This window comes from Chlorocebus sabaeus, chromosome 1 (assembly GCF_047675955.1).
Source record: "Chlorocebus sabaeus isolate Y175 chromosome 1, mChlSab1.0.hap1, whole genome shotgun sequence".
Lineage (NCBI taxonomy): Eukaryota > Metazoa > Chordata > Mammalia > Primates > Cercopithecidae > Chlorocebus > Chlorocebus sabaeus.
Genome location: NC_132904.1, coordinates 125,143,832 through 125,288,010, shown reverse-complemented (window position 1 = coordinate 125,288,010; position 144,179 = coordinate 125,143,832). Strand labels below are relative to the sequence as shown.

At 42.0% G+C, this 144,179-nt stretch overlaps 1 protein-coding gene across 1 annotated transcript; it reads right to left on the bottom strand.

The window, feature by feature from the left end:
* Positions 1-60,780: 60,780 nt before the first annotated feature.
* Positions 60,781-136,016, bottom strand: BARX2 (BARX homeobox 2). The gene is made up of 4 exons (XM_008021498.3): positions 135,527-136,016; positions 75,953-76,253; positions 70,104-70,188; positions 60,781-61,909 (listed from the first exon to the last, which is right to left on the bottom strand). The coding sequence occupies exons 1-4, from the start codon at positions 135,711-135,713 to the stop codon at positions 61,643-61,645; spliced, it is 840 nt and encodes a 279-aa protein (XP_008019689.1). The 5' UTR covers positions 135,714-136,016; the 3' UTR covers positions 60,781-61,642.
* Positions 136,017-144,179: the final 8,163 nt, after the last annotated feature.

Genomic DNA, 144,179 nt, shown 5'->3' with positions numbered 1-144,179 from the left:
ACATTTCTTGTCTTTAGTTTCTAATAGGGAAAATTAGAAATGTGGGCTCTACTGTGTTTAAAATATTCCCTAATACAAATAGTGTCTGACTTACTCTAAATTGTTTGTCCTGGCAGATTATCTCTACCCTTCCATCACTAGCAAAACAGCATTTTTTTTTCTCCAGTTTAGTTTTCTTCCTTCTGCCCCTCCCTGTACCAGTTACCTCTCTCCTTCCCAACCACACCTTCACCTCTGGCTGATTTCCTATCATAACAGGTAAGCTACTCGAGGGTGGAGTAATATCTGCATCAGATTAATAAATGATTATCATTATTATAAAAGTAATTATACCTTTATTTTCACCCTAATCCCTTTAGCTCAAATTAATCCTGCCCTACCCTCCTAAATTGACAAGTAAATAATTGCTTGGATTTCCCTAATAGAGGGATTTGTATTTTCTGACTGTATCACACTCCCTGTGACACCTTGTCTATATTCTCCCTAATTTACCAAGAAGTTGATAGGGGCACAGGTAAGAGAGGAGACTGTTCCAGAACCTTACAGAGATTCAGTGACTTCCCTCTTTTCTTCTGATTATGGTAGGAAGAAACGAGTGTCCTGGATGGAATATTGGAATGGGTTTTGGTGGTTCTAGACTTGGTTTACTGGAAGTATCTTAATGTCCTTGGGCAACTCACTTTATCTCTCAAAGCCTCATTGTCCTCATCTGTTGTAAGAAGGGATTAAACCAAGCATAGACTTTAGAATAACATAGATCTCAATTCAAATCTGGGCTCTGCTATGTTTGCAGGTGCTTTGCTGAGGGGTCATTAGTTACTCTGAGGCTCAATTTCCTTCTTTTCCTACTTTCCAGTTGAGGCCAGCTCTTAGGCTAAATATTTCAATCTTCACTCACTCTTCTATTCTAGCTACCTCAATTCTCTCCCATCCTCACTCACTGTTACTCCTCTCTGCTTTCCTCTCCCTCCCAAGGCAGCTCTCATTCTTCACATTTACTTGCCCCCATCTACCTACACACTCCTTTGAATCACACAAACTCAGGGTTGGACAGGCTTAAAGTTCACCAGTGCAGCCATCCCTCTTCACATGCCTGAGGTCACTGCAACAGAAGCCTACATCTAGCTAGTGGTTCCCCTGGTCCTCTCCACCCAGCCCTTCCTTATGGACCCTAGTGGCCAGAAGCACACACCTCTTGATCAGCTTTTCCCATTCAAGTCCCCTCTTGTCTATTCCTTTCAGCCAAATGGGTCTTGCCATGTCCTGGAAGATATGGCCCTTTAGTTTTGCTGCTTACAGCTTCTACCCACAAGAGTGGAAATGGCTTCAATCATCTGAATATCAAATTTAATAATCTTAGAGAATAAGATATTTGTTGGCCCATTTGGGTCAGGTGAGAACATGACAGCTCTTGTAATAGCCATGCAGTTGGGCTGAGGATGCTGTCACCAGGAGAAAGGGGGAAAACTTGGCTGATAAAGTGGAGTTGTATTTTACAGGGTTACTTATTCTAAAGTCATAGAAAAAAAATAAATATAGCATATATTACCCTTAGCAATCCCCCAAAGGATGCACTAAATTGAAGAATAAAACCCAGTGTGTCAATAAGTCTGAAGCTGCTCGTGTCTCATCCAGTGTTGAAACATATTGTTACTTCCTCATCTACTGCTTCCACAGCAGGTGATGCCCATGGATCTGTCTAGTGGTCATATGATACAAACCAAAACAAAGGCAAACAAAACCATAAAGCACAGTCTCATGTTCATCTCACCAAAATACCATGTGGGGTCACGTGTGGACTAATGAATGGCAAGTAGAATGTTACACAGAATTGCTTGTATCACAGAGATTGCAATTTCTCTCTCTTCTTCTCTAATTCTCTCTCTTTTTAATATGTTCATACAATTAAATTTATGCAAATTAAAAACAAGAAGAAGGTCTTTCCACTCTACTGCCACAAGCCCCTTCAAAGAGCTTATAGACTCATCCAGAAGACAGATTGCTAGTGGGCAATAGGGATGGTTGTCACAATCCAGGCAAGAACAAAGGTCATAGGAGCCCATTGAAGAGGTAGCTGACTGAATGTAGGAGGGCTCTTCATCTGTTAGAACAAGAGACAAACTACCAGAGACCTGAAGAATGGATAAGAGTTGTCCAGAGTGGGAAAAGAATGATCCAAGAAGAATGTGCCATGTCTAGGAGGCAAGTTAGAACATTTCCTACCAGTTCAGTATAGGCTTTGAGAGCTGGGGGAGAGGCAGGGGCCTTCCCATGGAGAGCTGTAAATGCTGTACTTAGGACTTTGGAATTTATTCTGAAAGCAATAACAAGCCAATGAAGCAGGGGAGAAACATAATTAGGTTGTGCATTAGAAAGGAAATTCTGGTGGTGATTTGAATTGAAGAGCAACAATATATTACAGCAGATCAGTTAAGAACATTCCAATATCCTAGAAAGAGATCATGATGGCCTAGATCATGGGCTGTAAATATAGATGAGTTGAGGGAGAGAGATTGGTGATGTCCTCCCAAGTGCTTGGCTTGAGCAACTGCTGGTAGTGCTGTAACTTGGGTAGAGAATAAAGAAAGTAACTTCCAATAACTCCCCAATTTCTAATTGGTTTCAAATTGCTCTTATATTTTTTTCCTGTCATCCCCTTTCTTCTCCCTTTCCCCAACTTCCAGAGGATGGAGACCAGGAGAGCAAAGCCTGTCCTGTCTTTATTGTGCAAGGGTATAGACAAAAAGACTTCAAAAAGGATCTTCTAGTTTCAAGGTTCTTGATTTCTCTGTTCCTAAAATAGTGACTAGATGGAGGTAGAGAGAAGGGTAGGGGGTGAGGGAGTGTGTAGAGAAAAATCAGCTGATGGAATAAGAAGTTATTTGGACAGCAGTTGGGAAACAATTGCAGCCCCAGCCTCCTTTCCCCTTGGTAACTCAAACCCTGACCTGCAGCGTCCCTGCAGTTCCCAGTCTCTCCATGTCAAAACCCTCCTGGTGATGGCTGACCTTGGCCATGGTTGCTGCAGCTTGGTTGGAAGGCCTATCTCACTTCCCAGGAGATTGCCACACAAAGAACCATTGAGAAGAGGAAATCTAAAGGTGAGACCATGAACCTGGATTCTTCCTGATTGTTTCCTTTGTGGTTATAGACCAAAGGGCACACATGAATCCCAGTGCTTAGGATTAAGAGATTACCTTTTTAAAAAGAAAGAAAAATAGATAGTGTTAATTAATTTTTATCTGAAGCCTCCACCCTCATCCTGCTCTCTATTCCTCTTTTGTCTAGTCCCTGGGAAATCCTGTGGGAGGGGCCCAGCCCATCATCGGAGCTGGCTTCTCCGCAGCTAGAGGGGAATGGTGGCCACTGCAAGCCGCCCTGCCCCGCCTCTCCTCTTTCCGGCTCCAGCTCTTGCACAACAGCCAAGCAGGCAGATCAAGCTTTCAACCTGTGCTTTTCCTTCTGAGCTCCTGGGCTTCTCAAAGGATCCCTTTGTTAGTGAATGTCAACCTCTCTCCAAAGCCTTGTAGTGGGAGCCAAGGAGGCTGAGTCCAGATGGGATGGTGGCCTCTGTGAGGGGTGCCAGATGGATGGGGACTTGCTGGTGGCCTCTGGGGTAACCCTGGCCTCTGTGTGTTTCCCAGGGGAGAGTGGACTAGCACTTTCAGTCATTTATAAGACTACACCATACAGGAAGCTTTCCTGATTATTTCCACTCCTGCTCCGATTATATCTTCACTGGGCATTCTCTAGAGCTGACATGCATGTAATTCTTCTCTTCCTGGGGCATTTCATAGATCATTGACTGTACAAAAGAAGGTGCATGCTTGGGTGAGAGACAAATTCCAAGCCAGGACTCATTCAAACTCCTGTCCTCCTTCTACTACATCAAGCTCTGTCTGGTCCACACAGTACTCTAGAATTACTTACTGTAGTTTCAAGTCCCCAGTGGAGAGTTCAAGTTCATTCTCAGGCCTTTTACTGCTTCCTTGCAATGCTCAGTGTTCATGCATGGCCTGAGTGCCAGTGCTCAAGCCCAGTGGACTCTGTCTTTCTGGAAGCCTGGGGTATTTTAGAACATTTAAACGGAGGCACTCACTGTCCAGGTCACATCGCTCCCCTTTTCCAGGAAGGCATGGTTGAGACCTTCTGACATGGTGACATTCAGACTGGTGTATGGATGGAACCAGCCGTGAGAAAGGCTCTGGATAGGGAGCTTACCCAGCTTGTATTATATTCTCCATCATGTGTGAGTTCTCACTGTCAGGTGGAACAGAAAGAGGCAGCCAGTGTATGAAAGGCAGCATAGAGGAGTGTTTCACAAGTAATACACAAGTAAATTTACAACTTGATTGTGTGGATTTCTGCTAAAGATAAGCCAAAGCAAATGTTTCCGTTTATGGTTGATGTTGCTTTTGAAATATACAGAACTACCTGGCTCAAGAAGAAGACTAAGGTTGAGATTGGGATGTATTGGGGAAGAGATATAGAAAGAGTTCAGGGTGTCAGGGAAGGTAGAAGGGTGGAAACACATTCAACATTCTTAAAGAAAATAATTTTCAACGCAGAATTTCATATTCAGCCAAACTAAGCTCCTTAAGTGAAGGAGAAATAAAATCCTTTACAGACAAGCAAATGCTGAGGGACTTTGTTACCACCATGCCTGCCTTATAAGAGCTCCTGAAGGAAGCACTAAATAAGGAAAGGAAAACCTGGTACCAGCTACTGCAAAAACACACCAAAATATAAAGACCAATAACACTATAAAGAAACTGCATCAACTAATGTGCAAAATAACCAGCTAGCATCATGATGACAGGATCAAATTCACACATAACAATATTAACTTTAAATGTAAACAGGTCAAATGCTGCAATTAAACAGGAAGAGAGGAAGTCAAATTGTTTGTTTGCAGATGACATTATTGTATATTTAGAAAACCCCATCATTTCAGCCCAAAAAAATCCTTACGCTGATAAGCAACTTCAGTAAAGTCTCAGGATACAAAATCAATGTGCAGAAATCACAAGCGTTCCTATACACCAACAACAGACAAGCAAAGAGCCAAATCATGAATGAATTCCCATTCATGATTGCCACACAGAGAATAAAATACCCAGGAATACAGCTAACAAGGGACACAAAGGACCTCTTCAAGGAGAACTACAAACCACTGCTCAAGGAAATAAGAGAGGACACAAACAAATGGAAAAACATTCCATGCTCATGGATAGGAAGAATCTATATTGTGAAAATGGCCATACTGCCCAAAGTAATTTATAGATTCAATGCTATTCCCATCAAGCTGCCACTGTCTTTCTTCACAGAATTAGAAAAAACTACTTTAAATTTCATATGGAACCAGAAAAGAGCCTGTATAGCCAAGGCAATCCTAAGCAAAAAAGAACAAAGCTGGAGGCATCATACTACCTGACTTCAAACAATACTACAAGGCTACAGTAACCAAAATACCATGGTACTGATATCAAAACATATATAGAACAATGCAACAGAAGAAAGGCCTCAGAAATAACACCGCACATCTACAACCATCTGATCTTCGACAAACCTGACGAAAATAAGCAATAGGGAAAGGATTCCCTATTTAATAAGTGGTGTTGGGAAAACTGGCTAGCCATATGTGGAAAAAAAAAAAAAAAAACTGGACCCCTTCCTTACATCTTATACAGAAATTAAGTCAAGATGGATTAAAGACTTAAATGTAAAACCTAAAACCATAAAAACCCTAGAAGAAAACCTAGGCAATACCATTCAGGACATAGGCATGGGTGAAGACTTCATGACTAAAACACCAAAAGCAATTGCAACAAAAGCCAAAATTGGCAAATGGGATTTAATTAAACTAAAAAGCTTCTGCTCAGCAGAAGAAACTATCATCAGCGTGAATAGCAACCTATAGAATGGGAGAAAATGTTTGCAATCTATCCATCTGACAAAGGTCTAATATCCAGAATCTACAAGAAACTTAAATTTACAAGAAAAAACCAACACCTTCATTAAAAAGTAGGCCAAGGATATGAACAGACACTTCTCAAAAGAAGACATTTATGTGGCCAAGAAACACATGAAAAAAAAACTCATCATCACTGGTCATTAGAGAAATGCAAATCAAAACCACAATGAGATACCATCTCATGCCAGTTAGAATGGCGATCATTAAAAAGTCTGGAAACTACAGATGCTGGCGAGGATGTGGAGAAATAGGAACACTTTTACATGGTTGGTGGGAGTATAAATTAGTTCAACCATAGTGGAAGACAGTGTGGCAATTCCTCAAGGATCTAGAACCAGAAATCCCATTTGACCCAGTAATCGCATGTATTACTGGGTGTATCCCCAGAGGATTATGAATCATTCTACTATAAAGATACATGCGGATGTTTATTGCAGCACTATTTACAATAGCAAAGACTTGGAACCAATCCAAATGCCCATCAGTGATAGACTGGATAAAGAAAACTTGGCACATATACACCATGGAATATTGACACATATACACCATGGAATACTATGCAGCCATAAAAAAGAGTGAGTTTGTGTCCTTTACAGGGACATGGATAAAGCTGAAAACCATCATCCTCAGCAGACTAACACAGGAAGAGAAAACCAAACACCACATGTTCTCACCCATAAGTGGTAGCTGAACTGTGAGAATACATGGACACAGGGAGGGAAACATCACGTGCTGGGGCCTGTCAGGGGGTGATGGGAAAGGGGAAGGGAGAGCATTAGGACAAACACCTAATGCATGCAGGGCTTAAAACCTAAATAACGGTTTGATAGGTGCAGCAAACCACCATGGCACATGTATAGCCATGTAACAAACCTGCATGTTCAGCACATGTATCCCAGAACATAAAGTTAAAAAAAAAAAAAAAAAAAAGAATGAGATCTCTATGCCAGAAAAAAGAAAAGGAAAATGTAAAGTTATACCCCTGCATATCAATAAATACATTAAATGTAAAAGTTTTAAATACACCAATTTAAAGACAAAGACTGGCAGACTAGATTAAAACTATGATCCAATTATATACTGTCTACAAGAAACTTCAAATATAATGATACAGGTAAGTTGAAAGAAAAAGGATGGAAGATATATCATGCAAACATTAACTGCAAGTAGGCAGGAGTGAGTATATTAATATCAGATAAAGTAGGTTTCAGGGCCAAAAAAATTACTTCAGACAGAGAGGGAAATTATATAATGATAAAAAGATCAATCCAGGAAGACATAGCAATTTTAGCACCAAACTAAAGAGCTGCAAAATGTGTTAAAGAAGTGATAGAACTGAAAGTAGAAATGGACACACCCACAATTTCAGGTGGAGACATTGACATCCATCTTTTAACTATTGGTAGAACAACTAGACAGAAAATCAACAAGGATGTTGAAGAATTCAAGACCACCATGAATCGACAGAATCTAATCAACAATTGTATAACATCCCACCAAAATGACAGCAGTATATGTGCCAAAATAGACCATATCCTGAGCCATAAGACAAACATCACAAAAGTAAAAGAAAATCCTACAAAGTGTATTCTCTGACTACATTGGAATCAAAGTGGAAGTCAATAATAGAAAGATAACAGAGAAGTCTCCAAATACTTGGAAACTAAACAACCCATTTTGAAATAATCTACAGGTCAAAAAAGAAAGTTTCAAGGGAAATAAAAAACATATGTAATAAATTGCATGAAAATGAAAATATATTTTCTACATAGACATATCAGAATTTATGGGACATAGCTAAAGCAGTACTGAGAGGAAATTTTATAGCACTAAATGCATATATGACAAAAGAGGAAACCTCTCAAATTGACATTGTAAGATCTCACCTCAAGGATTTAGAAGATGAAGAGCAAAATAAATTCAGAACAGGAAGAAGGAAGGAAATAATAAAGAACAGAAATTAATTAAATTGAAAACAGGAAAACAACACAGATAAATAAAACATGGTTCTTTTAAAAGATTAAGAAAATTGACAAACCACCAGTAAGACTAACAAAAATAGAGGAAGAAAAGATACAAACGACCAATGTCAAGAATGCTATCCAGCCCTGCAGATATCAAAAAGTGAATAAAGGAATACTACAAATAACTCTACACTCATAAATTTTACAACTTAGATGAAATGGACCAGTTCCATAAAACACATAAACTACCAAAATTCACCCAACATGGAAAAGACCATATGAATATCACTATAAATAATAAGGATTCTGAATTTTTAATTAAAATACTCCCTCCAATAAAAAGCCTTCAGGCCCAAATGGTTTCACTGGAGAAGTATACCACATGTTCAAAGAAGAAGTAATACTAATTCTACCATTTTTTTTTCAAGAAACTTGAAGAAGAGGGAACACTTTCCAATCCAGTTTATGAAGCTAGTATTACCTGGATACAGAAACCAGAAAAAACAGCACAAAAGAAGAAAACCGAAGACTAATTCCTTATGAACACAGACACACAAAATCCTTAATGAGATATTAGCAGACTGGGCATGGTGGCTCATGCCTGTAATCCTATCACTTTGTAAGGCCAAGGCAGGAGGATCTCTTGAGCTCAGGAGTTCAAGACCAGCCTCGGCAACATAGCAGGATCCTATCTCTAGAAAAAATATAAATTAGCTGGCTCTGGTTGTGTACACCTGTAGTCCCAGCTACTTGGGAGGCTGAGGCAGGAGGATCACTTGGGCCCGGGGAGTTGAGGCTCCAGTGAGCCTTGATTATCCCACTATACACCAGCCTGGGTGACAGAGTGAGATACTCTCAAATAAAGAAAATATTAGCAAATAGAACTCAACAATACATTAAAAAATTATACATCATAACAAAGTGGGATTTACCCCAGAGGTACAAGGCTAGTTCAATACTAGAAAATTAATATTATCTACCATATTAATAAAGAAGAAAAAACACATGATTATATGCAGAAAAATATTTGACCATTTGTGACAAAACATCTCAGAAAAACACAAATAGGAACTTCCTCAACCGGATAAAGAGCGTCTACGAAAACCCTACAACTAACATTTTAGTTAGTGAAAGAAAACTAAAGACTTTCTAAGATTGAAAACAAGGCAAGGATATTTGCCGTTATCACTGCTATTCAATATAGTGCTGGATATTCTAGCCAGGCAATAAGGCAAAAAAAAAAAAAAAAAAAAAAAAAAAAAAAAATTTAAAAAGGAATAAACATCAGAAAGGAAGAAATAAAACTGTCCCTATTTGCAGATTACACAATTTTCTACACAGACAATCACAAGGCATCCACAAAAACATTCCTAGAAGTTTTATGTGTTCAGTAAGGCCAGATAATACAAGATAAGCATATAAAAATCAATTGTATTTCTTTCTTTTCTTTTTCTTTTATTTCTTCTTCTTCTTTTTTTTGTTTTTTCTTTGAGACAGGGCAGGCTGGAGTGCAGTAGCGAGATCTCGGGTCACTGCAGCCTTTACCTCCTGGCTCAAGCAATCCTCCCACCTCTGCCCTCTGAGTAGCTGAGACTACAGGCCTGCACCACTGCGCCCGGCTAATTTTATTGTATGTTTAGTAGAGATGGGGTTCTGCTGTGCTGCCCAGGCTGGTCTAGAACTCCTGGACTCAGGCTATCTACCCACCTGGACCTCCCAAAGTGCTGGGATTACAGGCATGAGTCACCACACCCGGCCTGATAAATCAGTTGTATTTCTATATACTAGTGATGACACTAAAAATGGACACCAAAATTAAAACTACAATAACATTTTAATCACCCCAAGAAATGAAATATTTAGATGTCAGTCTAATAAAACATATGCTCAACTTTAAACACTGATGAAAGAAAGAAAAGAAAATCTGAAGAAATAGAGAGACATATCATGTTCATGTATTGGAAGATTCAACGTAGTAAAGATGTAAATTCTTCCTAAACTGATACGCACGTTTAACACAATTGCTGTCAAAATCCCAGCAAGCTTTTGGTTTTCTTGGTAGATATTTATTAATACAAGATTATCCAAAATTTCTACGGAAAGGAAAGGAAGTAGGATAACTAAAACAACTTGGAAAAAGAACGAAGTGGAAGGAACCAGCCTACAGATGGACCCCAACTTACAATGATTCATGATTTTTCAACTTTATGATGGTGCTTTCTGCTGGGTAGGTTAATGGTGACTACCATACACCATTCTGTTTTTCACTTTCAGTATGGTATTCAATAAATTACATGAGTTATTATTATGAAATAGGCTTTATAAAATCAGCTTTATGTTAGATGATTTTGTTATAAAATAGGCTTTATTATAATAATTTTGTTATTATAAAATAGGCTTTATTATTATTTGTTATTATAAAATAGGCTTTATGTTAGATGATTTTGCCCAACTGCAGGCTAGTGTAAGCATCCTGAGCACATTTAAAGTAGGCTACGTTAAGTAATGATGTTTCATTATTATTATTATAAAATTATATTATTATTATAAAAACACATTGAGCACATTTAATGTACTGATGTACATTAAATACATCAGTACATTAACTGTGCTCAACATGCTTTTGACTTACAATATTTTCTACTTACGATGGGTCTGTTGTGATATAGTCCCATCATAAGTTGAGGAGCATCTGTACTCAATTTTAAGACTTACTATGTAGCTACACAACTCAAGACTGTGGTACTGGCAGAAGGAAAGGCACTTAGTTCAATGGGAAAGAGTAGAGAACCCAGAAATAAACCTATGCAAATATGCTCAGTTAATTTTTGCAAAAGCAATTCAAAACAAGCAACAAATGGTTCTGGAGCAATTGGAAATCCATAGGCCAAAGTATGAACCTCAACCTAGGTCTTACACCTTATCCAGGGAACTAAAAATGGATCACAAATTTAAATGTAAAACATAAAGTATAAAACCTTTAGAAAAAAATATAAGAAAAAATCTTGGGATAAAGAACTAGGCAGAGTTTGACTTGAGACCAAAAACATGTTCCATAAAAGGAATAAAATAGACTGGGCTTCATCAAATTTAAAAACTTTTTCTCTACAAAAGATCCTGTTAAAAATAATGGAAAGGCACAGTGTGAAAAAATATTGCAAACCACATATCTGACAAAGGGCTAGTATCTAGATACTCAGTAGTAAAAAAGCCAACAATCCAGTTAGAACATAGCTAAGAGATAATTCACTGAAGAAGTTATTTAGATGACAAACAAGCACACGAAAGGATGTTTAACATAATTAACCTTAGGGAAATAAGATCACAATGTGATATTACTACATACCTACCAGGACTGCTAAAATAAAAAATAATGACAACACCAAATACAAGTAAGAATGTGGAGAAACCGGATCATTCATACATTGCTATTGAGAATGTAAAATGGAACAGTCACTCTGAAAAACAGTTTGCCAGTTTCTTAAAAGACTAAACATGCACCGATCACATGACCCAGTAATTGCACTCCTGAGCATTTATTCCAAAGAAATGTTTACTTATATTTACACAAAAACCACAAACAAATGTTTATAGCAGCTTTATTTGTAATAGCCCCAAATTACAAAATCTAGATGTCCTTCAACAGGTAAATGGATAAGCAAACCTTAGTGCACTCATATCATGTAATAATCATGCAATAAAAGGAACAAATTATTGATCCATGCAACATGCTGGATGAATCTCCAGAGAAACATGCTTGAGGAAAACACCAACAGCAAAAGTTTATATACTGTATGATTCCATTTATACAGCATCCTTAAAATGGCAAAATCATAGAAATGAAAAGAATAAGTAAATGATTGCCAGGGGTTAAGGTTGGTGGTGGTGGCTGAAGGGAAGTGGGTGGGACTATAAAAGAAGAATACCTGAAGGATATATGAAGGATACTTGTAGTGATGGGAATTTTTTGTATCCTGACTATCAGTGTCAATATCCTGGTTGTGATATTGTGATTTTGCAAAATGTTACCATTAGGGAAAACTGGGTAACGACTACACGGGATTTCTTTGTATTGTTTCTTACAACTGCATGTAAATCTACAACTCTCTCAAACTTAAAAATGTTTGTTTATTAAAAAGGTTTTTAAAATAAGTGCATGTTAAATATTAAGGGGCAGGCAAAAGGAACTTAACCTGTGCTTAGACAACAAGGAACTATGAAATAGCTTCAGTAATGATAGCACCTCTTTATTGAACACTTACTCTATGCCTGGCATTGTTCAAGTTCTTTGTATGTACTCTCTAATTTAATCCTTTTTAAAACGTTAAGCAATTAAGAGAGCTTATGTAACCTTGTGCAAGTTCACTCAGCAAGTGGAAGAACCAGGAATTTGAACTTGGATCTATTTGATGAGAAAGCCTGTGTTCTTAACCACTGTACTTTACAGCCTCCCTGTTGCTGGAGCAACAGAATCTGCTGAAAAGTCATGGGTTCAGTGGTATAACCTATTGATCCTAAAAGAAGCCACATGTCCTTTCTGCATTTGCAGCTTCAGAAATTCGCCTGTAGTTAAATTACCATTTGTTCATTCAGTCTTCCAATTCAATGCCAGGTATTGTATAAGGTCTAGGCATCCAAAGATGCAGAAAAATGTATCACCTGCCTGCCTGCGTGAGGAGCTTGGACACTCCAGGCGGGTGGTGGACAGTGATTCCTACATATGTGCCCATTCCTGTGGCCACACAAAGAGAGCTAAATCCAGTGTCAGGGTCAAGAGAGCTCTGAAAGTCATTTTTGTCTCCTGGTCTCAGGTGCCCCCGACAAACTTTGCAACAGGCCCTTCTTGGAGGTGGAGGTTGTTGGGGAGGCGTGGCACCTCCGAACTTTCTCTTTCAACACTTCACACAAAAATATGTACTAGTCAAGCTAAAAAACAAAAACAGAAAATTTAACTCAGGTTTACATTTAGTTCCAGGCTTGAAGTGTTCTTTAGAAATTTTCCTGACTCCAGAATCTTTTTGCATCTCTTCGTCTTCATCTTGGTGGGGAATGGGAAGAGAGAAAGTGTAATGCAGTGGAAAAACCACAGACTTTTTGGCTAGCTGTATCTGAATTCAGATCTTGACTGCCCAATATGGCTAATGTGGCGGACAGTGGTGGATTGCTGATCTTAGCAAGCTATTTAACTTAGCCGAGAATGTTTCCTCATCTGTAAAATGGGAATGTTAATATTCCTCCTAGCGTTGCTGTAGCCATTCAGTGTCATGTAGATAAAACATCTGGCATATGATTAGTGCTTATTAAATGGTACCTATTATTATTTTCTTTCAACATGAAATTTCTTTAAGAGAAAACAGAAAGAATATCTTTGTAACCAAAAGGTGGTAGGTGGGTAAAGATTTCATCAACAAGACTCAGAAAGCAATAACTGTAAAAGAAATATTTGATAAATTAGACTTCATCAAAATTAAAACTTCTACCCAATAAAGATACCATTTAGAAAAGCTACAGACTAGATTACTACAGACTGTAGCAGACTACAGATGAGAAGAAAATGTTTCCAGGATGCATATCTCTGACAAAAGAATTATACCCCATACCTCTCTGATGGTAGAGGATCTTACAGAGTTTCAGTGGCATTACACTGAATGATTTCACTGTAAGCCCAATTTATGTAGGTGACCTGAAAATTTACATTAAGTATCTACTGAACCCAAAACATACTCTGAAAACTCCTTATTACCTGACTCCTACTGTGCATTTGTTTTCTGAGGCTCTTTCTCTTCTTTTGTTTTTTCTTTTTATTGTGAAAGAAACTAGAGTTCTACTAAGGAACCTGCTTAAAATGCGTACCTGAGGATTTGTTGTATAAGTTAGGGTTTGTGTTTGCAAGCATGATCCACCCTGACTAGTTTATTAAAAAAAAAGGAATGTTATGAATTTGTTAAAGGATGGTAGATAGTGCACAGAATTTCCAGAAAAGCCAGACAGACGTATTCTGAAGCTGAGTAGCAACCACACTCAAGAGCTTCTCCACCAAAAATATTTCTACAAATGCTGGTTGGCACCTGTAATGCCTGGAGCCAGATTCCAGAGATACTACCAGCACCACCTCTGATGAAACAGCCACCTTCCACTAAAATGCCTACCAGTTAGTTGTTCCCCCATATCTGGCCACCTCCTCACATAGCTCACTTCTTAATTCAAGTCCTAACAGCAAGGATGTGATTGATAGAACCTAGATCACATGACTGCAAACTTAGTTGACTTCTACCTTGGAAGAGTAGTCTTAAAATGTAGGAGATCTGAAAAAATACAGGAAGGATGTTTTAAAATGCTGGCTGCCAAGATGAGAAATGGCCATCCATCATACCCTTCTTCTTGTACAACAGAGTCTAGAAAACTAAAAACATGTCTCGGATACCTTTGCAATTATGACTCAGGATATAATTTAGGATTCACCAATCTCATGCTCCTACGTAAGATTTGGAAGGCAGAATTGAGGTGGAGGCCATGCTTTTGTTAGTTATCTCAGTTAATTCTCCTAGCTGGTCTTGGTTGTGTTGAAGTTTGGGGTATGTATGTGTGTAAGTGCTTTGTTTTTCTTGTTTTGGTTTTGTTTTTTTGTTCTTTGGTCAGAGTTGGCAGGATTCCTACTATCCAATCCTTACCTTTATTGTTAAAAGGCAGAATTAGGGGAGCATATATGTTTTGCTATTTGGATTTAGGAAGTATCATTTGATTATGGAATTAGCTGTTGCATAATGGTGGCTTTCTGTGCTGTGGATGGTGGATAAAATGGTGTATTTCTAGAGCCATGGTTTTTAGTGGTGGATTCCTGGTTCCCAATTTTCCTGCTTCTTGAAAAGGTAAGCAGGAAGCTTCCTTCTCTGACTGGCAAGTTTAGTAGTGTTGTCCTAAAATTCATTTCTTCAGCCCTTCCAAAGATTTTCATAAGCACTCACTCCCTGTATTTAATCTCTTTCTGCTTAAAATAGATGATTTCTGTTTTTATCGTTTAATATTTTCTAACATAGGCATTAGTGCTATAAATTTCCCTTTATCTATTGCTTTAGCTGCATCTCACAAAATTCGATATGTTGTATTTTCATTTTTATTTAGTTTAAAATATTTTCTAGTTTCCTCTGTAGTCTCTTTTTTCACTCATGAGTTATTTACTTGTAGGTTATTTAGTTTGCAAATATTTAGAAATTCTCCTAGGTCTTTTGGCTATTGATAACTAATTTAATTCTATTGTGGAAAGACAACATACTTGGATTTGAATTAAATGTATTGTGACTTCTTTTATGGCCTAGAATATGCCTTATCTTGGTAAATGTTCTGTACATCCTTAAAAATCATGTGTAATGTGCTGAGGGCTCTATCTGCTCTATCAGTTATTGAAATAGGAATGTTAAAACCACTAACTGTAATTGTGTGTTTGTCTATTTTTCTATCAGTTTTTGTTTCATATATGTCAATGCTATGTTATATTAAATGCAGGAATGTTGGGGATTGTCATGTCCTCTAATGAATGCCCTGTTTTATAATTATGAGCAAACCCTCTTTATCCCTGGTAATATTCTTGCTTGAAATCTGCTTAGTCTATTAATAATATATTATTTTGGTTTTCCTTTAACTAGTGTTAGCATGGTATGTCTTTTTCTATTCTTTTTACTTTGAACTTAGCTGTGTCTTTGAATTTGAATTCTCATAGGCAGCATGTAGTTGGATCTTGCTATTTTTTTTTCAATCCAATCTTAAAATCTCTGCCTTTGAATTGGGGTGCTGGAGACCATTTACATTTAATAGTTAGACTCGAATATTTCATCCAGCTATTTGTTTTCTATTTGTTCCACTTGTGTTTGTTTATTTTTTCCTCCTGTGACGCTCCTTTTAGATTATTTTTATAGTTCCATATGAAGTTCATCTCATAATGATAAAGTGGCCAGTTCAACAGAGGATATAAAAATTCTACATGTTCATAAGCCTAATAAAATAGCTGATATACACCCACACATATATTATAGTTAGATGTATATAATATAATTTTTATATATACAGATTAAGTATTCCTAATTTAAAAATCCAAAATCCTACTCGGGAGGCTGAGGCAGGAGAATGGCGTGAACCCGGGAGGCGGAGCTTGCAGTGAGCTGAGATCCGGCCACTGCACTCCAGCCTGGGCCACAGAGCGAGACTCCATCTCAAAAAAAAAAAAAAAAAAAATCCAAAATCCAAAATACTCCACAATCTACAACTTTTTAAGTGTCAACATGACACTCAAAAAAATGCTTATAGGAGAATTTTGGACTTCAGATTTTTGGATTATGGATGTTCAGCCTGTATCATGTATATGATATGTTAATATATGTATTATTAACGATTTTAGAGATTACTTTAAGGTTTATAGCATATATCTTTAACTTATCAAGGTTTATCTTCAAATAACATTATAGTACTTCACATAAACCTTACTACATAAAACTTACTACAATATACTTCCATTTCTCTCCTCTTCGCCTTTGAGTTATTATTGTCATACATTTTTCCTCTACATGTGTTGGAAATTCTACAATATATTATTATTATTATTTTTGCTTAAATACTTTTTAAAAGGTTTGTAAAATAAGAATCTTTTATATTTATCCACATAGTTACCATTTCCAGTCTCCTTAATCATTTGTGTAGATTTAAACTTTTATCTGGTATCCATACCTTTTATTTACACATGCTATAAACACCCCTATTATTGTTGTTGTTGTTGTTGTTTTGGAGATGGGGTTTCACTCTGTTACCCAGGCTGGAGTGCAATGGCAATCATAGGTCACTGCAGACTCGAACTCCTGAGCTCAAGCAATCCTCCCACCTCAACAATCTGAGTAGCTGAGACTACAAGCATGCACCACACCCAGGTAATATTTTTATTTTTTGTAGAGATGGGGTCTCACCATGTTGCCTAGGCTGGTCTTGAATTCCTGGGCTCAAGTGATCCTCCTGCCTTAGCCTCCCAAAGTGCTGGGATTACAGGTGTAAGCCACTGTGTCTGGTGTTGTATTTCTTTTGTTACCAATGCAATTCTTAATGCTTTGATGAAAAGAGTGGCTTACAAGCATGATATTATTATTTTTATATGCATTATCAATTATCTTTTAAAGATACACAAATAAAAAATATTTTGTATTGATCCATGTAGTTACCATTTCCAGTGCTTTTCATTCTCTTGTGTAGAACCTGATTTCTGTCATTTTTCTCATTTTTCTTCTGCCTGAAGAATAAATAGGTCTGCTGGTGATAAATTCTTTCTGCTTTTGAATGTCTGAAAATTCAGTCAATTTCACCTCATTTTTGAAAGTTAGGTTTGAGGGGTGTAAAATTTTAAGTTGAAAGGGTTTTCTTTTCCTTTTGGTATTTCAAACATGTTGCTCCACTGTCTTCTGGCTTGCAATGTTTCCAACAAGAAATTGGCAGTAATTATCTTTGTTCTTCTGTACAGTAATTATCTTTTTTCCTGGCTACTTTTAAGATTTTCTCCTTATCATGTGTTTTAATTAATTTCTCTATGATGTAAATTGTACCGTAGTGTAGTTTTCTTCATGTTTCTTAGGTTTGGGATTTGCTGAACTTGTTGAATCTGTAGACTTAACATTTTCATTAAATTTAGAAAATTTTCAGCCACTATTTTTCCTTTTTTGAGACAAAGTCTTACTCTGTCACACAGGCTGGAGTGCAGTGGCCCAATCTAGGCTAACTGCAACCTGAAACCTCCACCTCCATGGTTCAAGCAATTCTCATGCCTCAGCCTCCCAAGTAGCTGGGACTACAGGTGTGCGTCACCACACCCAGCTATTTTTTGTATTTTTAGTAGAGATGGGGTTTTGCCATGTTGGTGGGGCTGGTCTTGAACTCCTGACCTCAAGTGATCTGCCCACCTAGGCCTCCCAAAGTGCTGGGATTACAGGCATGAGCCACCACACCTGGCCATTATTTCTTAAATATTTTTTTTTCTGTTACCCACCCACTCCTTCCTTCCTTCAGGAGCTCTGATTACATATATATTGCACTGTTGAAAGTTTTTCCACAGCTCCCTTATGCTCTGTTTTTCTGTTTTTCAGTCTTCTCATATGTTTCTTCTTAGATAGCTTCTAGTGCCATGTCTAAATCTTTACTTTTGCAATGTTTAATTTGCTGTTAATCTGATTTAGTGAATTTCTCATCTCAGACATTATGACTGTTATAACTGTTTTAATAACCTTGTCTGCTAATTCCATCATTTGTGTCATTTCTGAGTTTATTTCATTTAATTGATTTTTTTATTATACTTTAAGTTCTAGGGTACACATGCACAATTTGCAGGTTTGTTACATAGGTATACATGTGCCATGTTGGTTTGCTGCACCCATCAACTCGTCATTTACATTAGGTATTTCTCCTAATGCTATCCCTCCCCCAGCCCCCAACCCCATGACAGGCCTGGGTGTGTGATGTTCCCTGCCCTGTGTCCATGTGTTCTTGTTGTTCAACTTCCACCTATGAGTGAGAACATGTGGTGTTTGGTTTTCTGTCCTTGTGATAGTTTGCTGAGAACGATGGTTTCCACCTTCATCTATGTCCCTGAAAAGGACATGAATTCATCCTTTTTTATGGCTGCATAGTATTCCATGGTGTATATGTGCCACATTTTCTTAATCCAGTCTATCATTGATGAACATTTGGATTGGTTCCAAATCTTTGCTATTGTGAATAATGCCACAATAAACATACGTGTGCATGTGTCTTTACAGTAGAATGATTTATAATCCTTTGGGTACATACCCAGTAATGGGATTGCTGGATCAAATGGTATTTCTAGTTCTAGATCCTTGAGGAATCACCACACTGTCTTCCACAATGGTTGAACTAATTTACACTCCTACCAACAGTGTAAAAGCGTTCCCATTTCTTCACATCCTCTCCAGCATCTGTTGTTTCCTGACTTTTTAATGATCACCATTCTAACTGGCATGAGATGGTGTCTCTCTTTTTTTTTTTTTTTTTGAGACGGAGTTTCACTCTTGTTGCCGAGGCTGGAGTGCAATGGTGCGATCTCAGCTCACAGCAACCTCCGCTTCCTCAGCTCAAGTGATTCTCCTGCCTCGGCCTCCCAAGTAGCTAGGATTACAGGCATGCACCACCATGCCTGGCTAATTTTGTATTTTTTTAGTAGAGACAGGGTTTCTCCATGTTGGTCAGGCTGGTCTCGAACTCCCAACCTCAGGTGATCCGCCCGCCTCGGCCTCCCAAAGTGCTGGGATTACAGGCATGAGCCACCACGCCCGGCGAGATGGTATCTCATTGTGGTTTTGATTTGCACTTCTCTGATGACCAGTGATGATGAGCATTTTTTAGTGTCTGTTGGCTGCGTAAATGTCTTCTTTTGAGAAGTGTCTATTCATATATTGCACCCACTTTTTGATGGGTTTTTTTGCTTTTTTCTTGTAAATTTGTTTAAGTTCCTTGTAGATTCTGGATATTAGCCCTTTGTCAGATGGGTAGATTGCAAAGATTTTCTCCCATTCTGTAGGTTGCCTATTCACTCTGATGATAGTTTCTTTTGCTGTGCAGAAGCCCTTTAGTTTAATTAGGGCAACGGAGGGCAAGCTGAAGCAGGGGGGTGGTGTCACCTCACCTGGGAAGCATATATACATTGGGTGCATATATATTTAGGATTGTTAGCTCTTCTTGGTGAATTGATCCCTTTACCATTATGTAGTGGTCTTGTCTCTTTTCATCTTTGTTGGCTTAAAGTCTGTTTTATCAGAGACTAGGATTGCAACCGCTGCTTTTTTATTGCTTTCCATTTGCTTGGTAGATCTTCCTCCTTTTGAGCCTATGTGCGTCTTTGCACGTGAGATGGGTCTTCTGAATACAACACACCAATGGATCCTGACTCTTCATCCAATTTGCCAGTCTGTGTCTTTCAATTGGTGCATTTAGCCCATTTACATTTAAGGTTACTATTGTTATGTTTGAATTTGATCCTGTCATTATGATGTTAGCTGGTTATTTTGCCCATTAATTGATGCAGTTTCTTCATAGCATGGATGATCTTTACAATTTTGCATGTTTTTGCGGTGGCTGGTACCAGTTGTTCCTTTCCATGATTAGTACTCCCTTCAGGAGCTCTTGTAAGGCAGGCCTGGTGGTGACAAAACCTCTCAGCATTTGCTTGTCTGTAAAAGATTTTATGTCTCCTTCACTTCTGAAGCTTAGTTTGGCTGGATATGAGATTCTGGCTTGAAAATTCTTTTCCTTAAGAATGTTGAATGTTGGCCTCCACTCTCTTCTGGCTTGTAGGGTTTCTGCTGAGAGATCCACTGTTAGTCTGATGGGCTTCCCTTCGGGGGTAACCTGACCTTTCTCTCTGGGTGCCCTTAACATTTTTTCCTTCATTTCAACCTTGGTGTATCTGATGATTTTCTGTCTTGAAGTTGCTCTTCTCGAGGAGTATCTTTGTGGTGTTCTCTGTATTTCCTGAATTTGAGTGTTGGCTCGCCTTGCTAGGTTAGGAAAGTTCTTCTGGATGATATCCTGAAGAGTGTTTTCTAACTTGGTTCCATTCTCCTTGTCACTTTCCGGTATACCAATCAAACTTTGATTTGGTCTTTTCACATAGTCCCATATTTCTTGGAGTCTTTGTTAGTTTCTTTTCACTCTTTTTTTCTCTAATCTTGTCTTCTTGCTTTATTTCATTAATTTGATCTTCAATCACTGATATCCTTTCTTCCACTTGATTGAATCAGCTATTGAAGCTTGTGCATGCGTCACGAAGTTCTCGTGCCATGGTTTTCAGCTCCATCAGGTCATTTAAGGTCTTCTCTACACTGTTTATTCTAGTTAGCCATTTGTCTAACCTTTTCTCAAGGTTTTTAGCTTCCTTGTGATGGGTTAGAACATGCTTCTTTAGCTCGGAGAAGTTTGTTATTACCAGCCTTCTGAAGCCTACTTCTGTCAACTTATCAAATTCATTCTTCATCCAGTTTTGTTCCCTTGCTGGCAAGAAGCTGAGATCCTTTGGAGGAGAAGAGGTGCTCTGGTTTTTGAAGTTTTCCACTTTTCTGTTCTGGTTTCTCCCCATCTTTGTGGTTTTATCTACCTTTGGTCTTTGATGTTGGTGACCTACAGATGGGGCTTTGGTGTGGATGATCTTTTTGTTGATGTTGATGCTATTCCTTTCTGTTTGTTAGTTTTCCTTCTAACAGTCAGACCCCTCAGCTGCAGGTCTGTTGAAGTTTGCTGGAGGTCCACTCCAGACCGTGTTTGCCTGGGTATCACCAGCAGAGGCTGCAGAACAGCAAATACTGCTGCCTGATCCTTCCTCTGGATGTTTTGTCCCAGAGGAGCGCCCACCTGTTTGTGGTGTCTGTCGGCCCCTACTAGGAGGTGTTTCCAAGTCAGGCTACACGGGGGTCAGGGACCCACTTGAGGAGGCAGTCTGTCCGTTCTCAGAGCTTGAACACCATGCTGAGAGAACCACTGCTCTCTTCAGAGCTGTCAGACAGGGATGTTTAAGTCTACAGAAGCTGTCTACTGCATTTTGTTCTACTATGCCCTGCCCCGAGAGGAGGAATCTATAGAGGCAGTAGGCCTTGCTGAGTTGCAGTGGGCTCCGCCTAGTTTGTGCTTCCCAGCCCCTTTGTTTACACTGTGAGCTACTCAAGCCTGAGCTATTCAAGCCTCAGCAATGGTGGATGCCCCTCTCCCCCGCCAGGCTCAGCCTCACAGGTTGATCTAAGACTTCTGCACTAGCAGTGAGCAAGGCTCTGTGGGTGTGGGACCCACCAAGCTAGGCATGGGAGGGTATCTCCTGGTCTGCCCATTGCTAAGACTATGGGAAAAGTGCAGTATTTGGTCAGGACTGTATTGTTTCTCCAGGTACAGTCTGTCATGGCTTCCTGTGACTCGGAAAGGGAAATACTCTGACCCCTTGTGCTTCCCAGGTGAGGTGACACCACCCCCCTGCTTCAGCTTGCCCTCTGTGGGCTGCACCCACTGTCCAATCAGTGCCAATGAGATGAACCAGGTACCTCAGTTGGAAATGCAGAAATCACCTGTCTTCTGCATCGATCTTGCTGGGAGCTGCGGACTGGAGCTGTTCCTATTCTGCCATCTTGGAAGCCCTCCCATTTAATAGATTTTTTTTTTCATATCACAAGTCATATTTTACTGCTCATGTGTATGTTGGGTAAGTTTTGACCATATGTTAGATGTTATATAGTTTACTTTATTTGGTGCTGAACATTTTTATAGTCCAATAAATATTCTGGACTTTGTTCTGGAATTCAGTTAAATTGCTTGTAAACATTCTTATTCTTTCAAGTCTTACCTTTAAATTTAGTTTGATGACATGAGAGCAGCATTCAATCTAAGACTGAATTTTCTCCACTGTTGAAGCAAAGCCCTTCTGAACATTCTGTCCAATGTTTCATGAATGATGACATTTTATACTCTGGAAGATGAGAATAGGAGCTATTGTCAGCCTTGTGTGAGCGCCAAACATTGTTCACTCTAATCCTTTAATGTGATTCTTTCCCTCTCCTTGGGTAGCTTCCTCACATGCATTTACTAATCTTTTCTCTAGTGAGGACTCAAGAGGGATCCTTTGTAGATTTGCAGAGCTCTTTCACTCCATGCAGCTCTTTCTTCTTGGTCCTTTGCTCTACAAGCTTGAATTTTCATGTTCTCTCTACACCTCTATCCTTGTCTCCTTAACGTAGGGATGTCACCAAACACTGCCTGGGATCCCCCTCCCTGAACCAAGCGGGAGTTCCCCAGAAACTCTCTCTAGACTGTAAGTCGGTACGATCATAGGAGCCCCTCATTTGTCTCTCATCTCTTGGAGAATACATCTCTTTATTACCAGATTCTCATTTTTAAAACCATTGTTTCTTATATTGTTTTATTTTGTTGATATTTTCGGTGAGAGGATAAATCTAGTCCTTCCTATTCCATCTTGACCAGACATCAATGTCCTTGTTATCTGCCAATGATCCTTGACTGATACATATGCCAACCTTGCTTCTGTTGGATAACTTCTGCTACTTGACCTCTGCTACCGTAATGCCTTCGTCATCCTTATTCAATCAGAGAGATGATCTCAATGGTAACATCTTCCACATGCATCCCCAGTCCACAGAAAATAGCTGCTACAATACAACACCAATCCATTGGTGCTCCCTTCACTAACGTTATATCTTAGGGCTGTGGAAAATGAAGTATATTTTGGGCTGTCTCAAGGACATATTTATTGGTTGTGTGAATGGATCACATATTAAATTCACTCCAACATTCTTTATTTTTTCTAAAGTCTTGGGATTTCTTCATCTCTACATTTTCTCTAACACTGTCTAGCATCTCAATTTCCATGTGGTATAGATCTCTGCTGAGACTAAGTTTTAGCCAACCAAATAAGAAATCATTAGAATTACCCCCAACTGTTTGAGCTAGCACACTAGTGGAGATCCAAAATCTTCACTAAGTGAACTCATAATAATGAATTTGACCCAATCTAAAATTGTTTAGATCCACCTTCATATAGCCTATCATTTATTAAAATGCATATTTCCAAGTTTCTGACTATATAAATTAGCAAAATCTTGTTATTTTTGCTTCACTTTGCCAGAATGACATTGTAATTGCCTCTTTGGTCATATCTGGCAATCAGACTTTAGTTACAGGTATGAAGCAATGAGAAGTGGGTAACAGTATATGAGGAAAATATTAATTTCTACTACTAAGATAGCATCCTTTAGCAAGGTAATTTCAGATATTAATCAGGGCAGGAAAAGTCTTAATAAAGAAGGAAGAAAGGGTTTCTCCTGCTGAGACTTTGGAAATTGTCATGCTCTTAAATGTCCCCATACTGGCCAGGCGTCCGTGGCTCACGCCTGTAATCCCAGCACTTTGGGAGACTGAGGCGGGCAGATCATGAGGTCAAGAGATCGAGACCATCCTGGCCAACATTGTGAAACCTCGTCTCTACTAAAAATACAAAAATTAGCCAGGTGTGGTGGCACGTGCCTGTAATCCTAGCTACTCGGGAGGCTGAGGCAAGAGAATCGCTTGAACCCAGGAGGCAGAGGTTTCAGTGAGCCGAGATCGCACCACTGCACTCCAGCCTGGATGGCAGTGCAAGACTCTGTATCAAAAAAAAAAAAAGTCCCCATACTGATTCTCCATGTTTCACTGTTTCTCAGTCAGTACCCTAACTTCCACATAAGAATCCTCTTAAGGCTATGAATTCAGCCGATTTCATAATTCAGCATCCTGCTGTGAGTTTGACTTTCAGCTACATCCGCCCTGTGGCTGCAAAAGATAGCATAGAAACTATCTGTTTGTAGGACAATCTAATACACTTAAAATTTTAACTTCGGATTTATCATTTTCTTTCTTTAAAGCTGCCAACTGAGTTAAAAGCAGCAAGTTCAGTCAGTACTACTTGCATTCCTCAGCCCTTTCTGTGTCATGGAGGCCACCAAAGCCTTGAGTAGGTAGATCAGGTGATAATGTAATAATTATTTCATCACTCTCTGTCATGGGCTGCCAGAATCCCATCGTTTAATACTAACTAACTAAACGTGACCTTGCCTTCAAACCCGACCATGTCAGATAACCAGCCACCAAATCCCCATTTTATGGGGGATCTGTTGCTAGTAACCATTCTAAGTACAAATCAGTACATCTGTCAGGGTCTTTAGATACAATCAGCAGAATCTATTCTGACAATTTAAGAAAAAAAAAAAAAAAAGATTTAAGAATATTAAGTAACTCCTAGAATCTCCTGGAGGCCAGAAGAGCCAAACCCTAAAGGTAAACAGCCAGAAACAATGTCCTACTACGTGGTCTCATAACAGTTTACTGGGTACGAGAAACTCCACCTCTGCCACTCCCAAAGATCTGGAGACCTCTGCCACCACACCTGCTTGAAGACTTGAGATCACTCACATGAAGCTATTTCGTCATATTGTTTGTTTCCAAATCCAGGTCTCACGAGGGTGTGTCTGATTGTCAGAATTTGGATCTTGACTGTACCTAGCTCCATGAGGTCTGGAGTGGTGCATTTTCTGGTTTCTACCTTGAGAAGACAGATTTCATAATATGGGAAATTACCAAAATGTAAGCAGTTTAAACATGTGGAATTTTTAGCCACTGTTACCCATAGTGCACATTTATAATTTAATCCACTCATATGTATACACAGAAATGCACAATTTTAGTTGCCCCAAATCTCTAAACTCTGAAGATCAGTAAAACCTCCATTCAGATTTACTTTTCTCTGCTTAAATGGAAATGTGAGGGATACGAAAAGAAGCCAAAGTAGCCTGCAAAGCAGTCTTGCCTGAGACAGGAAGGCTAGATGTGGTGCCAGGAGTGCCCCTCCCTCCTGGAAATTCCATCACTCCGTCACCATGCAATATACCTGAATGACCCTTGCTGCAATATTGCATACTCGTTCCTCTATTTATAAAGCAGAATTTCTGGGTAGGAAAGCCCTGGCGAATGTCAGGCTGCCTCTGTGCCAAGATAGGATTAGGGTTCTCTGCATCTTGGTCACACCAATTGCTCCCAGAAAAGACAGGCCGGCTGTGGCTAAAATTACAGTAACCAGCCCCACCTGACCCCCAGTAGCCAGCCCGTCATGCCCACTTTTGGAATAGCTGATGTTCTCTGCTCCTTCTGGGGATCGGGTGGCTGAGGACTACAGCCAGGGCTCATCTGTGTGGTGATGTGGACTCCAGGGTTTGCAGCGGAAGCAATATCACCTGGGATTAAAGGATTGCTGCCTCTTTAAATCTGATCTCTCTCAGAGTTATTAGTAGGCTGTCCTTTGCCAATTTTTCTGCCATCATTCATTCAGGACTATAATTTTGTCCAGAGAAAAAGATCTCCGGATTCAGAAGTCTTTTCAAGCCAGTAGAGGTATGTGGAAAGATCATTATTAGCAAGACACATCCATCAAATCCCTTCTTACCACTTGCTCCACCAGGACTCTGGGAAAAAGAAGCAGGAGGCACAGCCCCTGCATCTGGGGCATATAACTCGACCCAGACATGGGGGCTTGAACAGGTCTTTAAAGGGCAGACATGTGACGAAGGAGAGCAGGGAGCAACTGACTCAGAGGCAGACCACAAAATACGATGCTGACACCAAACCCGCTGCTTTTCACCTCCACCCAGGTCCTCATTACCTCATTCTGGAGCTATTTGAACAGCCTCATCTCTGGTGTCTCCACCTTCCACAGCGCCCTTCCGCGGTCCACCCCGAGGACCCATTATTCTCCTGCTCAGGGACTCCCTCTGCTTCCAAGAGTGTTTCTCAACCTTTTGGTTAAAAGCATTCAGAGCCTCCCACGTAAGAGAAATTGAACTTTTATGATCATGATAGAAATTGTACTTTTGGTTGTGAAAATAACCAAAAGCTACTTATAACTCAGGACATCTTTTGTGTTAAGTCATATCTTACTAATCCAAGCAGCATCTACATCATTCTAAGTAATACACATTGAAGTGGGACAGTATTTGTTCTGCCCAAAGACAATAATTGTTCTGCCCAAAGACAATAATTGTTGCATATTAGGATTTAAGTAATTCTCTTTCTTTTGTCCCATCTTCTGCTGGCAGGTCTACTATTCTCAGCACAAGGTTGAAATTTGTCACAATTTAGCCACCATCTACCTTCCTGACTGGAACCCCCTTGACTCCCTTTTATGAGTTGCTTATCCCATTAGGTTCACCCACCATTCCTAAAGCTTGTTTCTCCATTTCCATTTCTCCATTTTGCTCACAATGTTGATGCTCACAGAGCCTCTTTTTGCCACTAGCTCCCCGCAGTTTTTATCTACCCCAAATGCTCCTGATTATTTGAAGCATAATTTAAATGCAGTCCACCATCAGAATAATCAGCAGGCATTTATTAAAAACATAGATTCTCTGGGTTCTTGGGATCTCCCACTTCCTTAGTTGAAAGGATATGGCCCATGAATCTGTATTTTGATTTGTTATAATAATTTATATAAAAATATATCTTTATATATTAATTACATATACATATTATATAAATGATACTTTATGATATTTTAAAATATACACACTATATAAATTATGTAACACATACAAATGATATAATATATAATTTATATAAAATATATAGTGTAAAACACTATACAAATTGTAATAACTATTTCCATTTCTGTTTTCAGTATTTTCTTGCACTCTTTATGGCTGACTAAGTCTTTAATAGCCAACTTTTTCCATGCAAAAGGAAGTTCACTAAAGAGAAGAAAGGGTGAAGACCGTAATGATAAAATCTTCCCTTAAATGAAAGAAGCCCTTTGGATCTTTAGGTGGTGAAAGATGATCTTTCGATTTGTGAGACCCCTGACATTTTGTAATTACAGGTTAATATAAAGACTGCTATATTTAGGCAGGTTCCACTCATAAAGATAATAGTAATATAACGGCTAAAGATTCAGCAAAGGCTGGCAATTAGCAAATATATTCACTGTGCTTTAGTTTATACTTTCATTCCCAAAGGCAATTAATCACTTAAGTAAATATTTTAGCCTAATTATAGATAATAATAAACAAAAGTGTACTCACATTTTCTCAAGTTTGTCTGCATTCGAAGAGCTCACCAAACATTTGTTGTTGCCTCTAATCACAGTGAGAGCCTAACTTAGGTAACTAATTGACCTTATGAATAGAAGATCTTAAGAATAAAACAAATTTAATAAAGTCACAGGATACAAAATTAATGCAAAGAAGCCAGTAGAGTTTCCATATACTAATAATAAATTATCTGACAAAGAAATCAAGAAAACAATTCCATTTATAATAGCATCCAAAAAAAAAACCCCAAATTACTTGGGAATAAGTTTATGGACGTGAAAGATATGTACACTGAAAATATAAAACATTAATTTAAGAAAATGGAAGAAGACAAAAATACACGGAAAGATATCCCATGATCATGGATTAGAAGAATATTATAAAAATATCCATACTACCCAAAGCTATCTACATATTCATGCAATCCCTATCAAAATTCCAATGACATTTTATATAGAAATTTTAAAATCCTAAAATATGGAATGACAAAATACCTCAAATAGCCAAAATAATCTTGAGCAAAAAGAACAAAACTGGAAGCATCATACAGTGTGATTTCACAATATACTACAGAAATATAATAATCAAAACAGTATGGTACTGACATAAAAAGAGGCATCTGCACTAATGGAATAGATCAGAGAGCTTATAAATAAATCCACATGTTTATGGTCAATTGATCTTTGACAAAGTCACCAAAGAACACACAATGGGAAAAAGACAATTTCCTCAATAAGTTGTGTAGGAAAACTGCATATCCACGTGCAGAAAAATGATATTGAACCCTTTCTCACAGCACATAAAAAATAAGACGGATTAAAGCCTTAAATATAAGACCTGAAACTGCAAAACTACTAGAAGAAAACATAGGGGAAAAGCTTCTTGACATTGGTTTGAGCTATGATTTTTTTGGATATAACCCCAAAAGCACAGACAACAAAAGCAAAAATAGATAAATGGGACTGTATGAAACTTAAAACTTGTACACAGCAAAGGAAACAACAGAGTGAGCAGACAACTTATAGAATGGTAAAAAAAAAAAAAAATGGCAAACCATACATCTGATAAGAGGTTAATACCCAAAATATATAAGGAACTCAAACAACTCAATACCAACAAAACAAATAATACAATTAAATAATGGGCAAAGGAACTGAAAAGACATTTTTCTAAAGAAGACATACAAATGGCCAACAGGCATATGAAAAAATCACAATCATCAGGGAAAGGCAAATTAAACAACAATAAAATACCTGTTAAAATGTCTATTATCAAACAGATGAAAGATAAGTATTGGTGAGGATGGGGCAAAAAGGGAACCCTTGCACACTGTTGGTAGGAATGCAAATTAATACAGCAATTATGGAAAATAGCATGGTGGTGCCTCAAAAACTTAAAAATAGAATTACCATATGACCCAGTAATCCCACTTTTGAGTATAGATATCCAGAGGAAATGCAATCAGTATGTCAAAGAGATATCTGAACTCCCATGTTCATTGCAGCATTGTTCATAACAGCCAAGATATGGAATCAACCTAAGTGTCTACTGAAGGATAAATGGCTAAACAATATGTGGTATGTATGTATGCAATGAAACACAATTCAGCTTTTAAAAAGAAAGAAATTCTGTAATTTACAACGTGAATGAACTTGGAGGCTATTTTTGCTACATGAAATAAGCCAGGCACAGAGACACATGTAATGCACTTTCTCATTTATATGTGGGATCTAAAAAGTTGAACACACAGAAGTAGAAGGCAGAATGGTGTTTGCTAAGGGCTGGGAGGTGGGAGCAGGGAGATGAAGAGATGTTGGTTAAAAGTACAAAGTGTCAGTTAGACAGGATGAATACGTTCTGGAGATCTATTGTACAATATGCTGACTATGATTAATAATAATTGAAATACCTGAAAATTGCTAACAGAGTAGATCTTAAATGTTCTCACCACAAAAAATGCTACAGTATGTGAGGTGTGTGAGGTGATGGATATGTTAATTAGCTTGATTTAATTATTTCACGATGTATATATAAATATATATATCTTAAAACATCAAGTTGTACACCTAAATAAATACAATTTTTACTTATCAATTATACCTTAATAAAGCTGAGGGAAAATAAAGTAAAACCATAGTGCAGTAAAAGCTCCATTAAAAAAAGAATATGCTGGGTGTGGTGGCTCATGCCTGTAATCCAAACACTCTGAGAGGCCGAGGTGGGAGGGTTGCTTGAGCCCAGGGGTTCCACATGGCGAGACCCTGAGCAACATGGTAAGACCCTGGTTTCTACAAAACATAAACAAAATTAGTCAGGCATGGAGGTGTACTCCTATAGTCTCAGCTACTCAGGAGGCTGAGGTGGGATTGAGCCAAGGAGGTCAAGGCTGCAGTGAGCCATTTCATGCCACTGCACTCCAACTTGGGCAGCAGACCAACACCCTGCATTTAAAAAAGAAAAAAAAAAGGTAAACAGGATCAATATCTATGAACATGTTAATTATCTTTTCTCCATGTGGCTATTAGTTGACTTTCAGTCTTCTCTGATAATGAAGCTGGAAGGGACCTCAAAGATAATTTAATCTAACTTTCTACCCAATCCAAGATGGATACCAAATGGACAGTTGTTGGGTCCTGAGAAGTTTCAGTGACAGCACGCTCTTATTTTCAGATAGCTATAATTGTTAAGAAAGCATCCTTGATGTGGCAGAGACTGGCTAATTGCTCAGCAAACCTATTTCCCCTTCCTGCGAACACAGCTAGATGACATTTCCCATGTTTCCATCAATTAGATGTGGCATGTAAGTTCTAGAATGTATCGCACTTGTAGGCATGGACACTAAGCTCCCCTCAACATTTCCTCCACTGCGTCCTCTGCTCTTACCTGTCAGCTGTATGCAGAGCATTCAGAGAGGATTCGAATGGCAGAGCTTGGAAGAAAACCACATAGAAGAACTGCCTGACTAGGAATATACACAATGGACTGTTACAGGAGCGAGATATAGATTTCGCTGTGTTAAGGGACAGAAATTTGAAGGTTGTCTCTTGGAGCAGTCAGTGTGCTTTCATGTGCACAAAACTTGGTGCCTTGAAATAAGAGTACCACCATCTCAAAAACAAACCAAAAAAAGGACTAAAATATGTGACATTGGCTTAGCAGTAAGATGATGGGCAGAAAAACTATTGCTGGGAAAGGTATTTGCAATGGCAAAATATTTGGTAAAAATATTGCCTACAATAATGTGGGAGGCAGGCCCCATGGACACTGAATGTGTAACTTTAGGGCAAGGGTTAGAAATAATTCTAGTATTCTAGTGTCAGTGTGTATTGGCTACTATTGGCTGCAGTGGGTACATATACAAGAAGGAGATGAGCTCAGAAAAAAAAAAAAGGCCTTTCAGTAAAGATGAGATTAGGAGTGTGTCCTTCCCACCCAAACCTATTAGCTTGGCTAGCTTCAAAGGAACAATAAGCTTGGTGAGGAAGCAAAGAAACATATCAAGTTTGAGAACTATGCTTGGGAAAGAAATTAAGGTATAGTTACTTGTACATGGAACTAACTGGAAGCAAACAGGTCAGAATCCCAGTAAAATTTTAAGACTGTTGTATCACCAAAAAAAAAAAAAAAAAAAAAAAAAAACCCACAACCCCATACTAAAACATATTTATTTATTTATTTATTTATTTATTTATTTATTTATTTTTGAGACAGAGTCTCTGTGGCCCAGGCTGGAGTGCAGTGGTGCGATCTCAGCTCACTGCAAGTTCTGCCTCCAGGGTTCACACCATTCTCCTGCCTCAGCCTGCCGAGTAGCTGGGACTACAGGCACCCGCCACCATACCTGGCTAATTTTTTCTATTTGTAGTAGAGGCAGGGTTTCACCGTGTTAGCCAGGATGGTCTCAACCTCCTGACTTCATGATCTGCCTGCCTCGGCCTCCCAAAGTGCTGGGATTGCAGGTGTGAGCCACCACACCCGGCCCCAAAACATTTTTAACTGTTCAAGCATCAAAATAATCCTTGGGCCCCAAAACTTACATAAGCATGGATTAACTACTCAGGTTGTTTTGGCCCCCAAAGAGGCATACTCCAAAATGCTCACTTCAGATACAGTCAAATGGAGATGGAAGAACTTTACAGTGAGTGGGATTCAAGGACTATAGAGAACAATGGACAAGAGGGTCTCTCCCAAAGTAGAATCAAGGTCTAATCAAAGAACTTTTATCTCACCCTCTTCCCCTGCCTGAATAGGGGGATTTCGTAATGCCTGCCCAATATGCTTTTACAAATACTACAGACCAATGATTGCTATGTGTCCCCTGTTCTTCTCTTTGTAAATAGGATGACCTACTGAGGTTATCCAGCCACTGCTCCATCACAGTCTGTTAGGTGTGTGTGTGTGCATGTTGGGGTGTTGCGAGTGGGCAGACAGCTTGTCTTTTTAGTTCATAGGTTTTCACACCCCAAGAGGCATCAACCAAATCTGACAGAGAGGTCTATGCAATACTCAGAAACACTGGATTTGAGCTAGACATGATCTAGTAAGTCTGGGTTACACTTGTGGCTATTTTCCTTGAAAAAAGGGAAGTGTATTCTATGTGTGGGAAGAAGAATAAAACAGTATTTGGTGTCTGTAAGGACAGTTCATGGTAGAGATTGGGTAGAAACAGAATGAATAGATTTCCTCTCATTCCTTGGCACACAGCTAAACTACATTTTGCAATCTCCCTTGCAACTGGAGTTGGCTTCACAATTGTGTTCTAGCCCATAGAATGTGGTTAGAACTGATATACATCACTTCCAGGCCTCATCCATTAAACTTGTTATCCTCCACAGTTACACTTCTTCCTGGGATACTCTGGAGCCCTTGGGGATACAGCCTACTAAAGGGAAGGAGCCTGGGTCCCTGCAACTCCACGGGAGGAGAGTTGCAGTAGCAGCCTAGCCAGGAATACCCCACTGAACTATTGCCATAACAAGAAATAAAGCATATATTTATCATCAGGATACTGAAATTAAAAGGTTTATTATGCAAATTGACCTACCCTGACTAATTCACTTCTTCACAATAAATTCACTAATTCACGAGCATCCATTTCCCTTTCACATATCAAGCCTAGATTTGCTCTCTAGAAATACACAGAAAACGTTCAGATTTTTTTTTAACCTGACAGCTGTTCAGACATTGGAAGACAACTGTCATGCTCCCACCCACTGTCTTTCCTTTTTCAAGCTAAATATCCTAAATTTCCTCATCATATATTTCATTCCTCATATTTTAAAACTGCCATCTTTCTATGAATATGGATGGGGAGGGGACAGGTTCCTTGGGACTGGCTAGAATTTTTCAAAATGGAAATTGTGGTTAGGTAAAATGTCTTGACAGATCACTTTCTGATTTGACATCCTCCATTTCCATTTGGAAAAAGACCCATGGGTTGATTGACACCCTCACAGCAAACTCAAAGCAAAAATGGATTCACTGGGCAAAACAGTATACAGTTTTTGGACAAATAGAATTATGTTAATTCTCTAAGATGTTCTGCAGAAGCTTGAGTCAATTCGTTGGCAACTATGTCAGGTCAACCAACCAGCCAATACACATAGTTCTTAGGTTATTCAATGCTCTGTATAATCAAGAAACTGTAGTATGTAAATGCAAAGAGCAAAGTCTTTGATGTCAGGAAGACGAGAGTGATTAGTTTTCTTTCAAAATTCCTTCTACACTTCTTTCATATCAATAGAGTTTTTGGGTATGTAACCTTTCAGTGACCACCCTTCCCAGCCTCCCTTGCAGCTAGTTATGGCAATATGACTAAGCTTACACCAGTCAAATGTAAGTGGAAGTAATGTGCACTACTTCTTTGATACTTAGAAGAAATTTACCTTCCATTGACTTTCCTTTCCCTGGTCTCAGGCCTTTATAAAATTTCAGTACTGTATTTCTGCATTGTGATGGTCCAGAGCAGAGGCCCTAGGAATGAGAGGCAAAACAGACAAGACCAAAAACAGTCCAACTATCCACTAGCAAGAGAATGGATAGAAGATAATAGTATATTCACATGTAGCAGTGAAAATAATTAAATTACAGTTAAGCACTACAAAATGTTTACATCTTAGAAAAAATATGTTGAATGAAAAGGCAAGTCCCTTTTCATTTGGCCTATAAAGAGTATGATATAATTTTAATAAAGCTCAAATAAAGCAAAATTTAATTATATGCTTAGGAATATACATTTATGCATTTTTTGAAGAAAAGGAATGATAAGACTCAGGATAGTAATCTCTGGAAGAGGGAAGGGAGGAAGAAGAGAAATTGGAATGGGGAGGAACACATAGTGGACACAATCTACTTAGGCTACATGGTGAATTCATGGGTGTTTATTATATTTTATAGTTTACATGTTACATTTTATATTATGCACATAACTTGGTTAGTAATAATACTTGGTCAAGAACACACTATCATCATTGGTCCACACAATTCACTATTTAAGAAAGAAAAGGAGGTCTTGTGTCAAGGTACACATCACAGTGAAAGAGAGACTCTAGGGCCCAGACGTGGATAAAATTAGATCAATTTAACAGAGCTCAGATAAAGGGAAGAGGGAAAGAAGCAAATGCGTAAAAAATATGACAAAAATGTGAGAAATACCTTGAAATATATTTGTAATCATAATAAATGTAAAAGAGTTAAATTTGTATTAATGGACAAATTTCCTATTTGCCTATTATTTGCCTAAATTTCCATATATGCCTATTATGCTTGTGTGTATATATATATATATTCTTTTTAACAAACCCACCTGAACCATAAGGCCAGAGGAAGACTAAATCTAAAGCTGGCTGAAAAATATATGCTCATTTAAATGTAGATTTATGTCAGTTTGGATTTTAACAATTATACATATAAATATATAAGAATATATAATTTCAAAAATCCAAATATATATTTTTATGTACTTACATATTATATGCATTTATATTCTTGTATATATATTATATATATATGAACACATCAGAATCATAAAGATACAAACATTAAAATTAACATTTGGCTGAAAATATTAGGTAAATACTAAAATAGACTTGTATAAATATGTCACTATAGTAATATATATTTACAAATATGTATTGCAAAAAATGGACTTTCCATAAAAACAATAAGGGATGAAAGAGGTGTAAGGCCTTAAGAATGAAAAAGCAACTCTTCTGAAATAAAGGCTAACAATTCTGAGCTTCTACAAGTCTAACAACATGTGTATATTAGTTTTCTAGGGCTTCCATAACAAAATGTTACAGACTGGGAGGCTTAAACAACAGGAGCTTATTTTCTTACAGTTCTTGAAGTTAGAAGTCTGAGATGAAGGTACCAGCAGGTTTGGTTTCCTTTGAGACCTCTCCCCTTGGCTTGTAGATGGCTCTTTCCCCTGTGTATTCACATGGTCTTCCCTCTATGTGTGTGTCTGCATCCCAATTTCCTCTTCTTATGAAAACAACAGTCATATTAAGGCTCACCCTAACGATCTTATTTTATTTACCTAGTATCTATTTTTCAGCCAAATGTAATTAACCTTATTTTAAGTTAATTACCTCTTTAAAGGCCCTATTTCCAATACAGTCACATTCTGAGGTACTGGGGATTAGGATTTCAACTTATGAATTTGGGGAGAACACAATTTGGCTCATCACAATGTGTTTCAAATGCATTTTTTAAAATGACAGAATTACAAGGGTTAATAGAGATATTCCCAGACATAGTGGGAGATTTTAACGTAGCTGTACTCAGATCAAGTAGAAAAAAATTTTTACAACTTGAGAAGTTTAGGATAACACAGTTAACAAGTTAGACATGTAAGAAATAGCATCTAATAATTAGACAAATACCTTATTAATTACACATAAAATATTTCTAAAAATTGACCAACCTTATACTATAGAGCAAATATCAACAAGTATCCAAAGAATTGATGTCATGAAAATCTTAATCTGATCAGTATTTCTAAAAATTTAAAATAACATAACTAGAAGTATTTGTTTAATATTTAAAATGTACTTCTGAATCATTCATGTCAAAGGTGAAAGATTGAAACTATGAAATATTTAAAACTATATAATAAAAACTAGCATATTTAAAAACTTATAAGATGCTGATAAAGCAGTACTTAGAAGGAAATTCATAGCCTAACGTGTATATATTTAAGTGAAAGATATTCTAGACAATAAAAAGCTAAATAGACAAAAAGTTAGAAATGGTGCGAAGGATGCTGCACACACATAGGCATATACAGGAGAGAAAAAAAATTATAGTAAAGGTCAGAGCAGAAATTGATGCTATAAAAATTTAAATATATAAGCAATATCAGGATTTAAATGTAAAAAAACTACAAATAAACATTTAAAAAATTTTAGGAATACGTTGTGGAAACTTTAAACCAACAAATTAAAAAGAAAATCTTGGCCAAATTGGAAAATTCCCTAGGGAAATAGGATGATTAAAAATTATCTCAAGAAAAGACAGAGAATATGAATCAACCTATGGTTGTCAAAATTAATTCAGTGATTAGATTTTATGCACAAAAGTTTTCCAAATATGCTAGAAATAATCTCTATCTTACATAAAAATTTCTGGAGAGGAGAAAAAGTGGGAAGGAGATATAACTGTTTTTTGAAGTTAATATAACCTTGATTCCAAAAAACAGCAATAATTCAAAAAGATATGTAAGCTCGGCTGGGTGCTGTGGCTCACGCCTGAAATCCCAACATTTTGGGAGCCTGAGGCAGGCAGACCACTTGAGGCCAGGAGTTAGAGACCAGCATGGCCAACATGATAAAACCCCATCCCTGCTAAAAATACAAAACATTAGCTGGGTGTAGCAGTGCACACCTGTAATCCCAGCTATTTGGGAAGCTGAGGCAGGGGAATCACTTGAACCAGGTCAGGTGGTGACCAGCCTGGGTGAGAGAATAAGACTCTGTCTCAAAAAAAAAAAAAAAAAAATGTAAGCTCATGTTACTCATAACGTGTCACTCATAAATACAAAATTCTAAATGTTATCAAATCAAATCCATCAATGTATGTGAAAAAAAAATCATATTGAGTAGGTTAATTTCTGTAATGCAATAATAGTTTAATATTAGAAAATCTTAACAGATGAAAGGAGAAAAGTCATAAAGTCATATGGTCACACTCAGAAGTATTTGATAAAATACAGCATCCATGCATGGTTACAAAAACTACAAATTCTTAGCAAATAAGAATAGAACACAACCTTTAAATCTGCTAAAGCACATATGCCAAAAACCTACAAACACCAGCTTACTTAATGCTAAATAGTTAGAAATATTCTCTTTAAAGTCAGGAATAAAGCAATAATTCCTGATATCATGACTTTAATACCACATTCCACTGAGATCTTATCCTTTTCACTAACACAAAAGAAGGAAAGAAAGGAGGGAGGGAGGAAATTGGAAAGCATAAAACAAAATTGTCATTGTTCACAGAGGATATAATTGTTCACCCAAACTGCCTGAGAGTATCTGCAATTCTGATAAGACAACTTAACGAAGTTGTATATAAAATCAATACACAAAACTCATCAGTGCTCTAATAGGCCAACAACTTTAAAATGGAAAATATAATTTTAAAAAGAAGTTTTTAAAAACAATATCAACAATAACTATAAGGTACTTAGGAATAATTCTAACAGTGATATGCAAGGCATTTGGGGAGAAAATATTTTTGAGTTATTAAAAGAAACTTAAAGAATTTAAAGAACTTAAAAAGAAGCCTATATTCCCCCAAATTAATATACAAATTTAATGTAATTTCAGTCAAATTACCAACAGCGTTTTTTTCCCCCACATAACTTGTTCAGCTAATCTAAATTTCATATTTAAAAATATCTAAAACAATTATGTAGATGAAGAGGCATGAAGAAGAGTTAATCTCACCAGACAGACTCACTAGAAAAGCAGATAATAAAATAAGCATGGTATTTATTCACCAGAATAGGCGAAAGACAAATGAAGTGAACAGAGACCCCACCCACAGCCCTAAATATATATAGAAGCTTGGTATGTGACAGAGGCGTCATTCCAAATCTGTAGAAAATGGATTGGGTATTTAACGAATGATACCTATCCACATGGCAGAGAAAATGTATCCCTACCTCACACGATACACAAAAGTACACACAATACAAAAAGTACACACGATACAGAAATTCAGAGATACTAATTTTTTCAAAGGAAACAATTAAAATTTATAGAAGATATAGAGAACTTTAAAAACCCAAAGTGAAAAAGGAAGGCCACACACTGGAAAAAAAGATTTTTGCAACATATTGTAACTAAAATAAAGTATTCATTCAACATTTCCAGGCCCCAAGATAGGCTCTTGGAAAACAAAGATGAATGTTAAAAATCACTCCTACTCGTTCAAGACCAGCCTGGCCAGCATGGTGAAACCCTGTCTCTACTAAAAACACAAAAAATTAGCCGGGTATGGTGGTGTGTGCCTGTAGTCCCACCTACTAGGGAGGCTGAGGCAGGAGAATGAACAATGAATAAATAAATAGGACATTCATTCTAAGTCCAGTCACGGTAGGGCAGAAAGAAGCCTGGGGCAGAGTGACAGTCACAACACACACGAGAATGTTGGTCCTGCTTTCACCAATCACCTGCCTACAATTGTGCCTGATACGTTCTGAACTATTTTGGGACCTCAGATTCCTCGTTTGTAAATTGAGGGGGTTGGGCCCACTAATCTCTTAGCTCCCTTCCAGCTATAACAGTTTGTTTTTCTGTAACTAGGAATCAGAATGACATGGATGGAATAAATGAGGCTCAGATATGAACCCTCTGGAAAGGCGAAGAAATTAGAAGCGGGAGGAAGAAGAGGCATAACATGTACATATATTGATAAATGTTTGATTCAGTTCCTACAGAAAGCGAGGGAATGCTGAGGCAAGAGAAAGACGTGGTATGAGCCAAAGGGAGATGGCTTTCAAAGTAGACCTATACAGGAATTTGAGATTTTGCAAAATGGAGGTGATAGCAGTCACGTAGAAGGAGAAGGGTTAAAATGAGGAGACTATATGGAAGAAAAGCCAGGTGTTTTTGGAAGGCTGCTTGGTGAGAGAGAGTGAGGGTGGCAGCAGCAAAGACAGAATTCCCTGATGGTGTTTGTTGTGGAAACAGCAAAGCTTGAAACCTTTTGGTTCCTCCCTTCACTCCGTGACTGACTGTGTAGGTACCATAAATGAATAGCAGGCAGCAAGCGTCGTGTGTCCTGCACCTGCACTGGCTGCCCTCCTTGGGGCTGTCCTTTCCAACTAACGGCCAGAAGAGCACTACAGACGTTACGGAGGTAACCAGGTCCCACGACCCTGGGGTCACTGTAAGTGTCGTTACTGCTTATGGATTATACACTAATAGAAAAGAATAAGATAACCCTAACACTCTAAAGTCAAGAGAAAAATAATACTTAGCTGAGAAGAAGTTGACTGCGCACAGCTCTTGAGGAAACATATCCAGTAAATTAAGGGCACTCTTTATCTCTCTGGCCTCAGTTTCCACGTCTGTCAAAATGAAGAAGTCCAATGAAACGGTCTTCTGCAGTTTCTTTCTGTCCTAATGTTGGGTGAGAACTGGAGGTCACTATAACTAAAATACACATTAGAAAGGGGCAGTTGGTCACTTTCAAAGTTGGCCTCTAGAGACCCAAGTCCCGGGGTAGACTCTGTTTATATGCTGGATTACGTTTATTGATTTGTGTATGTTGAACCAGTCTTGCATCCCAGGGATGAAGCCCACTTGATCATGGTGGATAAACTTTTTGATGCGCTCTGGGATTCGGCTTGCCAGTATTGTATTGAGGATTTTTGCATCGATGTTCATCAGGGATATTGGTCTAAACTTTTCTCTTTTTGTTGTGTCTCTGCCAGGCTTTGGTATCAGGATGATGTTGGCCTCATAAAATGAGTTAAGGAGGATTCCCTCTTTTTCTACTGATTGGAATAGTTTCAGAAGGAATGGTACCAGCTCTTTTTTGTATGTCTGGTAGAATTCAGCTGTGAATCCATCTGGTCCTGGACTTTTTTTGGTTGGTAGGCTGTTAATTATTGCCTCAATTTCAGAGCCTGTTATTGATCTATTCAGGGTTTCAACTTCTTCCTAGTTTAGTCTTGGGAGGGTGTATGTGTCCAGGAATTCATCCATTTCTTCTAGGTTTTCTAGTTTATTTGCATAGAAGTGTTTATAGTATTCTCTGATGGTAGTTTGTATTTCTGTGGGGTTGGTGGTGATATCCCCTTTATCATTTTTTATTGTGTCTATTTGATTCTTCTCTCTTCTTTATTAGTTTTGCTGGTGGTCTATCAATTTTGTTGCTCTTTTCAAAAAATCAACTCCTGGCTTCATTAATTTTTTGAAAGGTTTTTTGTGTCTCTATCTCCTTCAGTTCTACTCTGATCTTAGTTATTTCTTGCCTTCTGCTAGCTTTTGAATGTGTTTGCTCTTGCTTCTCTAGTTCTTTTAATTGTGATGTTAGGGTGTCCATTTTAGCTCTTTCCTGCTTTCTCTGGTGGGCATTTAGTGCTACAAATTTCCCTCTACACACTGCTTTAAATGTGTCCCAGAGATTCTGGTATGTTGTATCTTTATTCTCATTGGTTTCAAAGAACATCTTTATTTCTGCCTTCATTTCATTATGTACCCACTAGTATTCAGGAGCTGGTTGTTCAATTTCCATGTAGTTGAGTGGTTTTGAGTGAGTTTCTTAATCCTGAGTTCTAGTTTGATTGCACTGTGGTCTGAGAGACAGTTTGTTATAATTTCTGTTCTTTTACATTTGCTGAGGAGTGCTTTACTTCCAACTATGTGGTCAATTTTGGAATAAGTGCGATGTAGTGCTGAGAAGAATGTATATTCTGTTGATTTGGGGTGGAGAGTTCTGTAGATGTCTTTTAGGTCCACTTGGTGCAGAGTTGAGTTCAATTCCCGGATATCCTTGTTAAGTTTCTGTCTCGTCGATCTGTCTAATGTTGACAGTGGGGTGTTAAAGTCTCCCATTATTATTGTGTGGGAGTCTAAGTCTCTTTGTAAGTCTCTAAGGACTTGCTTTATGAATCTGGGTGCTCCTGTATTGTTTGCATATATATTTAGGATAGTTAGCTCTTCTTGTTGAATTGATCCCTTTACCATTATGTAATGGCCTTCTTTGTCTCTTTTGATCTTTGTTGGTTTAAAGTCTGTTTTACCAGAGACTAGGATTGCAACTCCTGCCTTTTTTTGTTTTTCATTTGCTTGGTAGACCTTCCTCCATCCCTTTATTTTGAGCCTATGTGTATCTCTGCATGTGAGATGGGTCTCCTGAATACAGCACACTGACGGGTCTTGACTCTTTATCTAATTTGCCAGTCTGTGTCTTTCAATTGGAGCATTTAGCCCATTTCCATTTAAGGTTAATATTGCTATATGTGAATTTGATCCTGTCATCATGATGTTAGCTGGTTATTTTGCTCATCAGCTGATGCAGTTTCTTCCTAGCATTGATAGTCTTTACATTTTGGCATGTTTTTGCAGTGGCTGGTACCGGTTGTTCCTTTCCATGTTTAGTGCTTCCTTCAGGAGCTCTTGTAGGGCAGGCCTGGTGGTGACAAAATCTCTCAGCATTTGCTTGTCTGAAAAGGATTTTATTTCTCCTTCACTTACGAAACTTAGTTTGGCTGGATATGAAATTCTGGGTTGAAAATTCCTTCCTTTAAGAATGTTGAATATTGGCCCCCACTCAACTTCAACTTCTTCCTGGTTTAGTCTTGGGAGGGTGTAGTGTCCAGGGATTTATCCATTTCCTCTAGATTTCCAGTTTATTTGTGTAGAGATGTTTATAGTATTCTCTAATGGTAGTTTGTATTTCTGTAGAATCCATGGTGATTGCCTCTTCATCATTTTTTATTGTGTCTATTTGATTCTTCTCTCTCTTATTCTTTATTAATCTGGCTAATTATCTATCTATTTTATTAATCTTTTCAAAAAACCAGCTCCTGGATTCACTGATTTTTTTGAAGGGTTTTTCGTGTCTCTGTCTCCTTCAGTTTTGCTCTGATCTTAGCTATTTCTTGTCTTCTGCTACCTTTAAAATTGTTTGCTCTTGCTTCTCTAGTTCTTTTAATTGTGATGTTAGGGTGTCGATTTTAGATCTTTCCTGCTTTCTCCTGTGAGCATTTAGTGCTATAAATTTCTCTCTATACAATGCTTTACCCGTGTCCCAGAGATCCTAGTACGTTGTGTCTTTGTTCTCGTTGGTTTCAAAGAACTTATTTATTTTTGCCCTAATTTTGTTATTTACCCAGTAGTCATTCAGGAGCAGGTTGTTCAGTTACCATGTAATTGTGCAATTTTGAGTGAGTTTTTTAATCTTGAGTTATAATGTGGTTGCACTGTGGTCTGAGAGACTGTTTGTTATGATTTCCATTATTTTGCATTTGCAGAGAAGTGTTTTCCTTCCAATTATGTTGGCAATTATGGGATAAGTGCTATGTGGTGCTGAGAAGAATGTATATTCTGTTGAATTGGGGTAGAGAGTTCTGTAGATGTCTATTAGATCTGCTTGGTCCAGATCTGAGTTCAAGTTTTGAATATCCTTGTTAATTTTCTGCCTCATTGATCTGTCTAATATTGACAATGGAGTGTTAAAGTCTGTCACTATTATTGTGTGGGAGTCTAAGTCTCTTTGTATGTCTCTAAGAACTTGCTTTATGAATCTGGGTGCTCCTGTATTTGGTGCATATATATTTAGGATAGTTAGCTTTTCCTGTTGCACTGATCCCTTTACCATTACATAATGCCCTTGTTTGTCTTTTTTGATCTTTGTTGGTTTAAAGTCTGTTTTATCAGAGACTAGGATTGCAACCCCTGCTTTTTTTTCTTTTTTCTTTTTTTTTTTTTTCCTTTCCATTTGCTTGGCAAATCTTCCTCCATCCCTTCTTTTTAAGCCTATGTGTGTCTTTGCATATGAGATGAGTCTCCTGAATATAGCACACTGATGGGTCTTGACTCTTTATCCAGTTTGTAAGTCTTTGGCTTTTAATTGGGCAATTTAGCCCATTTACATTTAAGGTTAATATTGTTATGTGTGAAACTGATCCTGTCATTATGATGCTAACTGGTTATTTTGCCCATTAGTTGATGCAGTTTCTTCATAGTGTCAATGGCCTTTATCTTTTCGTTTGTTTTTGCAGTGGCTGGTATCAGTTTTTCCTTTCCATATGTAGTGCTTCCTTCAGGAGCTCCTGTAAGGCAGGCTTGTTGGTGACAAAATCCCTCAGCATTTGCTTATCTGTAAAGGATTTTATGTCTCCTTTACTTATAAAGCTTAGTTTAGCTAGATATGAAATTGTGGGTTGAAAATTCTTTTCTTTAAGAATGTTGAATATTGGCCCCCACTGTCTTCTGGCTTAGAGGGTTTCTGCTGAGAAATCCACTGTTAGTCTGATGGGCTTCCCTTTGTGGCTAACCTGACCTTTCTCTCTGGCTGTCCTTACATTTTTTTCTTCATTTCAACCTTGGTGTATCTGATGATTTTGTGTCTTGGGGTATCAGGGAAAACCCCACCCCCAATATTCAACATGGGTTCTTTTCTATTTCCCTAAGTGTTGGCTGGTCTGAGAAATAAAGGGAAAGAGTACAAGAAAGAGAAATTTTAAAGCTGGGTGTCCAGGGGAGACATCACATGTCGGCAGGTTCCATGATGCTCCTGAGCTGTAAAACCAGCAAGTTTTTAATAGCAATTTTCAAAAGGAGAGGGAGTGTATGAATGGGGTATGGGTCACAGAGATCACATGCTTCACCAAGGTAATAAAATATCACAAAGCAAATGGAGGCAGGGCGAGATCACAGGACCATGGGATGGGGTGAAATTAAAATTGCTAATAAAGTTTTGGGCATGCATTGTCATTGATAACATCTTATCAGGAGACAGGGTTAGAGAGCAGACAACCTGTCTGACCAAAATTTATTAGGCAGGAATTTCCTCATCCTAATAAGCCTGGGAGTGCTACAGGAGACCGGGGCTTATTTCGTCCATTCGGCTTCAACCATAAAAGACAGCTGCCCCCAAGGGGGTCATTTAGAGGCCTACCCTCAGGTGCGCATTCTCTTTCTCAGGGATGTTCCTTGCTGAGAAAAAGAATTCAGTGATATTTCTCCTATTTGCTTTTTAAAGAAGAGAAATATGGCTCTGTTCCATCTGACTCACTGGCAGTCAGAGTTTAAGGTATCTCCCTTGTTCCCTGAACATTGCTGATATCCTGTTCTTTTTTCAAGGTGTCCATATTTCATATTGTTCAAACACACATGCTCTACAAACAATGTGTGCAGTTAACGCAATCATCACAGGATCCTGAGGTGACATACATCCTCCTCAGCTTACGAAGATGACAGGATTAAGAGATTAAAGTAAAGACAGGCATAGGAAATCACAAGGGTATTGACTGGGGAAGTGATAAGTGTCCATGAAATCTTCACAATTTATGTTCGGAGATTGCAGTAAAGACAGGCGTAAGAAATTATAAAAGTATTAATTTGGGGAACTAATAAATGTCCATGAAATCTTCACAATTTATGTTCTGCCACAGCTTCAGCTGGTCCCTCCGTTCGAGGTCCCTGACTTCCCGCAACATTGGGGTTGCTCTTTTCGAGGAGTATCTTTGTAGTGTTCTCTGTATTTCTTAAATTTGAATGTTGGCCTTTCTCGTTAAGTTGGGGAAGTTCTCCTGGATAATATTCTGAAGGGTGTTTTCCAACTTGGTTCCATTCTCCCTGTCACTTTCAGGTACACCAATCAAATGTAGGTTTGGTCTTTTCACATAGTCCCATATTTCTTGGAGGCTTTGTTTGTTCCTCTTTATTCTTTTTTCTCTAATCTTGTCTTCACACTTTATTTCATTAAGTTGATCTTCAATCTCTGATATTTTTTCTTCTGCTTGATCCATTTGGCTATTGATACTTGTGTATGCTTCACGCAGTTCTTGTGGTGTGTTATTCAGCTCCATCAGGTCATTTATGTTCTTCTCTGAAATGATTATTCTAGTTAGAAATTCCTCTACCCTTTTATTAAGGTTCTTATTTTCCTTGCATCAGGTTACAACATGCTCCTTTAGCTTGAAGGAGTTTGTTATTACCCACCTTCTGAAGCCTACTTACGTCAGTTTGTCAAACTTATTCTCCATTCAGTTTTGTTCTTTTGCTGACAAGGAGTTGTGATCCTTTGGATGAGAAGGGGCATTCTGGTTTTTGGAATTTTCAACCTTTTTGTGCTAGTTTTTCCTCATGTTCATGGATTTATCTACCTTTGGTCTTTGCTATTGGTGACCTTCTGATGGAGTTTTTGCATGGTCGTCCTTTTTGTTGATGTTGATGCTATTGCTTTCTGTTTGTTAGTTTTCCTTCTGACAGTCAGGCCTCTCTTCTGCAGGTCTGCTGGAGTTTTCTGGGGGTCCACTCCAGACCCTGTTTGCATAGGTATCACCAGCAGAGGCTGCAGAACAGCAGAGATTGCTGCCTGCCCCTTTCTCTGGAAGCTTTGTCCCAAAGGGGTACCTGCCAGATGCCAGCTGGAGCTCTCCTGTATAAGGTGTCTGTTGACCCCTGCTGGAAGGTCAGGAGGCACAGGGGTCAAGGACCCACTTGAGGAGGCAGTCTGTCCCTTAGCAAAGCTCTAGCACTGTCCTGAGAGATCTGCTGCTCTCTTCAGAGCTAGCAGGCCGGAATATTTAAGTCTGTTGAAGCTGGGCCCACAGCTGCCCCTTCCCCCAGGTGCTCTGTCTCAGGAAGATGGGAGTTTTTTTTTTTTTTTTTTTTTTTTTTTTTTTTTTTTTTTTTTTTTTTTTGAGGCGGAGTCTTGCTCTGTCGCCCAGGCTGGAGTGCAGTGGCCGGATCTCAGCTCACTGCAAGCTCCGCCTCCCGGGTTCCGCCATTCTCCTGCCTCAGCCTCCCGAGTAGCTGGGACTACAGGCGCCCGCCACCTCGCCCGGCTAGTTTTTTTTGTATTTTTTAGTAGAGACGGGGTTTCACCGTGTTCGCCAGGATGGTCTCGATCTCTTGACCTCGTGATCTGCCCGTCTCGGCCTCCCAAAGTGCTGGGATTACAGGCTTGAGCCACCGCGCCCGGCCGAAGATGGGAGTTTTATGTATAAGCCGATGATTGGGCTGCTGTCTTTCTTTCAGAGATGCCGTGTCCAGAGAGAAGGAATCTAGAGAGGCAGTCCGACTACAGTGGCTTTACCACACTGTGTTGGGCTCCTCTCAGTCTGAACTTGGTGGGGCTTTGTTTACACTGTGAGGGGAAAAGTGCCTACTCAAGCCTCAGTAATGGCAGATGCCCCTTCCCCTACCAAGCTCGAGAGTCCCAGGTCAACTTCAGACTGCCGTGCTGGCAGCGAGAATTTCAAGCCAGTGGGTCTTAGCTTTGTGGACTCCGTGGGGGTGGGATGCACTGAGCAAGACCGCTTGGCTCCCTGACTTCAGCCCCCTTTCCAGGGGAGCGAATGGTTCTGTCTTGCTAGTGTTCCAGGTGCCACTGGGGTACGAAAAAACCCTGCTACAGCTAGCTTAGTGTCTGCCCAAATGGCCGCCCAGTTTTGTGCTTGAAACCCAGGGTCCTGGTGGTATAGGCACCCAAGGGAATCTCCTGGTTTGTGGGTTGTGAATACCATGGGAAAAGCGTAGTATCTGGGCCAGATAGCAACGTCCCTCACAGCAGGGTCCGTCATGGGTTCTCTTGGTTAGGGGAGGGAGTTCCCCGACCCCTTGCACTTCTCAGGTTAGACAACGCCCCACCCTGCTTCTGCTCGCCCTCTGTGGGCTGCACCCACTGTCTAACCAGTCCCAGTGAGATGAACCAGGTACCTCTGTTGGAAATGCAGAAATCACCTGCCTTCTCCGTTGGTCTCGCTGGGAGCTGCAGACCAAAGCTGTTCCTATTAGGCCATCTTGCCTGGGAAACCCCCAGGTTTGATGGTTTTTGTTTGTTTGTTTGTTTGTTTTTGTGCAAGATTCCTTTGTGGTTAGTGACGTGTACTTTTATTGGGATGTACATAATGTCTGAAGATGCTGACATCACTTAGACTCATTAATTCAATAAGGTTCCTAATGGTAACATTCTAAATTAGTCATTTCTTGTTCACTTATTATATTCTATAAAGATAAACTCCTCATCAATTATTTAGTTACCTGCAGGCACAGGTTATATAGAATATATGCTTGATGCTTTCCCTTTGTCAACCTAAATTAATGACAGAGAGGCAGGCTCTCCAAAAACGTACAAGTTTATTTGGGAGTGACGAGGATTACAGTTTGGATGCACAAGTCATAATGGATCATAGGCATATCTGGAGAGGCTGGGTAGGGCAGACTTTTAAAGGCAAAGTGAGGAGGGTTATGTACATTGTTTTGAAACAATTTTCCTTAGCTACAATGATTAATAACAAGCGTGGCATCTGTCCAAGGTTGAACAGGCAGTTGCTGGGCTGGTATCTGGTATCTTTTTCTAAGTGGCCTTCAGCAAGAGGATTGCCATTCAGCAAAGTCTCCTGGGATAGTTTCTATTATCAGGCACTTGTGTGTGAGCCCTCCCCCTTCTTCATGGCCTCTTGGCTTCATTGTGTTATGGTTTGATGTAAGTGACTCTGTTTTGCTTCTGACAACTTTCCCACCTTTATTTACTAGTTTTCAAAACCGTGAGTTGGTTTCCTAGCTTCCCTCTGAAGATAAGAATTTAGTTTTATTTTTAAAATTCTGAACACATGGATTTTTACATATTTGATGTGCTACAACCCATTACAATTATTATTCTTACGGATACTTGCATTGTTCCACTTTAAGTTGATGGAAGCCTCTTCCAGTTAGTTCCTCTGTCCCCTACATCCCTTTGACATGACCTAGTAGCGTTTGATAGCTTCACTGCTTTCTGGCATGATAAGATATTCCAAGTGAAACTTATACAAGGCCTGCCCCAGATCTGGATGATCCATTCCGTAAGAAGTCTTGGTTCTTTTTAGTGGGAAGTAGAATTTAGAGACTATCATCTAGGTGCTAGGAGTTTTCCTTGCCACTGAGTGAACCATGCTAGAAAACACTTTTTAAAAATATAAAATATATCATGAGTTCATTCTGATATCAATGACTTTAAATTTCATGGGAACGATGTATTCAATTTCCAAAAAAAGTTCAAGGTGGGGGAAAGAGATGGAAGAGAAACCTGTGCATAAAAAAGAGACTTAAGGGAAATAGCAGCTCTTAAGTCCTTGGCCCCAGCCAAACGCTATCATGCTTCACTAACCCATCTTCTAAAATTGGGAAGGTTACTTCTCGAAGTCCAGAAAGGCAATAAAAGAAATCAAGACTCAAAATGTTCTTACCAAATCTATTAAATTTTACTCCTTAATTTTTTAAAATTTTACCTTTTTACAATTTTTAAAAAATTATTACATAGTATTTGTATATATTTCTGGAGTACATGATATGTAATGATCAAGTTAGGGTATTTAGGATACCTATCACCTTGTGTATTTATCATTTCTATGTGTTGAGAACACTTTAAGTCCTCTCTTCTAGCTATTTTGAAATATAAAATACATTCTTGTTAACTATAGTCATCCTACGTTGCTACAGGGCATTAGAAAGTATTCCTTCTAAGTATATGCTAGTTCTGATTACCTAACCTCTCTCATCCATCCTGCCCACACACACCTATCCCCACCTCTGGTAACAATCATTCTACTTTCTATGTTTATGAGATCAGTTCTTTTAGTTCCCACAAATGAGTGAGAACATGCAATGTTTGTCCTTTTGTTCCTGGTTTATTTCACTTAACATAAGGACCTCCAGCTCCATCCATATTGCTGCAATTGACAGGATTTTATTCCTTTTTATAGCCAAATAGTATTCCATTGCATATATGTACCACATTTTCTTTATTCATCCATCCATGGGCACTTAGGTTGATTCCACATCTTTGCTATTGTATATACTGCTGCAATAAACATGGGAGTGCTGGCTTCACTTTGAAATACTGATTTCTTTTCTTTTTGGTAGATACCTGGTAGTGGAATTGCTGGATCATATGGTAGTTCTACTTTTTTGTTTTTGGAGAAATCTCTGTACTATTTTCTGTAAGAGCTATACTCATGTTCATTCCCACCAATAGTGTAAAAGAGTTCCCTTTTCTTGCATCTTTGTCAACATCTGTTTGTTTTTGTCTTTTTGATAATAATTATTCTAACTGGATTAAAATGATATCTTATTGTGGTTCTGATTTGCATTTCCCTAATGATTAGTGATGTTGAGCATTTTTTTCATGTACTATTAGCCATTTGTTTCTTTTAAGAAATATCTATTTAGCTACTCTGCCCACTTTTAAATGGGATTATTTGGTTTTGGCTCTTGAGTTTCTTGAGTTCCTTGTATATTCTGGATATTAGTCCCTTGTTGGATGAATAGTTTGCAAACATTTTTTCCCATTCAATAGGTTGCCTCTTCAATCTATTGATTGTTTCCTTTGCGGTGTAGAAGATTTTCGTTTAATATAGTCGAATTTGTCTATTTTTATTTTTGTTGCCTGTGCTTTTAGATCTTAGTCATAAAATCTTTGCCTAGACCAATGTTTCTCCTGTGCTTTTTTCTAGTAGGTGTTATAGTTTCGGATCTTAAATTTAAGTCTTTAATCCATTTTGAATTGCTTTTTGTATATTATGAGAGATAGGGGTCTAGTTTCATTCTTCTGTGAATGGATATCTAGTTTTCCCAGCGCCATTTATTTATTGAAGAGGATGTCCTTTCCCCAGTGCATGTTCTTGGTGCACTTATAAAAAATCAGTTGGCGGTAAATGTGTGGATTTATTTATGAGTTCTGTATTCTGTTCCATTGGTTTATGTGTCTGTTATTATACTAATACCATGCTATGTAGTTACTATAGTCTGGTAACCTATTTTGAAGTTAGGTAGTGTGATGTGTTCAGCTGTATTCTTTTTGCTCAGGATTGCTTTTTGAAAAGATAAACAAAATCAACAAACCACTAGGTAGGTTAACCAAGAGAGAAGACTCAAATAAACAAAACTAGAAATGAAAAAGGAGACATTACAACTGATACTACAGAAATAAAAAAGATCATCAGAAACTATTATGAACAACTACACACTAACAAACTGGAAAACCTAGAAGAAATGAATAAATTCCTGGACATATACAACCTACCAAGATTGAATCAGAAAGAAATAGGAAACCTAAACAAATGTGTAATGATTGAATCAGTAATAAAAAAGTCTCCCTCTAAGGAAAAGCCCAGGACCAGAAGAATTTAATGCCAAATTACCAAACATATAAAGAACACCAGTTCTCTTCAAACTATTCCAAAAAATTAAAGAGCAGGAAATTCTCCCCAATTCATCCTACAAGGCCAGTGTTACCCTGATACCAAAACCAGCTGAGACACAATAACAAAACAAAACAAAACAAAAGAAAAACTACAGGTCAGTATCCCTGTTGAAAACAGATACAAAATTTCTCAACAAAGTACTAGCAAACCAAATCCAACAGCACATCCAAAGATAATACACCATGATGAAGTGTGATTTATACCAGGAATGCTTGGATGGTTCAACATATATAAATCAATAAATGTTATACATCACACCAATAGAATGAAGGGCAAAAACTCTATGATCACCTCAATATATGCAGAAAAACACTAGATAAAATTAAACATCCCTTTATGAGAAAAACTCAATGAACTAAGCATAGAAGGAATATACCTTAACATAATAAAGGCCATATATGACAAACCCATAGCAAACAACATACTGAATGGGAAAAGCTGAAAGCCTTCCCTCTCAGAACTGGTACAAGACAGGGATGCCTACTTTCACCACTACTATTTAACAGAGTACTTGAAATCTTAGCCAGAGCAATCAAATGAAAGAAAGAAAAGGCAACTGTCCGTCTTTGCAGATGACATGATCTTACATTTAGAAAAACCTAAAGACTTCAGCAAAAACCTCTTATAACTGATAAACAGATTCAGTAAAGTTGCAGGATATAAAATTCACTTATAAAAATCTGTAGTATTTCTATACACTGATAGTGAGCTAGCTGAAAAAGAAATCAGGAAGGCAATCCCACTTACAATAGTTATAATAGCTTTCAAAAAATAAAATAAAATATCTTGGAATAAATTTAACTAAGGAGGCAAAACAAAACAAAAACAAAAACAAAAACAAAAACCTCTATAAGGAAAACTACAAGACATTGATGAAAGAAACTGAAGAGGATACAAACAAATGGAAAGACATCCCATGCTCATGGATGAGAAGAATTAATGTCATTAAAATGACCACAGTACCCAAAGCAATATATAGATTCTCCCTCAAAACACTGATGAAGTTTTTCACAGAAATGGAAAAAATAATCCTAATAGTTGTTTGCTACTGAAAAAGAGTCTGAGTAGCCAAAGGAATCCTGAGCAAAAAGAACAAAGATGGAGGTGTCACACTCTTTAATTTTATTGACATAAATATGATTAAGAAAATATTGAGAATCCCAAATGTGATTGGTTTGAAGAATATCAAAGGGATTTAATTGGATGGTGGATGCCAATGATAAATCAGGAAAATGGAATTTTTCACACAAGACTGAAAGGAGATGTAAATGTATTAAATATGGCTCAGGAAATTGGGACATCTAAATGCTCTGCCTTGGGAATAAAAATAAGAAGTCTTGCTTTGATCTAGAGTAAAAGAATAGGATGTGGAATGGAGATTCAGTTTTCACTTTGGCTTATGAAATTTATAAGGCTTTATAAAAGTCTTAGATAATATGAAAAGTTTCCATGTTTCATATTGTTTCAGCGACGCTAATTTAGTACTTATATACTCTAAAGTTTTCCATTGCTAAGCCTTTACTGTTCTCTTGGGAACTAAATTGTCTTTTCTAGGGTTTTGCATTTAACTTGCTATAAGTAATTGACATGTGCCAGGGCAATGATGGATTGGAAGCTACTCAAAGTCTAAGGCTAGTTATTAAATCTTGCTTATATGTTAAAAAGGTCAAAAGTTAGGTATTTCCTTTCACACATCCCCATTCACCAAAAGAGAGCTGGATTCTTTTAACTACAGGGATATGACCCCAAATAACTTTAAATTAGTGCTTTTTATTTCAACATATGTAAAATATATGTAAAATTGTGGCAGATTAATTTAATTTTCAAAAAGTCAAAAATAAAGTAAATTGAACATTGGAAACTCACCTCACAAAAATTCTGGTATGCTACGTCTATAAATACTTTTTTTCACCTTTATGGATAAAGTTAGCTGTCTTTGGAGCACTCCGTATCAGCTGGTGCTTTAAATAGTCAGATCCTGCCACTAAGTCTAGAATTGGCTCAATTCTGGAAAGTTTTTTACAGCTGCTTCTGAGGGCAGAAGCCTTTAGAAATATGCACCCATTGAAGTCTCTGATTCCCATGACCACACACTGGTATTCCAGGGCCCAGCAAGCATAGTAGCTTTGATAACAAAAGCAAATATTTGCCATCCTTAGAAAGCAGTACAAAGCAACCAGCTCCAACACATCCCAAGCTTTTGTATGGGTGAATGAACACCCCTTCTTGCTTCATATTTGCATGTGGAACATCTGTTTTGATTGTTCATTGTGTGTGTGTAATTATATTCCGTTCATAGTAACTTTTTCATATTATGGACTTTATTTGCATTGAAAACACACTGCAAATAAAAAGAAATGCCAAAAGAGAAACCAGAGAAGAAAAGGAGATGGGGGAGCAGCAAAAGGAAGAGTAGCTCCGGGCCTTTAAGGAGCAGAAGCCAAGTGATCCAGGGGCCAGAGCCAGGGCCCCAAGGCTGCTGAGACCTCAGAGGTCACTGCGAGAATGGCTGAGAAGGGGCAGCATCCGCATCTGCAGCTTGGAGAGAGGACTCGGCATTCCAGGAGCATCAACCGAGGTTCACACTTCCACTTGTGCCCCTCCTGCTCTGATGTGGGAGGCCATGTCCCCTAACGAGGCTTACTGCTGCAGTGAGGACGCTGTCCTGTTACTGTGCTTCAAATAGGAGCTCGCCCTCCAAGTTCCTCCAGAGGCTAGCACCCCTCCCAAGGTCAGTGCACATGCCAACACACTTCAATGCCCTCAAACGTTCCTGAGCCCCTGATACACAACCAAAGAGGTGGCGGGGGACCCGGACTTATTGCTAGTAGAGGTGAGCGGGTGGAGGGCTTGATCATTCACACTCGAGAGGAGGACTGCACCCTACCCCGTGAGAGTAGGCTGTGAGAGATGACTCCATTATAGCTGTGTAGGGGCAGGGGCGCCCACCCATGCTGGGCGGTACAGGGTCAGCCTGCCTCGATCCTCTGCTCTGAGATCGGGCTTGGCCAACTCAGACTCCTTAGAAGTAAGCACAGGCCCAATTTGGGGATAAGAGATCTCCCAGCAATGTTGATAGCTCTGCAAGTTACCTAGCCACATTAAGCCTCAGTCTCCCCACCTCTGAAATGGAGACAGTAATAGGACCTACTGCATAGGGCTGCTGAGGTGATGAAATGTGATGATGTGAAGAACATCCTTGTTCTGGTGCCTGATGTATAGTCTGCATGCATTAAAAAGACACTGGACCAGGCTCTTGCTACCTTTTGTGTGTGTGTAGCAAGGCTGCACTGTTGCCCAGGTTGGAGGGCAGTGACATGATCACAGCTCACTGCAGTCTCAACCTCCTGGGCTCAAGCAATCCTCCCGCCTCAGCCTCCTAAAGTGTTGGCATTACAGGCGTGAGCCACCACACTTAGGACTCTTGCTCCTTTCAGCCGAGCAATCGGTGTGTTTAAGGAGCCAGGTGCTTGGGAAGAGATGCCGCCAGAAGGAGGGAAGCCCTGGGAAAACCAAGAGAGTTTGGATTGAGGAAATTGACTGAGGATCCCAAAGGGGCACAGATTCGGCCTGACATGCCCCGAGGTTCTTGGGAACCATTTTGAGCAGGTGCACAGCAGCCACTGAGCCCACCCCACACCGTCTGCTCTCTGGCAGCCCAAAGAAGAACTCTAGACCTCAGAATCCTACAGGAGAGATGACACACGTCTTGACAAACAGGGTAAATTCAGGGCAACTGTGAGAGCCCTTGTTACATTCTTGGGCTACAGGAGAGGCCGCTGCTTGGGTTTCGGTTGTTCTTGGCCTCCTCACTAACCTGGGGCACGATTTCCTCCTCCTCTCCGGTCCCCCGTGCCTCCCCAACCCTCTTTAAAAACATGTTTAAAGGCTTTTGTCAGTGAATGATCTTATTCATGAAGCAGGCATGATGACAGTTTGCAGAGCTAAATGGGCACTTAACTGTGTGTCTAATAAATCCGCAACAAAAATAAACAGAAAGGAAGAGGGGTTAGGAAAGAAAGGGGTCAGGCCGGCAGGCATGAAAGGAGCCTGTCACGGTGATTTACACAGCCCCCCTCGGCAGGCGGTTTCCGCCCCGGCCCCTCCTGGCCATGGCTGACCTGCAGATGCCAGAGGCTGACAGCACAGAGCAGCAGGTGGAGGCCAGCGCCAGAGCACACCTGGGTGGAGTGCAAGCAGTGAGTGGGAAAGGAAGCAGGAAGGGTGTCCCTTCCACTGCCCATTGGTAAGGCAAAGGCAAAGTACAAGGCAGGGAAACCAGGCTGGTGGCAGCCACTTTCCTCAGGATCCATGCCCAGATTACAGACCGTATTATCTGGATCTGTCTGCTTGTCCCAAACCATTCTCCACCCAGGATTTGGTTGACAATCTGGGATTAGAGGCATATTCAGGTGAATTTAGCAAACACCTGCTATTCCAGTGTTAATCACCCTTCCAGGGGCACCAGAGGCCTACCTAAGGCATGAACCCTCTCTTAGTGTCTTAGCCTGGTGAGGACGTGCTTAGGAATGCATCTTCCATGAATCACCTTTCTTGCCCAGAAAGAACGCCATCGTGCAGTATAAGGGGAGGCGTAAATATTACAAAACCTTGGCTGGAATCCCTGGCCCCACCCCCAAACTCACTAGATTATGAATTTCTCCAACAAGATTTTAGCGTATTTGAGGGCAGGGACAGGTTACTTTGCCCCCTTCTCCCCCTCCCACCCACCTTCCTCCCATAGTATTAGCACAGGGCTAGGCACAAAATAAATGTTGAAGAAGTACTTGCTGGCATGGATGGTGGCTAATGTGCCTCTGGTAGGTGGAAGTCCCAGGCACTGCTTTCTAAGGGCAGGGCTGCACTGGCTCCAGCCCTGGTTGACCTTGAGGCCGTCTCTCAAGTCATTGCCATCTCTTCCAGTTTACCCCTCTGCAAAATGGAAAGGATGTCTCTGGCTGCTGCTCATTCTGAGATTTTGGCTCCAATCCTGGAAGCTGAGTTCCTGGAGAAGCCTCCAAGACAGAAGTCAGCCGGAGACCATGAGAATCCAGATCCTTTAAGTCCTGTCTTTGGGCTTTGGAGACTTCAGCACAGCAAAAGGAACTCAGAACAAACAAACTGAAAAAAATGCCTCGAGGAATTTACACTCTAGTAGGGAAACAAAACTCGTCCATGTCCCCTGGAAATATGTCAGGACCACAGTGATAATTACAAAGCGTGCATTAAGAGGAAGAAATGAGGCGGGAGTTAGCAGAACAGACTGGAGAAAAGGTCAGGTCAATTAAGAACACTTGCAGGAAAAGGTGATTTCAAACCATTATGCTGAGAAGACTAAGAAAGAGGAGAGCCAGGTGGCCAGAAGAAAGGACCCTTGGCCACAAGGCACACTAGGGCAGAGCCTCTCTCAGCCGCACTGGAAGAGTCAAAAGAGGAGGATAGATACCGCTGTGCCTGGAAGGCACACAGCACTAACGAGGACTACAACGTGGAGTGCCGTCGGGGCTGGAAGAGGAGACATTTACACAAAGAGCAGCAGTAGCCACTCAGGGCTTTAGGCAAACACAGGAAATTAAGTGAGTAGAAATCCTGAGAAACAAGTTTTTGTGCAAAGCACATTTTAGCTCTTTAACCCCAACACTACCTGCCCCTCAAAGGTTCCTTTCAAATATAATGTGGGGGAAGATTTAGGTAGCACCTAGGAAAACTGCCAGAGGATCCAACTACCAGCTAGCATTGATCCAGGTGGGAGAGAGAATGGGGGGGAAGCCCTTGGGACGGTCTTTAATGCAGAGTATCAGTCAGGTGACTGCTAAGTCCCTGCTCACTTTCTGCTGAGCAGACGACACTAGAACGGGCTAACAAAACAGTATTTCTGAGGACAGAGCTTCATAGCCTCCAGTCCAGTTCTAAGCCAGACCCAGCCCAGGGGCGTGGGGCAAGGCTGAGGTGGAATAAAGTTCAAGGGTCGTGAGAAGGGCAGCTGAACTCTAAGCACTCTGTGGATGGGAGAAGAGGTTCACAGTGCCCTCATACCCCCACTTCAAGACAGTTCTAGAACGGGCCAGACTCAGAGAAACCTTAAACCAGCCTCAGTAAGGCTGGTTTCGGATAGATCTGTTCAGACGAGTTTGAGGGCTCATGGCTCATAGCATGAAACCCATGTGGTTACTGGCTGTCAAGGTAGGGCTGCTGGGGTTGGGCGCAGTGGCTCACGTCTGTAATCTCAGCACTTTGGGAGGCTGAGGCGGGCAGATCACTTGAGGTCATGAGTTAAAGACCGGCCTGGCCAACATGGTGAAACCCCATCTCTACTAAAAATGCAAAAATTAGCCGAGTGTGGTGGCATGCACCTGTTAAGTCCAGCTACTCAGGAGGCAGAGGCAGGAGAATCACTTGAACCCGGGAGGCAGAGGTTGCAGCGAGCCAAGATCATGCCACTGCATTCCAGCCTGGGCAACAGTGAGATTGTCTCAAAAAAAAAAATAGGGCCGCTGTTGTGTCTTAGCAAACTTTTGCCAACCCTGTGTAAGCAAACTGAGGGCACAGTGATCCAGAACAGGAACTCAGACACGCAGACTTGGAGTCTGGGACCTGCTCCAGAAATTCTTCGCTCTTCAGCAGTTAAGATGCACACCGCGGAGGCAGAGGCAGGAAACCCCCACCTCCAAATCCCTGCACTGGGAAGAAATCAGTGCAGGGAGCTTTTCCGCTGCAGCGTTTCCAGGAGGAGGGAAGGCGTGCTAATGGCAAAGACCCACTGCAGGGAGTCTGACCTGGGACCTTGGTTCCCAGCAAGGGAACCATAAGGTTCCTGAGTAACCATAAGACCCCAGGAAAGACATTCAGCTCTCTGTGATTAATGGGTTTGTACAAAACTGGAGGAAACAGCCCATTTCAAAGCCCGGGGGGCAGCAGAAGGGCAGTGTGCTTGCGAAAGTGCACTCCAAGCCTCCTAGAGGAGAGGCACTTCTCGAGGAGAGAGCTGAAGTCCCTCGGAGGTCACAGCTTCTCCAAGTCAGATTCCTGAGAACTTGTCATGGCTCTCTCCTTTTTCCAGAAAACTTCAAAACAGCAACAGATTATCGGACCCTTGCGTAACACCCTGAACTTGCAGAGGCCACCATCCTGGATGCCAGAAAAGGGAGAGGATGCTTTTGTTTGGCAAGGCCTGGAAAAGTAAATGCCGTGGGAAAGCAAAAATTGAGACACCCAGAGAAAGAAGCTGAGAGAGGAAAGTGTGCTTCATGCTGGAGATCACTGCGTAGCCCCGCTCCAGACCCACACAGGACTGCTTCCGACTCAATACGCTTCAGAGCAAGGCTGTGAAGCTGCTTTCTGGATGCCAGTCACAAGCCTTGGGAACTGGGGAAAAAAGGGGAAGGATGAAGTTGGAGGAGCAGGGCTTGGCTCTTAAGCAGGGCACAGACAGCAGGGTCCCTATTCACATTCAAAAGGCCAGCCCTTTCCTCAAAAAATTAAAAGTGGAACTACTGTATGACCCAGCAATCCCACTCCTGGGTGTCCACCAAGGGAAATTAAATCAACGTGTTAGAGATACTTGCAACCCATGTTTGCTGCAGCCACATTCACAATAGCCAAGCTATGGAAACAGCCTAAGTGTCCATCACAAGATGAATGGAGAGAAAAAATGTGGTCTATATACACAATGGAATACTACTCAGCCTTTAAAGAGAAGGGAATCCTGTCATTTGTGGTGACATGATGACCTGGAGGACATTATGTTAAGGAAAATAAGCCAGATACAGGAAGACAAAGATCACATACTGTCACTTTCTTTTTTTATTTTTAACTTTTAAGTTCCGGGTATAAGCGTGGGTTTGTTACATAGGTAAAATTGCGTCATGGGGGTTTGTGGTACAGATGATTTCATCACCCAGGTATTAAGCCTAGTGCCCATTAGTTGTTTTTCCTGATCTTCTCCCTCCTCCCACCCTCTACCCTCTGAAAGGCCCCAGTGTGTGGTGTTCTCTGCCATATGTCCGTGTGTTCTCATCGTTCGGCTCCCACTTACAAGTGAGAACATTGGTAATTGGTTTTCTGTTCCTGTGTCAGTTTGCTGAGGATAATGGCCTCCAGCTCCATCCATGTCCCTGCAAAGGACATGATCTTGTTCTTTTTTATGACTGCATAGTATTCTATGGTGTGTATGTAACACCTTTTCTTCATCCAGTCATCATCGATGGGCATTTAGGGCACTTTCATGTGGAATCTAAAAACGTTGAACTCATAGAAGCAAAGAGTAAAATAGTGATTGCCAGCGGTGGGAGTAGGGAGAGGCTGGAGAGATGTTGGTCAAAGCTACAAAATTTCAGTTAGGAGAAATAAGTTCAAGAGGCGTATTGTACAACATGGTGACTATTGTTCATTATGTATTGTATACATGAAAATCGCTGAGAGAGTAGATTTTAAGTGCTCTCACCATAGATAAATACATGAGGTCATGCATATGCTAATTAGCTTGATTTAGGCATTCCACAATGCATGCATGTTTCAAAACATCATGTTATACACCATAAATATACACAATTTTTATTTGTCAATTTAAAAAAATAACATTTTAAAAGGCCCGGCCCGGCCTCTCTGGGTCACCAGGCAACGCCATGCATAACTGAGGCCGGAAGACAAACCAAGGGCTTGAACTTGGATCCTCCAAAACACAAGGAAAGATCATCAGAGGTCTTACATTCACCAATGAATTCAACCCCTATGGGCAAGACACAAAAGCACAGGCCACATGCCAAGGAGTGAGAGTTGGAGGTCAGAAATAGTACCCAGAGCCCAGCGCTCCGGAATATCACTGCGTATGGACACATGTATTGTGCGGTGACAGTCACTATCAGGCACCTCAGAAGAGGACATCATGAAAACACATGGAGACATACAGGGGGAAAAATACACTGGGGACTACCAGAGGGAAAAGGGTTGGAGGAGGGAGAGGATCAGGAAAAATAACTAATGGGTACTAGGCTGAAATACCTGGGTGATGAAATCATCTGTACAACGAACCCCCATGACACAAACTTACCAATGTAACAAACCTGCAGATGTACCCCTGAACTTAAAAAAAAGAAAAGGACATCATGGGAGCCCAGGACAAGAGATGGAACCCATCCTGGGAAGCCAGCATCCAGACAGGAGGCCTCTCTGGGGTAGTGCGAATGGGACAGAACACTTCCTTAGGCTTGAGACAGAACTAGCACTGACCCACCGGTTTACTGTGGCCATTGTGCACATTCTTTGGCTCATTGTGACACCACCTGGTAGGCAGATCATAAAACTGTACTGTGGAGTGGGCTGGATGTGGAGGAGACAGCGTTCTGCCCGCGTGGTACAAGCAACCTCGCACAGGCAGCTAGGTGTGGTCTGCTCAGACTGGTTCTCAGAAGCCAAATCCTCCCCTCCTTTGTCTATTCACAAGAGTTAAGAAAAAGACTGCTTTCTCTGTTGATCTCAATAACAAAGGGGATGAGGCACTGCCTTGGCAAAGTCAAAATTGCAGTCACTTTCTGACTGTTAATGGAGAAAAGTAGGCGGCCTGCCAGGTGATGGAAAACACGCGGATCTTTCCTGTTTAACTTTGAAATGAATTATGTGATTGTTTTACAGAACGAGTAACAGGTTTGGCTTCCTTGTTGAGGCCACTGTTGAAAGTCAGTTGGTATTCTCCAAGCCTGCAACTGGGCAGAGTTACTGTGTAATTAATAACTGAGAGTCCACTAAACGGGCACTCGGCCCTGGAAGGCATCACAGGTGAGCATGCCGGAGCGGTGATCATAAAGGTGACCTCTGTGAGATCAGGCTCTGGGCCAGAATGCATGAGAATTAGACAAACGGAGGCAGAGTCCTCCTGCTAGGAAGTCTAGAGCCTCCTTCTTTTTCGTCTTAAATTAACGTGGAACACCATTTTTAAATTTAAAATCACCCAGCACATCTAGTCAAGTAGTTCTCAGGTCTTCTTTTGTTAACAGTTGCAGAGCCCATCATCCAAATGAATACTTAGTCAAGAAGCCCTGGAAAGATGAACAAGAAACCAATAAAAATAATTACCTACAGGGGATTCAGGGGAGGAGAGGGCAGGGTGGAAGCAAGATTTTTTTTTTTTTTTTAAGATGGAGTTCCGCTCTTGTTGCCCAGGCTGAAGTGCAGTGGCACGATCTTGGCTCACTGCAACCTCTGCCTGCCAGGTTCAAGCAATTCTCCTGCCTCAGCCTCCCGAGTAGCTGGGATTATAGGCATGTACCACCATACCCGGCTAATTTTGTATTTTTAGTAGACAGGTTTTCTCCATGTTGGTCAGGCTGGTCTCGAGCTGCTGACCTCAGGTGATCTGCCTGCCTGGGCCTCCCAAAGTGCTGGAATTATAGGCATAAGCCACTGCACCCAGCCCAAGTCTTCTTTTTTGGTTTTGACTTTTGAAGCATATGCATTTCTTACCTCTTTAAAAAAGTAAGACCATTGGACGAGTGAAGTGGCTGAGAAGGGAGCTGCTCTGGCAGAAGGCAGTGGGAGAGGTGGAGGGGACAGCCCAGGTTCTCTGCCCTGTCCTCATCCCGGAGGCTCGGTTCCACTCCCACAGCTCTCAGCACTTGGACACCAATGGCCTGGCCCAATCCTTTGCTTTCTAGATGGGGAAAAGGCGGTCCCCCAAGTCTGGTTCACTCTCTGGGGGTCCCTTCCCATAGGACACAGTCAGGAAGGGTTACATACACTCCTCAGAAGACACGAAACACTCAATCCTTTTGAAAGATTTATTTTTAATTAAAAAATAAAAGTTATCTGAACATATCTGCATTGCAGCTTCAGGGATGGCACCTTAACCCATTTATGCTGAAGGTCACAAATGTTTTTTATGAAAAATCAGACCTTGGCGATGACCTTGAGCAGTAGGATAGAAATAACTCCCACTTAGAGTTCCAATAATGGAACACTAGGCATAAATGGGTAAATAAAGCAAAAAAAAAAAAAAAAAAAAAGCTTCTCAGTTCTTGGGTCTCATGACCATCTTATAATGGGTACAAAGGCACACGTGTCTTCAAACAAACTTGATTCAGAAACATTTCTAACAACTCAGAACTCCCCCCACGTTTTTGCCCACCCTCACCCCCACAAAAAAATACAACCAAAAACATTAAATTCTTTTTTAAAACTACGTAAGTGCTGAGTCAGCAAGGAACCTGGGCATGCTGCCCACATACCGCCACGTCTCTCTGCTTTGATGACTGGCTGCCCAGAGGTCGGGAGGGAGAGAGCTAAGCACTCTCCACTGCATGCTGGGAGAGGGCTTGCAACACAGACCCAGCCCCAGCCCCATGGCCGTCACCCCAGCTAGGGCAGGCAACTCCTAGGTGCTCTCTCCCTTAATCAAGGGCATCCACGGCTAAAGCAGCCTTTCAGGAAGAGAAAGGCTCAAGACAAGCAAGTCTTTGTCAAATGCTTGCAATGACAAGGCCACTGGGAACTGTGGGAGGGAGGGAGATGGCTAGATCTCTTCTCCCCCAGTTTACTGGGCTGCTGGAAAGTTTTTTCTGCCTACTCTCCCTGCCTTCCCTCTTTTCCCTTCTCCCCAGTCTCCCTCTTCTCTCAAAAGGGTTTTACTTTAGCTTAATGGTGGGGGTTCCAAAGAGGGTATTGGCAACTCCTGGGGTGGGTCTGGTGGCTCTGCCATCTCTAAGGGGACATCATGTGCTTTCGGTTCCTGTGCTTCACAGAGCTCCTCCTGCCCCTGGCGGGGCTCCAGTCGCTCCTGACCCTGGGCCTGGCTGTTCATCTTCTCTTCTGCTTCAATCTCTTCTGATGTGGGGATGGAGTTCTTCTTGGGGCGACCTTTGGGTTTTGTGGGTGCTTCCTGTCCACCTTTAAGAACCTGCGTGAGTAAAAAATTGTTATTAAATCTAAGAAATAACTCCTGCCCTCCACATTTCCACTCCCAGTATAACCTCACATTGCATCTAAACCATCTGTTCTGGCAGTAAAATTGCAGGATTTGGCAAAATATATTCTCAATCCATCACCTCTGGTCTACAAAGACACCTCCATTCTTTAAATGCTCAATGCATTTTGGTCAATATTATATATTTTGGCATTTAATACAATAATCATAAGCAGCTTCAGAATTCAACTTCAACAATAAGGCAAGAAATGAAAATTAAAATGTTAATGCAATAACTATCAGGTTGACAAGCTAAAAAGACAACAATATTTGTAGCAAGCAGGAAAAAAACACACTGTGTGAAAGTGTGATTGTTACAACCTTTTCAACACAACCTAAGAGTTCAAATCAAAAGCCTTAAATAAAAAGCAGAGCTTTTTGACACAGAAATTCCTTAGGCTAAATTCTAAAAAATTATCTAAGACTGAGACAAAGATTGATCTGCAAAAATACTCATCACAATATTGGTGATAACAGCAAAAGTTGGAGGGGGGTGATATCCTAAAGGTTTGGCCATGTAAATTGGGTAGAATTATAGTAAATCCCAAAGACAGAATACTTGACAACCATTACAATTACTATATAGGAGAATGTTTAATAACATGGAAAATATTATTAATATAGTTTTGTAACAGATTCTTAGCATAATCCAGTTTGGAGACTAGACAGCCTATACACCACCTTGTCTGCAGTGATCTGTACATCACCTTGTTTGCAGGATCACAGATAGTTTTTAATCTTTATGCTTTTTCTATATTTTCTAAACTTTCAACAATGATCAAACAAGTATTTCTGTAATCAGAAAAAAATGTTATAAAGCATGTAGTTTTGTAGTGTTCGAAGAAGTTGTACAGCAGAGTTTAAAAAGCATTTTGACTTTGATAGTAGAAAAACTGGGTTAAATTCCAACTCTTCCACTTATCATCTTTGTCTTTGGGAAGTCCTTTAAAGGCTCTGAGTGTCCGTTTTCTAATCTGTAAAATGCGAGTAATAATACCTTGTATCACAGGGTGACAGTGAGGGTGACCAACAGATAATGTGTATGAAAGGACCAGAACGGCACCTGAATGGTAGGTTTCCTTTGCCCAGAATATATACACCATCACCCTCCTTCTCCTGGCTAACTTCTCCTGGAAGCCTTCCAGATCCCCCAGGTCTAGGTTAAAGGCCCTCAGCCATGTGCCCTCGGAGCAGCTTCTACTATCCCAACCAGAGCACTTTTCAGAAACTATGGTCATTGCATGTTTACCTGCTGCCCCTCTGACTCAGTCCCTGCATGTAGCAGGTGTTTGACAACTGCTACCAAATGAACTAGGCTTTCTCAACAAACCTTTCCCTGGAGTCGAGGAAAGATATAAAGCAAGCCAAATAACTGGACCCTAAATGGCCTTGGCTGACTTCAAAGGCCTGGCACCCTTATTACCCCAATTTGTGACCCATACAAGAGTCCCAGGAGGTAGACAGGGATAAGTTTAAAAATATTTATATTTTACTTTGGAATGTAATAGACACTCCTTCCTCCATTGGCTTGGCATAGTCCTTGATTTTCTGGGCAGCTACTGAGAAGGGCTTCAAGAGGACCTGGATTAGCACAGATGATTAGGGGTGGGAGATATTTTTGCTATTTATAAACCTAGCTTAATCTTATCTTCTATATTTGTATATAAGCTCCTGGAAGACAAACCCTGCTTCTCTCCATTACTCCATACTCCAAGAATCAAACTTCCAGCTAACTTCTATGCAGTCCCTAAATATTTATTGACTGCTCCTCTTTCCTTCAAGAGCAGCAGAGGACCTCCAGGTGCTGAATTTTAAGGATGAAACCATAACTTTTTTTAATACAGCTTTGAGATATAATTCACATACCAAATCCATTTAAAGTGCACTATTCAGTGATTTTTAGGATGGTCACAGAATTGTACAACTATCACCACAATGCAATTTTCAAACACTTCTATCACCCCAAAAAGAAACCCCATAGCATTAGCGGTCAGTCCCTATTTTCCCCCAACCCCTAACTGATCTGCCCACAGCCCTAGGCAACCGCTAGTCTGCTTTCTGTCTCTACAGATGTGCCTATTTTTGGACATTTTATTATAAACAATCATATAATATGTGCACTTTTGTGACTGGCTTCTTTCATTTAGCATAATGTTCTCAATGTTCATCCATGTTGTAGCATTTGTCACTAAATAATATTCCATTTTATGGGTATACTATATTTTGTTCATTCACTCATCAATTGATGGACACGTGGGTTGCTTGCTACTGTGAACGAAGCTGCTATGAACATGGGAAAGAAATGAAATTGAATTGCTGGATCTTTCGGCAACTCTATGCTTCACATTTTAAGGACTGTTTTCCAAAGCAGTTGCACTATTTTACGTTCCAGTCTGCTGCATATGAGGGTTCCAGTTCTCCACATCCTCACCAACACTTGTTGATGTCTGTTTTGACCATGGTCGTCCCAGAGGGTGGGAAGTGGTATCTCACTGTGGTTCTGCTTTGCATTTCCCTGACGACTAATGAAGTTTAGCATTTTTTCATAGTGCTTATTGGCTAGCTGTATATCTTCATTGAAGAAATGTCTATTCAAATCTTTTGCCCATTTCTAAATTTGGTTGTCTTTTTATTATTGAGTTGTAAGAGTTCTTTAAATATTCTGGATACATGTCTCTTATCAGATGTAGGCTTCTCCCATTCTGTGGGCTGTCTTCTCATTTTTCTAATGATGTCCTTCACAGCACAAAATTTTTAAATTTCTATGAAGCCCAATTTATGTTTGCTTCTGTTGCTTGTGCTTTTGCTGTCATAACGAAGAACACTTTGTCTAATTCAAGGTCATGAATACTTACTCATATTCTAAGTTTCATAGTTTTCACTCTTACCATTTAGATGATGATTCATTTTGCATTAATTTTTGTGTATAAGGTGAGAAAACCAAGAAGTTCTCAGTAAACACCTCCTTTTAGCTAAAAATCTGCTCAACCACTGTCCTTTCCACGTGAACAGCTAACACACAGATATTAAGGGGATCTTTAACGAGGTAGAGATGCTGACGGAAACCACCCCTGGGGAGAAGACGTTCCCTGTATTTCTTTTCACGTAAGTTCATTATCTGATTTTGATTTCAGTCTGAGTGCAGGCTTTTGAAAGCACCCAATTGTGCCAAGATGGAATTTACATGTTGAAGGCAGATCCACTCAGTATGAAAGAGGTTATACAAAAGTAAGTTGCCCCATGTAGTAATCAAACTAGAAAAGGGCAGGTCTATGGAAGCCACCTAATTGGCAAAAGAAAGTCCAGCCCAGCAATTAGAGAACACCACCCACACGGTTTGGACGGACCCCACCTGGCTGTTTTCCTACTGCAGAAAAAAAAAATCCCCAAAACAATTAGACCATTTTCTAAATGGAATAAAACATTCCAGCACAAGCAATAATTAGGAGATAACTACCCTCTTGGCTGCTCTCTGCACTCAACCTCTGGCCCCTTGCCTTCCAGCGCACCTGAGACATGCAATTATCTCAGAACCACCCTCCATCAGGAGCTACCCGTTCACATGCACCCTGTGGCCCTCCTGCCAGGAGCCCTCTCCCCATTTATTCTTAGAGCCAGTTTAGTCCCGTTGGTCCAGAGAAGCCAGAGAGTTCCTTGTCCAAGAGGCCGCATGCCTCCTTCTGCCTCTCAGAAGAACACCTAGCACACCATCCACTTTTATTAGCTGTGCCTGGTGACAGCCCTCCAAACTCTGAAACGAGGTATTCAGATGTTCTGTTGCTGAGGGTGTTAAGACCAGGCCTTTTGCTTCCCTCCAAGCAGCCTGAGTAGGGGGCAGGGAATGTCAGTGCAGGAAGGAACTCTCTCCTTCCCTCTACTTTTCAGATAGGAAACTGAGCTGACAGAGTTTGTCAGTATCAAAGAGCAAGCCAAAAGGGCAGAGCTGGGATTTGAACACAAACCTCCTGACCATTTGAATCTAACAGTCTTAGCAGTATTTGCATTCAGCATAATGTGCAAGGGATATGTAAACTGGGCCACTGTTCTATGTCTGGTATTTATTTGCAATTACCCAACCTCCCAGCAGACTCCAGGCAGTAGACTTATTAGTGGGGGGCGAACTTTCCTCCTTATTCTCTGTCTCTCTCTGCAGCTTCATAGGGCAGCGAGGGCCACATAACTGATGACTGTTTCCATGAAGCTGAGAAACAAGTTTGGATTCCCCAGCATGAATCTCCTCCCAGACACTGCTGCTCACATTAGCTGATTTTCTCAGCCTGAAGATGTGATGTTCCACTGGACCTCAAGCAGGGCCCCCAATGCCAAGGCACTGACTTGGAGATGACTGGGAAGTGGGGACTGAGAAAGGACAAACACTCAGGGCTGCGTGGAGACCCTGAGACTCACAGAATTCACTTTTGGCTTATGTATCCTGGCCTCCAAATATTTGGATTCTCTGAAGACATGGATTTCGTGAAGAGGTAATAAAAATACTAATAATGATAATAATAATGGCAAAAACATCTCTTGGCTGTATCCTATATGGCAGGTCCTATTTACGTGCTTCACAGAGATTAGCTCAGTTAATAATACAACCCTACAAGGTATGTGTTAGGCCTTTTACTGCAGAGGAAACAGGCACTCAGAGCCTAAGTAACCTGCCCAAGATGACACAGAGAGCTACTGGTAACAATTCATGGAGTTGTTAACTACCTGCGGACTATTCACGAGAAAGATAGTGGCCATGCATAGTGTGGGGCCCACCCAATTCTGTGACTAGGAGAGAAAGGAGGTATCTGTTTGGATGCTCTCACGGAACAGAATTGCATTTTAGAGCTCAAAGAGACCACCGAATAATGAGGCTCTTTCAGCCTATTGCAAAACACTGTGGGTCCTGCTGGAACTAAAGCCAACAGACATGGAATAGAGGGTGCACATCCCATCTTAATGTGCAAGATTAATTTGACCCAACCCGCTATAGGTTACCAGTGCTGACTGGTCAGAACTCGTCAGAGATGCTATCTTGGTTCTGGCAAGGTTACCCTTGGCAGCCGTGTGAATAAGTCTGAGAATCAACTGCTAATCTTTTTCCAGTTCCAATTAGGTTACTAGCCTTGAGACATCTTTATTACCCAATTATCTTTTTCTTTTCCTCCCCAGTACCTAAAGAGATAGCCTTGAAAGAGTTTTACTGGGAAACTAGATGAAGTAATCAGGATCACACCACAGCCTTGCTATTCCACTCTCTGCGCTGATCCTATAAATCTCCCTGCTGCTGCCCTGACCGCTCCGTGTAATCATAATGCCAGTTTGCAGGTCTGTCTCCCGCACTTGACTGAGTACCTTTTGACAATTTTATCTTCTAGTGGACAGGTTCATGTCTTACCTTTGCATCTCCAGGGCCTGATGCATGTTAAATGCTCAATGAATTAACTCAAAAGTGAACTGACAGTTTGGGCCTCTAGGCTTGCAGAATGTTCTCTGAGGTTAAATCTGCTAAGTTACTTCCATTTTGGTTTACATGACATTGATACCCATCAATAACTGGCCTACGATCATGCCAGCAACACTGTTGCTGGTGAAAAACAAGTGACGTCACAGGCGAAGGCACACGCATTGTCCCACGGGCACTGGGCGGTGCTGGCAGAGGCGGCTGCCTGTCAATTCCTTAATCATCTGACTCATGAAAAGATTGCTGATAACCAATTTAAACAATGCCTCTGCTACTCAGGAGACATTGATTTCAAGGCTGATGATTGACGAGGAAGAAGGTGGGTGGTGGATCTTGCACAGAAAGCAGTGAAGGGACTTGCCCAAAATCAGCCAGGGAAGGGCAAGCATGGGAACATGGCCTGGTGCTTCTCACTCCCAAGTCTAGTTCTTTAGAAACCAATCCCCCAAAAGGTGTCCATGTGTACTTAGCACTGTAGAGTGTTTGCAAGACTATTTAACCGAATCCATTCTTCCTTCAATTTCTTGTTTTTATTTTATTTTAATGACATTTATTTATTTATTTATTTACTTACTTATTTATTTTTGAGATGGAGTCTTGCTCGGTCACCCAGACTGGAGTGCAATGGTGTGATCTCAACTCACTGCAACCTCCACCTCCTGGATTCAAGTGATTCTCTGGCCTCAGCCTTCCACGTAGCTGGGATTACAGGCGCCCGCCACCACGCCCAGCTAATTTTGTATTTTTAGTAGAGGCGGGATTTCACCATGTTTGCCAGGCTGGTTTCAAACTCCTGTCCTCATATGATCCACCCACCTCAGCCTCCCAAAGTGATGGGATTCCAGGCGTGAGCCACCGTGCCCGGCCGCTTCCTTCAATTTCAACTTCTCCCGGCAACCTTCACTACCTCTCTTCTGAACTCCGACAGGCTTATAAATCCGCAACAACCAGCACTTAATTATAACATGCTCGGCAGCTACTTCCTGGGCCTTGTTTCTCTGACTAGATCATAAATTCCATGAAGGCAAGGGTGATATTTTATTTCATTATTTCTTATAGTGCCTAGGACAAGGAATGGCTCACAAGAGACACAAAATACATGTGCTGACTCATGCAATATCCGTGTGTTTGAACACGTAACTGGCATCTCTGCCTTAATTCGTGAGCACTTCATGAGCCAAGTTGCCTCCACTGGAAAACTTTCATTTCAGGGACAGGTCCCCCGGAGGAAATTACAAGATTTGCCCAGGAAATTCTTTTTTGGGAATATAATAATTGCTGCTTGTTGACTTTTTTCCTAATTTTTCCCACTGATATTCATTTGCAATTTACTTGTTTTGGGTTTTTTTTCCCCCTCATTGTTAGCAGAAAATAGCAAGGAATAGCAAGAACTAAAAGTTTAAGAAAGAACAATATGGGACAAAACCACAGCACTGAGAAAACATCTGTCCGCTGACCTTTTTTTTTTTTTTCCCCCCTGAAAACTGGGGTCGGGAGAACACCTTAGTTATTTGATTGTTGTGAAAACATCATATTTCAGCCCTGAAACACCAAGAAATAGGGCTTGTGACCAGATGGGTTAGCAAATTAGAATGTCATCATGAAGGCATGGAATGGACGAGAGGAGAAAGAGCCACTAAGATTTGGTGAGGGGGTAAGAAGCCCATGGCAGGTGACATGGTAGCACCTGGGCTCCAGAGAACAGCAGCACTTCTTCCCTTATCGCCACCCCTCCTCTTTTTCTTTTGCTCTGGGCTTTGACCTTGACTCAATGGTTTACAAAGCCGAGAAAGGCAACACTTGACTACTTTGGAAAATTTTGATTTAATAGTGCTTTTCTTAAATGAAAAGAATAAATGATAATGAAATTGAGTTCCTGAAAATGTAGGGATGTATATATTCTAACTTAAAAATCAAAGATGGAAATGTTCATTAGCTAGGCACTAGAGCAGGATGATGGAAACTGTGGTCATGATACCAGGCACTTCAGAATAACGAGGGGGCTTGTGAACATGCACATTCCCAGCCCTGGCCCAGACCTCTGGGGCCAGAATCTTGGGAGGGGGCCTAGAGTTCTGCATTGAACTTGCTACCCAGGGGACTCTGATGCCCACCAAAGTTTGAGGATCACTGCGTTAGAGGATGCACAGTCAAAAGAACAGATGCATCCTCTACGTCAGTATAAACAAAGAATACTGACTTCTATTTTTAGCTCTTGGTGGGAGGAAGAAGGAAGTTGTTTGAAAAGGCTAGCAGGTAGGGTTAAAATTAGCAAGTTAGGAGAAATACCTAATGTAGATGATGGGTTGATGGGTACAGCAAACCACCATGGCATATGTATACCTATGTAACAGAACTGCACGTTCTGCACAAGTACCCTAGAACTTAAGGTATAATAATAATAAAAAAAACTAGCAAGTTAAAAGCCTGTAAGTTTTTTTTTTTTCCTTTGATTTTTAACGAAACAGAAAAAGAATATCCCTCTGTTTAGGAAATCCAGGTCAAGAGGAATAGCTTGACCTACAGATCCAGCAGCTCCCTGCAAGCCAGCAGCATAGAAGGCCTTCCAATCTCCACAGCCCAAACTGCCACATGGTCCGGCCTCCCTCCCAACAGCCCTGGAGGAAAAGTCCTCTTCCATCAGGATGGGATCATGGTTAGTCACTCCTTTCTTACCATTTTCTTCCATTTCATCCTGCGATTCTGATACCAGGTCTTCACCTGCAGCTGAGTGAGTCCCAGAGACTGGGCCAAGTCCAACCTAGAAGGCACAAGATACAAAGGAAGGGTGAGCAGGCTGGGGAGGAGCGGGAGAGATGGGATCCTGCTGACAGGCTCCAGCACTGGCTATCAAGGCTCTGACCTCCCTCATTAAACGAGGTCTTCCCCAAAGCGCTTTTCTTTCCTTCCAAGAATCCAACAGAGGAAACTGGGAAGCTGAGAAATTAAGAAATAGATGACCATGGCTGAGGACACCTGGGCCAGTCCCCATTCTGAAATATTAATGGTCTGCAAGGGACCTGAGAAGGATGCCTAGGCCTTCATCACACAGTCCTTTTCCTGGCTGGACAAGATTATTTATTCTGACCCTCTGGCCCGACATCCAAACTGGAAACAAAAGGCAAAGCCGATGTTGCTGATGGGAATCCACTCATCACTCCAGAACCAGCTGTGGTCCCAGCTCCGGCTCCCACAGCTCATCTCCTCTGCACCCTCCCACAGGCCAGCAGTCACCCAGATGGTGCCACGTTTCCCACTGTTCTCTAATCACTCCCACCGTGTTATTTCTGCCTCCCTAACTCAGCAGTCAGAGCAGCTTATGTCTTCCACTTCTTTTCTACCCATGAAAGTGCCCATCACACTGCTAAATCCAGAACCGGTGCTCAAAAAATACTTCCTGATGGATTGATTCAATCGCTGTAGCTGCCCTAAATTGTTATAACAATTAAAATGTTATAAATATTATAAAGATTCCAAAACAAACATTAAGTCCACAGCCCTTCCTGCTTTCCATTCTACTGCTAATCATGACTGTGTACTTCTCTGTAGTCTTCTGTAAAGTCCTAAAAGCCAAATCCATTTCTGGGGCTAAATCTAACAACACAGCCACCATTTCCTGAGCACCACGGCATCCCAGGCTGCATGCTAAGCCCCTGACTTGCTGTCTTATCTATCCCATTCACAACACAATGAAGTAGGTATAATTATTCCCATTTTACAGATAAGAGATTTGAGGCCTGGAGAGATTAGACTCTCTCAGCAACTGTGGCCAAACCCTGTCTGCTACCTGGCTGTATAAATAAAGTTTTATCGTAACAGGCCAGGCACAGTGGCTCATGCCTGTAATCCCAGCACTTTGGGAGGCCAAGGTGGGCGGATCATCCGAGTTCAGGAGTTGGAGACCAGCCTGGCCAACATGGTGAGACCCCGTCTCTAGTAAAAATACAAAAATTAGCTGGGTGTGGTGGCAGGCACCTGTAATCCTAGCTACTCAGGAGGCTGAGGCAGGAGAAATGCTTGAACCTGGGAGGCGGAGGCTGCAGTGAGCCGAGATTGTGTGCCACTGCACTGCAACCTAGGCAATGGAGTGAGACTCTATAAAAAATTAATAAATAAAAAATAAACTACTGTGCTACAATATCAGAATTGGGTAGTGGTCACAGGCCATATGGCACACAAAGTGTAAAGTATTTACTGTCTGGCTCTGCCCAGAAAACCTTTACCGACCTCTGGCAGATGATCACAGAGTTAGCAAGTGGAGCAGGATTCAAACCCACGATGTCTGACCCGTACACCAGCTCCTGTGCTGGGGCTCACCCCACCCACACTGTATCTGCACAAGTTGAGCCTGTCAAAGGGAATCACAGGGATGCTTCATCCCAAGAAGCAGCGAACAACCAGGTGGGACAAGTGGAATGAGAAAGGGAAGTCTGTAGCCAGGCTTCCAACGTCAGTCCTTGAGACAACCACCATTGACCCGACAGGATAAGAACCCCAGGTCTATCTCAGCACCAACTGGACAGCCGCCTCCTTAAGCCAACATAAGCTGCCTCACTGCCACGCCAGCCCTGCTCAGCAAAGCAGTGTGGACTTCGAATGCAGCAACTTGGGACAACTGCCCTTGATAGAGCTGGGGCAGCGACCCCCTCTTTTTGAAAGGCCCTGGGTTTCTGAGGTTACCGTCTGCGAATCTCGGGCCCACAGGCAGTCTCGTTTGCCTGCTTCATGGGGAGTCTCAGGTGTGGGTTCTCAGCTGCAGCTCTCCACCTGGGGCGCTCTAACCATCAGGGAGGCCCGCAGGGACCGGCCCTGACGGTCTCAGGTGCAGCTGCCCAGTCGCCCTGCTCTGACCAGGCTGCATAATTTAAAGCCCCAATAATACAGAGTCTTCCTTCAGGGGACCCTGGAACTGGTCTTAAATCGGCACTCACATGCATCTGGTTATCCCTGTGGAAGGACTGCGAGAAGCTGGCAGTTTTATTGAAAGTGATTAACAAGCTAAAGCCAATAAATTCCCAGTGCCAACAGCACTTGGCTGTCCCCACAAATGCAGCACTGCTGCCCAAGCAGCCACTCATTGAGAACCAAGAACCCAGGGGGCCACCCTGCAGACTTCTGGTGTCCTAGGCCTCCCTGGAGAAGGGTCCTCCACGGTTCTGGCGGCGCCTTCCCGAGCCCAGTTCACCTGAGGCCATCAGGTGCATTAGTCAATGGAAGGCTCAGTTCACAGCTCTGCCACTGCATGAGCAAACAGTGTTAGCTCACTTGGGAAAAATGCAGCCCTGACTCACTCTGGCTACAGAAACATGCTTCACTGTCATCAGCTTTCTCTCATTACCTGCCACCGTTACAAATTCTCACTTCCCTGCATATTTGCTTAAATGGGGTCACCTAGGAAACTGGAGAAACAAACACAGAGGAGGAGGGTGAGAGCTGCGGGAGGAGGGAGTGCTCATGGCCCTGGTCACGTAGGGAGGCGAGGAACATCTGAGAGGGCGGGTGAAGATGGCAGCTTCCATGCCAGTCGATGGTGTCCTCCCAGACAAGTGAATCAAGCCTGTGTAGGTGACCTGAGATGCCTGGGCAAGTACCAGGGAGCCCCAGGAGATTTATGAAGAACTAATATTTCTGTGAAAAAAAATAGATTATCTGACTTCTGAAAAATCAGCCTAAAATGTTAGCCATGCGTGCTGAAGCCAATTTGACATGCCACCATGCTACCATAGACAATGGTGCCCACTCCCCTGGGTGCACACGTTCATGAGGCTCTCGATTATATGATAGGGAAGTGAAAACAGCCATGTCAGACTTGGAGATCCCATCTGTTAACCTCTGGTTCACAGACCCATCTCCATCATCTGCCAAAGACACCCCAAATGCACAGGTCTAGAACAGAACTCAACCTTTCGCCACCTAAGTCTACTCTGTCCTCTGTCTTCCAACTTCAGGTCATGGTGTCCCTATCCCCCTGCTAGCCCAGTCCAGAAACCACAGAATTCTCTACTCCCTTCTTGCTTCCTCCTGCAATGTTGATTCTGCCAATTCTCTCTTCAAAATTGTCCTCCTCTCACACATGGACAGAGGGAGGGGAACCTCACACACAGGGCCGTCGGGGGGTGGGGGGATAGGGGAGGGATAGCATTAGGAGAAATACCTAATGTAGATGACAGGTTGATGGGCACAGCAAACCACCATGGCACATGTATACCTATGTAACAAACCTGCACGTTCTGCACGTGTATCCCAGAACTTGAAGTATAATAATAGTAAAAAATTGTCCTCCTCTCTGTACTTGCCTCTCCATTCCCACTGCCACCCTTTAATTCAAGTCTTCAGTGATGATCACTGGATTCTCTCCTAACTGGTCCCTGCTCCATCTCTGGCCTCTCCCATCCACCATTTATGGTGCCGCCACAGAGACAGTTCTAAAACAGAAGCCAGGTCATGTCACTTCCAGCTCATAAAGGCAGCGCCAACTGCTTAAACAACCAAGTTCACATTTCAGCCAGGCATACGAGGTCCTTCCCACCCTTCAGTTCACCTCTACCGTTTCCCTGTTCACACCTTAAGCTGGAGACGTCCTGGCTACTTGCAGTTTCCTCCACATACTCGGTGAGACCCGCTTCTTTGCCTTGTATGTGCCAACCCCTCAGTGCGGGACGCCCTGTCCCTCCTGGAATCAAAGCTCTTCTTAAATGTTACCTCCTCTGAGAAGCCTTCCCTAACCCCGTCTCCCACGCTCAGCAATACCCTGTGTTCCTACTGCACTCAGCACCTCACAGGCACCAGCGCCTGGCTTGCTGCGTCTTTGTTCCTGCAGTCGTTCCTTCCCCATGATCCCTTTCTGTCACAACAGGACTCTCTCGACTGTTTCTGGACCCATAATCCCTGCCACAGTGCCCCAGTGACACCCAGAAGACCCTTACCAAACAGCTGATGGTGCCTCGTTAACAGAATCAGAAGCTAAATCCCCTTTTAGTCAGTGATATGCAGACTCCTCTGTCACTTAAATTTGTATCGAAGAGCTACTACATAGCTTAAGAGATTCATCTGAGGTTCCTTCCTTTACTTTTTGATAGGACTAGTGTCCAACCTGATATGGCCAAGGCAGTAGGCAGAAGAAGAGGAAAAAGGACCTGAAAAATCTCCCCAATAAATAGGATCACACATTATTAGCTCGGTCATCTCCAGAGTCAGTTTGAAAGAACAAGATGAGACACTGAGATACACAATTTGTTTTTTGAGACCGAGTCTCGCTCTGTTGCCCAGGCTGGAGTGTAGTGGCATGATTTTGGCTCACTGCAACCTCCGCCTCCTGGTTCAAGCAATTCTCTGTCTCAGCCTCCCAAATAGCTGGGATTACAGGTGCCTGCCATCATGCCCGGCTAATTTTTGTATTTTTAGCAGAGATGGGGTTTCACCATCTTGGCCAGGCTCGTCCTGAACTCCTGACCTCATGATCCACCTGCCTCAGCCTCCCAAAGTGCTGGGATTACAGGCATGAACCACCACACCTGGCTATTGTTTTTTTTGTTTTTGTTTCTGTTTTTTGCAGACAGGGTCTCACCTAGAGTGCAGTGATGCAATCTGATGCAATCATATCTCACTGCAGTCTCAAACTCCTGGGTTCAAGTGATCCTCCCATCTTAGCCTCTTGAGTGGCTGGGACTACAGGTGCATGCCATCACACCTGGCTCATATTTTAATTTTTGTAGAGACGGGGTCTCACAACGTTGCCCAGGCTGGTCTCAAACTCCTAGCCTCAAATGATCCTACTGCCTCAGCCTCCCAAACTGCTGAGATTACAGGTGTGGGCCACAATACCCGGCCCAGACACACACTCTGGCATATGTTCCAGTTAAAATAGTAAATTAAAGAAAAGGAGGTGAGGCATTGAGGCCTCCAAGAAAGCAAGAGTCACAGCCTCCCCAACATGGATCTCAGAGGAGTTCAAAGAAGGGGCTCTCAGCCAGGTCCTCCTGGGTCTCAGTCAAATGGTTCTGACTTGACAGCCATCAAATTCACCAACATGTCTGACCTCCTCAACTGGATCACTCCAGCCCTTCCCAAGCACTAGCCAGGCCAGCAAGCTGAGTCAGTGGGGAATCAGCTGGAAGCTGTGGAGAAGATTGAGAGGATCATTAATCCTAATTCCAGATCTAGTCCTGCTGCCTCCAATCCTAAGAGTGAGTGGCTTAAAAACCAAGCCTGTTTCCCAGCTGACCACCTGAGCAACAATTTGCTAAACTTGACCTTGTTTATGATACTGAAATAGTTAAGTTCAAATACGGAGATAGAGTGACGAGTGTAAGTTCAGCCACAGGCAGGCTCCAGGGACTGTGTGGTGGATTCACATAGGTTGGGTTCTGTTAACCAAGGTTGAGATGCCTTGAGCCAAGGAGTGGATTCCTGCCACAGTGTCCCGCCTCACTGCAACAGTGCTCTGGCTCCATGGCCCACAACGGGAGCAAGTCTCCCGTCCTCAAGGGCCTTCACTGCGGAGAGTCCCTTCCCTGCGTCCTCACCTGTCCGGGGTAGACAAGTACTTCTGCTTCTGGAATTTCTTCTCCAGGCCCATGAGCTGCAGCTCGGTGAAGATGGTGCGACTCCGGCGGGGCTTCTTCTGTCGGGGCGTGGGCTGTTCCGTCTCTGACTCGCTGCTGGCTAGGGCCTCGCCCCCTGGGGCCTCAGCAGAGACCGCCTCGGTGACTGGGTGGCAGGACAGTGCCTGGGCGATTCCCGGGGTGGCGGGGACCAGCTGGGAGATGACGGTGGGCTGGCGGGTGATCACCGAGAGGAGCGGATATGCCCGCAGGGAAGGGGAGCCTGGAAAACAAGCAGGGAGGCAGGTCACCACAGGGAACGGTGTGGGGAAGCAGGCCAGGACCTGCGGAGGGCCACTGGCTGAGGTCTGTCTGACAGGGAGGACCCTGCTCCTAAGGAGGTACAGATGGAGGAAGGGGAAGGAGAAGTAGCTCAAGACCTACAGCTGCAGGGCAGGCACAGAGATCTGCTCAGCTTGGTGGGGGAGGATGAAGCCCACCACCAAGAAGAGGTTCCTGCAAGTCCTCTGGTTTTAAGCGGATCCTTCCCCTCTGTCTCTCTTCGGAATCCCTAAATTCTTGGTCCACGGGACCAGGCAGATGAAAAGAAGTAGTCAGGAAAAGCTAGAAACACATATTTCAGAAACCCGAAATAGATTTGTAATATGCAAACTTCCTGAGAACCACCTGTGGTCTTTATAAAAAGACATGCTTGTAGCTATGAATTCCTCCTGAGAAGTCTGTGTATACCTTGAATCATAGCATTTTTCAGAGCTTGACAGGATGCTTTAGGATTATTTAATTCAACTTTCTCATCTCAGAGGGAGTGAATTGCCCCAGAAAGGTTAAGTGAGTTGCCTAAGATAATGTAACGAGGAAGCAGCAGATGGAGGAGTCAAACCAAGTTCTTCTGGCTTGAAGTCCCATGCTATCAGCACATCATGAATCACGTGGCTACATCATTTAGAAGAGGGAGACAAACAGATTTTAAATAACATGAAAGGTCAGATCGGTATGACTGGCGCCTCCAGCACTATGTTAAGGAGGATTCTCAGGCTGGCCAGAGCTTGGCTGAGGAAAAGGTGCTGGGGTCGATTAACAATGTCTGCTATGGGCATGTGGTCGGGGCAGGGTATGGTGGCATACATAGCAGTTACATGCCACTCTTGCACTAGGAATTTCATGGCAAAAGTCCTTTTCTGTCCAACAATCTGTTAAATCTGTAAAGTTCAAGTGAACAACTTTTTCCTTTGATTATTCAACATAGAGCTTAAAATGTCTGGATCATTACCTGTGTAAATCATTTTCTCTCTCAGATTCATCATCTATAAGGTGAGTAAGAAAAGTAGCTGATTCCAAAGAATCCTTCAAACTCTCATATACTGATGCTACAAAAGGACCTCTCATCCTTCCCATTTGATATCTGATGAAAATGGAGAAGACCCAGGGGCTGCCCTTTGGGATTCAGTCCAGCCCTGAAAAGTGACTTCAAGGCCACAGCCAGCATCTGAGCCAACCAACATTCACACTAGCTCTGAGTTGAAACCGACTAACATCCAGAAGCACCCAGGTACTACCTGTGTTCCAGCTCTTTTCTCCGGGTTGGCATTTCTCTTCCTATTCCTTCCCATGCCTTTGTTTGGACCCCAGTCACAGTTATTAAAACAAATAACTTCTCTTGTTCTTTGAGTACACTTCTGGCAAGGCCCAACAGAAACCACAAAGTGGTTAAATAACAATAAATCACCACCACTTGCTACAGCTTCCATTAACTCTCCAGCCAACTCCAACACTTGACGTTTTGTGCTGTGGATTCTTTTTAAGAAAAAAAAAAATCACTTGGGAATGGTATTTTATAGCAAGAAAATGAGGATATGTGGGCTTGTGGTTTGGATCTCACAGCACACATCCTGAAATGATACTTCTTGAAAAAGAAGTTGGAAGCTTCTTAAAAAGGCATAAGATGTTTCTCATCTCAAATCACCTTACTCCTTTAAGTCTGTCACTTCTTTCAAAAGAGACTATCTTTCTTTAGCAGGCTAATGTGTAATCTAGAAACTAAGAAGCTTATCATTATAGGATATGACTAACAATCCACCTGTAAGTAAGGCTTTGTATCACCTTCCTCTTTTGTAAGAGTTAAACATTTTTTTGCCCAACACGGAATAATATTTTGAAAGTGTGGTAATATCTAGCATTGGCAACCATATGGGGAAACAGGCATTCATATATTGTTGGTGGGAGTGTAAAATAGTATAATCTTTGAGGAAAAATAAAGCAGTATCTACCAAGTCACTGACAGGAATTTTGCAATTTGAGGTCTATGTGTACAACGATTTATGTACAAGCGTATTCACTGCAGTCTTGCTTATAATCATGAATGGGGGAAATAACCTATATATTAATATCTCTCAACAGAAAAATAAATAAATTGTGGTGCATCCATAGTATGAACTACAATGTAACCATTAAAAAGGACTATCTAGGTCAGGTGTGGTGGCTCATGCCTATAATCCCAGCACTTTGGCAGGCTGAGGCTGGAGGACTGCTTGAAGCCCGCAGTTCAAGATCAGCCTGGGCAACAGAGTGAGACCGTCTCTATTTTCTTTTTTTTTTTTTCTGTACTTTTTTTTTTTTTTAAAGTAGAGACAGGGTCTCTGTTGCCCAGGCTGGTTCTGAACTCTTGGCCTCAAGCAATCCTCCCATTTCAGCCTCCCAAAATATTGGGACTATAGGTGTGAGTCACCATGCCAAGCCAGAGATTCTGTCTCTTAAAAAGAAAAAACAAGATATAAACTGATGAGAAAGAGAGATGAATAGATGGATACTCTCTATATAAACTAATACGAGAAAATACCTAATGTATTATTGAGAAAAACACGATGTAAAATCATTTGGATGTAATCCCAGCACTTTGGGAGGCTGAGGCAGGCGGATCACGAGGTCAGGAGATCGAGACCATCCTGGCTAACATGGTGAAACCCCGTCTCTACTAAAAATACAAAAAATTAGCTGGGCGTGGTGGCGGGCACCTGTAGTCCCAGCTACTCGGGAGGCGGAGAACCCGGGAGGAGAATGGCGTGAACCCAGGAAGCAGAGCTTGCAGTGAGCCGAGATCGCGCCACTGCACTCCAGCCTGGGCAACAGAGCAAGTCTCCATCTCAAAAAAAATAAATAAATAAAATAAAAAAAAATTGTATTATTCTTTAAAACTATGATTTTTTTCGTCTGCATTTATAAATGCATTTTTAAAAGTCTAGAAAGCTACTTATCAAACTATTGACAGTGATAACCTCTGAGGAAAGGCTTGGAATAAAACAGGGTGAAAAGGAATCTACACATCTGCATCTAATCCTGCATTCAATCCAGCCATAAATATTTACTGAGCATCTACTATGCGGAACACTCTGCTCTGGAAGCTGAGGAGATAGCAATGAATACTGTAAAGTCTCACCTTCATGGAGCTTACATTCATTTGGGGAGGCAGACAGCAAACAAATAAACAAGTCAATATGTAAATAATGCCAGGTAGTGATAAACTATAATGAAAAATACAGCAAAGTATGAAGATGGGGCAGGTGGGGCAGAGGGTAGGTACTGGGGAGGAGGAGTCAGGGAAGGCCATGGTGGGAAGATGACCCTTCTGCAGGTAAGCACCCCCACGCAGAGCACAGCCTGGAGAAGGCACGGGACAAGCACCCCAGCCCCAGAACCAGCAAAGACAAAGCCCTAAAGGCAGAATGAGCATGTGTTGAAAGAACAGCAGAAAGGCAGAGTAAGAAAGGGCAGAAGTCACAGGAGAGAAAAATGGGAAGAGATCTGTCGGAGCCAGATCACGCAGGGTCTTGTAGGTCAGGGCAAATCACTTGGATTTTATTCAAAATGTGATTTTAAAAAAAGCCATTGGCAAGATGTGAGCTGAGAGAGGATGATCTGAGTGATGTCTTTAATGATCCCTAAGGAGGTTGGACTGCAGGGGCCAGGGTGGGAGCAGAGAAACCAGCGAGGAGACCAGGCTGTATTCTTCTAAACCAGAGGCAGCAGCTACAGCAGTGAGAGGAGGTGTATTTTACAGTTAACGCTGAGAGGACTTGTTGAAGGACTGAATGTCAGGTATGAGAGAGACAGGTGCCAGGAGAGGCCTTAGCAACTGGTCTTAGCAACTGGAGGAAGGATGGTGCCCTTTACCAAGATGGGAAAGACTGGGCGAAGAGCAGGACTGAATGAGAAAACCATGATTTCTGTGTTAGACAAGTTGCTATTAGACATCTTACATGTGTTGAGGAGTCAGTCAGATACAGGCTGGGTTAGAGACACAGCTCCTGGGAGTCTATGTGGCATTTTGGGCCATGGAATTGCACGAGATCACCAAGGGAGTGAGTAGAATAAAAAAATGAAGAAATACAAGGGCTGAACTCTGGGGCACGTCAGCATCTGAGGTTATAGAGAGGAAGAGGAGCCGGCCAAAGACACTGAGGAGGGGACAGAGAAGCAGTAGGAAAGCCATGTCCCTCGGCATCCCCAAATCTAGATGATACCTCTGCACTGTTCACATTTTGCACAGGTGTGTATCTTTTTAAAAATTTTTTAAAAAGGAAAGTTACATTAAATGAGTTATAAGTTTCATTCTCATTCTAAAGTTTTGTTTTATGTTCAGTTTGTCAAAAAGAATAATCATTTGTTGACCCTTGATCCCAAGGAGTGGTTAAAACTTCTTCTAAAAGCTAGGCAAAGAAAATCAGTCTAGAAATCCCAGAAATTGAGTATAAAATATGTTTAGTTTTATGACACTTCTAGTAAAACAAACATTGCGGGTGTTCTCCTGGGAAAGGGGGGCTCTTTAGCCCATTCAGAATCCAAAGGTCTAGAGAATTTTCTCCTTTTATGTCAGTTTTCTCCCTTTATGTCAAAAGATGTTTGGGTTCTTGAACCATATTCATTCTTTTAAAAGAAACATCATCTAATGTGGAGAAATAATAGTCTTTTCAACAAATGAGGCTGGGTGTGGTGGCTCATACCTGTAATCCCAGCACTTTGGGAGGCCAAGGTGGGCAGATCACTTGAGGTCAGGAGTTCAAGACCATCCTGGCCAATATGACGAAATCCCGTCTCTACTAGAAATACAAAAATTAGCTGGGTGTGGTGGCACGCGCCTGTAATCCCAACTACTTGGGAAGCTGAGGCATAAGAATCCCTTGAACCTGGGAGGCAGAGGTTGCAGTGAGCCAAGATCATGCCATTGCACTCATAAGACTCCATTTCCAAAATAAATAAATAAAATTAAGTTAAAAAAATTGCTTTAAAAAAATGGTGCTGGAGCAATTGGACATCCAGATAAAATAATAATAATAATAATAATAATAAAAGCCTTGACCTCATAAATTATTTTTAAAATTCACCCAAAATGGATCATAGACCTTCAGTAGAAACACAAACGTATAAAATTTTTAGAAAGAAACATTAGAGAAAAATATCTGTGACGTTGGGTTAGGCAGAGAATTCTAAGCCATGACACCAAAAGCATGATGCGTAAAATAAAAAGGCAAAAAACTGGTCTTCATCAAAATTAATAATTTTTGCTCGGTAAAAGATACTGTAAAGAAAATGAAAAAAGCTGCACACTGCAAGACCTGGCAAAGCTCACACCTGACAAATGATTTTTTACCCGGAATACATGAACTCTCACAGTTTGACAATTAAAAACTAACCCCGTAACAATGTGCAAAAGTTTTGAAAAGACACTTTACCAAAGAGGTTCTATATATGGCAAATTAGCACATGAAAAGATGCTTAAGATGATTAGTCATGAGGGAAATGCAAATTAAAAACCACAGAGAGATACCGTTACACATCTGCTAGAACGGTTGACGTTTTTAATGAACTGACAATATCAAGGGCTGGTGAGGATGTGGAGCAACTGGAACTCTCCTTCATTGCTGGTGAGAATGCAAAATGTTACAGCCTCTTTGGAAAGAGAATTAGTGGTTTCTTATAAAGTTAAACAAACAGTTACCATGTGACCTAGCAAAAACCCCACTAGCTATTAACCCAAGTGAAAAGAAAACACAAAACCCTGTATACAGATGTTTATAGCAGAATTATTATTAATTACCAAAAACTGGAAACGATCCAAATGTCCCTTATTTGGGGATGGATAAACAAAAACGGGTACAGACACACAATGAAATACTACTCAGAAATATAAAGGGATAAAACTATTGGATCACACTGGGAGGCTGAGGCAGGTAGATCTCTTGAGGCCAGGAGTTTGAGACCAGCCTGGCCAACATGGGGAAACCCTGTCTCTACTAAAATACAGAAGTTAGCCGGGTGTGGTGGTGCATGCGTGTAATACCAGCTATTCAGGAGGCTGAAGCATGAGAATCGCTGGAACCCAGGAGGTGAAGGTTGCAATGAGCCGAGATCATGCCACTGCACTCTAGCCTGGGTGACAGAGTGAGACTCTGTCTCAAAAAACAAAACAAAACAAAACAAAAAACTATTGATGAATAGTGGATGAATCTCAAATGACTATGCTTAAGTGAAAGAGGCCAGACTCAAAAGGCTATATGATTCTATTATAGGACATTAAGGGAAAGGCATAACTAGGAATAGAGAATACACTGCCAGAGGTTAGGGGTCGGGAAAGAGCTTAACCACAAAGGGGAAGCACAGGAGGACTGGCTGGGGCTGGAGGAGATGCGAGGGGAGGTGCTAAGATTGTTTTGGATCTTAACCAGAGTTGGTTATATCATTTTTTGCATTTGTCGAAACTTGTTCTTCTACCAAAATAGTGAATTTTTACTAAATATAAATTAAAAGGAAATTTTAAAAGAAATTAAAATGTTACATATATTTGCTACAAAATAAATTTAAAACAATTCAAAACTACATAAAGTAGAAGACTCCCCTCACTGCTTTGAACCCCAAATCTTAGAGATAAACTTACAGAATTGTTCCTATGTACATATATATATGACCTAAATCCAGTCATATGTATGTTAATCTATTGAAATATATGCTTACAAAATATAAATGTGTCAATTATTTTTTCTGAATGGATAGCCAAAAACCCTAACATCATATATTGACTAGTTCAGTGACTTAAAATGGCAGGGTTAAGATACAGTAAATTCCCAAAGAAATGAAGTTGGGAATTTTTGCTCATCAGAATTCTGGGAGTCTGCTGGGGAATTTCCATCCACAGAATTCTGAGAATCTCCTGCTCTCCAGAAAAGCAGCCAAACTGGGGAAAAAACTACCCTTCCCAAGGGCTGCCCTCTGTGGAGGTGGTCACAAACTGGGAACACAATGTATGGGGGGCAGGGAATGGGTGGGGGAAGAGAAAGTTAGAAAACCACAAGGACCAGAGAGATGGGGACACATTTATAGAGGCTGCCGTGAGTTTGCACCTTGCGGGAGAGTGAAGCCTATTTAGAGAAGATTTCTGGAAAATATTTTAGGGAGTATACTTTGTGAAATCCATGAATATACTCCTTTAAGAACAAGTAAAATAAAGATCTTCATGTTCAAGGCTTCCATAGTCAGATTTCTGTTTTACATCCACTAGGCCATATGGGGCCCTAGAAATAGTTGGGTTATATTATGTATACATGGGTCTATTCCCAGATTCTGTTCTGTTCTACTGAACTAATATATGGTCCTATTATAGGATCACTCCACTTTAATGATTGTGGGTTTTTAGGGAGTTTTCTTATCTGGTAGAACGAGTCCCCCTCTTTATTCTTCTTACAGAATTTTCTTGGCTATTGTCATTAAGTTATTTTTCCAGTTGAACTTTCGTTTTTTTCCTTGGAGACAGGATCTCCCTCTGCCACCCAGGCTGGCGTATAGTAGTGCAATCATAGGTCACTGTAACCTTGAACTCCTAGGTTCAAACGATCCTCCTGCCTCAGCCTCCCAAGTAGCTGGGACTACAGGCACATGCTACCACACTCCATTTTTTTTAGAGGCGGGCTCTCACTGTGTGGTCCAGGCTTGTCTCAAACTCTTGACCTCAAGTGATCCTTCCACCTCAGCCTCCCAAAGTGCTGGGATTACAAGTGTGAGCCACCGTGCCCGGCCTCCAGTTGAACTTTAGAAATCAATGTGTTAGACTCTAAAGAAAACAAGTCCCATTAAAAACTTGATTAGAGTTACACTAACCTTATAGATTAATTTATAGAAATGACTCTACTGGTGATCCTGTCCTTTAGCAGGCTGAAAAGCAATTGCTGGTTATTTAAAAATGACTTCTAGAGATTTGGGCAATTTGGTTCCACAAAGCTTAAACCTAACGAAAAATCTTCATGGGGGAAAAAAAAAACAACTTCTGATAAATAATAGTGACTTAAAGCAACATCCTAATCACCCATTGTTTCAGCAATTTTGACCCAATGTTCTGATGCAAATTCTGCTCTAAGAGTGTACTCTCCCCGACTGGCTGAGAGCACCCTCCTGAAGTTGCAGGTGCACACACAAATTTGCTGTGATGCTGAGAAACATTTCAGGATCTTAAAAGGACCACCATTGTCAGTAAATGGAATCGCAATGAGGCACTGTCTTGAGCTCTTGGTATTTGATATGTGTCTCTAAAGTTCAGAAGAACAGGCACGGCTGGAATGGGAATTGGTGGGTAATGTGTATGCTACAAACCACTGGATCTCCTGAAAAGCAAACCCATGGGGAGCAGAAAAGTGAGACAAAATATACTTGAGCCAGCTGCTTGCTGTCTTTTCTAATTTTAATATATGACTTGATTTCCAACAAAGTAGCATTGACCCAGAGCTTTAATTTCACAAAGCGCTTGCATTCCGATATTTCCTACTCTTGCAAAAAAGTACTGTGAAATGAGTTCCACCATAAATCTGTATTTTGACTAAAAATCAAACCCAGGTTTCAAAACAGTGCAAAATTATAAATTAACGCATACATTAGGAGACACTTCGGTTACTTAGAAGACAGTTAACGTACAACTCTAAGTATGTCTTTCTCTTTCCTGAGAATTATCACAATGTGAAAACGTTGACTGGGGACAGCTGCCCTGCTACCCTAGATCGTTTACATACACTTGTGAAATTCAAGCACATTATCTGCTACTGAGAGTGTGATGACTGTAATAAACCAAAGACATTGTTTAAACACACGCAGGTTTAGTTGACAAAAGGGGCGTCAACATGACCCCACGGAACACATTTTCTAATAGTTGTTTTTCTTCAACCAATCCCCTTAACCAGTGTTTTCCTCTAGGATGGAGATCACGTAACTGTGTGTATCATTTACCTAGAAATACTTCCCTGCCAAGTGTTCGGCCTTTTTGAGAATCTGTTTTTGGATTCTGGAAAACCTGAGTACACGAGTGGCTGGCGAGTGCCGGGGACGTCCAGGGAGCCTGGGGAGATGTGGGACATTTGGTAGGCTAAACAGAGTCTTTTCAGTCGTGCTGGCTCTGAAAGCTGTCAGTGAACTCGTGCATGTGAACATGCTTGGGCCACGCATGTACCCACTCCAGGGTTGCTGGTTCCTCCATCTAAGTCCTCCTTCATGGCAGAAGCCAGGTGCCTGCCGCTACAGCCATACTTGAACCTCAGAGCAAAATCCCCCAAGTACAGTTTCTGCCCTCACACACCTCCAGTGGGCTCCTCTTCCATTCCTCCAACATTCTAGTCCCCAGATTGACTCTCCACACCCACATTTCCGGTTTACACAAGCAAGGGCCAAAGGTCTGAATGGATAAGAATTTCTAAGCTGCCTGCCTGACTGATTTACATGGCAGGAATGTGTGACCTATGTACACATAGAAAGCTTCCGAGAGACATAAACACACACACACAAAGACACAGGTTCTGAAGTAGGCAGACAGCCTGGAAGACGGGTGCCATGGACAACTGGGCAGCTAGAGCTGAGTTTCCTAGAAAAAAAACATAAAATCACCCACACCGAAGTATTCCCCTAAGCTCCCATTCCTACCAACTGGCTGGTAATTTGGGGTAGTGGAAAAAATAGGGCCTCTATTCCTGACTCATGCAGTGACCCTGATGAGCAGGTTACCAAAACTTTCTTAGTTTCAGTGTCCCATAAAGTCAGGCCAATAACAGTTCTCCCTCCTAGATTATTGTGAGGATTAAAGGTATTAATGTATCTGAAGTAGCCAGGGGGCACTTGGTTCCCTTTCTTTCCCTTCCTTCACTTAGTTTCATGATGCTTGGTGATTGAGCCAAATTAGATTAATTTTCTTATCAAGAAAGCACACCTACTTGTGAAGCATGCATACATATCTTCTTATCCTCTGTGCATTCACATGCAAAGCGAGATTCAGCAATAGCAGAGTCGGCCAGTTTCTCTCTGCTCAATGGAAGTCTTCCAATCCCCTTGCAGCCATGTGCCAAGCCTGACAGCAACCAGGGAGCTTGGAGAAGTCAGCAGAAAAGCTCACCTGGCCGGACATCTTCCTAAAACTACCAACACTCCCCAAATAGTTACTTTGGTTTAGTAGATCTGTTAAAAAAAAAAAAAAAAAAAATCCACAGAAAAGTCTGAGAGTCCCAAGGCACAGCCCTTCTCAAGGTTGGTAACAGGCAAGGAAGGATGGAGTTGGGGTCACAAGACAGAACCAAAGTCAATTTTTAAAAACTGCAGGGAGGGGCCAGGTGTGGTGGCTCATGCCTATAATCCCAGCACTTTGGGAGGCCAAGGCAGGTGGATCGCCTGAGGTCAGGAGTTCGAGACCAGCCTGGCCAACCAACATAGTGAAACACCATCTCTACTAAAAATACAAAAATTAGCCAAGCGCGGTGGTGCACGCCTGTAATCCCAGCTACTTGTGAGGCTGAGGCAGGTGAATCGCTTCAACCCGGGAGAAGAGGTTGCAGTGAGCTGAGATCGTGCCACTGCACTCCAGCTTAGGAAACAGAGTGAGACTCTGTCTCAAACAAACAAACAAACAAACAAACATACAAAACCTGCAGGGAAAACAGATACAGAGTGGTTAAAGTAAGTTACTTTGCCCTGTCTTATGCTGAGAGCGAGCTGCGTTAAGGCAGAGCTGAGTGTTGGTGGTCACCAGACATGAAAGTTCCATGACCGTGTCCGCATACACATAATCTGTAAGCCTAGGAGAAAGGAGGACAGAGGGAAGGAGGAAATACAAAGAGATTCTGAGTAGCCTTTTAACTGTGATTCACCAAGTTTCTAGTCCAGCAAGAGTGAATGAAACAGATGCACTCTCTACAGATTCCAGTTTTGTGTGACTGAAGAAAACAGAAAATGTTTTAAGAGGCCAACGCAAAGGCTGACAAAATGTCTTAGCCATTAACTACCTCTTTAAAAAAAAAAAAAGAAAGAAAGAAAGAAAAAAGAGGAGGAAGGGTATTTTGTGAATTAAATGTAAATGAATTAGAAACACGGAATAAATGTATTCTAAAATCCACATTAGACTACCATGATAGAGACTCTGGAATAACCCTCTAGTTAAATAAAAACTTAAGAAGGTTACAAAGGTTTAAAAATAAAGGGCAGAGAGGTGGAGTGGGGAGAAAAGATTAGGGAGATTCAGAAAAATGAAGAAAGTTTGGAAAATAAGCAAAGGACATCAGAGGGACCTTGGAAGGCTGATTGCTTCACACCTTCTTTTCAGATTCTTCATTTTGCAGAGAGAAGCCAAATCTTATCACCTTATCCCTGCACTATCACTAGCACTGCAGACACCCACAAAACCACTCAGCAGTGCTGGGAGCTAAGTGAGATCAATTAAGCTAACCCAACAGGTAGGTTTCTAGACTTTTCCATGCTGCCTAAAATGTCACATCACCTAATTCGGTCATCACCCAGCCCGCAGCCTCCACCACCCTTCACCTCCATTGGTCAATGAACACATGGACATGGCGTGGTCGTTCTCCTCCCGGCCATGCTGTTTTCCATATACACCCACACCTGCTTTCATCCATGCTTCACAAGTACTCCCTGACGGAAAGCTGCCAAGAACAGCTGCTGTTTAGTACAAAGACAGAATTAATCACTCCTACCTTCATGCACCCACACATTTTGTGTCCTTATTCACTCTTACTTAATTAAAACCTTGAATTAGGATTTAAGTTGTTTACCCATCTGTTTCTCATGAGATTGAAAGCTTCTTTAGGAAAAAAACAAATTTGAAACTCCATCTTCCTGGTGCTTAACTCCATGCTCTGTTCCATTGATTTTACGTGGAATCAGGATATCAGGGCTGGAGATGTGGTTCTGACACCTTTGGGTTCTGCGACCTTGGTCATATTTCGAAGCTTCTGTTTTCTCTTCTATAAAGTGGCAATACTAACACTTCTCTACAAGCTTGTTCGAGGACAACATTGGAAATGAGTATGAAAGACAATGAAGAACTATTCCAAAAAAGGCACTGATTTTTTTCAAACACCCAACTTAGCAGACCCAATGAATGTTCCATATTGTGAAGATGTCTCTATTCACTAAGAAGTCACAACACTGCTTTGTTGTGCTAACCTCATCCATCCCTCTGCCTCACACCTTGTGCTCAATCATTTCTAGCGGACATCCTGGCGTTCACGGAGGCAAAGTCTACACATAAAGTTTCCTGGGAGGAATCCTCTGGTTCACTGTCATCATCATTAGGGAACTCTGTTGAACAGCTACTCTGCTCTGTGCCGACTGGTAGAGACAGGAAGAGAAGCAATTTCTGATCTCTGCCCTGAAAAAACTAATTATTTGAAGGTAAAGAGGGAAATGAAGAAACATATGGCAAAGACTGAGTGGTGTAGGAACTGTAGGAGCTCAGGGCAGACTGCTGGGTTCTAGAGTACAGTGCCTGGCGATGGAGTGAGCTGTGAAAAGAGCAGGAGCTGGGTTACAGGAGGCGAAGGAAGGGATGGATTCCAGAGGCACTGTCAAGGAAAACCCAACAGTATCTGGAAACCACCTGCAGGGTGGGGAGAACACAGGCAGACACACAGGAAGAGGAAGACTCAAGCCCCTCGCGGTGACTGCTGGATTTGGGGCCATTGAGAGAAATCTGATGTCTGCAATGTGGGAATGTTTTGGGAGAAAACATGAGGCTTACAGTTTGAAGTGACGATCACACACCCAAGTATCAAAGACAGTCAGACAGTCACAAGCTGCCGCTCCCCAGAAGGGCTCTGAGATGAATGCATAAATTCACAGAAAGCCACAGTTGAAGGGTTGAAAGCAGAATTCATCTCCCAAGAAGAAAGATTTAAGAAACAGAGGATGGGCCGGGCACAGTGGCTCATGCCTGTAATCCCAACACTTTGGGAGGCCAAGGTGGGAGGATCACAAGGTCAGGAGTTTGAGACCAGCCTCGCCAATATGGTGAAACCCCATCTCTACTAAAAATACAAAAATTAGCCGGGCATGGTGGTGGGTGGGTGCCTGTAGTCCCAGCTACTCGGGAGGCTGAGGGAGGAGAATGGCGTGAACCCGGGGGGTGGAGGTTGCAGTGAGCCAACTGCACTCTAGCCTAGGCAACAGAGCGAAACTCCATCTCAACAGCAACAAAAAAAAAAAAAAAAAAAAAAAGAGAGAGAGAGAGACAGGAAGAAACAGAGGATGAAAGACTAGACCTTGGAGTACGTCTTCATCAACAGGGCTGGAAAAGGAAATCATCAATAGAAAAGACAGACATTATATAGCCTAAGAGGCAGCAGCAGAAGCCAGAGAGTACAGGACCAATGAAAATGGCCAAAGAGAATTTCAAGAATGATAAACATTCAACAAGGTTACTCATTAACCTTTTCACCTAAGTTTTGAAACTTTCCCCCCTTCTCTGTGGACCTGGAAGTGGACTATAGTCCTGGTTTAGGAATCTTCACCAGGCATGCTGAGGAGATGTGCTAATGTCAGGGCACTGGACCCAGTTACCAGAAAAAGCCACTGGAGATTACCTTTCTGCACATGGCCCCCTGGGTCCACAGGCAAGTTCCTGATTACCCAGAAGGAGAATTCATCTGCCAAACTCAGAATATTTTATACAAAAAAAAAAAAAAATGTAATTTTAAAAATCCAGTCTGGGCTGGGTACTGTGGCTCACACCTGTAATCCCAGCACTTTGGGAGGCCGAGGTGGGTGGCTCACAAGGTCAAGAGTTCAAGACCAGCTTGGCCAACATGGAGAAATCCCGTCTCTACTAAAAATACAAAAATTAGCCCGGCATGGTGGCAGGTACCTGTAATCCCAGCTACTTGGGAGGCTGAGGAAGGAGAACTGCTTGAATCTGGGAGGCGGAGGTTGCAGTGAGCCGAGATCATGCCACTGCACTGGGCAACAGAGCAAGATTTCGTCTTGAAAAAGGAAAAAAAAAATCCAATCTGATTTCATTCTTTTCCCTACACATTCTAATCCTGACTTAAATCTCTTTATGGCTTGCCTTAGTTGCAAAGAATTAAAAACAAAGGGAGATAAAAGAGAATAAAATCTGACCGGGTGCGGTGGCTCATGCCTGTAATCCCAGCACTTTGGGAGGCCGAGGCATGTGGATCACCTGAGGTGAGGAGTTCGAGACCAGACTGGCCAACATGGTGAAACCCCACCTCTATTAAAAATACAAAATTAGCTAGGCGTGGTGGTGGGCACCTGTAATCCCAGCGACTTGCGAGGCTGAGGCAGGAGAATCACTTGAACGTCGGAGGTAGTGGTTGCAGGTGCCAGGCGGGGACCGGCCCTGGACAGGACACCCCCCATCGCAGGGCACACTCACATGTACACTCACGCTCACTCACACTGGAACCAGGTAGGCACGCCTGTTCACCTCATGCAGAGATGATGCCATTGCACTCCAGTCTGGGCAAAAAGAGCGAAACTCCATCTCAAAAAAAAAAAAAAAGAATAAAATCCAATTCAACTAAATAAATTGTGGAATCCCTAGTGTAGATACAAGAAATCTACACACTAACTGGAGATAAAACAATACACGAGAAGACCATGTCCTGGCTGGGCACGATGGCTCACGCAGGTAATCCCAGCACTTTGGGAGGCTGAGACAGGAGGATCGTCTGAAGCCAGGAGTTCGAGACCAACCTAGGCAACATAGTGAGACCACATCTCAATGAAAATTTTAAAAATTACCCAGGTGTGGTAGTGTGTGCCTGTAGTCCTAGCTACTTGGGGGGCTGAGGCAGGAGGATCACTTGAACCCAGGAGTTGGAGGTGGCAATGAGCTATGACTGCACCATTGCACTCCAGCCTGGGTGTCAAGAGTGACTCTATCTCTAAAAAAAAGAAAAGGAAGAAAATTTAACTAAATAAATGCATAAAAGACAGACCAGGTCCTTGCCCACCTTAGGGTCTAGCCAGGATGGCAGATGATTTAAAAAGTAGTAGTGCAGGTGCTATAAAGAGTATTTAGGGGCTGGGCACAGTGGCTCATGCCTGTAATGCTAGCACTTGGGAAAGATGAGGCTGGAGATCATTTGAGGCCAGGCATTTGAGACCAGCCTGGCCAACATAGCAAGACCCCATCTCTATGGGGAAGAAAAAGAGTATTCAGGAAGATCTAACCAAGTATAGGCTGTCAGGCTTCTCCTGAAAGAGTGGCATTTAACTGACATTCTAGGAATGAGGTTAGCTGAGATTCCAATCTGAGACAAACTGAATGATAAAAAGCAACAGGTAAAAGTTTAAGATATGCCAGTATAAAAGTAGACAAATTTGCCGAATTATAACTGTCCAAAAAAAAAAGTAAAACCAAAAACCTCAGGAGTAGAGAAAACAGAGGAAAAGGCATTTGTGCTTCATTTCACCTTCTGATGTTGGAATTGGTTCCGCAGAGTAAGGACAAGCAGGAAGAGCTCTCTGCTGGAACATGAAGGCAAGTCATTAAACTGGAGCACCTGCAAACAAACCAGTGTCTGGCAAGGCCCCCAAAATACAGTCAGTGATCGGAAGATTTCCCATGGCTGTGATGACTGGCATCACACAGGCATTTCCATCAGGACATTTCCATGTCACACAGTCAGTTGTATGACTCCTATGGAATCCCGCTGATTTTCTCTTTTTCGTGCTCTATTAATTTCTAATAGATGTGTGTCCTTAGTGGTTATGCAGCGAATGCACACAGGGGCCGTAAACCTATGTTGCAAAAAGGATTCCAACTCTGAAGGCATCTACCTGTTGAAGTAAGGAGGAAAGGGAAGCTCTGTGTTTGATGGAAGGATCTTGTTGGATAGAATGAGAGCTCCTCTCCCTTTCTCTTTTATTTACGCTGTTAAGAACAAATGGCAGCCAGTGTATCCCCAAACAGTTGAGGGAAAATTTTTACACGAGACATCAATATTTACTCATGTTTGAGTCTTCCTCTTGAAGACACTACTATAAGAAGGGGTAACCATAAGAATAACAGCAATAAGATTTTGCAACACAATGCACGTCAGTTCGCAGACCATGGTATCCACCTGGCTACCAGGACCAAAGACAGTTGCTCCCCACACAAGAAGGCCTTTCTCTTTCCCTGCACGGAGCCAGATTCTGTCTGTGAAGGTTGAACTCTGGCCTTGACAACCCCATGACACTTGCTCAGCCTCTGGGTCACAGTGAGGCCTTTCCTGCTCTGAATATTCCTCATCTGTAAATGAGGGAATGAGATGATTTTGAAGGTCCCTTTTTGATACCAAGGTACAATGATTTTATGAATAATATCACACCAGAAAACAATGTGTCTCTCTAATATTTCTCAACTGCATTTAAGGTCTTTGCCTTTTACTTCTGTATCCCACAGGGTTCTTCCTGTACTTCGTACAGGATATCAACTGAACAAATATTAGCTGAATACGTGTGCAAAGAACAAAATATTAATGCATGCATATAAACTTCTCCAGCTCTGCTCAATTATCTCAGTTCACAAGGAAGTGAGGTAATAAACTATAAACTATTTACTTACCTGATATTCCCATGGGTGTACCATACACAATTAAGACTTTGAGATTAGGTGATTTATACCTAATAACACACTAAATAACAGAACAGAGATTATTTTTTCTAATCCAGTCTTTGATGGATGAGGCAGAGGGCATTAAACAAAGTCACACAGAAGAAAGCTGAGGTCTGAAATAGAAACAGAGCTCAGGCCTCCAGAGGAGAGAACGAGTGTTCTGTTCACATCGCTGTATTGCCTTTCTGGGCAAGAGCCACCAAATACTGAGTGCTTGCACGGCCTCGGGTTCTCATTTTCCTCCTTCACGTGGTCTATTTTGGGGAGAGCTTGAGTGTATCCGAGTTTCACAGCTAATGGTCTGATGTATTAACACCCAATCCAAAAAGCTTCTGCTTGGAAAATTTCCCCAAATTTGGCTAATATGTGTTTAGGAGGAGAGGCGGAAAGGAACAGTAGACCTTGGATTGCATTACAACCCAAAGGCCCACAACACTGACACTGATTTGTTCACTAAAAAATAATACTGATAGGCCGGGCACGGTGGCTTATGCCTGTAATCCCAGCACTTTGGGAGGCCGAGGTGGGTGGATCACCTGAGGTCAGAAGTTATAGAGACCAACCTGGCCAACATGGTGAGATCTCATTTCTACTAAAAATGCAAAAATTAGCCAGGCATGATGGCTCATGCATATAATCCCAGCTACTTGGGAGGCCGAGGCATGAGAATCGCTTGAACCCAGGAGGTGGAGGCTGCAGTGAGCCGAGATTCTGCCACTGCACTCCAGCCTGCACGACAGAGTGAGACTCCATCTCAAAAAGAGCAACAATAACAATATTGCTAGTAATGCTGCAGCTGTGGTGACGGCCTCAGAAGGGTCAACCGCCCGCAAGCTGAGAGGCTTGACAAGCCGCTAAATCAGCCTGTTGTCTCTTAGATTCCCCCACAAGTCTCAAGGCCAAGGACACAGGGACAAAAGGAAGGAAAGTTCACTGGGCACCACTACGGGCTGGACTTTGCACATACATCTTTCACTCCACACAAAAATTATCCAATGATGAGGTCACATATCTGGGATTTGAACAGAAGTCTGTTTGATTCATGGCCATCCTCCTTTAAGTATATATCATGCTACCTCCCAAAATTCTAAAATAAAGTAAGTCCTCACTTAATATTATAGAAAGGTTCTTGGAAACTTCGGCTTTAAGTGAAACGACATATAAGAAACCAATTTTCCCACAGGCTAATTGACATAAACAAGAGTGAAGTTCCTACAGTACGTTTCTAGTGACAAAAAATATCAAACTTCTAAACAGAGACAAAGACATTTCTAATATTAAACACTGAAATAAATATGAACTGTAGAAACATTGAAGAATGATTAATAAAATCAAGTAGGGTAAGTATTTACCCAGTTATTCCAGTTCAGGGGTACAAGTGGCTAAAGGCTGTCTCAGCAGCTCAGGGTGCCAGGCGGGGGCCGGCCCTGGACAGGACACCCCCCATCACAGGACACACTCACATGTACACCCACACTCACACTGGAACCAGGTAGGCACGCCTGTTCACCTCATGCGCGCAGCTTGGGGATGTGGGAGGAAACTGAAGGACCCAGAGAAAACCCACGCAGACACGGAGAGAACATGCAAACTCCACGCGGACAGTGGCCAGGCCAAGATTAATTTTTTTCATCAACATTATAATGAAACAACATTGAATGAAACGATGTTGTTTGAAGACTTTCTATACAACTTACTAGAGGCTTTCCTTTCTGACATTCTGTCTTCCAGGCAGCTGATGTGCCTTCCAACATAGTGAAAACCTTGTAAGGTGTGTTAATGAGCTATGCCAGGCGTTGGTTACACCACATGAGAATAGGCCCCCATAATTCTCGTGACAGGGTGTCCAATTCCCAAAAGAAAAAGGCAGTATATAAAGGATATGTTTTCATTTCTGTGATAGAGATCACATCAACGTTTTCTCAATAGGAAACAATATGTTTCAATGTAGAAATTTTCAAACTGTAGAAATGTATACACCAAAGAAAGCTACGTATGTTCCCACATACAGAAAAACTAAGCGACTTGTACAAGATAAAGGAGGCCCTATTTGGAGAGGTGTCTCCCTGCCTGGAAGAAAGAAGGCACTCTAATTTTAGTGCCGGGAAGAAGAGGGCAAATCGTTGTGTTTCCTGGGGAACCGCTTGGGCTGAAATAACATGACATTCTGAAATCCATCGAACACAGAAATAATGACCCCATTACCAAGTCCAAAGAACTGAGCCAAGCCACACCCATGGGCAGAGAACTCAGATTGGCAGCCAGCTGTTCAGGTATTTTCTCATTTTCCATGAGCCTTTTCCTTATTGACCACATGAGAAGTAGGCCTTTTTATAGAACTTGCAACCATTACGCCTAGGGATAGATATCAATAGTGCTTTGGGTTTCCCCTAATTAGTCAATTTACTTCCTCAGCTGGTAACAAGCTACCAAATGTGGTACAAAACAAAATGCAAAAACAAATAAATGCTTCCTTTTCTCCCTAGATTCTAAGCTCAGGGTTACAGGGTCAAAAATCATCATTCTCTCTACAGAAAGACAAATAAGGTCAATAAACTGCAGTGTCGAATTTGACCAAGATTATTTCGAAGCACAGAGTTTTAAAGTATCTTAATTTTAAAATGTAGGATCTCTTCTGCCTACTTAATAAGATGGATATGAGGACAAAGTTTTGAAATTGTATCAGAAAATAGAAACTTACGAAATGACATGTAATATTTGACGTATTTTATTTTATAGGCACTATTGTAAACTGCAAAGGCCATACAAATGGAGGCTACTGTTATTATCTGACAGAGGAACTCTGGACTAGCACAATCCTTCGCCAAACATCTCCTCTCTTGCAGTCAACATCGGAGAACCCAGTTCCCACACCAAGTAACCAACACAGACTCTGATTCTGCAGCAGACCTACACCCCTCCAACAGCTGCAGCGTGCTTTCATCTCTGCTATTCAGGTTTGGCACAGAAAAGAGGATTTTTGACAAAAGCAACTTTTAGGCCCTGAAAGAGAAGTGTTTAAAGTGCAGTTTGCCCTGCAGGCACGCGTTCCTTTCATTGGGCCCCAGCTCTCTTCTAGTGACCCAAGCCCACCACTCTCCATCCAGCTGCCACCTGATCCTTTCAGGAAAGATCTGCCTTCCCTCCTCACCACGCAGCTGAGAGCAGGAGATAAGAAATATTCAGGGGATGTGGCCTCCCTGTCCTGGGGAATGGAGTTTAGTCAGGGCAAAGCAGTGACCCTTCCCATCTAGCTGTGTCCCTTTGCTTATCCCACAACTTAGCAAAGCACTGGCAGAAGACAGGAGTGCTGTAATGTCTTTTAAAATAAAAATAAAGACACTGGATAGATGTACTCCTACGATACTCCAAAAGCCTCCAAAAATAGCCTCAAGCAGCCGCCGAATTACACCAAGCCAAAATCTCAGTGGAAACCATCCATCCAGGTGGTTACATTTGTGGGTCCATAATGAGGCTATCAGAGTCAGGTTCAAGTTTTCACATCTCTAAGGTAGTATTTAAATATCAACTAAAGGTGACAACTCATTAGCCCATTCATTACTCAGAACTTCTAGCAGGTCAGACAGAGTTCAAGGAGGAAATGACCAGCCCCTAACAGATCAACAAACTCCAAGCATTTTTAATGGACTCTACTATTTCTTAATATTCTGAACTAGTAAAAGCTAAAAATCCTTAGTGTCAAGATTCTTTGGGCATCATAGTCAAAGATAATCCACTGGAAACAACTCCTTCCTCCTGGGAAATTTCTGGGAAAGTGTCTGTAGGAAGAGGTTGTCATGCCAAACTTTTCCATGCCCAAGCACTGTTCCTCTTACTTCTCCACACACTAACATTCTGGTAGTCTTTCTCAACCAACATTCCCGCCTCCGCCCCCTAGCCACACCCTACTCACTCCTCAACAACCACTGAGTGTCAAGCTAGGTAAACAATCTATGACACAATTCCCAAACACTACAAGATGAAATGGCAAAACTCAAGTCACAGTGCTAAGATTTAAAAAGCACATCCATACTTCCTCCGTGTACCAGCCCCTGGCCCTGAACACACCTGAAGGCCAAGTTCGAAGGCCTTGCCTTTCAAGTGCCCACACAGAGAACAGCCAGCCCATCCAATCCAGTCCTTCCTGTAAGAGTCAAAGATGAAACAGGGGTCTTCAAAAGGAATCCATATCTCTGAAATTGGCTGAGTCATTCTCCGCATGGACTCTGAGGAGCCTAAGAAGGGGGCTAAAAGCCCCAGTCCCATCAGATCCTATCAGAAGCCTCAGGAAACAGTGTCATTTGGAAGACAGAGGAAAATTAGTGGGACTGAAGTCACTAATTTACTTCTAAAACACTTAGGATTGTCTATGACTTCAGCTTAGACTTAAAGTGGAATGTTGGCACCTTTTCTTCAGGAGGAGGGATACAAAGGAAAGTTGGAGCAAGGGAAGAAAAGTTTATTAAATTAAGTCTTGATAAATATTTAAATGTATTTTGTGTAACACACAGGATACATTCATTCCTTGGCCTACAACTCTTTGAGCAATCTAGTCTCAAGAAGGCTTCCAGGGCCCAGTGCCCTGTGATTTGGAAAATGGTTTGCAAGCATCTGATGTTTCCTGGGGAGAAGGGAGACATACCAAAAGTAATGGGAGATGCATTTAATAGACAAGTTATGACAGTGGGCCCAGCAGAACAATCTTTATTGCTTATCCAAAATCTCTGAACCACTGTATGAAGAAAGCTTGCTGCCTGGAATAGTCCTGTAAGAGTATCCCCCATGGCATCCTGCAGGCTTGGCTGAAAAGATAAGATGAAAGGCTTTTCTGATGGCTTCTGGGGCTTAAAGGGGGAAAGGACCAAGAGGAGAACTGGCCAGGCTGACCCCGCGCAATGGAGTCATAGAAAACACCAAAGAATCTGTATTATTAGGCAACAAAAACACACCTGAAACTCATCACTATCATCAATAACACCATCAAAACATGCAGTAAGAGCCTGATTATAGGATCTATCATCGGGAGTGAACTGAGAAAGTTCCGAAGCACCAAAAGCAATCGTGCTTGTAAAGTTTATAATGGGGGGGAAAGGAGAGGATCATTCCAATTTTTATACTAAAATAGAAGATTTAAGATTAAATAAAAAGTGAAATAAATTAAAATTAAATTAACAGTACTAAAAAACATAAATGAGCAATATTGCACTACTTATCACAACTTTTAAAATGAGATGCTTAATGCCTAGAGCCAAAAAGAACAATGAGGCCATTCATCCATTAATTACTATCTCATTATTTAAGAGTTTTATTGGCAGCACTGTTGTTCCCTTTAATTATTTTTGGCCTAAACTCTTTAGCCCTTATGAAAATCATTAGTAATAATGTATTTGGGCTTCTCATACCTAGCTGAGGTAGTATCTTCACATACCTTTGATGCCAGTCACAATGAAGGCACAATATCTTTCTTAAGCAAACCCATGGCTACAATCACAACAGAGCCATCAACAGGCTCTGATTTACTCCCTGCTTCTCCCCACTGTCGTCATTTGCATGTCATGCTAATATGGGATTTGAGGACAAGGGTTAGGTGTAACCATAGTGTTATGGAAGCCTAGGGAAAGGATTTATGGAAGTTTCTCATCTAAGACTTGGAGAGAATCTCACCCAGTAGAGAAAGGCCTTGAGATCTATACCCAACCTAGTGGCTATCATTAATACTAAAGAAAAGAAGGCAGGGGAATGGGAAAAAAGGTTTATTGGCATTCTGAGAAGTATTACCAGAGTCCAACATTAGAATGAAAGACTGTACTTATGTAATTCCTTTATCTCAGTAGCTCTTAGATAAGCCATATAAAACAGCTTAGTCACAGGGCCTAAATTAAATTATATCCAGAACTGAATTGAATCAAAGCTCATACAATACTTACAAGCCTAGAACTAATGTAGATAGAACTTAAACCATGTCAGAAAAAAATCACAATTTGCCTTTTCCTTAAAAGTCTCTGAAGAATGTATTAATACATTCTCAAACCTCCCTTCCTCACTGTAACATAAGGAAGTTCAAACTGATATCAAACCTAAATAACCCCCGAGCTATTACTGTCCATTCTCATGTCCCTGCTGTCTTAGAAACATTCTTCAAGGTGCCGACGACACCTTTCCCACCATTTTCCGTGCCACCCACCTCTCTCAGGCCCCTAAGCTTCATGCCTTGACCACTGAGATATCTTTTTACCTGGTTCCCCTGTCTCCGGTCTTTATGGTTTCCTAGAAAATGCTTTCCAACATTGTATTCCCTGCCTCAAAAACCTTCTGGACTCTCCAGTGTCCAGAAAACAAAGTTAAATTCCGTGAAATGGTAGTCAAAACCCCTGACAAATTGAACTGGGCCCCAATTCACCTTTCCAAGCAAATATCTACTCAGCATAACCTGCCACTTACTCAATATTCAAGAAATACATTTGCCGTGCTCTGGCCTCTCTCTGCTGCCGACTCTGGTCCTACAGATAGTGGTTCCAAGCCCAGCTCAAGAGCCATACGGCCCTGCTTTTGAGTTTGGCTCCACCACTTAATAACTTGCGTGGCTTTTGACAAATTTCTTTAAGTTTGATAAGCCTTGGTTTTTCTACCTGTAGAACAGAGATAATAATAATGCATAGCTCAAAAATATATTGTGAGAATAAGATAATCCATGTAAATGCTTAGCACGGTGCCTGGGAAGTAGCATGTACTCATTATTCACTTTTTAAATTACGAAATTAAATGAATTCTTTGCAGTTTTTTAAGGCAAAACTCAAATTCTACCTACAACTAGAAACTTTTTCCAAACATATCTAAGAATTTATCTTCAAACTCCTACTGCACTTAAGTTTCCAAACATAATTTAGCGTCAAATAGCTCTCTGGTTCTTTTTAAGCTTTATATTTTGGTTTTCCTCTACCTAAAATAGAAGTTTCTTGAGAACATATACTCTGTATTATTCTCCTCTGAACCTCTTCAGAACTTATTTCAGGGCCAGACACATAATTAATAGTCCTTAACTGAGGTAAGAGGTGGGACTCGGACACTGGACCAAAGTGACAACAGGGCTGCAACAGGGCCGAGACAGAAGCAGTTTTCCATAAGACACACCCACCAGTGTGTGGCACGTCAGTTTTCCATTGCTATGGCAACACCTAGAAGTTACCACTCCTTTCCACAGCAATGACCAGATGACCCGGAAGTTACCACCCTTTTCCTAGAAATTTCTGCATAAATTGCCCTTTAATTTGCATATAATTAAAAGTGGGTATCAATGTGAGTGCAGACTGCCTTTGAGCTGCTGCTCTGGGCACACTGCCTGCTCTGCAAGGAGCAGGACGTCTGCTGCTGCTGTACACTGATGTTTCAATAATCATTGCTGTTTAATACCACTGGCTTGCCCTTGAATTCTTTCCTAGGCAAAGCTGAGAACCCTTCCAGGCTAAGTCCCAGTTGGGGTCTTGCCTGTCCTGAATCATAAACATTCCAAGTACCAAAGTAACTCCCTATCCCAAATCATCTACCTGTATTTTATAAACTACTTCTTTTTTCTTTCCCTTTTTTTTTTTTCTTTTTGAGATGGAGTCTTTCACTGTAGCCCAGGCTGGGCTGCAGTGACATGATCTTGGCTCACTGCAAGCTCCGCCTCCCCAGTTCACACCATTCTCCTGCCTCAGCCTTCCAAGTAGCTGGGACTACAGACACCCGCCACCACGCCCAGCTAATTTTTTGTGTTTTTAGTGAGACGGCGTTTCAGCCAGGATGGTCTCAATCTCCTGACCTCATGATCCGCCTGCCTCAGCCTCCCAAAGTGCTGGGATTACAGGTGTGAGCCACCCCGCCCGGCCATAAACTACTTCTTTGGCACTTATAAACACTTTATATGTTGCTTAAATTTTGTGTGTTAAATTTCAAGCTCCAACCGAGTCCCTCAAAAAGACAGGAGTCCTATCTTACATCTGATGCTCTTCCAGAGAGGCGCCATTCCTATGAGTCTCAAACCCAGCTGCAATCAAAAGACCTGTGAGCTTTTAAGAAATATTAATGCTGAGGCTCCACCCCCAGAGATTCTAATTTAATTTGCCTGTGGCAGGGCCTGGTGATTCTATTGTGTAGCCAGAGCTGAGAAGTAACTCAGCACCCAGCACATATCAAAAGTCAACAAATTCTTGTTGACTTGCTAATTGGTAAGTTGCAAATGACAATGAAGTCTCTCAGTGCTTCTGTCTTTGGGTATGTGAACTCTTTTTCTCTAAGCTTTCCTTTACATGGGCTTCATCCCGATTCTTACTATGTTCTTCCTGATATCATCCAGCCCATGAGCCCGCAATTCACTTACAGAATTGCCATGTAAGCAAAGCTCCCCTGAAAGTGCTACTTGCTGAACAAAACTTCTTCATGTCCATGTTATTCTCAGTAATACCCACTCTGCTACTCTGTTATTTTTTTTTTTTTTTTTTTTTTGAGACGGAGTCTGGCTCTGTCATCCAGGCTGGAGTGTGGTGGCACCATCTCGGATCACTGCAAGCTCCGCCTTGTGGGTTCATGCCATTCTCCTGCCTCAGCCTCCCGAGCAGCTGGGACTACAGGCGCCCGCCACCACGCCCGGCTCATTTTTTGTATTTTTAGTAGAGACGGGGTTTCACCGTGTTAGCCAGGATGGTCTCAATCTCCTGACCTCATGATCTGCCTGCCTCAGCCTCCCAAAGTGCTGGGATTACAGGTGTTACCCACCACGCCTGGCCCACTCTGCTGTTCTTTAGACACTCTGCTCCACATAGAGTGTCACCATAGCACCAACAGAGAGACTGGGACATCTGTGTATTACAGACCTATTTCAAGCCTGTCTAAGAATGTACTTGGAAAGAATCTTGTTATAATTCGGGCTTGGCTATACTGTGGCTGCACAGTGTATACTGTGAGGAGAACATGATTTCAATGGTTCAGGATCTGAAGAGGCTCTGGACCAGGCAGAGTCAGGTGCAGCAGAGGGCGGAGAGTTTAACGGATGGCTGTGTGCAGAACTTTGGGGTGAGCCCTGCTGACTCAGCCCTCTGAATCCCAGCAGACATGTATCTTCACCCCACCTGCTGGCAGAAAACTGGGGGATTCTTCAGTGAAACCAAATGGCCACCGCCAATGACCTACTGGCCCTGGTGTTCATAGGCCCCCAACTAACAGCTTGCTCCCTGCCTGGACCCTACAGGGAGGCCTGCTGGTCCACAGGGTGTGCACATCTTCATTCATGCACACACACAGCCCCACACACCCCTCCCACTCAGTGTCTCAGAGCTTCATTCCTGCAGATAAAGAGACAGCCCAAGTCACTAAACATCTGAGGAAAGCCTCAAACATGAAAGACAGAAATCAAACAAACAGGTGGAGAAAAGGAAACCGGCATCATCAGAGGTAATTCAGGGAGTAGAAGAAAAACTTATAAAGAAAGCTATCATTGGCCGGGCGCGGTGGCTCAAGCCTGTAATCCCAGCACTTTGGGAGGCGGAGACGGGTGGATCACGAGGTCAGGAGATCGAGACCATCCTGGCTAACACGGTGAAACCCCGTCTCTACTAAATATTACAAAAAACTAGCCGGGCGAGGTGGCGGGTGCCTGTAGTCCCAGCTGCTCGGGAGGCTGAGGCAGGAGAATGGCGTGAACCCAGGAGGCGGAGCTTGCAGTGAGCCGAGATCTGGCCACTGCACTCCAGCCTGGGCGACAGAGCAAGACTCCGTCTCAAAAAAAAAAAAAAAAAAAAAAAAAAGAAAGCTATCATTAACATCCTCAGAGAGGTGAGAAAAAAATACTGTATCCAGGAAATAGTATGTGATTTCAAAAAGGAAACAGTTCAAGAACAATAAAGAACTTTTGGAAAATAAAAATATGATAGCTGAATTTTCAAAGTAGAAGACAGCTGAAAGATCAAATTGAGGAAAAAATAAAAAATAGATTAAAACACATGGATATCGAATACAATATTAACAATAGTAGAGCAAAGACAAATCTGTAGAAAGTAATATTAACAACAATACTAGGTACTGTTCCATAAACATTTTCTATTCATTTGTAAATGAAAGGTACTGTCAATAATTCCATTTTATAGATGAGGCTATTAAGGCCCATATAAGTTAAGTCAAGGTTCTAAGATAGGACACAGAGCCAGAATACAAAATGGATAAATGGGAAGAGAAAGATAAGAATATTAGTGGATCAGCCTAGGACTTGCCATATCCAACTGGTAGAAATTCCAAGAAAAAATAATGGAGGAAATTATAAATGAAAGACTACAATAGAATATTTCTTAACTGAAGGTAAATAAGATGAATCAGCCATCTTAACAATGAATGAAAAAAGACTCACCAAAATGCAGATCATTTTAAAGTTTCAGAAAACAGGATGGAAATCAAGTCCTAAAAGTTTCCAAAGAGGGGAAAAAATCAAACCAGACCACGTGCACGTTTGATATCATAATGAAAGCACAATAAAAGAACAGCTACTGGTAAAAGTTTCTCTAAGGCAGAACTTAACCTTTACCAGCTCTTCCAAAGTTATCAATCCTAAAAATGGTGAATGGACAGCAATTATCCCATCAAATATATTCACTTTTCACCACATCATCTAAAAGATGTTCCTGTTTCATAAAAGAGAAACAAGTCTACGGTTCAGTCAGCTGGGTTACCAAGCCCCTGGAGGGTGGGGGGAATGTGTATGTGGTGGGGGATGGTAGAGATCCTAGAACGGACCATTTAAAAACTGTGCTTGAGCCCTTAAAAAAAAACAGACTGAAGAATTCACTAAAAGCAAGTGCTTAGTTGCTTGACTTGTTAGTAGCATCCTAGTAGATAGACCATCTCTCACATCCTTAAACACAAGGCAGAGAGTGGTGGGTGAGATGGAAAACATGAATCTCTCCCCTGAGAGAACATGAAATTTCAGAGAATGCTGACATTTGAGAGGTGGGGAAGTTATTCCATTATACTTCAGTTTGGGAAAGTAAATTAGCAAACGGAGAGACAGATCGCTCAAAACTTCCATGATTTCTCTGACAGCTCTTGTATTATCATATGGGTATCTCCTGGCTCACGAGGTCTAAGTTATTCCAGATTCTGGATGGTGAATCCCACTCCCCTTTGATTAGTTTGAGGGCAGCAAAGATCACAGCCCATCTCTTAGGGTTCAGGTTCAATCATATTCAATGGGTGTTTGCATGGAAACTTTCTCATGTAATAAATGGTGAAAAATATTTATTGAGCACCTGTGGTAGACAAAATAAACATGGTCTGCTCAAGGAACCTGCAGTCTAGAGAGAGAAAAATAAACAAATAATCCAACAAAGAAGTATATAAACAGATATTTAATCATAACTTGGAGTAAATACCCTACCATGAAATAAATAAACAGGGTTCAGTGATGGAGCATGTCTGGGTGAGGTTGAGGGTGGGGAAGCCGAGATAGTCTCCAAAGAGGAGACATTTCAGAAGAAATCAAAAGGCTGAAAAGCACCAGCCAGAGAAAGACTGTTCCAGATAGTGGAACAACATAGGTTAAGAACCAGAAACACGGAAAAGCTTAGTATGTTCTAGGAACAGCAAAGAGGATGTGGATGAGGCACAGCGAAGAGACAGGCAGGGCCAGGCCATGCAGGAACAACACTGACACACCGTGAGCTAAACATCCCTGTGCGGGTTGATTAATGGCCATCTTCCAGGGCCTGTGAGGGGCTGTGGTCCTTGTTTTATTATTCCTTTTTCAATATTTTTACTAAAATGTGTCTAGAAACAAAAAAGGTGTTCTATCAAATCTCATGTCACAAAACAAATAATGTATTGCATGACATAACCAGGCTTTTTAAAGCTTAAAATGGACTAACATCAACAGAACCAAATATATCTTTGGTGGTTTTCGGGAATCCAATCTCTTTAGCTTCTGCTCTTATCACTGAATGTATTGTTCTAGTCCTTCTGTCAGTCCCCCAAATGCCCCAGACCTTTTCATGCCACACTCCTGCAAAGGTTGTTCTGTTTACCTGCTTCTCCTTCCTCATTTGGTTAGCTTTCATTTGTGCTCCAACTGTTTTTTTTTTTTTTTTTTTTTTTTTTTTTTCTGAGACAGAGTCTCGCTCTGTCACCCAGGCTGGAGTACAGTGGTGCGATCTCAGCTCACTGAAAGCTCCACCTCCCGGGTTCAAGCCATTCTCCTGCCTCAGCCTCCTGAGTAGCTGGGACTACGGGTGCCTGCCACCACGCCCAGCTAGTTTTTTTGTATTTTTTGTAGAGACGGGGTTTCACCATGTTAGCCAGGTTGGTCTCAATCTCCTGACCTGGTGATCGGCCCGTCTTGGTCTTCCAAAGTGCTGGGATTACAGGCGTGAGCCACCACACCCAGCCTGTGCTCCAACCTTTAACGCAGGTACCAAATCCTCCAGGGCGCTTCTCTGACCCCCTCCACACCCTCCTCCACTGCAAGTGAGGGGTAAGAGCCTTTCCTCCGTGTTTGACGAGCATCTTGCGTGCATTTTTATCACACCCCTGCCATACCGTATGGATGATTTCTGTTTATGCATGTCTTTCCTACTGGACTGAACTTAAACCCAAAAACTGCATTTTAGTCCAGAAACATTTTCGAAACAACATTTAGTAGAGTGCTGAATATTTAGTAGGTACTCAAAGTTTACTGAACTTTATTATCCACTAATAAGTATAATATGAAAAACATCTGATTTCACAGCTGTCTGTGAAGTGGGGATGAGTAAAACATGGGATTTGGGCTGATCCTAGCTCAAGTCCCAACAGAAGTGCAAAACATAGACTGTGCATAATGTGTTGTGCCCAACTTTGAAGTCAGGTTTTGAATGACATGTAACTCTGCAGAAGAGGGTATTGAGAACAGGGATGGGTCTGGAAACAATGTCATCTAAGGAACTGCTAATAGAACTAAATGAGCCCCTAGTGGGGGAAAGCTGTGTCTTCTTCAACTTGTATCCCTAGTAAATGGCATCATACACAAAATAGGTGCTCAACTTAGGTTTCTCGAACGTGTTACATGAAGATGTAGGAGTTTGGTCTGATGTGACTGAGCAAGGTTATAGGAAGCTGTCCTCTCCACCAGCCATATTCAAGCAGAGGCCGAGACCACCATGAGGCTCTGTAGGCTCTGTGGGTGACGGCTCTGCAGCATGCCAGAGGTTAAACAAGTGACTTCTGAGGTCCCATCCAGCAAGCTGTAGGACTTGAGTCTCTACTGGAATATACACAAGAGCAGAGGTGTTTGCCCAACAAATCCCAGAACATCGTTCCTGCAGACCAGTGTCGGCTTTGTTAATCAGCTGCCCACTGAGTGCTTCCAACTCCATGGGTTGGATACTTGAAAACAAAAGAAAGTCACAGTTGCATTTTTTAACCTGATTTTTAAAATCTTCCTATAAAACCGGTTCTTTTATTACTCCCGTGGTCCCTTTGCTCCCATTCTCTCATCATCATCATCATCATCATCAACTGTTTTATGTGAATCCAAAAACTGAGGGTCGATGTCCTAGTTTGTCATGAATGCAGGCTCAACTGAACTAAAGAGGCAGTTATGGACTCAATCACTGTTGAGGCTGGTTAGCCCAGGACTGGGGGTCCACCTCCTTCAGGGTCCCTTCTCAGATAGCAGAGTCTTGGGAGGTGCCTGCAGCGTCCTCCCTCCCCACCTCCCCAAGCACTGTCACAGCAGCCACCTCTCCTACGCTAGCTATGTTACTGCAATGCAACTATTGCTTGCACATCTGTCTCCCCACTAGCTGGAGGCTCCTTGGAAGCTGGAACTGTGCCTTATTCACCTTGTATCTCTACACAGGTCACCCAAGGACCAATACAACCTGGGAATGAGTGTGCACTCTGGTGTCAGACAGACCTGAATTTGCATTTAGACTCTGCCACTACCAAGTTGGGGAGCCCCGAAGGAATTAGTCTTTCTGAGCCGTTTTTCTAAACTGTGAAATGAAGACAAAAGTAATAACCTTGCCGTAGGATTGCTGTAAGAATTAAATGAGATTTGTGTGACTTTTGTGAATGAAGAGCTCCTTAAACGTTTGTTTAAAATAATGGGCACAAGGAATTTCAGATGAATGTATGTTTATCATGATTTAGTACCATCCATTTATTATTTTTTAAATATTGATTTAGAGCTACCATAGGCAAGGCACTGTGCTATGCTCCGCAGGTAACAAATATGTTTAAGAAAAAAACCTCTTTGTCCAGGAATTCATCATCTAGTAACGAGATAGATAAGTAACATACATAGGTACCTGTAAAGCAAGACAATCACTTAAATGTGGACTAAAGAATACAAGGGTCCTAGAAATTAGCAGTGAGAGCAAATACTTCTGCCTGGAGTGGTCAGGGAAGGAGACGGTAATGATCTGGACTCTGAGTAACAGAGAGAACTCTGATTGGTAGAAGGAAGAATTGCAAGCATTCTAGGCAGAGGGGACACCACAATAGAGGCACAAATACAAAACCATGTATGACGTGGAGACTAGGGTCAGAATGCAAAATAGAATTTCTAAACTTTAAACCATTTTTGCCTATCGAAAGTTATCATTTCTTCTATGTTCTCCCGAGAGCCTAAAGGATATGTCGGCATTCTCTGTTTTGTCATCTGTATTCCCCAAACAATCACATTTTATCTATCATCTTAAAGCGCAAAATTATATTATCAGTTATGGAATTGCCACAATACTAGTGCTGGTAAAAATGGCCTGAACTAAGAGTGTCAATGAAGAAATAGACAAAAAAGAACTATACAGTTTATAAAGACTAATCAGAGGTAAGGAGCGAAGGAGATAAATAAAGGGTACTTGAAGCCCCATGCCTCCTATGTGAGGGTACAAATGGGGATGGCATTAAATAAATAGGGATGGATGTCAAAAGAAAGGGTTCCCCAGGAGACAGAGGTAGCAGAAAGTTGATGAGTTTGGTTTCAGACTTGCTAACTCTATCATCGCCTACCCTCAAGAAAATTAACCCAAGTCGCCTACCCTCAAGAGTGAGCAGTCTACTCCTGGCACATTAAGGAGAGTTATTTTATTGTACTGTAGTTGGGATATCCCAGAATTGAGCCACATCCAGAGGAAAGAAATGCTTCTGCCCAAATGCTCTGAGGCCTTAAATCCCTCGGAGCATTAAAAGGGACTGGATTTCATTGCATCAGATGGAAATGTCTCTCAGATCAAGTGGTGGTCACAAGGATACAAAAGTCGGATCAAGAGGCTATACGTACGGATGTATATATAACCCACATATTTTTTGCATACTTCCAAATTGCATTGTTTATGCAGCTGTTCACAAACTCAGCGTCTCTGTTTATTTTTGTCCTCAGAGGAAAAAGAGAAGAGAGTTCTGCCCATTAGGCACAGCAAGATCAAAGAGCCCCCTAACCAGGCTGAGAGAGTGCTCCATTCAAGCCTTCCATCTGAGCAAAGATCAAAACAAGACTGATGCCCTCAGAATGGCTCCTCCACCAGGAAGCTTGCAAGGGCACCTGTCGGAATCCTCCATTCACTGCTCACACCAAATGGACAGGCTTTGTGTCTTCCTGGGAATGAAACATGAAATAACAGCAAGGCCCTCAGAAGAGAAAAGCATTTCCCACCAGGCTTATTGAAACAACATTACTCTCACCGAACAGGTAACATCATTGCTGTTTTATGAACCAAGTGGGAGGCAGGGAAAAGCCCGGAAAGGTCAACTGACAAACTAAAGGTTAGCCAGCAATTTGAAAGTGGACTTAGGAAGTGGGCAGATGGCAGACACTTGCTTTCTCTCTTGGGCAAATGGGAAAAAACGGACACCCCTGTGTTTTCTTTCTCCATCTCTGCTGTGTGTCACCCTCTTAATTGGTTCTAATCACCCGAAGCAAGGTGAAAAGTGTCACATGGAGTGACACTGATTCCCACCATCATTTTGGTTGGCGCATGAGGCAGGCATGTCCTTGTAACCTGTGAATGGTGCACTGTTCACCCCATCAGCCTGCAGCCTCCCTTGCTGCCCTCTCCAAGCTGACTGGGGTTTACTTCAGGACGTGGCAACGTCATTCAGAACCGTGACCAAAATGGCTGTGCAGCAACGTGTGTACGTATGGGTCTCCACAGTGCTCCTTGTTGAAAATTTCAGGGCAATATAGATACTGGATTATTTTTCATGGAATCTTTGATAGAATCATTCATTAGAGTGGGTTTCCAGTGTAGGACTCCAAACCCTTGTTCTGGTGGTGTCTTTATACCTATGGACCTTTCTGTGCCTTTCAGAAAAGTACTAGTTAGTCTGGGCAACATAGCAAGACCCTGTCTCTGAGATAAATTTTAAAAAATAGCTAGGTATGGCAGCACTCATCTATAGTCCTATCTATTGAGGAGGCTAAAGCAGGAGGATCACTTGAGCCCAGGAGTTCAAGACTGCAGTAAGCTATGATCATACCACTGTACTCCAGCCTGGGCAACAGAATGAGATCCTGTCTCTAAAAAGTATTTTTTAAATGTAATTTGCCATGTGATACAAACTCCAACTGTAATGAAAGCAACCAACAATTATGTCAGCTGGAAGCAGGGTGAGGGCTAAGTTACTGTTTTGCCATCCAGGCACTAGCAATTCCACACAAAATCTATAGTAGGAAATGCCAGCCCGTGGTATGGCAAACATGAAATGGACAGTCATATGGGGAAGCAGGGCACCACCACCTCTAGCTGGGGAAACACTCCCAGAATGCCGAGTGGGGACTGTGGCCCACAGCATGTTGGGAAATGGTGGTGCAAGAGTAAAGGCTGCCTCTCCTGAAGGCTGAGAAACCAGTAGCAGCCTCCTGGAGGAACTAGGAATAACATCCAGAGACATCTGGATTTCACACAAGCCTTTAAATATGATCCAGTGCAAGGCCATCTCACTCCCATGATAAAAATTAAGTTTGCAACACCGCCCTAATATATCCACTTCAATGTCTCCCACCACCTATTTTGTAAGCAAGAAGGAGTGGAATAGATTCTAAGTAAATGACTGACAGTGACCACCTGACTGGGAAACACAAAGAGGCTGGAAAAACCCATTTGAGCTGGGAGCTCTGTAAAGCAGCAAAGTTGCAGGTGAGGCCATTGCAACACAAGGACAGGTGCGCCTTCTTTCAAAGACACCATTAGCATTCCACCTGGTCTTATTACATGCCTACTTCTCCAAATATGCATTTGCATATAGAGTTGATTTGCAAATACCAATCTCCTCCTCTGAATACTTTCTTCACTGTGTGCTGTTTGGCTCCTCACTTGGCCTGAATCACTTCCTTCCTGGGCTGTCTTACGTTCTGATAGACTTTAAGCTCCTTGAGGACAAGGACTCTTGGGGTTTTTGTTGTTGACTGTTTGGTTTGGATCTCCCTCTGTGTCTGCAATGGCACCTTCCATAGTTTAAGCATTCAATTAGCAGTCGTTGACTGAGTGATTAATTCACTGATTCCTCCTTTAGAGGATCTGCTGGGAACCTGAGACAAAGGGAGTTAACCAACCAGTTAATCCTCTGACCACTGAAGTCTCCCCAGTATTTACAAAATAGTGAATTGATTGCTTTAATTTCTGAAACATTAAATTTCATTAACAGTGTTTTCATGAATAGCTCATTTTTCTCTTTATAAAATCCTATAAATGAAAGGGCACCATTATTAGCCCATTATTAGCCCTCTGACCACTTTTCAGTCTTTATCCCATCGGATCCTTCAGCTGCCTTTAACACAACTGATCACTTGTTCCTCTGGAAATTCTCTTCTTGACTCTCTTTCCTAATATGTCTTTATCTCTCTGGGTAGGCTTTTGCTTAGACACCTAATTCTCTCCTGCCCATTACATGCTGGGAGTCCCTCTGCTCCATCCTTGACCCACTCCTGCCACCCCCCTGGGTCATCTCTAGACTGGATGATGGCAGGGGCCTCCCAACAGGCTCTCCTGCCTTCAGTCTTATCCCTGTCAAAGTCATCCTCCACAATGATACTCCCCAAACCCAAATCCAATGATGTTATTCTCTTGCTTAAACCCATTCAGTGATTCCCCAGAGCCTACAGAATAAAATCTCCATGGCACAAGCCTTCTTGAGTATAGAATGTACACGTTTCATTCTATTAATATTGGCCTACCCTTAGTTCCCAGACACATACTATCTGTTTCCAACCACTTTATCTTTGGTCACATTTTCCCCTCTTCTCAGAATGTCCAAAGCCTCACTCCAGAAGTCTCTTCCCCTGGTTAACTCTCACTCATCCTTAAGATTCAGCTTAGGTCTTCTCATCCAGAAGATCTTTCCCAGCCTCCCCTACAGACTGGGCTAAATCCCACTTTCTTCGTGCTCCCATGGTGCCTCCATGCTTACGACCTTTTTCACAGCACTGCCCAGGGTATCTAAATTGACTCTAGTCTGTTTGTATCCCTTTACTACTCAGTAACTCTGTGAGAGGATAATGCATCATTATAGCTGCTCCCTCAACCTGGCAAAAAGTAGGCACTCGATGAATGTTTTCAGAGCTGACTTAAACTTCTACTTCTCCTCTCCCAAATGAAGGTGCTCACTAGATGAGCAGTCATAAGTACCCTTTGGCTCTAAAGGTCTATGGTTCTAATCAAAGACCAAGTCTCAGCTGGACATGGTGATGCAAACCTGGAATCCTGAGGCAGGAGGTGAGACTTGAGGCCAGAGGCAGGGCTCAGACACCACAGGTGGAAGTTGGACACCAGACCAAATTGAGGACTAGCTAAAACAGGTCTGGGGTGGGAGGCACCTTCCCAGAAGACATGCCCACTAGTGTGCTGGTCAGTTTACCATTGCCATGGCAGCACCCAGAAGTTACCACCCCTTTCCATGGCAATGACCCAATGACCTATAAGTTACCACCCTTTTCCTAGAAATTTCTGCATAAATCACCCTAAATTGGCATATAATTAAAAGGGGGTATAAGTGACTGTAGAACTGCCTCTGAGCTGCTATTCTGGGCACACTGCTTGTGGGGTAGCCTTGCTCTGCAAGGAGCAGTACCTCTGCTGCTGCTGTACCCTGACACTTCAATAAAAGGTGTTGTCTAACACCACCAGCTCACCCTTGAATTCTTTTCTGGGCAAAGCCAAGAACCCACCCAGACTAAGCCCCAGTTCTGGGACTCACCTGCCCTGCATCAATCCTGGCTGCTGGAGAGGCTGAGGCAGGAGGACTGCTTGGGCCACAGAGGTCAAGACCAGCCTGGACAACACAGTGAGACCTCATCTTGTTTAAAAAAAGAGAGAGAGAGACAGAGAGGTAGAGAGAGAGAGAAGGTCTCTAGATTCAAGAGAAGCAGAAAGCAGCAACCAACCTAAAGTGAAACTTGCTCTGTTGACACTCTGGATGACTTGTCATCCCACTTTGCCTCTCTGGTCAATATGAAGGTCTTCCCATAAGAACAGCAATCCAAATAGGAAGCTGACTAATTAACTGCACTCCCAGAGAGTCTACAATACCGAAGCTCTATATATTATGAATTCAATATTCCACTGACAGGCTAATCCACTGGGCTGATCTGAGCTGACCCAGGGGACCATCATATAGGTAGTCTGTCATGATGTTCCTTGAACATTGAGAAAAGTGTTTATGCTTTTTCCCTTGCTGAAAATATCCCTAGGTTGAACTGCAATTCCAGAATGGTGCTCACGGAGGTAAAGAGTACAGCATGACTTTCTCTGAGCAACTGTATTATAAAGGAACAAAACACAGTTACCCCAGGCTTCTGAGGTCAAGCAAACTCACAGCCACACAGATCCCTTCTCTCATTGCCCTGCTTAGCTAGTTGGTTCTCCTAAGTTTCTATTAAGCCAACTATTGGAACTAAATCAAACTCAGCTTTTACTAACAATGCTGAACTGTGTTCTACACAGAGTGAGCTAACATATTTCCTGACCTCCCATGCAGAATGTTGATAAACCTAGCTAACAAAATGATGGATGAACCCAAATCAAAAATACTCAAACACGGGGTTCTAAATTTCCAATGGGAACAGCAATAAGATTTTTTTTAGTTCACCTGTTGCAACTATTCCAATGCATTGCCATGAACTGTGAATGTTTAAACTCTCAATTAGAATTACTTCAGCAAATATTTATTGAGCATGTGCTTGGAATAGGCAAATGTTCATACATAATCATATCTGGTGTTTTCCTAAGTGTCTTATTTGATATTTAAGAATCTTCAGGCACTTCACCAGTGAGCATAATATCTCTGTCCAAAAAGAGAAACAGAGTTCAAAAGATGCGAAACAACTCATCCATGCCACTCCAGGGGCACATTACAAAACTAGAAGTAAACCCAGCCTAATTGAGTGAGCCTCTTTTCCTGGTAAAACGCAAAGCCCTACCTAATTTCATCAAGAGACATGGGTCATACTCTGACCCTCCAAGGCAGCAATGAGAAAGAGAAGAAAACAAAACAGCTATAAATGTATGGAGCAACAATAAGTCCAAAACCACGTAACTACAAAAATACCCAAGTCACCATCACAGTCTGCATCATGCTTCCATTATACAAGTATTAGGTTGAGTTTACACAGGTTCATTTTAAAAACACAACTTCTAAAGATGTAGTTGAGATCATGTTATCATTAATAGCCTACTACATCTTATACAATGACATTCACAGCACTAGATATCTAAAGATTGGTGATAAAAACAATTACCCTGAAGGTCATGAGATCCTCAACCATCAGAAAATGTTCAGCTGTATTCAACATCATGTTCAGGAAAAGAAGTCATTTTAGAAATGTGCTGTCTCTGCTAGATCATCCTCTCGGCCTTCCTTTCATCCTGCAGGTCTCAACTTAGAGGCTGCCCTCCCCTTGCCAACTGCTCGGCCAAGTCTCAGTCTCAGGTGTCCCTCAGCACACCCAACTTCCCCATCATGGAATTGGTCATATGATTCTCGTAACTGTGTATTTACTCATCTGTGTCTTCTACAAGAACGAGGGCAGGGGCTCTGACGCTCACATCACCATCATCTGTGCAGTCCTCACATAGCGCCTGGTAGGTAAGTGCTCCACAAAATTTTTTTAATGAACTCTAGTTGAAATGGTAAGTGCTGTTAGCTTCCCTTTGTTTTAATCAGAAAGTTCAATGTGGATCACTGCATCATTTAAGGGTTAAATTTAATTCATGAAAGCTTTTAAGGTAGATACTAAGTATTTGATATACTTGTTTAGAATCCAATTTTTTATAAAAATAATCATAGCCACCTATACAATTTCCTGTGCACAAAAAGAGGCAAGTGAGCTCATCAATAATTTTATTTCAAATGAGTCATCACTGTTAAATGATACTCTAAACATTCTTAGGGCATTTTCCAATATCTACTAGCACAAGCCAGGTTCTTTCATGAAAAGATGCTTAATACTAGTTATATGCATTAGATAACTTAATTACTTCAGTTTCTTAGCACTTTTCATCCCTGAATTTTTTTTTTCTTTTTTGAGACAGGGTCTCTGTCACCCAAGCTGAGTGCAACGGCATGAACACAGCTCACTGCAGCCTGAACTCCCAGACTCAAGAGCTCCTCCCCCCTTATCCTCCCAAGGAGCTGGGACTACAGGCACATACCACCACACCTGGCTAACTTTTGATTTTTTGTAGAGATGATGTCTTACTATGTTGCCCAGGCTGGTCTTGAATTCCCAAGCTCAAGCAATCCTCCTGCTTCAGCCTCCCAAAGTGTTGGGATTACAGGTATGAGCCACCGTGCCCAGCCTTGTAAGTTTCTAATGGTTTTCTAATTATTATCATCAGCTTTATGGGACACTAAGGTGACAAGAACTACTCTGCCTGTACTTTACGGGAGTTCATTTGTGTGTGAGAATAGATAGGATGTAATATCCATGAGCTGGTAACTCCACCAGTCTTTCTTCTGGGGCATCTTGGGGCAAAGAGTTCGGGGGTTATAGGAGACACAGTCATTGTCTACAGCTGCAAGTTCAAATCCCACGTCCTGTAGCTCTCAGTGTCCTCATCAAATTCCAGCATATTCTATTACTCCAATTCCTTTTTCATGTTTAAACTGTTGTGAAGAGTTGCTATGCACTGTTTAACAGCTGCCACCTCACCCCATCCCCCCACCCACCACATGGGTTACACTTTAGTCGTGTAGATTAACTTGAAATGAACCATTATCCCTCATGATGAAGTACAGACAATATGAACTTAGAGAATTTTTTTTAAAAAGTAGACTGTTTAGTACCTACAAATAAATCCTTTAAGAATTCCCAAGCTGGAAGAGATTACTGCAGAAAATATCGTCTACCAGCTATGTGTGACAAACTGCATATTGTAAATACTTAGACAAAAACAAAAAGGTGAGTAGGGGAGGAGTGGCAATATCTGAAAACCACAGGTGTGGGGCCAGGGCGATCCCTAAATAGGAGAATGTTCAACTGTGAGGAGAAAGCAGGGAGACGTCAAGTAAGAGAAAACATATTACCTACAGGAAGAAAGTGCTGTAAAGAAACACGAGGCAGTTTAGTAAGGTTCAAAACCATACTATTTTGACCACCTACTAAATGCAAAAATATATGCTGGTGTGAGGGGCCCCAAGATGAAGGAACAATCTTTGGTGGAAGGAAGCTCAGAGCCCCATGGGAGAGACAGTCAATCTCATGCCTCAAATAAGCCAGTGCTACCGGAGCACACAGACAGAGGGCGGCTGAGGGATGAATCTGGTGGTTATTATTACACCCCTAGCTTCTTGCAGATTGCGTTTCCTGGCTTTCCACTGTAGAAACAGACAGAAACATCTAGGATTCTATATTATTCAGAGGTGAAATCTTTTGTCCATACGAGATTCAGGAGACTGAGCTCATTTAATCTCTATAGCAAACCCTGAGCATGGGTGAAATGGGTGAAATTGTACCCATTTCACCATCAGTAGCCTGCCCAGGTCACCTAGTGAGAGGCAGAACTGGAAGCTGAATCCACACCGTCAGGCTCCAAGTCCTGCTGCCTTCCTAGTACTTTCCTGACGCAGATTTCACGCGTGCAGAGATTCTCTTTAAGGAGAATGAGTCAAAACCCACCCCTAGGCAAATGCAGAGCTGACTAGCGCTGAGGGATTAGAGGAGTGAATTTCTTCCATGCTGAACCATGGCTATTTCAGGATGGGTGCATAGAGAGAGGGCTGAATGTGGCACTGGAGGGGTGTGACCGGGAGGGCCGGAGGAGATTCCAAGAACATGAAAAGCCTCACACCCAACCCTAAATGCATGGAACTCACTGCCCACTAACCCAGTCTAATCCAAACGACCTCGTTAAAATCACTCTTGCAAAGCTGCCGCTTCCTTCAGACGGAAAGCCTCAGGACAGTCTGTGGACAAGCTGTCAGAGAGGCCTGTGCCATTATTTGTTGACACAACAGCAGGATCCTTCAAGGGTAGTGCTGGTCCTCGAACATCACTGGCAACAGCCCAGTTGTAAGACAATGGAAATACTGTCGATCCCAGAAACCAGCCTATGGGAACTAAATAGACTCTCTAGGTTTGGCACAGTCAACAGGGTGGAGAAAAGCATTTTAAAAATCAAATCCCAAACTGTCGTTATGGATTTGATTAGTGACTTTGCTTTTTAAATTATATAAAATAAATTAAGATGCATAGAAGCAAAAAATACATTATTATAAAAAGCAACTTGTGGCTTCTAATTTAGAAATGGCACTACAGATTCATACAGCTATTTTAGAGTCATTATATTTCAAAGGCATTGCAAGCCTCGGAGTGATCTTGGTTGAGCAATTTAATTACTCTGGGCTTTGGTTTTCTTTCCAGTCAAAAAACAAAAAGAAAATGCTGAGTGGACTATAGCTTCCTGCCTGTCCTAAACCTCAGTGCCTTTGCACAGCTCTGTGGATTATTTCAAAAGGTTTCTAAGGTCTTTTGAAGCTAAAAAATGTTAGAAATAAACATTTCTTTTCCAGTCTGCAAATAAATGTGAGCAGGGCAGAGGCCATTTTACCTATATAATGTAATTCTTCTGTTGCTGTGGATGAAAAAGCTTTTTTAATGTTTAATTTAGAGAAGTACTTCACATTCTAACTAAAATTATTTAATACTTTAAAATTCATTTTATTAAAATATTTATAAAACATATACTATTAAATTGGGAAGACTTATTTTCTAGCGGTTTTACAATAAATGCCTTGATTTGGTTTAGAAATTAAAATAAATCGTTGTTCAACTCTGGGGAAAAAAATTGACAACAACAAAAAAGCCACTAAAAATAAACCCACTTAATAGGTAGGTAGCATGTGTCCCAAAATAAAAACTACATCTGTTTGTTCAAGGCACAGATATTACAATTTTCATTAAATTGTAGAACTACTTTTCTCATAGAAAAACTATTTCACTTAAATGAGTCCTCCTGATCATTAGTTTTCTAAAAAGGAATTTAACAGGCATGTTCAAAGCAGCAAAAACCACCACAACGCCCATCAACAGAACAGATAAACAGTGTGGTTTATGCACACACTGGACACTCTAGCAATGAAAATGAGTGAACCGTAGCTACACACACCAGCAGATCAGAATCTGGGAAATGCAATGCTGTGTGAAAAGGCAAATCACAAAAAGTACAGTGTGATCCCATCTATGCAGAGTTTAAGAATGAGCAAAGCTCAATAATATATGATTTAGGAATGATACATGGCAAAACTACAGAGAAAAGCTGAGAACTGAGATACTGGTGACCTCTAATGGGGGAGAGATGCGGACAGCATCGGGGAGGGGAACCCAGGCAACCCAGAAGAAATGGTCTTTTTCTTTTGTTTAAATTTATTTCTTAAATTTTTATAGAGATGAGGTCTAACTATGTTGCCCAGGCTGGTCTCAATCCTGGCTGCAAGCAATCGTCCCGCCTTAGCCTCCCAAAGTATTGAAATTATAGGCACGAGCCACCCTGCCTGGCTGAAATCTTACTCTTAAACTGGGTGGTGGGTAGACACAAATGTTCATTGTATTACTATTCTTTTTATTATACACATATTTTATAAACATTTTCCTTACTTAATATTTAATTTTAAAAAATATTAACAGTAAGATAAAATTAATTTAAATCATAGCCATTCTGGAATAGTTTAAGGCTGTGGATAAAATATTGAACTGTGTCCCTGTCATTAACTTACTTTGCAAATTTGGACACTAATACATTCCCTAGAACTTCAGCTATGTAAAAACGTTACTGCTCCAGGAAAAAAAAAAAAAAAAAAGGATGTTCTAATCATTCTAGGGATAGTTTCAATGGCCTATGAAGAAAGAACTAGGTAATGAAAATCAAATCAATAATAATGGAAAGAAAATCAGAAAATATTTAAATTAAATATCAAATATTTAATATTTTTAGAAAGCATTACTGAGGCTCTATCTACTCTGTACCCAGCACCACACTTTTCAAAATAAGCAATTATTGAGTCTAAGCCACATTAGACAACAGAGTTCCCGAAGTGTGATCAGGACTGGATTGGTCTTCTGTTCCTCCACTCTTTTTGTTGTTGTTTGTAGATACAGAGTTTTCCTCTGTTGCCCAGGCTGGAATGCAGTGATGCAATCATAGCTCACTGCAGCCTTCAACTCCTGGGCTCAAGCAATCCTCTGGTCTCAGCTATTTTTTTTTTTTTAATTTTTATTTTCAGTAGAGACAAGAGCTCTCCATGTTGCCCAGGCTGGTCTCAAATTCCTGGGTTCAAATGATCCTCCTGTCTTGGCCTCTCAAAGTCCTAGGAATACATGCATGAACCACCATATCTAGCCTTCTGTTTCTTTACCTGTCAAATGATAAGAATAATAGTATCTCCTCATATGACTGTGGTATAATTAAATAAGTTATCTGGGTGCAGTGACTCACACCTGTAATCTCAGCACTTTGGGAGGCTGAGGCAAGTGGATTGCTTGAGGCCAGGAGTTCAAGACCAGCCTGGGCAACATGACAAGACCCTGTCTCTACTAAAATACAAAAAATTAGCTGGACATGGTGGCACGTGTCTGTAATCCCAGCTACTCAGGAGGCTGAGGCACAAGAATTGCTTGAACCCGGGAAGCACAGGCTGCAGTGGGCCAAGATCATGCCACTGCATTCCAGACTGGGCAATACAGCAAGACTCTGTCTCAAAAAATAAGAAGCAACAAAAAAAATGTTAATTCATATAAGGCATTTAGAGCAGTTCCTGGCATATAGTATTATACCAGTGTTTCCTGTTATGTGTGTGTATTGTTGTTATTGTTTTTTCAACATCATTTGTGATTTGGAGTAAGAAAATCAGGTGTCACCTGTACCACACATACTCTTATTGGAGGTGGAATTTTACCTACCAACATCAGTCATCTCCTCTGACATTGGTCGACCTTGCACTTGTGCACACTCCTCTCTATTTTATGGTAAGGGCCAGATCTCAAGGGTTCTTCAGTCTATTGGCTGGTAAGCCCGACAGTGCACAGGAAGTTGCAGCAAATCAGGTTAATTTCACATCTCTCACTCCCCAGTGGGTTTCATTAGCTCAAAGGCTATCTTGGAGACGCAAAGCCTCACCCTGACCCAAGGGCCTCCATGTAAATAAAAGAGCAACTAGAGAGTCAGGCTTCGTCCTTCCTGAGAGGTCTGGCAGCTCCTGACCCTGAAGAGTTGAAAATTCCAAAGGCACATAGTCTCATGCACTTCCCCAGGAGAGTGGACCACGCTGATTAAGTGCTCCATCCAGCTATGCAAGCCCTTCAGAACAGAGCTGTGGCGATGTGATTGTGTAACTTTTATTACCATTACTATTACTTCTAGGGATGGGCAACAAGCTAAAGTCAATTAAGAAGCACATACACTGTCACCCAAATCTCAAACTGAAAAATGCCAGTGATGCTGACACGCCCAGCCTCTCCTCAGGGGCCATCCTCGTATTCCCCCTGGGAAAACCGGTCGGGGCTGCAGCAGCAAAGAGAAAGTCCCAAAAACACTTTATTGAATTCTACCACTTTACCGTAAATATTTTTGACCCATCTCTCAGTGCGGAAAATCCTGTTACTTCCAGAAAGGTCTGGAAATGTATCCTTAGAGCCCAGAGCCTGATCTCACTTTAAGAGAGTCCTTGCAAAATTCCCCACTAAACTCCCACTGTCGGGTCTTTCTCATGTCACAGGATGACAACAGAACCCTGGATCAAAGGAGGTATTTTTGTGCCCTGGAATGACATCATAGTTTGTGGATCAGTAAAAACCTTATTTCATAACTGAGGAGCTTTGCTTCCAACAGTCTAGTTGAAGGGTTGGCAAACCTTTCTTGTAAAGGGTCGACGAGTCAATATTTTAGGCTTTATGGGCCATGCTGTGTCTGTCACAACCTCTCCCTCTGCTGTGACAGCATGAAAGCTGTCACAGACAACACGCAGACTGGTGCATGTGCTGTGTTCCAATAACATTTTTATGTACGGACACCGATCTCTGAATTTCACTTAATTTTCACAGGTCACAAAATGTTTTGCTTTATTTGATTTCTTTTCCTCCATTTACAAATGTGAAAACCATCCTTAGCTTGTGGCAGTGGAACGATTTGTAGTGGGCCAGATTTGGCCAATCCCTGGTCCAGCTTTCTCTGGGAACACCGTGATACATGTAATTCCCTGGCGAATGCAGGGACTTCCTCTCAAAAAGCAGCAAATTAATACTCCTTCATCAATCACTGCTCCTCAACATACTGGGGAGGTAGGATGGGTTTTACCAACAGCAGAAACTGAGGTATTGAAATATCACAGAATGAGGCAGTGGAGGGCTCTGGAAGAAAGGTGTTCAACAGGAGTTCTACTTTAAACCCTGCTTCCACGCTGCTTGTACATCAAGTACACACAATTTCCTGTGTGCCACTGCATGAATACCATTATTGTATGATAATACAATCGTCATGATCTTTTGTGACCCAGGATGATGAAATTTTTGAATGCACCATTAATACATATGATGATTGGGCTACCTGTGTGGCTGGGCAGGCCATTGCCCAATCAGAAGTCATTAACTGCTGTCAGTTACGAGGAACACCTCTCAAAACAAGCACGTACTCACAGGGCCATTTCCAAATGAAATCTTCCATTCTCATTTTTCACTTTGTTTTTCTCCTGGAGACAACAAATGCTGAGCAAGCATTTGGATCCCTGTTTCAGTGAACTAACTTGTTTCCCTACCCCTCACTCTCCCTTCCCCATTGGCCAACATTCCTTTTCCACTCCCACCCCATTCCTGCCTACTCCCCTCCTACTGGAACACAAACACATGCATTTTGTTTTTCTGAATCCATAGGCTGAACAGAACATTCTCAACAAGATGCCAACGATCCATGTCTCTGACTGAGTCCTATTTCGGCAATTCAGAAAACTCAGACTCTATGGTTCTGAGGACCCTAGGGGACAAAGTCAGCCTTCTCACTCTTCATAAATACATGCCACTCGGTCTCAGTGGTGATGACACACCCACTTGTCTTATCCCACCTGGCCCCACCCACCACAGAACCTGGATGAGGCCACTAGAGATTGCCTGTTGGAATCATCATTATAAATGGCTGGACAGAGGCACCACCCTGTTCATTGGCGATGCCTTTGCACCATAGAAGGTGAGAACTCCTCATCAAGAGAATTCTTCTCATACTGTGGGGGGGGATTCATCAATTAAAGAATTTCATCAGCAGATACTAAACTTCATAAAACACCAGTGATCAGCTGAGAAACACAATTCTTAAAAAATCCATGTGGAACTCTTCCTCAGGCAGTTCCTCCACATGACAGCAATCCATCACCACCACTTAGAAAACATTCAGAAGCTAGCCCTACCAGGAATTTAAAAGCTGTCACACAGGCACTTCATTTGGAACTCACTCTGAATCACAGACCCAATAATACACTAGGAAAGTGATTCGTTGTCAAACTGCCACCTTTTTCCATGCTACCTAATTGGAAAAGAACATCTCCATGGAGTTATTTTCCTCTTTCAGTGCTCGGAAATAAGAAAAAAAGAATAGTTTCATTTTCTTCCAAAAGAAAAGTTATCCCTAACTCTACTCTTGAAAGAAGAAAAGAAATCAAACCTGTTGAGAAATTCTGCCTCTATTCTAGGACAGTTCTCAAGAATCTTACAGCTGCGTGATGAAACATTTCCTAGGGGCAATTAATCCTAGGCAACTCTTGTAAAAAAAATAAAGTAACAAAGGACATCTTGTGATGTTGTAGTGTTTACCTGTTTGTGCCACTCATTCATGAATTTATAAAATTCTGAATTCATATTACAAAACAGAAAGGTGGGAGGAATGAAGCATACCTAATTCACGAAGACTTGAACTCAAACAACTCACAGACCACCCAGGTTGCAAGAGGCTGTAGAAGCAGCTAGAGTCGCTGTAACTCTGAAAAATGCCCTGGAGTAAAGTGGAGTTTTTTAAAGATTTTAGTTTTTCTTAAGTTTAATTTACCAATAATGGTAATCTTTCCCTAAAGGGTTGTGCTTCAGTGATGAGGTTATTATTGTAAGATAATTATTTTTAATAGAAGCTATCAATTACTAAGCACTTTGTTGCCACAAACTAGGAGTTTTATATACATTATCTCATTTACTAGGAATTTTATATACATTATCTCATTTAACCTTCACAGCTAACCCTATCATGTGATTATTATTGTCTTCACTTTACAGATGAGGAAATTAAGCATCATAGAAGTTAAGTAACTTACCTAAGGTCACACAGCCAATAAAATACTAAGAGCTTTATACACATTATCTCATTTAACCTCCACAACTAACACCATTACGTGATTATTATTATCTTCATTTTACAGATGAAGAAACCGAGTGTCATAGAAGCTAAGTAATTTACCTAAGGTCACACAGGCAATAAAACCCAGGACCGTCTGAGTCAAAACCCCAACAGTAGGATCACTCCACGACATGGTTTCATACATTTGAGTCATGGGGTGCCAATTACGTCAATCCCAACTTTAAGCTGTTAGCTACATTATAGTGATTCCCAAAGTTGACTTTTCATTGTAATCATACAGAAAGCTTTTTAAAAATAGAGATTCTCAGCATCCACCCTAGCTCAGCCAGATACAATGTGAAAAAATAATCTCATTCTTTTAAGTGACGCCAGTCAACGGCCAGACATGTTTTCTCACTGAACCTAATGAGTATTCCATGAAAAATATCCCAAGTGTTAACTCTCAAGGCATTTGGTTGGCTTTAGTTGTTCAGCACTTTCTCTCTAGTTGATAATGAATGAATGAGAAGGAATTCCACCCTTGATTCCCCTAGGAAGGCTTTATTCAAAGAATGACAGCTGATGGAAGCACTGTGACCCGGAGAGTGGTAGCGAATGCTACAGAGATACGGACGCAGACCCCAGGGCAGTAAGGTGAGCGGAGAGTCACACAGCCAGACGGCAACAGGTCTGCAATCTTCCAGTCACCTCGCTTCCTCCCAAAACCCCACTGCCTCTTGGAATCCCTCTGGAATCATTCAGAAACCCCAATCACCACAGGAAATGAAAGACGAACTGGCACACATTAAATTAGTATAAACATGTGTAAAAGAGTTGACAGGTTCAAAATAAGTTCTAACAGAGCTGACACATTAATTAGGCCTTGCCATATATATTTTTAGTATCTGTACACACACGCGCGTGTGCACACACACATACATGTATAGTATGTTGCCTATATGTAAAGAGACGGACATGTTCTAATTTACACATTCTCATATAAACATATCCAGTATTGGACTCTATATTGAAAGAGACAGATGCAAGTTCCAATCTCAGCCCTGCCACTTATTCACGTGACCCCGTTCCCATTTCTTAACCTCCCTGAGATTCACTTTCCCTGCCTGAAAAGCAGTGGTAATAGTAACTATTTCGCTAGAACACATCTATGTACACAAGCGCCTAGCACAGTGCTGGGCACCATTTATTAATGTTGTTACTCCTATTTAGCAGCTCCCTAAGAAATGAAACATACTGTTCAGCAGCTGATTGTTCTGACCAGCAAAGGCCCAATCTCCTAGTAGAAAAAAAGGCAAAAAGGCAAGCACTCCAATAGGATGTTCCTTCATGCCTTGCTCTGAACTGATGATTGAAAACATGCTTCCAATAGCCACAGCTGTCTAACGTGCTGAGAGCATTAATAAGTTACCATGATATCCAGGGATAACAAAATTAACAACACCTTCCTGAAATAACTCCTCTGGGGTGACTTACCAACTATTTCAGTAAAATTTTTAGCCATGGAAAAGAAAGGTCTTAGATTGGAACCATATTAAAATACCTTCCTCTCTCTCTCACTTTCAGTGAAACACGTTCAAAATTTACCCTAAATATCCTAAATCCTTGTCTTTTCCCAAGTAGTCCCAGACAGAGGATCCAAAAGTGGATCTGTCAGATTTGTTGCCAGTGAACAGACTCTCCTGGGTTGCAGGAGGAAGTCCTCCGCATTTTTTCTGACTTATGTAGTCCCACGGCAGCTCTTTGGAATATCTTCCTTGATAATGTTTCCTACATTCACAGCCCCAAGCCTGGCTAGTTCATTTTACGAGGAATAATGTTTCACTGGAGAGTTCCAGGAGGTCGAAAGAGTGAGGCACAAGCGAAGTGTCAGTCTAATGGATCCCAGCCAGACTGTGCGACTACCTGGGTAATATAAAACGCAGAAGGACTCTGTCCTGTAACCCACGAAAGTCTGAACCCTGATACCAAATCTGACAGAGCCACCATCCTTTCCATCACGTCCAGCTTGGGCACAGCCCTCGTTCGTAGCAACCAAAGAAAGTACAGCAACACTGGCCACAGACCGAGTGGGTGGGATAAGGCCCCCTCCGGAGCTTTAATTTGTTTCTTTGTCTACGTATTTATTTAGGCAAACAGGAGCGCTCGCGGGAGGGGAAATGCTTTGGCAAATTCTTCATTGTACAAACTGTTTCCTCCACACTAATACTTTCTCTTTGGAAGGACACAGAAAGATAGAGCTCCCAAAAGGCCACATTTTTGCCAACATGTCTAAAAGCAACATTTCTAAATTGGGACTATTTTGCAGAGAAAATAAAAATGTCTTTGGTGTTGAGATGAATAAAGCTTCTGCCACTATGGTTGTCATTAGGGAGTGAAATGTGGTCCAGGTTAACTCCTCCCAACAACAGGACGACCACTGATTACTGGTAACAGACATCTCTGTGAGATCACCGTGGTAACATTCATCCCTTCTAACAGTCCCCAATACCACATATTGAACAAAGTTTTAAAATGAAATCATGATTATGGACTATAAAGAGAACTCGGACAGATAATATGCCAATATCAACTTTATTCTTTCCTGCTAAGAAGCTACATGTTAACATTTTTAGATGATTTGGTTCAATCACAGCTGTCCTTAGATAATTTCTGTAAATGAAACTGTCAATAACAGAGGACCACTGGTGAAATGCTAAGGTGAAATTTGTTGATATTGCCATATCAACAAATTCTCATAAAAGCAAGGTGCAGTCAGAGGCAGTTTATAATGATTTTAAACATCATTAAGAAGCAGCAGAAAAACCCTGACAACTCTCTCTTGCACAATTGGGGGACCACATACTCTATTAATCATCCTTCAAGAGCATGTACCCAACTCAGAGACTATTTATTATATGCCAGAGCATTACCAGGGAAACAGCAGTTATCTTGGTGATAAATAATACCCTCAACCAGCCAGGCAAGGTTAGTAAGATCCAAAAGCCACTTTCAGAAGCCACAGTGGTTGCTTCAGTGTGAGTTGTACATATGCTTAGTTATAAAGTGTTCTCAGTTTCCCACTGTGAGACTGTGTACAACAAGCTGTGTATTTAAAAGCTACTGCTTCAGGATAGAAAAGCTGTTAAGAAAAAGATCAAAAGTTCTACAAGATTAAGAGTTCGGTGGACATGTGTGGTCTCTTGTGCTACCACTTTTCAATGTTTATGTTATGAAAAATTTCAGATGTATAGAAAAGTACAAAGAATAATGTCAGTAACTTCTATGTAGCCATGACCCAAGTTTCATCACATCGTAATACTTAGCCATATTTGCACTGGGCCCTTTTGTCTTAATAAATAAATAAATTACATAGGAAAATAAAAACCTGTGGTTAGCACTCCCCACTCCCATGCCCCTGCCTCTCTAAACAATATGTAGCATTAGTTTGTGCCTTTTCAACCATTTATATAAATGGTATCAGACAGTATGTATCAATCTACAACTTTTTTTTTCTCAACCTTGTATTCCTAAAATGTATCCATATTAATACAAGTGCATCTGGTTCATTTATTTTAATTGCTGCATAGAATTTCATTGCATGGATATAGCATATATTATTTTGACTTTTTCCTTCTGAAAGGACAGCTAAATTGTTTTCTATTTTTTACTAACATAACACACAGATGAACATTTTTACAGGTATCCTTTTGCACTCATACACTGCTTTCTCCAGGCACATACCCAGAAGTGGAACTGCTGAGCTCTAGGGTATGTGCATCTGCAGCTTTGCCACGTGTTGCCAAACTGCCCTCCAAAGTAATTGTACCACACAACACTCCTGCCGAAGTGGGAAGGATGTCTGTTGCTCCATCTCCTTGTCATCAACCGATATTGTCCTTTCATTTTGGCCTGCCCGGTGAGGGTGAAATGGTGTCTCATATTAATTCGGGTGTTCCCACTCATCAACGAGGTTGAGCATCCTTTTACATTTACTGGGCATTGAGATCGTCCTTTCTATGAATTGCCTGATTGTAGCCTTTGCCCATTTTTCTTGTTGCTTCATAAGAGCTCTCTTTATATGTTGTGACTTTAGCTTCTAGGGTTCTACCATTACCAAAGGAGATGATAAACCTATTTCGTAGGGATATTTCGAAGCTGATCAAAAAGCACTGAGTCTAGTGCCTATTACATGTTAAGTAATTTCTAAAAAGTCACTATTACTATTATTGCCATGTCTATGAATGTGGTTTAGGGTATAAAGTATTTCTAGCATTTCTCTCAAGTTTATGGCTCCCTTTGGATAAGTACTGTAAGACTCAGAAAAAGGAGTCTCAGCAACTCTTCTTGCCCATGATATTCCCTCAAGATAAGAAGATACAATACCAGCATTCCATTGTCTATAACTTACCATTAAGGAAATGTGCAAAGTCAGCTCCCCTAGATATTGGTTAAACTAAGCATGGAAGTTACACTTCCTTCAATCCACACGAGACTGGGACCTCTTTTGAGAAAAGCCCCTCATCCTGAGTTTCAGGGATAGTTAATTCGCCAGATGAAAAGGACTCTGGGAAAGAAAGAGGTGGGCAGTGGAGGCTGGCAGGTTATCAATATCAGGGACTTGCCAGTACCAGGTATTTCCCAAGACAGAAATATAGCCACCATTTCATGAAATGTCATCAGGCCCAAGACTACTCCATTTCTCCACATGGTAAGTAATCCTTGAATAAGAAAAACCAAAGGCTAACCATCATATCACTTACCAAATGCATACGTTGGGTCTTTTTAAAAAAATGATCAGAAGTGCACTGACATCACCTAGGCAGTAGCCAATCCTATTCAATGCACATTGTGAAAATACTCATCTGGCGGGGCGTGGTGGCTCACACCTGTAATCCCAGCACTTTGGGAGGCCAAGGTGGGTGGATCACAAGGTTGGGAATTTAAGACCAACCTGGCCAACATGGTGAAACTCCATCTCTACTAAAAATACCAAAAGTAGCCAGGTGTGGTGGCGGACGTCTGTAATCCCAGCTACTTGGTAGGCTGAGGCAGGAGAATCACTTGAACCTGGGAGGCGGAGCTTGCAGTGAGCCGAGATTGTGCCACTGCACTCCAGCCTGGGTGACACAGCGAGACTCTGTCTCAAAGTTTAAAAACAAAACCAAAAAAAAAAAAAACAGAAAATACTCATCTTTCCTCAATACCCAGAAGAATATGTTCCTAAGGATATGTTGGTAAGCTGGAAAGATGCGATAAAAAGGAATCCTGCAAGCGTGTCTGCTTGTACACGGAACGTAGTTAATTTGGTGCTGAGATCCTCCCAACCTGGCTTCTCTTCAGTCGTCTTTTGACCTGTGCATGGAGGAAGGCTGTGTCATCTGTGTGCACTCTGCCAGGAGGAGGCCTACAGAGCTGCCCTCCAGACCTCTCAAGTAGTCCTGAAATCAGCTTCAACTGGTGACTGGCAGGGGCCCTTTTCAGATGTACTTGAACATCACCTAATATTCAGAATTCTCTCCCTCTGTATTCAATTTCAACTAGCGCTCTCCTTAGTGACTAGGAACAGAGGCCCTCTCTTCTCTCTTCTTCAGAGCAATCATATATAAGATTCAACTCGAGCCCAAATATAATTAGACCATCTTCTGATATCTATCTAGGTGCATGGCTTTCTTCCTTAAATGTGTGCCAAGTTTCCACTTTCAAGAAGTTAAATTGCCATATAAAAATGCCCTGGTGATGATGAGTAATTAGACATGGTAATGGAAAATTAACTGTGTTTTTATTTAGAGCATTTATTTTAACAAGACTTTTCTTCTTCTAACTGTTATTAAGCTGTAATAAAAATAAATTAAATCCTGAGGGTTTGCAAAGGTTTTCTGGTTAAAAAACAAACAAACCAAACACCTCTTTTCCTGGAGAGTATTTGTTAATGCCACCAAGTTTGTACAAAGTCTGAATCCCGTTACTAATAAACCCTAATGCGAATTCTGATTTTGTCATCTGTGCTGTGGACAGAAAACTACCATTCAGTCCTCTCAGGCAGGTAAAATGGTGGCAGGCACCGACAGGCAGGCCCAGTGTGCTTCTCCACATGTGCAGTTTTTACGCCAATGCCCTCAATCCTTCTCTTCTTCTTCTTGTCATGCTGCTTCCAAGAGAACGTGCCACCTGCAGCACAGTGGTCTTTTGCCCGTCCTTTGAGCACCTGTGGGCTTTAGCAAGTTCTCGGGTAAAAGGTGGCTAACCCAGTTGTGAGTGCATCCCTAGAGCCACACTAGAAACACCAGTTCCACAAGACTAGAGTGTAAAACTGAACTGCATCCCCAACAGAAGAGGCAAAATGAGGCTTCAATCTATGCATCCCATCTGAGTCCTTGCAGTCCTCTAACCACACTCCACCTAAGAGCTTGTCAATGGGCTTAGCCATAGACCCACCAACTCTAGTCCACTAACAACAGTCGTGGGCAGGACATGTGGCAAGGAGGACCCTCAGGCTCCACGGCATGCACATTCACAAGCTCAGAACAAATGAAGAGGCCTCGGCCGGGAGCAGTGGCTCACGCCTGTAATTCCAGCACTTCAGGAGGCCAAGGCAGGCAGATCACCTGAGGTCAGGAGTTCGAGACCAGTCTGTCCAACACGGTGAAACCCCATCTCTACTAAAAATATAAAAATTAGCCAGGCATGGTGGCACACACCTGTAGTCCCAGCTACTAGGGAGGCTGAGGTGGGAGGATCGCTTGAACCTGGGAGGCAGAGGTTGCAGTGAGCCAACATCGCCCCACTGCACTCCAGCCTGGGCAACAGACCAAGATCCTGTCTCAAAAAAAAATAAAACAAAAACAAAAACAAATGAAGAGGCCTCAGCCCATGTGACGTACCTACCTTTGCATCTCTGTTGCTCCTCCTACCTGACCTCAAAACAAAGTGCAAATAACACCAAAAACTGCTTCTGGTTTAACATTTACTCAGCCTTCCAGAGTGAAGGCTAAATGCTGCGCAGAGCTTAGGCTCTGGATCTCAACCCTGAAGAGGCCCCAGCACACGTCTAAGTAGAATCGACTTTAGCCATTTAGTATCCATGGAGTGACAGAATTTCACAGGCCACCTTTGTGTTGCCTGTAGAGCCCTTCGGAGGAACACTGTGCTATGACACTGAATCTGCACAGCCTCAAGAATTTCAAAGAAACCCACTCTTGCTTTCCTTCTTCCCTTCTTTTTTTCCTTTTAATCTCTCGTTATAATTGAAATAATCCTTTGCAATCCTTACTCCTTTTCCTATAGATTTTTGGGATATGTTACATTTAATCTTTTCACTCTGATTTCTAGAGTATGCTAAAACTAACAACTTTATACTATCCACGTTTCTATCACAAATTCAGTCTTGGATACAGAAATACAACCAGCAAAAAACAAACATATCTGTAGGAAATCAGCCTAATAATAGAGTTCCATTTGAGTTGTATTTAGCAAAGTTGATTTGACAATTTTACTGGTGATAACACCCTGTAGGTAGAGTTCAAAGAGAAAATTCCACATAGTAAGCAAAAGTATTAAATGTTCCCATATCCCAATTCCATATTCCATCCCATATCCCAACTGCCTCTCACATACACTAGGAAAAAACAACAACAACAAACAAAACAAACAAAAACAAAACAAATAAAAAACAAAGAAGGGTTAAGCAATGGTTCTACAAGTAGTTGAGAGGAATTTTTTTAAACACCCTAACTGCTAGTCAACAGTTAGATTAAGTTTCAAAACAATGTACTCAATGACAATGCCATCACCAAGCAAATATAACTATTTGTTGAATGAAATTATTGAATTAAATGATAGTGAAGAGTGGACATTTGGAGGGGCATTTCAACCCGTGAACAAAATTTCTAATCATTTTCTCCTTTGCTACGAGAAAAATCAGAGCCAGAGAAGACACTGCTAATGAACTATTCATGAGTTAAAACTGACTTCACAGCCGGGCGCGATGGCTCACGCCTATAATCCCAGCACTTTGGGAGGCTGAGGTGGGTGGATCACCAGGAGTACGAGACCATCCTGGTCAACATGGTGAAACCTCGTCTCTACTAAAAACACAGCCTGTAATCCCAGCTACTCGGAAGGCTTAGGCAGGAGAATCATTTGAATCCAGGAGGCAGAGGTTGCAGTGAGCCGAGATCGCGCTATTGAAAGGGAAAAAAAAAAAAAAAAAAAAGGAACAACTGACTCCTAAGGAATCCCTTGGCATCTCTAACAAAAGAGTTATAAAACTTAAAGAGTGGTGAGATAACAGCTAAGGATCCCAAAAGAGCTCGGCTCCAAATATATTGTGACCGTGGATGAGTCCCGGACCCAGTGCATCCCTCTATTTATTCACCCTTCCAATGGGAACAGGATAATCAGTTATGAGTAATTGCTAATAAAAGCCTATGTGCCTCTGGCAGAAATACAAATGCTTGTTGATAATGATCATTTTTCCCAGACCCTGGTTTATGTTTCTCCATTAACATTCCAGTGTCCAACTCTCAGGTTCCCAAGATCCTATGGGTTTGGGTCTCTGAGTAAAAAAGACCAAGCTGAGATTGGGAAAGTCACCAGAGCCAACTCCATGAAGCACTAGCCAGCTCTTGAACTCCCAAATGAGACATTATACATGCCTGCACTGCATTTAATTTTTTGCTGGGATGACACCCAATGTTTGTGATAAAAATGCACCCAAGGACACTACCCCAAAGAACTTGCTTCTCTTGGATCCACCAAAGGATAAAATGTTCTCAATGCTACCTCCTAAAAGATAAACACCCTTCCCCAAATATCCCTTCTAATTGGCTGATTGACTGTCCCCTGGGTGTGACTGCACAGGTTAGTCCTGGGTGTGTAACCAAGTTGGAAAAGTCTTCCTGATTTCTGAGTACTATGACAAGGAGGAGAGTGGCATACAGTGGACTGAAATGATACTGAAGCACTGACGTGACCCTGGCACTTTGCAAAAACTACCTTCTGCTTGGGGATGTTGATCTGTGATTCTATGAGCCCCTCCAGCTCTGTAGGTCTAACCACCAAAGATCAGAGACAGGTGAGAGATTCAACAGAATCATTCTGCCAGAGAAGGGGAAAGGAATTCGATTATAGTTAGTGGAATAATTAAAAGTCTCATCCTGTTCTCAGGTTGTAAAATGTCCAAGTATCTACACTCACCTCCCCACAAATGTGCGTGTGCAAATGTAAGGTAATTCTAGGTTCTAAGTACAAAAATTGTAATAAAAGTAATTAGTACCATAGGTTCATTTATCAGTATCTTCATGTGAAAACCCTCAGGCTAAATTGTAACAATCCTTATTTTTATGAAGCAAGTTATCCATTTTTTCTCAACACGCCTCACATTTAGAAACTGCCTGATTCTAAAGATCAGACAGAAAGGCAGAGCCTTCGAACATGACCATGCCGATGCTTCCGCAAACCATTCGGCCCCAAGAAACCAGCTTTCTTCAAGTGGGCTTTTCCACCAAAAACATTAATCACAACCAGAAAAAGAAAATAAAGCATCCTAAAGTTAAGCATGTTTATGACATCCTGAAACGCACCTCTTTTTTGGCCTTTGTAATGACGGTCAGTGCTCTGAAGTTTGGGAGCTCATTGCTGATTTGTAAATGGCAATACACTTCCCTCTGAACAGGGATTACTGCTTACAGATTTATAAATAAAACCAACTTGTTACATACTAACTTAATTTTAAACATATTCCACCCCTCACCAATGGCCTGCAATGACAACTGTTGTCAAATGGAGGCATTCTTTTGGGCTTAGCTGTTTACATTTTAGTTTAAATGTAACGATAAACCTTTCTGCGGCAGGGCTTACAGGGCAAGGATTCCCTTTTGCAGTATCTATTAGGGTGATTTACGAGACATATTAGGAAACCGAAAGAAATTGAGAGACAGCTTTCTAGGACTAAAATTATTGTGTTTATAATAAGAAAAGGCCTGTCAAACAATAATTTTTGGAAGGTGAAGATTCCATCAAGGCTAGAGTGTCTCACAACAAAATCCTGTCAGGTGATTATCTGCCTGAGATGAAAACTATTTCCACCTCTCGGTTTGCTTGAATACATGCCATTCTGCCTGATATTTGGTATCATAAATTGACCTTTAGGTTGCTAAATCTACACAGCATGAACTGTTTCCTTATGCACTGGTTTTTTGTTTTTGTTTTTTTTTTTTTCAATGCTGTAGTTTTCTTTCCATCCCAATTTTATGTACTTATTGTACATGCTGGTACGTTTTTAATTTTGAGGACTTTTTTTCTCTTAGTTTTCATTATTTTACCTGACACAGTTCACTTCTGTGACACTTACTTAAATCTTAAACCACCAAATGAAAGGCTGAGAAAGTTCAATAATGTTAATTCCAATGTATGCCTTTCACTTGAACTTCTTATGCATTTTGCTTCCACCACAAGTGCTACACATTTTGTTCTATCTAGCAAAAAAGAAAAAAGAAAAAGAAAAGAAAAGAAAAAAAATTACAGTTTCCATCAGGCTGCCAGCAACTTATTGTTGTTTTTTTCAATTAATAAGAAAAAAGGTTACATTCATCTAATCAAAGATTTTTATCCTGACCTTAACTGAAGAAAAAAGAAAAATGCTTTGAAAGTATGGTATTTGCAAAAGCTCTGAGAAGTCACTCATGGGATTCCCATGATCTAATACATGTAAGGCTTTAACTGTAACTGTAAACCCAGTGAAGGCTTATGATTTGAAAGTATGAACTATTGTAGCCAGTTTTTATGGGTTTAATTCCACCAGCAAATCCCAGTTTCTATATTTTAATTCTCAACTAGAGCAAAATCACGACACATTTTCAACTAACAACCTGAAAGAAGAAAGCACTGGAATAATGGGGCCAGAAAACCATTGCCAACAACCACCCTCTGCCACGAACCATCAGTGAACTTCGAAAAGCACAAGACTGAGCAATACGTAAGTCTGTGACATATGTGCATTTCACTTATAACACTCACAAAACTACATATGAATCATTTTATTTTCCTCTGATTTATTTCCCACACAAGGTTCAATAAAACACAGCACTTACTCAGCCACCTCTGACTGAATGACTATTCTCTGCAGCTATTTATTACTCCTCTTCTGCCATGTTTTCTTCTATGATCCAATTCTGTGACTCCTATAAGCCAGGAAAAGCTGCCTTCGAGTCAACGCAGAGCACAAAGTCACTGAAATTATGTCGGCACTAGGCTCTACCTAGGTGCTTAGAAGTTGTTCTGTTTTGTCCTGGGAATGTCCCATAAGCAATGTTAATGACTGAAACAGATCCTCTTTTTTTCCTCAAAGGGAATTGAATTATTATAGCAAGGGATGATTTGTGCTCAAAACAATATTCAACTTATCACCCCCATTCAGTATATATGTGTCCAAGGGTCCACAACCACCTACACACAAATGTAAAAATATCAGTTCTCAGGAGATCTATCTTGTTTCTAAAATTTCTTATTTGTTCCTTGTTTCATATATTTCTTGGTTTTAAAAATTCAGTATTACAAGGCTTGTTATGGGATATCAGGCCTAATTCTACCTTACAGAAAAATTAACTTTAAAAAGGCATAACTGAATACAGTATACATTTTACAACCAAATACATGTAGGAACAATTTGGTTTTAAAAGAACTCCACTGAATGTATTTATCATATGTTTACTGATTGTCATACAGGGACTATCAATGGAACCAAGAGAAAATACAGGATTCCACGCATTGAGCATTAACAACTGAATGTTCCAAAAAAGATCTTCCCAAACTGCTGGGCCTTCATTTTTTCATTGTAAGTGTAATTTAATTTATCTCATGCCTCTCATGCAACTAACACAACCTCAAAGGTTCTTTTGGTTTGGAAGTACCTTATGTTCACCTTTAATGAAAAGCACATTTAATAACTTTTTTTCTGATAAACAGTGCTCCTACTTCTTTTTCGTTTTATTATACCCACATTCCATAACCTAAATCCTAAGAATGCCAAGATACTTTGAAACTTGGAGCTTCTCTTAATGCATTCAAAGTTTTAGAAACACATTGGCTTTATTTTCGATAGAAACTCTACTACGTTTGCAATATATGTGTTAAGTTCTCTTTATCCTTCCTATTGGTCTTAGCTCCTGTGAAGAGAGAAAACCAGTTCTGAGTAATGTTTTTACTGTTATCATTGTTGGTTTTGGTCACTTAAGACAAACGAGGGTGACCTTTTCGGCTTGTGCCACAAAGGCAACGTACTCCAGAACTACTTTCCCAGAGGGCGATCATTTTAAGCAAAACTCAGTGAATTCGGGATTTTGTTGAGAACCTCAGGATATTGATTTACTTGTAAAATTCACAGTGGAGACTGTAAGAGGCTGGACAAGTTAACTCAAGGTGAGATGCAAGGCCGCCAAGCTCAAGTTTGAAATTCACACCACCACTTCCTGAAACAATGATTTAGGCGCTGAACCTGGTCTAGTGTTTTAACTTTCAGCATGGAACGAGGAAGCGTTCTCCTCCGAGCAGGACAATCAGGCGTTGCGCGAGCAGCCTTCTCCTAAGGCCCCGGCGCCTTTATTTTATTTCCACTCGTGCGATCCACAAGTTGCGTGGCCCTTCCCGGCCGCGTCGCAGATGCCTTTGCAATGCCCACTGTTTACTGAGGTGCAGGAAAAGAATCCCTTAACTTAACCCGTGCTCTGGACCTCGGGTTGCAAAGCACTGGCGACCCACACGGACGTGAAAGCTACCGAACCCCACTTATCCCCTAGCGGAGCGTCTTACCCGTACAGGAATGCAGGGGCTTGGGTCGCACCACCAGCGACGGGCACACGGAGTAGAGGGAAAGTTTCTCAAAGTAGTCGCAGGTCTCCTTGGAGAGGATCTCGTCGATCATGAAAGTCTTGTAGCGCCGCCTGGCTGCTTTGAGCTGGCCGGGCGAGCTCAGCCTCAGCTCGGCGTGGCAGTGCATGGTGAGCCGGGGCGAGCGTCCGCCGGCCCGAGCGCGGCTGCGAGTGCCCGGCCGGCCGGGGCCGCTGGGCTGGCGCGACGGCGGGGCCTCGGCCCCGCTCCCGGCAGCCGGGGAGGCGGCGGGGCTCGGGTGGCGCCCGGAGGAGAGCGGGTAGCGGGCGCGTCTGCAGCGTGTTTAGACCCACCCGCAGATCAGCATCTTCGCTAAGCCTTTTTGGGACAACGCAGCTGTCAATCAGCGCGAGCTTCCTGCAGGGCCGGGTGCGGAGTGTGTGCTAAGGGGCGTCCGCGCCCACCCCGCCCCCGCCCGCCTGTGCCACTCCGGCGCCGACCTGCGCGCCTAGTGCCCGGCGGCTCTCACTCGCTGCCTCCAGCTCTGGTGTCTCGCGCTCCTCTGCCTGGCTCTCTATTTTAAGACGCTCGCTTTGGCTCTCCTCCCCCTCCCCGCCGGGACGCGCTCCAGGTGTGTGTGCAGGAGTGTGTGCGCGGTGCGGGGAGCGCGCGCCGCGGCCAAGGCCCTGGCCGGTAGCTCCCCGGGGCAGTGTCCCCCATGCTCACCTTAGTGCCCGTCCTGCCACCCGCCGGCCCGGCTCCCAATGCCCGCAACCCAGCGGGAGGGCACGTTCAGTTCTCTTACTAGAAAGAAGTCTAGTCCTCACTAGGCTCCCGGGACTTCGGGCCACAGCGCCAGTGCCCCCGAAGACCCACCGTGCTTTTCTCCTTCCCCGTGTGGACGGTTTCCCGAAGACCGCGGCTTCCCAAGCCCGCCACTCGCAGCCTCGCAGCTAGCGCTGAGCCTGCGCGCTCCAAGCGTAGGAATCTGCGCTGAAGTTGCAAACTTGACTGACCCAAGATCCCAAACCAATGACCCTGGTCCCGTCCGTTACCCTAATAAGAAACTGAGAAGGAAAAAAAAAAAAAAAAAAAAAAAAGATAAGAAAAGAAAAATTAATAAAAGTGTGAGTTATCGCCGGGCGCGGTGGCTCACGCCTGTGATCCCAACATTTGGGAGGCCTAGGTGAGACGATAGCTTGAGGCCAGAGGTTTGAGACCAGCCTGGTCAATATAGGGAGACCCTGTCTCTACAAAAGAAAAAGTAAAAACAATCAGGTATGGGGGTGCACGCCTGTAGTCCCAGCTACTGGAGAGGTTGAAGCAAGAGGAAACCTGTAGTCCCAGCTACTGGAGAGGTTTAGGCAGGAGAAAATCTTGAGCCCAGGAGTTCGCGGCTGCAGTGAGCCAGGATCGCGTCACTGCACTCCAGCCTGGGCGACAAGAGCGAGATTCTGACTTTTTAAAGTGTACGTTTAAAAAAAAACAAAAAACAAAAAACAAAAAACACTGTTTATAAAAACATTTTTTCCTCGTTGGAAAGGGCCAGAGCTGCACGATTCTAGGGAGCAGGCGGGCACTGGGGTAGTCTGTCCCATTCGGGCTTCTCCCAGCGCCCCAGCCTTCCGGCAAAGGGGCTTTCAATCTCCGGATCCCTCGCGATACGACCGGGTTAGAGAGTCGCGAAGACAGGTGTTTATTGGGTGATTTGCCTTTTTCTTTCCAGCCTCCAAGTCTTAGGGTCTGTTCCAACCAAGGTCTGTACGGACTTTAGTTGTTCATTGGAATTACTGCGTAAAGGGGATCCCACCGAGCCTCCGCGCCCGGGAAGCCTCCCGCAGCCTGAGTCGCGCCCGGTGTTAGGCGGGAACAGCCCAGTGCACACCCGTTTCCACGACTTTATGTTGGAATGAGTGGGTGCGGGGTTGGAAGGAAAACGCACGACAGGGACACTGAGAAGTATAGACGCGGATGGGCTTCCCTAGGGCCGAGTTTGGGGCCGGTGACATTTCCTCCCCGCTCCCAGTCTAGAAGCGTCAGCGAGTGCCGGCGGGCTCTCCGCGGAGCTGCTTGCCCAGGGGGCCCTGGTGGCCGCGGAAGCAAGTCAGTGCGGGCGCCTGGGACGGTGGTTAAACTCGGAGGGAGGGACACGCCCAGAGGACTAATCATTAGGCTGTTAGAGAAAATAGGTTTTTTTTGTTTTGTTTTGTTTTGAGACCGAGTCTCACTCTGTCGCACAAGCTGGAGTTCAGTGGCTTGATCTAGCCTCATTGCAACCTCTGCTCCCCAGGTTCAAGTGATTCTCCTGCCTCAGCCTCCTGAGTAGCTGGGATTACAGGCGCCTGCCACCGTGCCCGACTAACTTTTGTATTTTTTAGTAGAGACCAGGTTTCACCATCTTGGCCAGGCTGGTCTTGAACTCCTGACCTCGTGATTCACCCGCCTCGGCCTCCCAAAGTGCTGGGATTGCAGGCGTGAGAAAATAGATGTTAACAGGCCAAGTCACAGCCTAGCATTAGACAAGGCCCGCAACGCGTCTTTGAGGAACTTCATTCCCGAAGTATTTGCAAACTGGCCTCCCCTCCCCTCCTCTCCATCTAGAATTATTTTCCTTCATTCTCTTTCTCCATGCAGAGGCGGCTGAAGGGCAGGCAAGAACTGCTGCCAGGTTTCCGGGTGGCGCCGGGGTCCTGCGCCGGACTCTGGGGTCGCCAGGCTGGTCCCAGGCGCGCCCCCTGCTTCCACTGCGGGACCCTGAGGCTGGTTCGTGGTCAAGGCGCGGGACCCGGGACAGCTCACCGCTCAGCCCGGGCGTCGCCGTCCGACGCCACGATGGAGAGTGGTCTCCGCGGCGCAAGCCGAGAGGGAAACCGCTACGCTGAGTCCGGGCTGGGGTCTAGGGGCTCAGCGTTCGCTCCCAGGGCAATGCCGGGCGAGGAGCTCTAGGCGCCCCCAGGAAAGTGAGCCGCTGGTAGGCGGCCGCCAGTAAACTGAGTGCTTGCGGGCGATCTCACCCGCAGCGCCGGCTACAAGGCGGGCTTGGAGCTGGGGACGAGCACCTGAGCGACAGCACCGGGACCCCACGCCCGGCGAGGAGCCGACCGCGTCGCGTTTATACTTTCTATCTGCCCGGCGTGTGCCGACGGAATGCGCGCACTCGGGGCACCACTCCGAGCCCCGACTTTGCACTACTCTGCTTTCCTCAGTCTCTTTTCTTCTCTCTGGTTCTTCCCCTTCCTTCCACCGCCACTAACTCCTCTCCTCTTCTTCCCTCCCACTTCTCCCTTCCGCGCATTGCTCCCCGCACTTTGGGCCTCTCCTCCTCTGTCGAATTTCCCGCTTCTGTTTTCTCTCTTCCGCCCTCCCTTCTTCTCCCTATCATTCATCCTTGTTTTCTCTCTCCCTCTCTCTCTTTTTAACCTCCCTTCTCATCCTCTCCTTCTTCCCTCTGTCCAAACCCGGGTCTGGACTCGCGTTCGCGTGCTCCTGGTCGCGGCGCTGCCCCGCGGATGGCTGCAGGCGGCTCACTCGCAGGGACAGAGCCCAAGACCAGGGGCCAGGAGAGACCGGCCTCGCCTTGGCTGACCGCGTCTCCCAGCGCTCTCACTCCTCTCCGCTTCCACTCGGCCACAGGCACAAAATTCACAAAATCCAGACACTCCTGCAGACGAGTTCTTTGATTGGAAATCTGCAGTGTTTTAATAGGTGAAGAAGTAAAAATTCCAATTCACCTCCTTGGATTTTCCATCTTTTCTCTTTTGTGCTACAGAGGCAAGAAATCTCAGAAGGGGTCTGGGGGCACAAGTCCCCTGTGCAGTGGAGAGAGACAGATACCTGATCTTGGAGTCTAGAGGCTTGCGCTCTCTGTCACTTACTCCCTAAGCTGAGCCTCAGTTTTTTCATTTGTAAATGGTGACCACAAAACCTGCTTCACAAGGATGGGCTTTCATAATCTATGCCTTTATACAAGTTTGTTTCCTTTCATTGGAATGCCCTCTACATCCTGTCCCCTCTTTCTCTGCCCCAAACCCTAGAGACTCATCTCAAATGTCACCTCCTTTGTGAAGTGTCTTCCCACTCCCCAAGGCTGCCGATTCCTACTTCTATAGTGGCATATCCTTTACTGTATTGTCCTTTGCATGTTTATTTCACCCACTGGACAATGATCAGCTGGGCCTACTCCCTATGTTATATCATTCATTTGTATCACCGACACCCATATAGCACACAGTCGGTTCTCAGTAAATATGTCATGAATAAATGAATGGGTGGGAAAATAATACGTTAGATGGGACATCAAATCTTAACTAGTCGTTTTCAGTTTGTCTTTCTCTTTAATGAGCCTCTCTCATTTTGGGTTTTTAGCAATGGCATCTAGCCCAGTTCCCTTTTCGCCCTCATCTCCCTTTTCTTTTTCCCACTCCCTCTTTCCTGCTTTCAGACTGTAAAGGGCTTCTGTGGGAGGAAGCACACCCCAGCTGTCAATCATGAAGTGGGGCTTTGGTCAGAATAGTAAGGGGTTTTGTTTCCAACGTTAATGAAGTGGCTGGAACAGCAAACATCTGCCAACGGGACTCAAACCTTTTCCAGCTGCTGGAGACCCACAGACACTTCCCAGCCTCCTGTGACTGTACCCAGGCAGTGTCTGACCCTGCACCCGGGGGTGGAGGCGTGGGGACACACCACACACGGAGGAACAGGCGGGTGTGCCCTGACCACATATAGGCAGACATGGAAAGAACAAAAATTCGCACCCTCCACAGAGCTTCAGGGGATCACCCCGTCCCCAAACCCCAGCCCCTCACACTCCCACCCCACGGAGCTTCAGGGGATCACCCCGTCCCCAAACCCCAGCCCCTCATACTCCCACCCCATTCTAGCACCTGATTCCTAGGGACACAGCCCAACCAGAGAGAAAGGGACAAGGACATCTTTGCAAAGTTAGGAGTGGAAACTCTAGATTTGGCTCCTTTGGTTTCTGTCAACTGGAAACCAAAGAATTCCTCTTTATCATGTCAACTCACCCAAGGCATCTCCACTCTGTTAGAACTCATGAAGTTTAATAAAACAAATGGTTTTTAAAAATCCTAGGGTGACACTTAAGTTGCTTATAGGATCTAACTGTAGATGACCTTGGCTTGACTTTTAATTTAACTCTCCTGTTGTAATTTTGGGCTATGTGTCGATATAGATATTCAGAAGCAGCCAGGACATGTCTTATGAGTGCACTAATTCACTCCCCAACCATCTTTTCTCCAAACAGTAGAGAGGAGGTAGAAACACTTCTTAGATTCTAGTAAAGCGTACTTAACAACTTGTATTTCAGTCGCTACGTTTTGAAATAGTTTCAGACAAGTAAAAGCAAAATAGGGAAAGCCTTGTAAGTTAATATTCCCCTGGGACCCAGGTCCATGCCAAAACTGCTGTCTGTGGAGCTCAGCATGGCAGCCTCAAATAACAACTTAAAGGAGGTATACGCGGAGGCCAGCTTGTTTCTAATGATCATATTAATTTACAAAATCTGCTCTCATATACTATAAACCATCTTTTTAAGAGAAAGCACAAATGCGATTCACTTGACAAATGGACTTGAAAAGAACTGAATAGATCTTTCTTTCTGTCTGTCTGTCTCTCTCTCCCTCTCCCTCTCTCTCTCTCTCTCTCTCTCTCTCTCTCTCTCTCTCTTTCTTTTTGACCCAGTCTCACTCTGTTGCCCAGTTGGAGTGCAGTGGCACAATCTCGGCTCACTGCAACCTCCGGCTCCTGGGTTCAAGCGATTCTCCTCCCTCAGTCTCCTGAGTAGCTGGGATTACAGGTGCATGCCACCATGCCTAGCTCATTTTTGTATTTTCAGTAGAGATGGGGTTTCACCATGTTGGACAGGCTCGTCTCAAACTCCTGACCTCATGATCAGCCTGCCTCAGCCTCCCAAAGTGTTAGGATTACAGGCGTGAGCCACCGCGCTCGGCGAAGAAAGGAATAAATACATCTTTCTGTCCTTTCTCAAAACATCTTTCTGGACGAAAAGTCTAAATTGAGGGGAAAAAAAAGGCAATGGCTGTTTCTACAGAACACCAAACATCTACACAAAGAACAAAAATGCAATAAATCATTCAGATGTTTCCCAATTATTCGAAGCTTGGTATACAGATTAAAATTGCTGAGTATCTCCCTTTTAAATTTGTGCTATTCTGACATCAAACAGCCATATTTCTGCCAATACTCCATGCCCTTATACTATTCCAACAGATATAGCCAGGAAAATAAAATTTAATCTCTCCTAAGTTTCTCATAATATTGTGAAAATAAATATGAATGTTTGGGGCATCATTGGTTTTGACTTTTTTTTTTTCCTACCTGATATCCTTTCACTAATGAGAAAGCTGCCACAAGACAGAAACGGCGCTTTTATAAAAATGCAGTGGAACAGCATCCTGGCTGCCTGGGGTAAGAGGAAAGAACTTTTGAGTCAGGCAAACCTGGGTTCTATTCCTAGCACATTTACTTGATAACTTCCTTGACCTGTAGTCCTCAACCATGTCATGTGGATAATGACAGCCAACTCAGGGTTTGTGTACAGGACACTAACTTATGAAATGCCAGTCTCCCCACCACCTTTACTTTTTCAATAAAATAAGCAATTTGCTATCAGAAACCATGACAAAATAAAACTGCATTTTAAAAAGCACCAAAGCCAGCTTCTGCTGATACATAAATGTGTGAGGTTGGGTTTTGTTCCACGTTCAAAACCCAGGATCAACCAAGAAATAGTGAGAGGGGCAGGAGTAGGAGGGTAGGACTATCATTAACTGAAGGAAATGGCCCTGGCCATGAGAGTCCGTAAGTGCTATTTAACATCTGGCCCCACAGCCACAGACTCAGCACATCTGCAGGTGTCAGTTAGTCTAACCAGCACTTCACAGGGGACTGGGTCATTTGTAGTTCTGATGGTTTCTGTCTGCCAAAAACTGCCATGATCCTGCACCCACTGGGTGACAGCACATTAAATCATCTCATAAAACATTTTCATTCTGTCCTTGGCCTCAAGCAGTCCTTGGTTAGGTTTTGTTTCTCTGTAGTCTTCCCTCATCCAGCGAGGCAGGATTTCAAAGTGAACAAGCGGTCAGTCAGTCATTAGCATTGCCTGTTATCAAGGACAAGAAGGCTCCCGTGTCGGGCAGCACAGGGAAAGACTTGCGGAGCCAGTCTGCCTTCTGAACACATGAAGGAAAAACAACGCTCAAAGAGAGCTTTGGATGATTAATGAAATCTGCTGGCATAATTGTTACTATGCTGATACAAAACAATACTTACAAAGAACACTGGGTGCAATATGCCAATCAGAGAATTGTAATGGTCTCTGCGCTCCAAGTCCTTAAGAAAGAGAAGTTTGTACAAACTCCTGGACACAGGTGCTAATCATCTACTTAGGTTGAAGTGTAGACGTGCATGTGTATATAAGTGTGTGTGTGTGTCTCTCTGTGTGCCTGCACATATACTCCCTGTGCACACTTTGTAACTTTTCTTTTTTCTTTTTTTTTTGAAGAATGACGAGAAGGCAAAAGGAAGTGATAAAAAGGGAAAAGAAGACACTTGAAAATCGTGTTTATTAAACAAATTAAAGAGGAATCCTGAGTCTCATAGGTGGAAAAAAAGAAAAGAGAGCTGAGGGAGCCGTCCAGCCTGAGGTTTCACATTTGTAGTGTCTTTCTGTCCTGTGCTCAGCCATGGCTAACAGGCTTTCATGTGTGCAGAGAAATGTAGACTATTTCCCTTTCTAAGAAATATTCCACAATTTGAAATATTTCTTACAATTGTAGGCTTTTAAGAGAAAATTGACCTCTGTGAGCTATTTATAAAGAATGTTTTTATATCAGCAGAAATTGTAATAACACAGCAAATATGCTAGAAGCAAAATAGAGAAACAAAAAATGATACGGAAAATTCTGGTATTGAATATTCTTAGGTAAAACACTCAAAAACTTAAGAAAATGCAAAATGTCATCAAGAAAATGATAATCTGAGTCAAGTGAATATTTGCTTAAGTTTTTCCATTTGGGGATTTTTATGCAAAGAAATATTTTACCTCACATTGAGCAGACAGCCACGAGGACAGTTTTTATAGATCTCTAATGCTGTGGCATTTCCTTCATTACTTTCCAAAGTTGCAAGGATGCTCGGATCTAAAGGGGCTATAAATTACTAAAGTAAATGAATGATATGGTGCCAATTTCTCTGCGTTTCAATTACGCAAGCAGCTTGCCTTTTTAAATGGAATTTGAAGTCATCACAGAAGAGAATCCCCAATTCTATTGCCAGTCCACATCCTGATACGTTTACTTAAGTCAATTATCGAGTTGCTTAGATTATGTCTACAGAAGCTGCCAAAACATCTGGTCATTTCAATCAGTTCAATAAAAGATTCTGCCAAGTCAGAGGGGAAAATTAGTCAAATTACTCATTTGTATAGGCAGAACAATGGGTTGTTTTCTCCGGGTAGACAGTACATGGATATAGCTTAAAAGGTTTTGGTTTTCTCTTCTGAAACCAGAATACAGTTTATAGTTCCTGAAGGAGGTTGTGATTTTTATCAGTGTTTGGGAGGTGCTCTGACAGATCTATAGTCCAAAATGTA

What these genes read in the sequence shown, in the direction of transcription:
- BARX2 (XM_008021498.3), bottom strand. Translation starts at nt 135,713, where the DNA reads ATGCACTGCCACGCCGAGCTGAGGCTGAGCTCGCCCGGCCAGCTCAAA. An exon ending in GCCCCTGCATTCCTGTACGG is followed by an intron (nt 76,254 to 135,526) that starts GTAAGACGCTCC and finishes CTTGTTTTCCAG; the next exon opens with GCTCCCCTTCCCTGCGGGCA. An exon ending in GGATGAAATGGAAGAAAATG is followed by an intron (nt 61,910 to 70,103) that starts GTAAGAAAGGAG and finishes TTACTCACGCAG; the next exon opens with GTTCTTAAAGGTGGACAGGA.